The 144179-nt window shown below is 34.4% G+C and overlaps 6 protein-coding genes across 11 annotated transcripts in view; 1 reads left to right on the top strand and 5 right to left on the bottom strand.

The window, feature by feature from the left end:
- Positions 1-43102, bottom strand: part of LOC144839819 (solute carrier organic anion transporter family member 3A1-like) — a 138469-nt gene extending 95367 nt beyond the window's left edge. Inside the window, exons 1-9 of one of the 3 annotated variants that reach the window (XM_078695334.1) lie at positions 41748-43102; positions 39041-39355; positions 37583-37747; positions 35236-35443; positions 34634-34802; positions 33870-34072; positions 33261-33325; positions 32121-32344; positions 31540-31636 (exon numbers count right to left, since the gene is read on the bottom strand). In XM_078695334.1, coding sequence (XP_078551460.1) covers positions 31577-31636; positions 32121-32344; positions 33261-33325; positions 33870-34072; positions 34634-34802; positions 35236-35443; positions 37583-37747; positions 39041-39355; positions 41748-42525 — 2187 coding nt within the window. In that variant the 5' untranslated portion in view covers positions 42526-43102 and the 3' untranslated portion in view covers positions 31540-31576. Of the gene's footprint in view, positions 1-29726; positions 31637-32120; positions 32345-33260; positions 33326-33869; positions 34073-34633; positions 34803-35235; positions 35444-37582; positions 37748-39040; positions 39356-41747 lie in introns of those variants that run through there. The other 2 variants (XM_078695333.1, XM_078695335.1) reach the window with 2 other exon arrangements.
- A 2128-nt stretch (positions 43103-45230) lies between these two features.
- On the bottom strand, positions 45231-51666 carry LOC144840353 (uncharacterized). Its single transcript, XM_078696141.1, has 8 exons — positions 51609-51666; positions 50906-51162; positions 49784-50448; positions 49423-49634; positions 48729-49018; positions 47665-47803; positions 46631-46773; positions 45231-46256 (listed from the first exon to the last, which is right to left on the bottom strand). The coding sequence occupies exons 1-8, from the start codon at positions 51658-51660 to the stop codon at positions 46158-46160; spliced, it is 1857 nt and encodes a 618-aa protein (XP_078552267.1). The 5' UTR covers positions 51661-51666; the 3' UTR covers positions 45231-46157.
- A 9722-nt stretch (positions 51667-61388) lies between these two features.
- Positions 61389-94895, top strand: LOC144839815 (uncharacterized). Of its 4 annotated transcripts, XM_078695325.1 has the most exons (23): positions 61389-61546; positions 76201-76414; positions 79050-79142; positions 82398-82498; positions 84010-84077; positions 84593-84771; positions 85082-85344; positions 85390-85816; positions 85959-86081; positions 86473-86583; positions 86806-86934; positions 87102-87351; positions 87943-88100; positions 88431-88559; positions 88858-88992; positions 89206-89613; positions 89948-90058; positions 90551-90682; positions 92015-92122; positions 92344-92478; positions 92647-92763; positions 93232-93345; positions 93531-94892. In XM_078695325.1, the coding sequence occupies exons 1-23, from the start codon at positions 61514-61516 to the stop codon at positions 93557-93559; spliced, it is 3567 nt and encodes a 1188-aa protein (XP_078551451.1). In that variant the 5' UTR covers positions 61389-61513; the 3' UTR covers positions 93560-94892. The 4 variants fall into 4 exon arrangements, with proteins under 4 accessions (XP_078551451.1, XP_078551450.1, XP_078551449.1 ...); XM_078695324.1 differs by having other exon boundaries at positions 85082-85816; positions 93534-94895; XM_078695323.1 differs by having other exon boundaries at positions 85082-85816.
- Positions 94798-141142, bottom strand: LOC144839138 (uncharacterized). Its single transcript, XM_078694451.1, has 42 exons — positions 141010-141142; positions 139604-139741; positions 138694-138861; positions 138241-138311; positions 137707-137926; positions 136860-137042; positions 136143-136253; positions 135471-135596; positions 134786-134908; positions 133778-133939; positions 133055-133225; positions 132214-132369; positions 131667-131864; positions 130589-130723; positions 130073-130192; positions 129814-129933; positions 128725-128913; positions 127987-128148; positions 127339-127542; positions 126599-126790; positions 126090-126269; positions 124405-124599; positions 123524-123652; positions 122414-122578; positions 121809-121973; positions 102490-102621; positions 101725-101832; positions 101465-101602; positions 101234-101341; positions 100893-101027; positions 100683-100790; positions 100413-100547; positions 100203-100310; positions 99933-100067; positions 99077-99184; positions 98808-98936; positions 98606-98713; positions 98273-98425; positions 98002-98109; positions 97273-97401; positions 96587-96730; positions 94798-96237 (listed from the first exon to the last, which is right to left on the bottom strand). Exons 1-42 carry the CDS (start codon positions 141140-141142, stop codon positions 96215-96217), a joined length of 5925 nt encoding a protein of 1974 aa, XP_078550577.1. The 3' UTR covers positions 94798-96214.
- Positions 109882-110353, bottom strand: LOC144840942 (EGF-like repeat and discoidin I-like domain-containing protein 3; the record flags this gene model as incomplete). Its single annotated transcript, XM_078697040.1, has 2 exons — positions 109882-110082; positions 110263-110353. Coding segments are annotated over 2 exons (207 nt in total), but the record flags the coding sequence as incomplete, so codon positions are not given.
- LOC144840940 (delta and Notch-like epidermal growth factor-related receptor) lies at positions 111475-112089 on the bottom strand. Its single transcript, XM_078697037.1, has 3 exons — positions 112032-112089; positions 111798-111926; positions 111475-111607 (listed from the first exon to the last, which is right to left on the bottom strand). Exons 1-3 carry the CDS (start codon positions 112087-112089, stop codon positions 111489-111491), a joined length of 306 nt encoding a protein of 101 aa, XP_078553163.1. The 3' UTR covers positions 111475-111488.
- Positions 141143-144179: the final 3037 nt, after the last annotated feature.

Here is a 144179-nt window from a genome sequence, read left to right as displayed (position 1 = left end):
GTATAAACTACACCTAAAATTAAAAAGAACACCAAAAACATCAAATGAGCATGATATAACAACATTCTTAAAAGTAACATTAGGACAGCTAAACAATGTATTATGAATCGTGCAACCATAAATGATGTTCTAAATAAAACAAAAAATTGTAGACAGTTTAACGAATTATTTAAAGATGATGATCGATCAATAACAAATCAATCAGAAATAGCAAATAAATTTAATTTATATTTCACAAATATTGGCCCAAACCTTGCAAATAAAATCAATACTGACAGCTGTAACAAATCTTTTGAACATTTTCTCTCAAATAAAACAAATAACTTTAATTTTGAAAATGTAAATGAAGATACAGTTTTGGAAATTATAGATAAATTAAAATCAAAGTCAAGTTGTGGTTGGGATGGTTTATCAACGAAATTAATTAAATCAATTAAATCAATTATAATCAAACTACTCACAATCATAAATCAAATAATAAACACAGGGATTTTTCCTGATAAACTGAAAATAGCTAGAGTTATACCTTTGTTTAAAAATGGTGATAACTCTTGTTTTACAAATTATCGTCCAATCTCGTTGCTCCCTGCAATATCCAAAATTGTTGAAAAAGTAATTTACAACCAATTATATTTCCACTTTCAAATAAATAAATTATTTTACAGCAGCCAATATGGTTTTCGGTCAGGCCATTCTACGGAATTTGCTGCACTTGAGCTTGTAGATAAAGTTATTCAACACATGGACAATTATGAAATACCTATTAACATATATTTGGACCTATCAAAAGCATTTGATACATTAGATCACAAAATAATGTTGCACAAATTGAATCATTATGGCCTTCACTCGAATTCACTTAATCTTATGAAGGATTATTTAACTAATCGTAAACAATATGTGGACATTAATGGAACTCAATCTGATATTTTACAGATAACTACAGGTGTTCCACAAGGATCAATACTGGGTCCGCTTTTGTTTATCATATACATAAACGATATCGCAAACGTTAGCACTATTTTTAAAACTATAATATATGCAGACGATACAACACTTTTAAGCACCCTCAGGACATGTAATCCAATTAACAACATTCTCAACATTGAACTTGATAAAGTTAGTGAATGGCTTAAATTAAATAAATTATCATTAAATGTGTTGAAGTCGAAGTATATGATATTTCATATGAGTAAACGTCGTGTTGATACGTTAAATATAGAAATTGACAATGTTAAGATTCAGCGGGTTCATAATTTCAACTTCCTTGGTATAATTATTAATGAACATCTAAATTGGAATAGCCATGGTGATTATATTTCAAATAAGATTTCCAAAACTATTGGCATTTTAAATAAACTTAAGCGCTTTATCCCAGAAAATGTTATGAATATTTTATATAACTCTTTAGTTGTTTCGCACATAAATTATGGTATACTGCTTTGCGGTTATGCTTGTAAAAGAGTAACAATATTGCAGAAGAAAGCTTTACGTATTATTACTCAAAGTAAATACAAGGCCCATTCAGAACCTCTTTTAAAAAAACTCAGATTTCTAAATGTAAGTGATATTCATAAACTATGCCAATTAAAATGTTACTATAAATATTCAAATAATATGTTACCTGACTATTTTCAAAGGTTTTCTTTAGAACTAAATTCAGCTTTACACTCGTATAACACACGTATAAAAGACAACTTTCATGTTGTGAGGGTCAGTCATGAGTTTAGGTATAGCCTATCTTTAATAATTAACAATACTGTTAACTTGATCACTGAAAAGGTATATACACATTCTTTGAAAGGTTTTTCTTCATATTTAAAAAATAATTTTATTTCACAATATTATGATGATTTATGTTATATCCAAAATTGTTATATATGTAATAGAGATGGGTTGTAGCTGACCTTGATATGATTTGTTAATTTTTACATTATATTATATACAGAATAATAGGCCTATTATTTAAAATGTTCGGGTGGCTTCCATGCATGCGGCTTTTGGCCTTAATGGAAGTCTCCCTGGTCCTTTTGTATATTTTTTGCTTTGTATTTTTGTTTTATTTATGGATCAAAATAAACTGATTTGTGACTTGTGACTCTTGTTGTAATATATATGGTCCTAACACGGACAGCCCAGATTTTTATACGGAAATTATTCAAGTCATGAATACGTTTGAAAACGCTCATAACATTTTATGTGGCGATTGGAACTTAACATTAAATCCTGATATAGATAACAAAAACTATGTTACAAATACCCAAAAGCAAGAAAAACGGTACTTAAACTTATGTCAGAAAATGATTTAATAGACGCATAGAGAACAATACACCCTGACATAAAAAGGTTTACATGGCGACAACACAAACCACTAAAACAAGCACGGCTCGGCTTCTTTTTGATATCAGAGGAATTACTCTCAATATTAGACACATGTAAAATAGACCCAGGATATCGTACAGATCACTCTTTGGTTAGCTTAAAGGTATTAACACAAACGAAAAAAGATAGAATCAGCTATTGGAAGTTCAATAATAGCTTGTTAAGAAATGAGGAATATGTTAAAATAGTTAAAAAAGAAATTCAAACAATTACAGAACTATATGCTGCGTCGCCATACAAAAGAGACACAATTAAGGATATCACAGTCTCAGATTTGTCCCTTTCTATTAATGATTCATTATTTTTTTGAAATGTTGCTCTTAGGAATAAGAGGCAAAACAATTTCGTTCTTCTCAATGTTAAAAAAAGAAAATGAAAAGCGAGAAAAAGAATTAGAAGATAAAATTAATGTAATTGAAAGAAAGATGGACGAACTTCAAATTGGTCCAGAAATGGACAACAATATTGAAGAGCTAAATTCCATAAAGATTGAATTACAACAATTACGTATGGTTAAAATTGAAGGGATCATGCTGAGATCGCGAGCTCAGTTGGTGGAACAAGGAGAAAAACCATCTTCTTTCTTCCTTAATTTGGAGAATAAAAAGATTGTAGGCCTAAATAAAAGTTTGAATAAAATTAGGAGCGAAATGGGTCAGGATATAACTGATAATAAACAAATTATAAAGAATGTAGAAAGTTATTATAAAACATTGTACAAAAACAAAGACGATAAAATTAATCTTGTAACTATGAAAACAATATTTGAAAAAATAGTATGAACAAATTATCACAAAAACAAAAGGAGGAAATTGAGGGGCCATTAACAATTGATGAAATATTACAAGTTCTTAAAAATATGAAAAACAAAACAAAGTCCCGGGCAAGATGGTTTCTCCGCCGAATTCTTTAAATTTTTCTGGATTATTATTAGTGGTTATTTAGTTAGAATGCTCGATTGGGTGTATAAGAACGGAAAACTATCTCAATCTCAACAAATTGGAACCATAACGCTTATACCTAAACCGAATAAACCAAGGGACCTTCTAAAACATTGGCGACCTATATCACTATTAAGCATCACCTATAAGTTAACGTCTGAGTGTATAGCTAATCGAAAAAAGAATGTATTAAGTCATATTATAAGTAGAGAGCAAAATAGTTTTATGCCAGATAGATTTATTGGCGAAAATATTAGACTAATAAATGACATTATATGTATTAGTGAACAGTTAAAGATTCTCGGTATGCTATTATTAATTGACTTCGAAAAAGCCTTCGACTCTGTTTCACATATATTCATTGATAGAGCCATGGAATGTTTAACTTTGGTAAGTCTATTAGAAGGTGGATTACAATTTTTTATTCGGAAATGTATTCCTCAGTTAATGTTAACGGTGCTATGTCAAATCGTTTTAAAATTGAAAGAGGCTGTAGACAAGGAGACCCTCTTTCTCCATATATTTTTATAATTTGTGCAGAAATATTGAATAATTTAATAAAGCAAAACAAACTAATTAAGGGAGTTAAAATTAGAGATGAGGAATATACAATATCTCAATATGCAGACGACACTACCATTATACTTGATGGGTCTGAAGCATCACTGCATGCAACACTCGATACACTGGATACATACGAGAGTATTTCCGGTTTAAGAATAAATGAAGAAAAAAGTTGTATGGATAGGTAGTAAGAGAGGTAGCAATGTAAGGTTAAAAACAAGAAAAAAGATAAACTGGATAGGTAATGCCATATTTTCAATTTTAGGTATTGACTTTTCATTGGATGCAGTTCAAATGATTAATGTAAACTGTGTGAGTGTTTCTAACGATAGAGCGTATGATAAACCAATGGTCTAAAAGAAACTTGACAGTAATTGGTAAAATAACTACTATAAAATCACTCTTGTTACCAAAACTCATTCATATGATCATGTCCTTATCGAACCCATCAAATGAATACGTAGTACGTCTTAATAATTTATTTTTTCGTTTTATTTGGCAAAACAAACCTGATAAAATAAACCGGCATCAAATGAAAAGTGATTACTTACATGGTGGATTAAGAATGGTAGATTTAAACTTTTTTTTATGCCATTAAAAATAACTTGGTTGCGTAGAATTTTCAACAATAAATCCGAAGACAACCCAATATTTAAGCTATTTAAGTAAATAACAAATTTGTCTAACTCTATGCAACTTGAAACGAATTGTAAACGTCTGTCCAGTATTAGAGATAATGTTAAAATTCTCTTCTGGAAAGAGGTAATAGATGCATGGAGTAATTTTATTTCTATTCATTATCCAAAGTCTGTTGACGAGCTATTACGAATGCAAATTTGGAATAATGAAGTAATAAGAATAGGCAACGAATGTATAAGATATGGAAATTGGGAAAAAGCAGGTATTTTGTTTGTTAATGATTTGTTTAACAGCAATGAGCAATTTATGAATAAAAAAGAAGTCGAAGATACCTATGGTATTAAGATAAATTATATAAAATTAATAGGATTAAAAAGGCTTCTTAGGGGAAAATTTAACAATTTAATGATATGTGAAATTAAAATAACAGTTTTGCCAGATATTCCATTTCATATAAAAGTACTCTTTCAACAAAGAAAGGGATGTCGTATTTTTTATGATGTTTTAAATAACTCAATGTTTAAATCATGGAAAGCACAAAAGAAATGGGCAGAAAATAAATTTGTATTCAATAACGAACAATGGAAAACAATCTACCTAGCTCCACATACGTGTACAATGAATATTGTTTTAATATATTTTCAATATAAAATTGTAAATAGAATAATTGCAACAAATGAACAATTATTTAAAATGAATATAAAAGAAACTTTAATGTGCTCATTTGAAGATGGTCAAATTGAAACCATTCAGCATTTGTTCTGTAATTGTCCAATAGTAAAAAGGATATGGAACCTCCTCCAGGAAAAAAATTTCAGAAAAAACTGGAGTGCAATTTATTTTTAGTAAAGAGAGCATAATTCTCGGATACCAAGATGCGCATCAGTTTTTTAATTTAAAAGCCATTAATGCAATTGTTCTAATTGTAAAATCATTTATTTATAAATGTAAACTAGTTAAATGTAAGCCAACTATCAAAATGGTTATGAACGAGTTAAAAAGGTAATAATCTTGTAATATTTCTGGGACCGTTTAATTTGAATTCAGAAAAGTTATATAAATTCGCATAAAGTTTTGTTAGTCGCCATAGCAGCTAGCACTAAAAATATAAAATATTAATCATGCCACCAAGATAAGAGCGTGCGAAAGCATAGCCAACAAGGTTAAAGGTTGTTGAGCATGTGCAGTAAACAATATATAAGGCACGCGACCGTTTCGTTGTTAACGACGGTTAATACTGTGTTTATGTAACATTGTGGGCGGTCCGCTTTCTGTCGGCTGGAGTTATGGAAGCTCAAACTGATGCATATCCTTCTATTTGTTAATCCATGCTGTGATGTACTAACATTAAGTGAACGTTACTGGTCGACTGTAGCCTACTTTCCAACATTTCAATTTAAATATCGTCACGCTAGTCGTCGACAAAACATTCTCTATATAATTTCATTTAGTAGGTCTACTGAGCAACAGCCGGTTTAGAGGACCAATCCAGATCTTCTATATAGACCTAGTGTTTTGCTAAATAGGCCTACATCAATTATTGTTTTTTCGTACGCTTCTTCGTGGCGTTCTTTTTGAGAATTTATTTCGTTTATGGTATTTATTATGGTATTTATACTGTTTCCTTATGCAATTTGTTTTTTTAATGCGTTCAGTAAGAATCGACGTTTTGAAAACTATGCCTATAATTATATATAACTCTTTTTTTTCTGTGTATCCGAAGTCAATTGCAATGATTTTATTGAATAACATCGCACATATGTTCTGTTTGTTGGTGGTAATCAGAGCCGACGAAACTACTTATTATTCTGGTAAGTTTTTTATTTTTATTTTTCCACAGTGTCACTGTATGGGGTTTTGTTTTCTCACCCACTTTTATTTTATATTGTACGATCTTTCAATTTTACATGTAGGCCTAGAATCAAAATGTACGAGTGTAATATAGCAGATCTATAAGCCTAATATACAATTTTTTCTCTCTTATAATGTATTATATGATAAAAAGAAGTTAAAATAAATTAAAACGTCAATATTAAGATGATTGTTTGAATATTTTCAGTACAAAAAATAATAGTAATAATGATAATAAATTAATACGTGTGATTTTAATAACAAATTTTCGTTCATGTTACCCCATTTATTTACTCGGGCACACCTCGAGTCTATGACTTTCTCATCTTCTCCTCTTTCTCTTCCATCTGGACACTATTGAGCCAACCAAGTCCTACTAGTTCTTTACGCGTCGTCTGACGGCTCTGAAACATGGCATGCAAATACTAGGGTAATAGGTGAACAAAGCTATATAATAGAGAGAAAAAATGTTCGTACTTCAACAGTATGCAGAATTATGACGTCATAAACGTGGTACCAATCGAAAAAAGCAATTTATAAAGTACTACTACTGCCTTAAAATCCTTAGGTACATCTTCATTATTGCTATTTATTTAAATTTCTAGGATTTCTTCAGTCAGAATAAAAAGTAGAGCTGTCGAATTCCATTATTCATATTAGGCCCTACATTCTGAGTATTTTCATTATTAACAATAAAGACTTTACCTAAATTGAAGGTTTTAAGGGCGTGTATCATAAAATGTCTAGTAATTAGGGATTCTGGTCAACCAACGACGACATGATTGAGACGTCATCTATCAACAACTTTGTTTGCGTGAGTCCGTCGAGCAAAGATGACAATAAATTTGAGTGCCGTTGTAGGCCTATCCTAGTTTTCCATATTATTCAGAAATAAAAACTACAACGTGACTGATTGTTTGTATAAGGATAGTGAAAAGAAAATATATATTTAGGACGTTATTAGGCATCAAGTCCCTAAGCTTGTGTGTGCTAGGCCTACTGACAGTCAGTCACATCCAGGCCAGCAGTGACTGTAACATGCATTAGCTTCGAGGCCTACAAGCACCTACTTTTCGCCACACCGCTCGCGAATTCTGCGCGCTGTGTAAATGGGACAAGTCACGCGGTTTTCCGCTTACAATTACCGCTTAACGTTACCGCTCGTCTGTGTAAATTGGCCTTAAGGATGTACAATAAAAGGTTAAATTCTTGTCACGTAACAATCTTTTTGAAATAACATAGCCTAATGCAACTTCGATAATACATACTTTTAATAAATTTACATTTTGTCTATTTTTATGTATTATTTATTTATTTAAAGAAATTATTTGTTATGAAAAGCGACTTTCTTTAGCTTATACCCGTTTTCGAGTGGCATGCATAACTTTAGTTTTTCTGGTATTAAAAATCAGTTGGTTATCAGCCCATGTATTAAGGTGATCAAGATCATCTTGTAATGCCACTCCATCGCATGCAGAATTAATTGGTTGGTAAATCAGGGCATCATCGGCAAAAAACACAATGAGATTTTAACAATAGCAGCAATTCATTAACAACAAGGCCATATACATGGGTGCAGTCGCGTGCTCAAATTTGAGTTAGACCGATCGACCAACCAACCGACAAAACAATATAAAAAAGCAGCAAATGTTAACAGAAATGTATTTACATGATATAAATATATAAAAAAGGTAGCACAAAAAACACAATACAATATTATAGCAATAAAAAAAAAAAACATTAATGCCATTAAAAAAATTATTTTGCGGGTCGTCGTAGGTGTTATCGTCCTTTCTATTTTTCTTCTTTTTCTTCTATTTCATTTTCTTTTCTTCTTTTTTTCTTCTTTTTGTTTTCTTTTTCTTTTCTTCTTATCTTTGTCTTCTCCTTATATTGGTCTTCTTTCGCGTTTTTTACAAGGGTAATTATTATATTTACTCAATTTCATCAACAACAACAATAAGGGTACGAAGTTTGAAAAGATAGCGCCGACATGTAGTGGTTTTTCGATTACCCTTGACACGAAACTCATTACACATACTGTTAAAATGTGCTTTTCAACTACGTTTCATTTTAAACACTTTCTTTCTTCTACAACCACTAGAAAAAGTGTTTAGATTTCGATTAACTTACCTAAACGTTTATATTACTGTATAACAATTGCATCTGAATGGCGAATGTGCTCTATCTCTAAAACCCACGACTATCATTAATCTAAAGTAGGTATATCTGTCCTCATTTCATTATAGTTTAGTCGATATAATGAGCAGTCAATATTGCAAAAAAATGCATGGTAGTTAGGGGTGATAGTAATGTAATAATATTAACATTTGAGTATCTGTAGTGAGAATAAATTATTGTTTCCAGTATCATATGCGACGTCTCTATTATTATATATGATTAAGGTTAACCTAAAACCTAGCATCCCCACAGTGAATAAATATGACGTAGGCCCAACTTTCGTCGTCGATAGGCTAGAAGCATGCGTACGCCCTCTCTTAATATGAATGACGATGATATAGTGAAAAGTCCACAAACACACATTTAAAATAATATATTTCAATTCAAGATTGATATAAAAAAAATCAGAAACCACCTAGAACACAATATTGTGTAGGGCTTTTACAATTCATCGCAGCAAGAGACGAGACCTTTCCCTCTAGAACACACTAGAAAAATGTTAATAGAGTTTTGCCTTCAAGAAATCTTGAGAGAGAGACTATAGTATTCTACTGTAGGTTCTATGCTGGTTTCCCCTTAACATTTGACCCCAGAGGAAATGTATGTGGAGTAAATCCAGTAGTAGATGTCCAGGTGAAACATTTACTTTTTTTAGATTATCTCGGTAAATATTGATTATTACTAATTTTAGACATATTTGACCTCAAATGACCTCAAAAATATATGTTCAACTAAACCGATTTTAATAGATTTTGAAAATAAAACACTCCAATAACTGCAGAATCAGAAAAAAAAACAAGTTTTAAAACTATTGCAATTTGTTTTGGGTCAATCCATAGATTGCCTGTACTAATATTCAAGTGTCAAGCTTGTTTACGTAGCAAAATTTTAAAAAGGTATAGAAGTATTACGTTTTCGGTTTGTGAAACGACCGACGACGATATTTATTCACTGTGGGGATGATAGGTCTTAGGTTAACCTTAATCATATATAATAATACAGACGTCGCATATGATACTGGAAACAATAATTTATTCTCACTACAGATACTCAAATGTTCTCATTATTACATTTAATGTTTGCAGCAGCAATTAACGGGATATCACCCCCAACAACCATGAATTTTTTGCAACATTGACTGCTCATTATATCGACTAAACTATAATAAAATGAGGACAGATATACCTACAACACCTATTTTAGATTAATAATAGTCGTGGGTTTTACAGATAGAGCACATTCGCCATTCAGATGCAATTGTTATACAGTAATATAAACGTTTAAGTAAGTTAATCGAAATCAACACTTTTTCTAATGATTGTAGAAGAAAGAAAGTGTTTAAAATAAAACGTAGTTGATAAGAATCGAAACAGTATGTGTAATGAGTTTCGCGTCAAGGGTAAACAAAAAACCACTACATGTCGGCGCCATTTTTTCAAACCTCGTACCCTTATTGTTTTTGTTAATGGAATTGAGTCAATATAATAATTATCCTATGTAAAAATCTCGAATGAAGACCAATATAAGGAGAAGACCAAGATAAGAAGAAAAAGAAAAAGAAAAAAAAAAAGAAGAAGAAAAGAAGAAGAAAAGAAAATGAAAAAGAAGAAAAACAAGAAAAATAAAAAGGACGAAAACACCTACGACGATGACGACCCACAACGTAAAATTTTAATGGCATTAATGTTTTTTTTTTATTGCTATAATATTGTATTGTGTTTTTTTGTGCTACCTTTTTTATATTTTTATATCATGTAAATACAATTCTTTTAACATTTGCTGCTTTTTTATATTGTTTTGTCGGTCGGTTGGTCGATCGGTCTAACTCAAATTTAAGCACGCGACTGCACCTATGTATATGACCTTGTTGTTAAAGATGTATTGTCCCTTTGACTAATAAAATACATTTTTTTTTTTTTATATTTCGAAAAAAAGTGAGTCATTTTGAAGTATTACGAAATGTAATCAAATTAATTTACCTGTTAATTACGTAAACTTGTTGTTTTTGCCTCGAATTTTGGACTTAAATTGAATAACTTTAATATTGAAAGTACATCTTTAATGAATTGCTGCTATTGTTAAAATCTCATTGTTTTTTTTTTTGCTGATGATGCCCTGATTTACCAACCAATTAATTAACTGCATGCGATGGAGTGGCATCTCGATCCACCACAAAGGCATGCACGACCCTACGAAGGCTGACACTTCTCTATTTGCATGCACTATTTTGTAAACTATTGATTTTTAACCACGAAATTGATAATGAAATATCGTTGTGATTCATATTCTACGAGGAACTGATTTTTTAAACAAAGCTAATTCCTAAATAGACTATACATCGTAAATTTCTAGGCCGAATTTTTTTCACGAATTAAAACATGTATTGTACGTATTAACGGTGGTGGTAGGGCCTACATACTAATTATTAGGTTTGTCCTAAAGTAGAAACAGTAAAGAGAAAAGAACCATGGGATGACAAATAATTAAGGAAGCTTATGGATGATCAAAGGAAATGTAAAGATTTGACAATTCTCAGAAAGCAACAGAAAAATATAAAGGAAAAACAGAATGAATTAAAGAACAAAATATTATGAAAAGCTAGTCAACAACCTAAACAGTGTTGCAGAAGCTCGACAAGTTGAAAAGGAATTTGCCTTAGCAAAGAAATTTACAGTCATGAAGACATCAGACAAATTAAGAGTCCAAAACGACAAACTCAAAGAACATTTTAAAACCAATTTTGGTGAACGTCCAGATCCGTTGGCTGTTCCAAATGAGGTACAACATCCAGAAAGTTACCACTACCTTATAGACGACACTGATAACATCGATGAAAGTATACCAACTAGAGAGGAAATTAAGAAAGTGATTAACTCATTTAAGAATGGAAAAAGTGGAGGAACAGACAAAGTAAAAACGGAAACCCTGAAGTACAACTCAAGTAATAATCTTGTTGAGTTTCTGTTTGCACTGATGTCCCTCATATGGCCCACGCTAAAAGTACCCACACAATGGCTTGGTAGCAAAATAACTTGTATATTTAAGAAAGGCAACATGAATGAAGCAACTATAGGGGTATCTCTATTGGAGCAAACCTGAGCAGAATTCTGTCAAAGATCATAACAGAACGCCTAAAAGCTACGTATGAGAAGATCCTCAATGAAAATCAGTATGGTTTTCGTGCTAATCGATCAACGGCCGATGCCATTTTTATTACTAACAATGTAATACAAAAACATGATGGAACCCTTGTAGTTACATACATTGATCTGACTGCTGCGTATGACCACATCCCTCGTCATCTACTAATCAGGGTCTTATTGATGAGGACCGGAGCAAAACACATAGCTGCTCTAATAAGAAGGAACAATTGCATGTATTGCCGGAATGAATACGTTCTTTGACGTTTTGGTCGGATGTCGACAAGGCGGACAGGAATCTCCCTGTTTGTTTAACTTTTATTTTGACTATGTTTTAAAGATTGCTGAGAATGAAATCCATGAAGCCCTACCAGATGGATGGGGTATTACATTCGATTTCAGAATATCAAATGAATGTACAAGTAGAGAACAGAAGAGAGTTAGTGGAACGGCGAGTGGAAAACAGGTTGTCAAATGGATTACATATGCTGATGATGTTGTTGTCTTCTCCAAAAGTATCGAAGAGGCACAACGCGTCCTCGCTATTATTGCGGCAACGTGTTAACGGTTCGGCCTTGCAGTATCTCTGAAGAAGACAAAAACACAGGTTTTTGGAAATGAAGTACTCGCAGATCAGAGCTCTCTTGTGAAGATTCATCATGAGAAAATTGAGAATGTTATAGAGACTAATTTGTTTACCTAGGACACACAATTACCAACAGAGAAGAATGCTGCTTTACTGAGCATCGCGCATCATCAGCTAATGCAAAATTTCAAGAAATGAGGAACGTGTTGAAAGACTGTAAAGTAAATATGGATACCAGAAAGAAAATTATGGAGAGTTGTGTAAGATCAAGATTAGTGTATGTAGTGTCGTGTTTGGCACACCATAGTTAGTTGTGTCGCGTTTGGCACACCATAGGTTGTTGTTGCTAGTAATAAAGCAAAGAATAGTAACTCTCCCAAAATCGTGTCTTATTCATTCGTATTTATTACACAACATTACATTGGCGACGACGATGGCGACGTTCACGATACCCGCACCAATGCCTCTAGACATGGATTCAGGCAACATGGCTGAAAGTTGGCGTCGATTTGCGCAAAGATTTGATAATTTCGAAACAGCGACAGGCGTCAACGCGAAGCCCGAGGCAACACGAGTCGCCACACTCCTGTCGGTAATCGGACAGCGAGCCCTGGAAACATACAACACGTTTACGTGGGACGCCGAAACTGACAAAACAAAGATCGGCCCAGTCTTAGCACAGTTCAAGAAATTCTGTGATGGGAAGCGCAATATCACGTATGAACGATATATTTTCAACTGCAGGGTTCAAAAAGAAGGTGAGAAATTTGATTCCTTTGTTACCTCGCTGAAAAGTCTAGCAGAGACATGCGAGTTTGGTACCTTGAAAGATAGCCTCATTCTTGATAGGATTGTAATAGGAATCAATAAGCCAAGCCTTAAACAACGCCTACTGCGTACAGAAAATCTAACATTAGACACAGCAATATCCAAAATACGAGCAGAAACGGCAGCATCCGAACAGATTGAACAAATGAAACAAAGCAAAGCGAGTGACTTTTCCGACGCAACTCAACACGCGAGAACAGTGCGTTCACACAAAAAAGGTAAACAGAAATACCAAAACACACAACAGGAAAGGGAAAGCAATCCAAGAAAATCACGCACAAGTCCAACAATCTGCATATACTGCGGAGGTGAGTACCCTCACAAAGGCAAAAATACGTGTCCAGCATACGGCAAAAAATGCAACAATTGTGGTAAAATGAATCATTATGCTAAACAATGTAGACAGAAACATAACGCACATGCTGTTGACACCATGTCTAACGATGAAAACGATAGAACAACAAGCGAAGACGAATACTCATTCCATATTACAGGTACTGAGTCTGAAAAACAACCCAAAGTTAATCTGAACATTCAAGGTAGCACTGTCAACGCAATTATCGATACCGGTGCGACTATTAATATAATGAGTATGTCGACATACAAACGCCTGCAACACAAACCACAGCTATATACCGAAAAGCTACCAAAGGTGTTCGGTTATGGAAGCCGACAAGCACTGTGCCTAGCTGGAACTTTCACGGCAAACATAACCTATAAAACGAACACAATATCAGCGTCCTTCAGCGTAGCCGAAAAAGGAGTCGAAACGCTACTCAGTTTTAACACAGCGAAAGCACTCGACCTAATTCAAGTAACGTATAACCTGAATGAACACGCAGATGCAACGGTATTAAACAAAAGCACAATAACTGAGACATACAAAGACAGGTTTACTGGTATTGGTAAGCTTAACGACACTATGTGCAATCTACACATAAATACTGAAATACAACCTGTGGCTCAATCGCATCGCAGGATACCGTTTCATTTAAGGAAGAAGGTTGAAAGCGAACTCAAACGATTACAGGAGTTAGATATCATTGAACCAGTTGACAACGAACCTACTCCATGGATTTCACCAATAACTGTTGTAGCAAAGCCTAAGAAACCTAACGAAATTCGCATTTGCGTGGATATGAGGGCCGCGAACAAAGCTATAAGCAGAGAGAGACACGTGACACCGACAATCGACGACATAATCGGCAAACTAAATGGAGCCGTGATGTTTTCAAAGATCGATATGAACGCAGGCTATCATCAGGTAATGCTAGCGCCAAAGTCACGATACATTACTGTCTTTTCAACACACGTTGGCCTTTTCAGGTATAAACGACTAAGCTTCGGAGTTTGTTCAGCAGCAGAAAAATTTCAAAACGTCATTCAGTCTGCACTAGGTGGACTAAAAGGAGTCATAAATATAAGTGATGACATACTAGTGTTTGGTAACACTGAAGCCGAACATGCAAACAATCTCAAAGCCTGTATGGAAAGACTGAGAGATAAAAACCTTACCTTAAATAAAGCTAAGTGCGAATTCTTCAAACGCAGCGTTGAATTCTACGGACACATATTTAGTGATACCGGAGTATCACCAGATCCTAAAAAGATTGTCTCACTCCAAAAGGCTGCAGCACCGACTTCTAAAGAACAAACGCGATCGCTCCTAGGCATGACACAATACGTTGCTAGATTCATTCCAAACTATGCTACCATAACAACACCGCTCAGAAAACTCACTCACAAAAACACGCCATGGTTCTGGGGTGAAGAAGAACAGCAGGCATTCGACAAACTAAAGAAAACGCTAACCAGCTCGCACGTCATGGCCTACTTTGATCCAGAAAAGAAGTCAACGGTCATAACTGACGCGAGTCCAAGTGGACTCGGGGCCATACTGAGCCAAAACGGTCAACCGCTAGCATACGCGAGTCGCGCGCTTACAAGTGTCGAAACTAGGTACTCTCAAATAGAGCGTGAAGCACTAGGAGTCATATGGGGAATCCAACACTTCCACTTGTACTTATGTGGCAGCGAGTTCGATGTAGTGACCGATCACAATGAACCGCTTCAGATGTCGAAACTTCCTAACGGACCATGGGAGGAAATTAGTATTGACTTTAAAGACCTCCCTACTGGCGAGCATCTTCTAGTGATTCTCGATGACTATAGCAGATTCATCACAGTGGAAGTTGTTAAATCAACATCAGCAAAGACAGTTATTCCCAAGATAGACACAGTATTCGCTAATTTTGGAATACCCAGTATAATTCGCACCGACAATGGACCACCATTCAACAGTCACGAGTTTTCTCAATTCACGAAGTACCTTGGCACTCATCACCGCAAAATAACTCCACTATGGCCGCAAGCAAACGGAGAGGTGGAAAGAGTAATGCGTAATCTGAAAAAGGTCTACAAAACCGCAGTGGCCGAAGGTGTTAACTATAAACAATCACTCAATCAATACCTCAGAAATTACAGAGCCACCCCACACAACACCACAGGCAAACCTCCAGCATCTCTGATTTTTAGACATACCTTCAAAGTAAGACTCCCAGAAATAATCAAACAATCAAGCATCAATCAGAATGCAGTCAGAGACAAAGATAACGCTCAAAAATCAAAAATGAAGGACTACGCAGAAAGACGAAAGAAACCTCGAAAGAAACAAATCGAAGTTGGTGACATGGTCCTCGTAAAAGAAAGCGGCATACTAACATCAACGAAAACACCATATAAAACTAAACCATACAAGGTAACTAAAACAAACGGAACAATGATTACCGCAATGCGAGGACGGCACGGGATCACTCGAAACTCATCATTCTTCAAACTTCTCAACAATCATGTCGCAAACACAAATACAGACAGCGAAGACGACTATCTCACAGATGATGATTCTCCCGGAAAACATCCCATAACAACAAATAATGCAAGGCGCAATCCTCAAAGAGTTCGACAGCCACCAGTTTATCTCAAAGACTATGTTCCATAAGTTAATCGTAACTCTGATAGTATTAATAATGATCAGCACTGATAATTACAAATCTGAACTCATAATAACATTTCTATAACACCGCAGATTGTCAATGCTTGGCAACCGAATTGTTTAAAGTTATTGTTTTTAAAGTTATTGTGTTTAAAGTTTATTTTTCTAGTTTTTATGTAAAAGATGGAGGGATGTAGTGTCGTGTTTGGCACACCATAGTTAGTTGTGTCGCGTTTGGCACACCATAGGTTGTTGTTGCTAGTAATAAAGCAAAGAATAGTAACTCTCCCAAAATCGTGTCTTATTCATTCGTATTTATTACACAACATTACAGTGTATGCAACACAAGCCTGTTACCCAAAAGAAGCTGAAATAAAGAAATTGGAGACATGTTGGTACTTGCTCATGAGACAGATGATAAGAGGAGGATATAAATGTAAAAAAGCGAAGGTTACAGGGAACCAAGAGCAATCTACAGAAGATGGACATTTCAGTCTCCTGTTCTCAAATAAAGATGTTGAAAATATCTATATATGCAACTCCACTAAAAGACTATATACATGTTCAATACCTGAAGTACATAGCCCATATCTGTCGAGAACAAAATAACTCATTAACAAAACGAATGCTCTTTGCACAAGCCCGAAAACCATACTATCGTGACCCATTGATAAAATTAGGAAATCTCCTTCAGTGCTACCCTAGTCAAGCTAAGAAGCTAACCCAGTCAAGGAAGCCCTTCAACAGTCGGACCCAGCATATATTTGTGTGAGTGTAATATGAAACATGCTGTGTGGAATTGCACATAAAATTCCAAAGACAAAAGATATTTAAATAAGGCAGGTGACACTCCACTCCGGTATTTGGTGGCGTTTACGGCAAAGAAATTAACGTTCTGGGTAAACTCAAATACATAAAATAAGATTAGAGCATGTATAGTACGTCGAAAAAAAGAAAGAAACAGTTTAAAATATACCGGTTTACTCACGATCAAAAAGCACGTGCACAAAAAAACTAACCTTAAACGGGAATCATCTTGCAACTAGCACATCAAAATCCAAAAATAAAATTTCACAGTTCACCAATTTACAAATGCGAATCAGATTGCCGAATTACATTTCAGGTTAAAAACCTGTAAAATACATGTATCATACTATGTAGAGCACAACATCGGTGGACGGCTGGGCTCAGAGCGTACCCCGAGTTCAGTATAATGCACGGCGACAGTTGCTCTTTTGTGGGTGGTCCGAGTGCCCATTCACTAGAGAGCGAAGCAAAAACACGTCTGCTCTGTTTGAGCAACGTCCTAAATATATATTTTCTTTTTACTATCCTTATACAAACAATCAGTCACGTTGTAGTTTGTATTTTTTGAATAATATGGAGAACTAGGATAGGCCTACAACAACACTCGTATTTATTGTAATCTTTGCTCGACGGACTCACGCACAAAAAGTTGTTGATAGATGACGTCATTTCAATATGTCGTCGTTGGTTGATCAGAATTCCTAATTACCGCGCGGTATTTTTACAAAATCGAATATGTTTTATTTATTTATGCAAAAGATTGCAGAATGTTATTAAATCTTTTAGTCCTTTTGTTTTTGTTATATTTTGTATAGTTTTCGATTGTATCTAGACATTTTATGATACACACCCTTAAAACCTTCAATTTAGGTAAAGCCTTTATTGTTAATAAAAATCCTCAGAAATGTAGGGCCTTATATGAATAATGGAATTCGACAGCTCTACTTTTCATTCTGACTGAAGAAATCCTAGAAATTTAAATAAATAGCAATAATGAAGATGTACCTAAAGATTTTGCAGCCAGTGTAAAACTGTTTTAATAGTGTTTGCGCCATCACACCCGCACGCCCTCGTGTGTTGTTGTTGCAGTGCGCCACCTTGCGTCCTATCGAACGACATTGTGGTTGTGTTGTGTTGTGTTAGTTGGTTCTAGTAGGCCTAGTGTCGATTGATAGTACTTTCGTTTAATTAATAAAAGTGTTCATATCTTCGTGAAGTTGATTAGTCTTTATTGCCGTGGTGGCAGCGCATTACCCACTACCGCGAAATCACTTCAATAAACAGAAGACAGAGACTCTTCAAACCTTTGCAAATCACTGAACATTTTTCTAGGCTACCGGACTCGATCCCGTAGTCTATACTATAGCTCGCATAGATAAATCGAACGCCCTCTCAGCCAACACGTGAGTAAAGCCTAGCCTTGATACGTTACCGTCAGCGTCTACTGCTCACAACATGGCTACTGCGAGAGCCCCAAAACAATGGCAACTTACCAAAAATGAAACAGTTAACTCCTTTGAAAACTGGCGAAAGAATTTATTATATATTTTTTCTCTTCATGATAATCTTTTACCATTCCTTGCTGACGCATTCACTTGGGAAAAGAAAACTGCAAGAAACCCCACAAGGTGAATACTTGACGATGAGGACACTGTCTCAGCCACATGGAGAAAAATCTAGCACCAACAAAATGCTCAACTTGAATATATGTTAAGCCAAATCGCCAACTTTTGCCCAGTTATATCCAGGAATTCTATTATAAAGCAATCGACATCTCTTTCTGATATCTGGCAAAAAATACGCCAGCATTTTGGTTTCCAGGCTTTGGGAGCGCACAACTTGGATCTCCCAAACTTCACAACGCTACCTGCCAAAAAACCTCAGGCCGACTCCAAAGCATGTCTCACAGCTATTTTCAACAAAGCACACTGTCCACAGTATAACAATGTCTCCAAACAAATGGCTCCTAACCAAGTGTTTAGTAAATCGTGCATTTTGTGCCAATCTTCTCAACGACCACACACTTCACATTCAGTAAGTCAGTGCAGATTTTCTTCAGCAGCTGATAGAAATAGTCTCGGCATGCAATTCACATTTCGTACTCGCAGAGAACGACTATACTACACTCCCTGACGAAGAACTCTGTTTCGAAGACCTCACTCAAGGTCCACAACATGATCTGCCCACCGGCCTAATCGACAAACCAGCTTCAGCTAGCCGAGTCAATGTTATTCAAGCACCATCTCTGAACACATCCTATCATCATTTCCCAGTGATGGCGACACTTGACATTGATGCCACTAACAATTTCATTCAAGCATCACTTAGTTTTTTTGATTTGCCTATGACACTAGCAACTCAGATTGCCAATTCTGTTTACCATTGGACTTTTATTTCTGTATTCTTGTTACATGTCCACATTCTTTTATTTTGCTTTTATTGTGTTTTTTATTTTTTCAATTATTGAAAGGAATTTGGAAGGAAGAGGCGGTTGCGCCATCACACTCGCACGCTCTCGTGTGTTGTTGTTGTTGCAGTGCGCCACCTTGCGTCCTATCGAGCGGCATTGTGGTCGCCATGTGTTAGTTGGTTCTAGTAGGCCTAGTGTCGATTGATAGTACTTTCGTTTATTTAATAAAAGTGTTCATATCTTCGTGAAGTTGATTAGTCTTTATTGCCGTTGTAAAATGTCCAACCTGCAATTAAATAAGAGTGAAAACAATGCCAATAGTGCGTAGGCGTAACATAAAAAGAAACAACAAATCGCTAGAATTACATTAAATTGAACAAATGATCCGGTAAAAAAAAATAAATAAAAAAAAAATGTATAACAAAAGTGACAGTTAATTCAGTTATTGATACTTGAAAATGTATTTTTCGAAAGCTAACAATAAGCTATACATTTTTAAGAAGTGGCAAAAAAGAGAGAAAACATTTTTATCGGCGAAAAGAATTATTCATACCTGAACAGGTTTGATGTGTCCATTCTAAACATTTCTGGCATTCAATTGACTTTTCTCCACCAATAATGTCGTCCTTACAACAACTACACTTCACAGTTTCATTGTCGCTGTTCCCGGTAGCTAGGCCTACGTTATCACTCACATGTCTGCCGCGACGACTCTTGTCGCGAGTCTCAACACTCGGCGCTGATTTTACGCTACCGCGACTTGGGCCTGAATTTTTATTACTCATAATCTTGAAACAGGTTTCGAGTTCGTATTTAATTGACACACACAAAGAATATTTTATAGAAGCATGTGCTGAGCTGTGTAGCTGTGCGGCTATTTTTTGCTATTTCCGGGAGCAGATGTGACGTCACAATATCATAAATAGGTTTTACTGTATAATTATATTCTTTTTCTCCAAGTCACTTTGAAATGACACCAAACATGGCGGCCATCTTGAATTTAGGGAAAATGTAAGCGTGGCTCCAAAGATTATGGTATTTGGATGACAATTCCGAGTGGAAAATTCCATTGAGAAAACTTTGACAGAAAATAATCGCATTTTTGTCCTTGTTTGGACCAGTAACATTTGACCTAAAATTGTTCAGTGTTTCTATTTAAATTTATGTAATTCCTAACCAAACTGCGTTTGGCAGTTTTGATATTGTAAATATAACATTACTATATTATATGCAAAATATTGGTAAAAATGTGTTTTAAAAAATGTTCCAAAAATATAGTTCTTGAAAAATTGTTATTTTGAATAAAAAATTACCATTTTTAACCAAAAAAACTTTTACATGTACTGTAAACATAACATGTTTGGTATCATTAGATAGGTAATTATAATAGCTAATAAATGATACTTTATTTTATAAAATATGTTGCATCAGTTATATCTAAAAAAGTGATTAACAGCAAATTTGACCTCAAATTTTGAGTGTTTCTATTTAAATGCCTGTAATTCCGTACCAAATTACGTTTCAGTTTTGATATAAAAATATAGACAAACTATTTGTAAAACTTTGTTTAAAAAATATGTCATTAAATTATAAATTAAAAGACGTTTACTATATAATTTCAATATAAAATTTAATGACAAAAAGAGAGATCGACGTTTCGGTACCATCATAGAACCATTTTCAAGATCAAGTGAATACAAAACAATAATAATTATGTGCACTAAGCACCAAAGTTGGTGACAGGAAATGCTAATTGAGGGCTAATTAAGTAATTAGCTCCTCCTACTGAGTTAGATAAACAATTTAGCTTTGATGGAATCCGATTGTTTATTGAGTGTAGGTTTTATCTCTTTGATCCACAACATCTCCTTAATTAGGCAATCAAACTTATTGTTACATTTAGATAAATAAATAAATATATATATTATTTTTAGTAAAATATAATTATTAAATAACTTAATTTTGGATGAAAATTTTAAAAAATTACAATTTTCACCCAAAAACTATACCATGTTTGCATATAAACATATCAAGTTTGCTATCATTAGATACATGATTGAAATAGCTAAAATATGATATTACATTTGATAAAATATGTCATACCAGTCATACGTTATATACAAATAAATGTGATTACAGTAATACCATTTGACCTCAAAGTAGAGAATACAACGGCGGCGATGAACCTGATTCAAGAAGATATGGAAAGACAAGAACGTTTACGTAGGGACGATATGGAGAAACAGCAAAAATCAGTAATGGCGTTAATGGATAAGCAAAAGGACTGTGAGGAGAGACGATTAAAAGACATAATGAAATTGAAGAAAGTTCAGATTGCAAAAACTTTCTGATAGTGATGATATTGAAAATTATCTCACTACATTTGAACGAATTTCTAACACCACATGAGTGGCGAAAAGAATACTGGATACCAAATTTGACAGGCAAAGCAAGAGCAGCCTATGCATCACTACCAGTGACAGAAAGTAAATAGTACGACATAGTGAAGAAAGCAATATTACAAAGTATAACATAACTGACATATACAGTAGACAAAGGTCTAGGTCAATTAAAACGAAAAGTGAAGAAAGTTATATAGAAATGTATGTTAGGTTGAAGATTTATTTACTACTATTTATTAGTGGGCTAAGCCTGTTGATAAAATAAGCAAAGATGATTTAGCTGAAATTGTTATTTTAGAGCAATTGGTAAATATTATGCCCACATAGGTACAAATTTGGGCTAAAGAACATAAACCAGATTGTGGATTAAATGCTGCGGAATTAGCAGATAATTATTTTCGAAAAACAGAAACAACCAGGAAAAAACAGTGAAAGCCACTCCTGAAATTGACAGTAAGGGTAATAATAATCCCCCTGATAACTTTCAGAAATCACAATCTGACGCTAGACAACTTCTCGTTTGTAGACGGTGCAAACAATTGGGTCATATTGAATGATTTTGTCGTAGTAAGGATGGCTTTATGTCGACAAAGACAGATACTGTTTCACAACCATGTACACCTTACATTTGTATTGGCCTAATTAAAGGATGTGATTGTGAAATTTTGATAGATTCTGGATGTGATATGACACTTGTTTATTCTATGCAGGTGTGTCCATGACCATGTCCAAGCCTATCCTACTGCATTTGTCAATATTAAGGTTAATAACAAAGCGATTTACCAAGAGATGTTTTTCTTGGTATGGACTTTCCTAATTTTGGAGACTTATTAGGGAAGGGGAATAAGAATCATGATAGGCATAGTTTTGTTGCCACTAGAGATCAGGCTAGACAAGAAAAACTAAGAGATAAAAACGAATTAAATGCGGAAAAGGCTTCTGTGTTATTTCACGTCAGTTAGAAGATGTGGTTAATTCCAAGAAGAATTTGGACATTTAGATGGCCAACTACTCAGTGACAAAGTTCATCAAATCAGAAGTGAAAAACGAAAAGAGTTTACAAAAACAAAGGAAGCTAAAGATAGCCAAGATAGTGAATTAGACATTTTACATATTCTTTATCCCCTCAGTAACGAAATATTGTTTCAAATGTTTTATAGGCCTATCAATAATATACCACTAAACACAGTAAAACATTTACGATTTAATACTTTTTTTAAAACTGTTCCTGTTATAGTCGATTGAAACAGTAAAGTATATGTAACGATACACCACTACGACGTTTATATTTTGTATAATTATTAATTAATACAAACGTTGAGAAGCAACTGTCAGTAATAAAGGTTTTATTTGTATATTATGTGTTTATATATCCAGCAGTATAGAAACCACATTCACAGTAAGAAAATTTCGATTCAAATGGCGACCAAAAATGGTTAATACGTATTTACAATATTGTCAATAATAAAGTATTGTAATAAGTTGTAAGTTTATTCTTCAAGGGCTCATACATTTACCTACAAACTCTGAGAGATTGGTATGTTCCATTCATCGCAAGTCAATACATTTGTACTAACGTATATTAAATCAAAATAGTATTTTTTAAAGAAAATCGGCCTATCTTCAAATGATACTGTACTCGAGATGTTCAATCGGTTTTCAGCTATTTAAAACAATTATCGTAGGAGGAGATAGGAAAATACGAGGCATCTTCGTATTATTGTGTGCAGGTATTTGTAAAGAGGACATCCATTAGATAGTGTATTACACCATTTGGGGCAAATTGTTGAACCTAAATTCGTTTTAATTGTCAATAACTAATTATCTAACTCAATTTAATTATTAAACAGAGTTACATCAGGTGGTTAAAATCAGTACCGATATTCTAACCAACTTTATATACCATCGAGTAAACATTCTAGAAATAACGCGCGATTTACCGAATTTTGGCATTACGTAAATTTATATATATAGATTATGTTCTATTTTATTATGGCGTATTTAAAAGTTGTATAGACTAAGAGTAGGTTAAATTTTGCCACGTCCGTGTATACTAGCCCCTAAAAACTCCAAGAAAGAGTTTTGAGCTTAGAAAGAGGGGGGAGTGTAATAAATTACCATTCCCTAACATAGACAGTAACATAGTAACTACATAAACATTCTAGATTAAAAGTACGTTTAGATTTTAAAAACCATGTATAATTATTATAAGAACAAGCAGGAACATTCCAGAAGTGCTATTAATAGAAACTGTAATCCAATAGAATAAGAAGTATAAAGAATGATCTAGAAGGATAGGATCATCTTGTATATAAAGGGATGTAAAACTATTGTAAGGTTGTTGGATATTAGATTATAAAAGTTATTGTGAAGCTGTTGTTTAAAGTGCTTACTGGATTGTTATAAGTTGAAGTTGATTGAAATTAAAGCTTTGTTTTTTAATTTATTTTACATCTTTGTGGATTTCCTAAAGTATTTTCAACCGCTCGGAAACATACGTAAAGGGAGTTCGTGACAGTAGCGTCCGCTGTAGTTTGTGTGAAGTCTGAATTAATAATAGTTGTGCTATCATTAGGGTAATTGTCAACATAAGCACACATTTAAGGCGATCTATTGAAATATTGTCTGTGCGATCACCAAGATCAATTTTGAAATGTTTATGTGTCCGTGATAAAACTTTGAAGGGTCCTTTATAAGGGGGGTTCGAGCGGTTTCCTGATTGCGTCTTTCCTTACAAAAACGTGTCTCGTGGCATATAAAAATGGCGTTGATGTAGTTGTCGTGAAGTTGCTCGGTTAATAATTGTAATCGTTTGTCGTAAACTCTTAGAAGCGGTAGAAAATTCACCGGGTACGGATATTTGTGTACCGTAAACTTGTCCAGCGACGCTGTGTCCTAGATCTATCTTCTATCTATACCCAGTAATACTGAATGTAAATTTTCCGCCCATCGATTGGGATCGTTTTGTGCTTTCATTTAGCTGCTGGACTATCTGTTGGTAATTAAACCTTAGTACCTTGCACATCATCCTCTGGATAAAGACATAGAAAGAGATAATCTATTTAAAGCAAATAGGGTTATAATATTCGTCAAAACAACGAAATAAATAAAGATGAACCAAATGGTGAAATTATAGTACAAAATATAATCCATATCATACATCATACATTATAATAAAAAAAAACATGTTGTCACATATTTTAAGAACTTTTAAGAACTTCGTGTAATAAAATAATAAAATTGATAATGAATGTTACTAAATCATTTACATTTTAGTGACACAATTTGCCGATGCTAAACAAAGTTCGACGCATGGATCTGGTGCTAATGCATATAAAGCTATTGATGGAAATACAGATGGATTTTTTTTTAGAAATGCATGTACCCATACAGGTAATTTTTTTTACATTTATTATTTATTAACGAATTATAGCAGTTTCTGGTAAAGTACTGTGTCTATTCCACAGTAGGCCTATACTTCATTACTATTGAAATACTACTGCGAAGTAGCTTTGTGTCGAGTGGAAGAGATAAGTAATATTGTTTGCCCTACTCTGACTTGATTGTATTTATGCTTAAGTACGTTATCGAGAACATTCTCAGGTTGGACTGTAGAACATCGATCTTGCGCTGAACTTGTAAAAGTACTAGACCTGCTCTATGTGTCTATTTCTTGCATTGTATTTTCTGAAATATATGAGAATGCCCTTCCCCTGAGTTCAAGTTCTTTTTTTATCTATTTAAGCTGACGAACTTAACAATCCTTGGTGGTATGTTGATCTACAATCACACATATCTATTTCAAAGATTGTAATATATAACAGACAAGACTGCTGTGGTAAGAAGTCTTTTAATTATATGCAGTATTGTAGATCAATCGGGAAATGAATGATGATGAAAAAAATTAGAGTGTAGATTTCAAAATAAATATTTCCTCTGTTCTTGATTCATAATTGAAGCTCGATGAATAAGATGTCATGGTACGCAGAAAAAATAGTGTGAAATTAAAGGATGAACTGGTTGATACTTGGATGAGGTCGTACGGTGCAATTTTATATGTATATACATTATACTCGGTATTAGGTAATTGCTATGTATTGATGTTCGTTCTGGAAATAACACATTAGTACATCAATATACATAATTGTACCTAATCTGTTCATTTTGTGTAACTTTATTGTAACTAGGTGATAGGCTGGTAGGTGCTGAAGTTCGTGTTGGGAACAACAAAATTTCACCTTTTACCGGAAATGCACAATGTGTAGCTACTTTAACACCATCTATGATTAGTTCAAATCCAATCGAAATGGTATGTAACCAACCAATTAGAGGACAGTACGTCAGTGTATATCTTCCTGGAAGTGATTCCCTCACTCTATGTGAAGTACAATTATATACAGGTAAATATTAAAGACATCTTCTTTTAACGAAAGCCAATAGGATGATTTTCTCTCTGCAATGAGGCAATTCAATGAAACTTGGAAACGTTGATCATGTTATATAGAGCATGTATCACCTACTAACGTAACAATCAGCTATTAATGTAACAATAACCACTAACGTAAAAATAACAACCACTAATGTAACATTAACCACTAATGTAACAAAAATAAACATCTAATGTTACAATCCATCAGCCACTAATGCCAGACATCGACTATAGTATAGTACATGTTAGTCCGTCACAAGTCCTCTCACATTTTCAAAAATTTGAAAACCGCAGAATACTCTCATAAAATGTCTTTTCAAAAGTTGTTTCACAATTCTGGACTTTAAATACACTCTTACCTTTCAATTAAAAGAAGTTTTGCACATCGATATTCAGAAAATGAAACAATTGTCGCATCAGCATTCATCATGCTTGTATTTAGTTTTGAAGTTTTTAAATACCCTTGCGGGTATACCAAAATGTTTTTATGCTGTCAGCTGTAAGGATAATACAGTATATTAGAAAACAAATTTATAAGGGACCAGCCAATGGTGATTTAAACAGTCCTGGCTTAGTCATCATTCAGATGAATGTAAGACTCATTGACATTGTCGTTTACGATCGACAGAAGTCGACCATATAAAAAATTACGCAATACTCGCTGGTCCACTTAGGTATAACTACATGTAGTTTCTGTATTCTGGGGTATTAAATGAAAACGAAGGCCTCCTCCTCCTCTTTCCCCTATCAACTGCTCGTCTTCTTCAGGTCTAACAACATCCTTAGGAGTCCTTTCTTCTTTATTCATATTTTATTTCTGTTCTCGACATAATTTTATTTTCTGTTTTCACAAGTGTTGTTATAATTTGTTCAATTAATTAATTAATTTAATATTAGAATCAACCTGGATTGATACACGTCAAGGACAGAACGGTCATTTGTCGGATATGATGGTTCATAATGAGAAAGTCAACACTGATTTACGAATTGCTCATGTTGTTAATTCTCGTTCTGCGATTCGATGCACCGCCTTCTGCCTGCTGGATCCAGACTGCGTGTCTATTAGTTTTGATGAAATGGGTACATGTGAGATGTACAGCCTCGTTGGGAGCGGTAGATATATCAGTAATGAAGATCCTAGCAAGAAATACTACGAAAGTAGCAAACACTATGAGGTTACAGTGTAAATCATTCTTCGCGTAACGCTTACACTCAATAGCTGCTGCATTGGCAACGAAAGGTCGCTATTACGCAAGCATTAGGCCTACATCGGCAGTTTTGAACAAATCATTACCTTTATTATCAATATCAACCATACATTTAAATTAAACAGCAAACGTATCGTCTATCGTCGTATTATTGTCACTTCTACACAGTTGCTTATATTTATTGTTTTTATTTAGATCAGTATTTATGGACACATCGGTTGCAAATGATAATCATTGACAAAAAGGTTTTAAAAATTCGTGAATAAGAGAATTTTAGTAAGTTCTACTTTAAAATTGTCTGTAACGTAAAGAGACAATGCAATGGGTAAAATCAATAATGTAATTTTTGTCAACATATTTTTTGATGTTTTTTAATTAATTGGAATTAAATACGGCCCCTAAATGGTTTGAATTGGTTTCAATTATCCAGCTGGAAGAAAAAATGATAACAGAAATACTAATACTGATCTCTTATTTTAAAACTGTATGACTGTGTTGTTGTTTAAAGCTTTGATTATTACTGTATATTATTTGTATTTAAATTCATATGTTATTAACGTTATTTTGATTGAAGAAAAATGTGGATTTGTAGAGGCTAGATTGGGGTGGGGGGTGGGGGGGTCGAATGGGTTGGGGAGGTGTGGGTTGTAAATATCAGGGTACTGTTTGGTTTCATTATTATTATTACATTTGTATTATTATTGTTGTAAATCTTATAGTGAGCATTTTAATGTGGTTTTAGTAAATTTTGATTTTAGAACGCACCTTCATATCGAAGTGTGCCACTGTTACAAAGTGTATGTTCAAATACATTATTATTATTACTAAAAAAACTAAAGCGTTTCGCGCTCAAACAAACAGACGTGACTGATTATATTAAAAAATTTTTGTTACATTTTAAAATAAAATTTGTTGGGAAATTTTGTTCAATGAAAACAGAGAAACAGTCAACGCACCTGCCCAAAAAATGCATAAATAAAGCCCTATTTGTAAAAATTGTTTATCGTCCTATTTTTTCAAAAGCGTCGGTAAGGGGCGGTTTTTTTTCTAAGTTAGTATTAAGGTTGGAATATATCAACACAGCCAAAAATACAATATAACAGAACAAATATAATTGTTATTATTAGGATCAACCAACAGTATTGTATTACTTTTAACTACCATTATTCATTTCATTGGTCAGGTCTGCTTTTTGGTTGTATATTCATTATTGCAAAAGTATAAATATGTCGGGCCAATTTTCTGGGTTGAGAGGGGACGATAAAGAATTAATTTTTTCTTTTAAAGAAGATTTGTTTATGTTTGTACGCGAGCGTGTTGCATTATTCATTGATGTCATTGAACTTGACAAGACTGGAATTATAATGGAAAGAACAAATCTGCATTCTGTGTTAATAAAAATAAATATTATATGATATATTATTTCTTTTAATTAAGACAACAAAATATTCCAGTTATACGGTTGTGTTTTTTTTTCAAATGTTTGCAGAATAAACCACCTAAAGGTATCCTTGGTTTGTTGGTGGAAAAACAAATCAACAGTAAAATGCAATTCCGAAACTAATAATAGTCTGTTATACTTAAGTACAAACATTTATTTTATTAATCAAGCTAGCTAATACTAATTTTAATCTAACTGAGCGTCTTTGTAAAGTCTGTATAATTCAAGGTTTGGGGAGCTTAACAAATTGCAATATATAAATTATAATTTACAAAAACTATTAAGTGTAAATAAATATAATAATAAAGTATATAGTAAATAAGAATAAAATAAATATGAATTACAAAAACAACCAACACGGTTAACAAGTTATTAGAAAATAAGGTTGAAATAACTGTGCTAGCTCTCTACATGTGAACCTTAACCCTGGTATAAGCATTCAATATAACAATTAATTAATTTATTGTTTTTGTTTTTCTTAAAGATGTATTGTCCCCCTGGAAAATAATTTTTTTACATTTTTTTGTTCAATATGCCATTTTAATTTCACCTAATACTTTGACCAAAAATTGGATGGGAAAAAAATAATTTACCTGAAAAAATGTAATTTCATGCAAAAAAAATAGTCAAATTTGCTGCCAGCCAATGGGGTTTTTGGTTGAGTTTATTTTGTCATATTATAAGTGAAAACATTATTTCTACGGAAGTGATCAACTTTATTAAAACTAAAAAATGGCATATTCAAAGTCTGATTTTATTAATCTTCATTTTTCAAGTTTTTGGGGGACAATACATCTTTAATAATGTAATAAACTTTGTCGTTTAACGATTTCCTTTTAACGAAGTAGAGACAACAAAATGTCAGACAAAAATGCATAGAATAGGATACAGTGTACGCCTATAAACAAAAGTAATTAATTATTGATAATATATAATTATTTTATTTCGGTATTACGAGTCTTAAGCACTGTATACACTTCACCTTAATATAACATTTACATCTCTATACTTTAAATAACAATAAATTAACGCACTTTAAAAGTGTTATTATATAACACATCGTTCGATTAACACAAACAAACTGTTGACGCATGCGTACAAAAGGCGTATCATTAATGCATCAAAGCATATTCTTTTTAAGCGTCACACTGACGACATATACTTTCTATGACGTAATACCATTTTTTTTTTATTTTAAAGCTACGTTAGTTACAATAAACCTAACATCTTCTAAATAAAATATTTATTACAATTATTACAATCTATAAAATATTAAAGTAAGCATTTTAAAAAACAATTTTACGGTAATTATTAGTAGTAAATGTGTGTTTTGTATAAAAATGTTATGTAACCGGTACAACCTTTTATTATTCACTATTCTGTGTAAAAAGATATATAAATCAATTGATAAATTAATTCGACACCGTACGTGTCACGTGCTCATGTTACGTAGTATATAAATTTACATTATCAAGCCTGTACAGTATATAATTGAGGTTTGGCTTTAAATCGTTGATTTCGCAGTTTGATCGTTTGAATGCTGGAATGTGATATTCTACACAAGAATGGTTCTTCATATGTTCCCTGAATACAACCTTTTTGGTGTTTTTTTTAATGATATGGTGACCATTATATCTTATACATTGAGTATTAAATATGCTATTTAGACATCAAAGTTTTACATCTTTTTGTACTTATTCAATTTAAACGTTGATAAATAAACTTAATTCTTACATCCATGTTAATCGGTCCTGTCATGTGTTTCATTTTCAATAAGAACGTAGAAATAATATTGTATATTGTTTGAAGGTTTGCATGGCGAAATCAAATGTTGATATAAATTTGCGGTACACCACGTATTTTAGTTCTGAAAAGAACTGTTGAGTTTCTCGACGTTTCGATCAATATGCTTTGATCGTCCTCAGGAGTGAGAAAATGTATATCAACAATAATTGTACTTGCCAATAGATAAATATTACGTTCGAATTTACCTCGATTGTTTTATCAAAAACATCTACCCACCCGAGGTAAATAATTTCATATTTTACAACCTGTACGAACTGCATCAGAAAAAGAGCGGAATGAGTTGTATTCGATGTTGTGAGAAATGCTCCTGTCACTCGGCCGCGATATTTCTTTTCGTACATAAGTTGGGGACCCCACATGAAACGTCACTAAATAAGCATAAATATTCATTAGTCATATCCATAAGGTGTGACGTAAGAATTGATCTAACAACAATTCACGAATGCAAACGCTTTCTGTCGAGTCGTCTGTGTAGTCGAATGGATTGGAATTTACATACGATGTATGGGTTCGATTCCCATGGGCAACTTGTTTTACTTTATAGTGAGAGAGATTATTTAGAGGGTTAGGTTTAATTATGTTTAAGAAGTAGTTCGGTTTCACATAAGGTCCCCAACTTATGTAAGAAAAAAAAATCGCCACCCACCACTCTTGGAAGGCCTTCGTGGAAGCTCAGCACATACAATTTCAGTTTGGATTCAATGGAATAAACTCAAATGACAACACTACACATTCATATCTGAGAGGATGTCCCTGGCAATGGGGCTGATATATTTGGCAGTAATAGGGGACGGACTTTAGAATATTGACCACATGTTGTTGGTGGTGTTGTATAAGGGCGGTCCAGGGCGTCTGTCTTCTATTTCTCGGAACCATTGGAAGTAGGCCTAACATTGACTGGCGATCTGAAGTCAACGTAATAACCGGAGATACGCATGCGTTTTGATACCAGACGTAGAACGGATACGATCAGACATCAGTACCCATGAGATCTTCCGAATGACTGTCGCTGATGTGTGTCATGGGAATCTAAACATGAAAAAACACAATGTTTATATATTTATTAATAGTGAATTGACATTCTGCTACAACTTAAGCTCTGTCTACACTATTATACTTTATGTGACAACAAAATGTGATGTGCCCATAATTATATAGATATGATGATGTCATATCACTACCATATTTGGGCATATCACTACCATATTTGGGCATATCACTACCATATTTGGGCACATCACACTTTTTTTTTGTCAAACTAGTTTGCTAGTGTAGACAGAGCGTAAGACCAGATAAACGATATTCTGATCTTTACAAAATGTTTTCCATTAACGAATATATTCGCGCGAATCGAACATTCCTGAGTTATGATTGGTTGCGCATTTTTCCACGTCACAAAAAGTAGATTAAAATGTTAATACTCATGACCATTAGTGAACACTCGATTCGAGCGAATAAATTCGCCTAGTGGAAAACCGGCTTGAGATAGGCCTAATGACTGTAATAATTTTACCTTTTCGTAACGCTCTTCGTCCGCTTCCTTTCGCACAACGTAGTTTGTGATGGTATATGCAAGAAGGGCTAAGAACTTCAAACACAGGAACATACCAATGAATATATACCGATATCGTTCAGCATCGTACAGCAGACAATCGCCTTCTTTCCCGCACGAGAAATCACGAATCCAACAACCGAATTTGAGAACTGCTTCTAAATAAAACGGTGCTGGTATAAAGCCTGAAAGCAAAAAATGAAATTTCGGGTTTTTTTTAAACACAGCATAGAAACATTTAGAGCATTAAGCAAATAGAAGGCAACGTTGATTTTTGAGTGAAAGCCGTACAATACTAGACATATCGGACAGAGGCCAAAAAAGTTAGTTATACCAAAAAAAACCCACATGTAAATGGGGGAATAACCTGTGACTTACAGCCTTCTGGGTGAATTGCGCCCATGTGTGGACGACACATACCACAACTTTCTACTCCCCTAAGAGTCCCTTCATGTCGAGTGCTGCCACTAAACGACGCTCGTTCGTCTGTCCACAACGACAGGGGCTGAATGGACCAGCACACCGGGGTAATCCCCTACTCTTCCGAAAGATGTACTGGGTTCTTTAAAGTGCCAATGAGCTAGATGTGTTCACTAGACCTCCAGTCCTTATCCGAGAAGACTTGTTCTACCACCAGAACAATGGTCGAGGAGCCTGTGCCGATTGTATAGCTATGGTTTGTGGTGGCGCCCCTGCCTTAACCGCTCGACCACTCGACTCAAAACTAGCATTCAATTAGCAAACTGCAAAGGTGATAGAACCTAAACTGCACCATTCACACGTATAAACAAATTGTACATTGTATCTCACTGAGTTACGACGCTTTCATACGCTAGTTTGTTATGTGTGTAGCGTAATGTAAACGTCGAGTAAAAAAAAACTAATTAGAAATATACGCATGCGCAAATACAACTATGTGTTAAGATTACTGTCTTGTTTTGAGATTTTACATCAATGTTATATTTTGTAAGGATTCCGTACGCGTGAATTTGGTATATGAGTGCAAAAAATAAGATTACTTAAAAACTGGGGTTTTATGACAATTTCGTGTAAAATTGGATCAGCAATTCATTTTAACTTCGATCTGATAGTTCCACTTACCGAATACTCTTAACATGAGCGACGTCACACCTACAGCCATTGCTCGATCGTACTGATGTACAGACCTATAAAACATAATATAGTAAGTAAGATAGTTAAAGGGGAGCTTTTGATTTGCGACGACAGACGACGACCAAACTAAGCCATGTTAATACATACGTGGGTACCGTCCTCGTTCGACACAGTTTTGATGGTTTCTAAGTATCGTCCAGATTGTATGTCTGGTTGCGACAAAGACAGTAATCATGCACTATGTACGTATTTTCCGCGGCACGCGGTGTCTGTAATGCTTGGTTCCCACTATACTAGGACGCAACGCAAGGACGTTAACGTGTTGACCAATGACAAGCGACAGTTCGAATAATCCATCGCCTATGATTGGTCAAATTACTTTCGTCGCGTTACGTCCTTGTGTTGCGTCTCTAGTGAGAACCAAGCATTAAGGGGCGTGGAACTGATCGTGTCGCAGCCACAGATTAACCCAGGAGCTCAGCATCTATTCTGAGCCTCTGTAGTTAGTTTGACGTGCTAATATCTTATTTTTCGGTGATGGGGGTTGTTATTTTAAAATGTGGTTCATTATTACAGACATGAGAAAATAAGACTTACCTGACAACAACTACAAAAGCAGGATTTCCCAAGATTGAGGTAATAAGGGAAAGCGCTACATACGCCCCGACAAACAGATATATTTTCTGGTCGCAGACTGGTTCAGGCTGACACGGGCCTTCGAATGCGTACCCACCAGAGGGGTTAATGCCATATGCGGGTTCCCAGTGTACACACTGACACGCTGTGTAGATCTGAGAAAACTAAAATCAAATTCAATTTAGTATGTACAGCAGTCTCTTTCATTTTTAAAATATATGATACAATTGAACCGACATAGTTTTCCATCGCTCCGTAGAAACAGTTAATAGAGAAAAGATAGAAGTTAATGCATAAAAAATATCTAAATATCATTTACGTCGAATAAACCCAGTATACGCCGTTTACCAGGACTTCATGCATTTGACCGATTTACTGTTCGTGCTCCTCTACAGCCTCCAAACGAAATCTCGCCAATACTGTAAATTAAACTAGCGTAGGCCTACGGTAGAGGCTTCTCGAAAAGCTAATATTTTGCCAAAAGAAATAAGATCATTATGGTATAATGTTCGTGCCCTAATCTACTGATAAATGCAGGCTCTCTACATCGCATAAAGCTTGGTTCCCACTAGGACGTAACGCAACGACGTAAGCAATTTAACCAATCACAAGCGATGGGTTATCCGAATTTTTGCTAGTGAGTGGTCAACACGCTTGCGTTGCGCCTACGTCCTTGCGTTGCGTCCTAGTGGGAACCAAGCTTTAATATCAATAAATCATCTTACTGTTCGATTTTGATGTTGAAAGACGTATTTGTACGTTGACTCGTGCAGTATACTCCTGCAGCCTGCGTGACACGGACTTACGTACGTGATGCCATTACCGTCACACACTGGTTCGTACACGTGATCATCACACCCACAGCCTTCGTTGCAATTGTTGGCCGTAGAAAAACTAAAATGTAAAACATCGTATTGATTAAAACTGTGACGTCAAAGTGTTTATCATGAAATTGTCTTTCGATTGAAATGATTTACAAACGAAAGGACGCAATGGGTTTTTATGCTTGGTTCTCACTAGAGACACAACACAACGACGTAATGCAATGTAAAGCTTGGTTCCCACTAGGACGCAACGCAAGGACGTAAGCGCAACGTAACTAACTCGACCAATCGCAAGCGATGGATTATCCGAACTGTCGCTTGTCATTGGTCAATCCGGTTGCGTTGCGTTTACGTCCTTGCGTTGCGTCCTAGTGGGAACCAAGCTTTTGTTCTCGCTTGGACGCAGCGAAAGGACGAAGCGCAGGGCTCACGCCGTCCTTACGTTGCGTCGTGGGAACCAAATGCTACGCTAACGACACCGTATTAAATATGACATCACCTACTTTCCCAATGGTGCTGGGTATTCCGTCGTATAGCCAGCTATCTTTGGATTTCCACAACCAATCAGAATTAGCAGTGGCGTACAGCAGACAGACACTACGCACATGAAAAATACCATCCGCGCACAACATTTTGCATCTAGCCTCCATTTTCTGACAATGTATCCTCCGATTATTTGACCAAATATGATGCCTGGTAATGATATGGTGACTAAAATATAAAAGAGAACATTCAATTATTCTTAGGATATCCATCAAACAATGTTTTCATGGTTTTCTGATACACTACGATACTAATACAGTAGACTAGACTTAGAAGAAAAAAGAGACATTCGCTAAGATGACGTAAGCATTATGTGAATTGAATTAAAACCTCAGTCCATTGGTAATTTAGTGTAATTTTTGATTACATAGACATACACATAACGTGCGTGTGTGTGTTTTACTGTGCTCTTCTTATTTTTGTTATTCTTTGTTTAGTTAGTAACAAACATTTCTTAATATAGGCCTAAATGATGATGTGTTTATGATATTGCTGCTGACGACGATGATGACGATGATAATTATGATGATGTTGATAATTATGATGATGATGACGATGATAATTATGATGACGATGATGATGATGACGATGATGATGATACCAATGTCGATTGAAGATGATAATGATAAAATGGCGACCGATTCAATGGATAGGCCTACATATTTTTTAACGTATGACAGCTCAGCTCTTGGCGGCAAAAGACGATGATTAGGTTATATTAATAAAGTGATGGCTATAATAAAGATCACAACATTAACAATATATTAAAGACGCCTATTATCATTTTACTGATGTACGGTACATAATATATAATCATGCCATGTTCATTTCAATAATCATACCGACCAAAATGTAAATCAACTAATGAATAGCATGTCGTTATATTAGCGTCATCATTGTAATTCAAATCCTAACCTAACCACAATAACTAGTCACGTGATACCATTAATTTATATTACGCTGAGCTGTATAATCCGCAAGTAGATTAACGACTTTTGGAAGGAGGAAGATCAACTCGTAAGAAAATGGAAAAATATGTAAGCTAAAACGTCAAAACGAAGCATCGGTAACACAGGTGATAATTTCTATACGACAGGCTTGCTATTAAAGTATACACAACAATATACACATATGCCTTTTATAACGTCGAAATAATAATGTTTTATTTTCTGATTATTATATTGAGTAACATAATCATTTCTCTAGAGATTTCATACACATTTTGTTTTATATGTAGGTAGTACCATAATGCATCTCATTTTAAATTCGCAATTTTCCTGCGAATTTAATTTGAATAACGCTTCCTGGAATTGCAAGCATCTGAAAACACATTTGGCTGTATTAGCGCAATTTATTATTACAATTTTATGCGAAAAATATATTTCATATATACAGACACATACTGTTGTAAACACTTGTTTCCTCACAGTAACATGTACAGTAATAATTGACTGAAACTAATTGTGACCTTTCTTTATTTCAGAATGTTTATACATGTTAAAACTTCAATCAAAATTGATATTCCCAAAATCAGCCCAAACAAAGCAATATTGACTTTCGAACCGACGGTAATATCGTAGCTGTGTGTGCACATCCGTGTTAAAACTATTGAAGTGGTCCCTTCAAACAAGGAAATCTAGGATACTGAGCTCGCCTTGCCAATATGGTAACTAGTAACAGCCCTTTGATCTTATGACTGGCTTCGACAAATACCAACATTACTGTACTATCGGCGGCGCGTGGTGTGTCTGTTAAGAGGCGAGGAATTGATCGTGTCGCAGCCACAGATAAACCATTTGATCTCCGGAGTTGGATTGCCTTCAACTCTTCAGTTTACTGCTACTATTGCAACGGATATATTATATTCCTCATATTAATATTCATAATAAATGCAAATAACTCAATACTTAATTAATAACTTGCTTAATTAAACCATGGGCAAATAAATCAATTTGTTCATAACTAAATCAAACACTTCAGGTTATTTACTGCAACTGTGAGCATCGTTATCATTTAGGCTTAGCAAATGTGAAAAGCAATTAATATAAGGAACTCATTTTAGATAAATCATTAAAACGAAAATATATCTGTTATTCTTATCATTATACGTTTCGTATTATGTTCCAATACTGTACAGGTTATTAATGGTGATGGTAAGCTTAGGCCTAACTTAATTTCAGACTAAAATAAACTGCCTTGCAGTAAAAGAAAATTCCCTGCACTAAACGGGATTTTGTTATCTAAACTGTTTTTTGGTTTTGGTATCTAAAAGGTTTTGTAGCAACATAAGGATGAATATATACATACCAACTATTACTGCCGTTGCGTTCAAGTCGGTTTCAAACTGCTTTAACATATACTTTCCCGACAGAAAGAAAAAGCCAGAAATGATTGCCACCTCACACGTCAGACCAACCACCATTGACGTAAATGCTGCGTTCTTAAGCAGTCTGCCCAAGGAAAAGCAAAGGCCTACAAAATGAACAAACACGTTATAAGGAGACATAAACCACAAGAAGCCATTACTTGCGTAATTGTGGCACCTTAATATAGTAGGGGAATGGGGGTCTGTGTGGGGAAATAGAGGTATGTGTGGGGAAATGGAGGTATACGTGGGGAAATGGAGGTATGCGTGGGGAAATGGAGGTATGCGTGGTGAAATGGGGATGTGTGGGGAAATGGAGGTATGTGTGGGGAAATGGAGGTATGTGTGGGGAAATGGGGATGTGTAGGGGGAGGGGGGTAGGCGGGATGGGTCTAGTACCTAGTCCACTCTTTCTTTAACTAATATCTGTCCCGGTTGTGCAAACAATTATACATTTGTTTTTTATGTGACGTAGTTTCATCACGTTTGTTTAGATTCATATACCTTCAACAAAAGTATAATGCATGAGAACATATTCAGTGTGAACGCGTGCTTAACACCAGTACATAATAATAAGCACGTGTGTATAAATAACATTTACACACGGACGTCGTCATAGTATTACGATCTGTCGATTAAATAAATAAGAAACTCGAAGTACACATTTTCAATGACAATGCGTATAAAGAAATCAATAATTTACACTGTCTGAACGCGTGTGTAGTTAATTCGTTGAAGGATGTGTTTCTAAATAGAACAATTTAAACACGGTATAGTAATAATAAAATAGATGAATAGAAAACTGCTGTAAGCTATACGCGTTTGTGAATTTTTATTTAATGAAGCAATTCCTGAAATTAATGACATTTTAATACGATGTGATAAGACAATTATTGAAAAATTGGAAAAGGAATCGCTGTAGGCACACGTAGTTAATGGTTATCAAATAGAATACGTTTTACGCCATTACGTCATTGGAAAATACTTTTCTGACGGTGAGGTTTATTGAATTTTCAATTTATTTGGTGTTGGATACTGCTTAAATAAATGTGAAAATTATGAGATGACAAATGTTAACGAAATCTAAAATTAATATTGTAAATCTATAAGGTTGTGTATGGCGTGTATCAGTATTTTTTTTTTGGTAAGGTGGGTGAGAGTGTAGAGATGTGTTCGTGAACCAAAACTAGAGCCGCTCAGAAAAATAAAATGTTGGTTAAGCGTTTCCTCATTCAAACGAATTATTATTTTCATTTAGGCCGGGATATGGGGGGCCTACAGATGGGTTCAGAGTGTTCGCCAGGGTCACTACTGATGTACCAATCCCCATACCTCACATGATGAACAAGACCTATAAAGCGTGGCGTGACAGACGAAATACACTATGCTTGTTTACAGACCTTTGAGACATCCCTTTTCTCCGGCGTTGTCTCGTTTCTTTACAATTAGCCGGTAAGCAACATCTTCTTCCCCATCAATATCGTCATCGTGTGCGTTGGGTAGCAGGCTCTTTGGGAAGAACATTAGCGGGAAACTTAACAAGATTATAAAACCACCGCCTGCCACGAACCCTAGCCACCAGGCTCCAACAGAATCGGTGTCACGTTCGTCACCTGCTTCTCTTGGCATATAAAATTCAACTGGAATGTCGAGGCAGAATTGCCAAGCGAAGTACCCTGCCATAGGTCCAACAACCAAAGCAATGATAAAGACACCTGTAATTAAACAAATTGTTTATTTGTATATATTTTATAACACTGAGCCAGTGAGATACGGTACCGTAATTATTATTCATACATTCAAAATTAATGTAAACGCGCGTCATTTTGTTAGCTTCGGTGTGTTTGAAATTACGAACAATACTGTGTTATATCAATATGAATGATACGAATTTGTTGAATTTACAAATTTATGGTATTCCATTGTTTATTGTCAAACGTGTTATCATCGCCTTTGCCAGAGTGTACAATACATATGGCATCAACATAGGTATATCAAGGCTGAATACGTTTTTTAACAAGTTACCATGGACATTAATAAGTTAATTATACAATTCGCACGTAAGCCACGGCTGAAAATTAAATTAGTATTGTTCATTTTTAACAGACGGGTAAATAGCACATTCTTTGGACTTCTTAAATCTTTACCAAATGCGTTTACTTATTTCATTCAAGCCTAGAGAGATAGGCTACAGATAATAATATATTTTCGAGTGAAATTCTCACTGCGCTGTTGTTATACTAATTGGTGCCTAAATAAAAAGTGGTTTTTTAAATCATGTCGCATATTACACGAGTAGGCCTACCACTCGCGTTCCTAGTCGGCGTTTTTGCTTTAAACCTTCCCTCGCGTTCATTCAATAACACGTGTATATAGGCTATTATTATACTCGTGTCACGTTTCCCCACCTTGACTCTTGAATTTTGTGTATTGTTTACAAAAAAAGAAGAGATTGTTTCCTTTAAATCGTTTCCTGTCAAATATCACACGCGTACCACTCGTGTCCTCGCTATCATTCAAATTGCATTACAGTAGGCCTATACACACGTCTCATTTTATAAGCAACACTGTTGGGTATTTATGTAGTCTGGGTTCCAGACGGAGTTTGGACTTAATTTATTAGTTAAAAGATAAATATTTTGGCACATATGGCGTTTCATACGTGTACTACATCAAAAAGCCTCGAAATAACTACAGACTTGGGGCAAGTCTATCTTGAATTGTGTGTATTGTTTATTTTGTTATATGAAAACGAATGTTTTATTTAAATCACACGCGTGTTCGTGTCGCGTTTCCTGTCAAATATCACACGCGTACCACTCGTGTCCTCGCTATCATTCAAATTGCATTACAGTATGCCTACACGCTTCTTGTTTTGTAAGCTGTTGGGCTGTAGTTTATGTTATATATGAAGCTGATACACTAATAACATTTTTATATTATGCATAAAGGAAAAACATCTGTTTTATATTACCATGTTTATGAATACATCATTTTATTAGCTAAACGTACGCGTGATCAACGAACGTTTATATTTTGTACCGGTAGGCCTTCTATAATAATGCGTGTTTATAGACGTACATACACAAGACTGCAAAAGGTTAACACGCTAATTTTCATAATTATGTAAGATTTAATCAGATTTCTACTGTTGTATGCAAAAAAGCTTTTGACACGACGTCACATCGATCACGCGGAGATTTTAATTAAGGAAAGTTGACGGATGTTAATCGAATATTCTATGCTCATCTTAGGGATTATTATAAAAGAAAAAGTAATTAAAATGAAGCGTTGCAAAGGAAAAGTAATGGATGTTATAGGCAGAGTGTAGGAAAAGGAGTGTTACGGTATAGGAATTGTGTGGGGAAAAGAGTGTTAGATGGAGAGAGTGATATATTATAGGAAGGGTGTAAGAAAAGGAGTGTTACGGTATAGAAATAGTGTGTAAAAAAGAGTGTTAGATAAAGAGGGTGATAGATATTATAGGAATAGAGTAAGAAAAGAAGTGTTATGGTATAGGAATAGTGTGTTAAAGAGAGAATAATAGATGTTATAGGACGAGTGTAGGAAAAGGAGTGTTAAAGTAGGTAACAAACGAGCGTTACGATGAAGGGTGTTATTTGGACCGTGAAGAGTGGAGAGTGTGTTAAAACAGGTTAAAAGGAAGTTAAAAGGTTTGAAGGTAGAGTGTAGAGAGAATGGGTGTTTAAAGAGAGAGTACAGGTAAAAGGAGGAGTGGTGTTATGGATAAAGGGAGAGTGCAGGTTAAAGGAGGAGTGGTGTTATGGATAAAGAGAGTGTCAACTCAAATTAAAAGAACACTTTTAAGAAAGAGTATTTACGAAGAGTATTAAAGGAAGCGAATATCAATTAAAGGATGTTAAAGGAAAAAGAAGGAAAAAAGTGACCTTTAATAGATGTAATTAATTAATAAATGAAGAGCATTTTTAAAGGAAGACTTTCAAAGTTTATAAACGTTGAACGTAATGTTTTTAACGCTTGTGTGTCACCCACGTGGTGTTGAATGAATATTAATCGAAAATTTAAATTATGAGTCATACCTACATCACCTACACGCGGAATATATATTTACGACTTATAACTTACCTACCACCATTGACGTATATGCTTTATCGATTCCGTCATCAAGATACATTACGGAAAGCGGTAAAATCGGACCTATTCCGATTCCGCACAAGACCTGACCGACGATGACCAACACTGCCCTTGACAGTTCAGAAGACGATACAAAAATATTATTTTCTGGACAATTATCATCATGTAGGCCTATTATTTCATGTGCATTATCGCCGGTGGCAGAGCATAAAAGTTTGTTCGTAATTTCACCGTAAATGTCAGTCGGAGGTATTGCTTCTTCGGTGGTGGTGGTGATCGTTGCGTTAGATAAGCCAACGTCAAGTTCGGAGATTGAGGGATCATCTTGAACAAAATGCGGTAAACCGCAACAGATGATGCCGACTCCGCATATGAATGCTCCTAAACTGATCACCCTTGGTGGATGAGACCTAGACCCACAATAACATGCAAATATTAAAGTAAGAACTGTCGCAGCGTCTCGAATGTACATAATGCATAATGCTGTTCCGTGAGTTATATCAAAACGAGTCTGTATTGTATTAAGAACACCATCGTAATACGAATGCACTATAGCTCCGTAGGTCGCTATTATAAAACAAATAAGTATGGTGAAAACTACATGTCTGTACGGAGATCGACACTTCCGATTTCTAGCCCGTAAATTCCTAGATGCTGCACGGCTATTCTGTCTGTTTAGTCCTTCAAGGTGATAGTTATTATCCTCCACTGGCGGGCTGTAATGCCAACTGCTTCGGACTTCTAGCCCTCCTGCCTGTTCACTTGCCATTTTAAATGAGAAACGGTGAGCGGGGAAAAGCTGATCTAACAACGCGATTCAACGCCAGTATAATCTAATAAAAATTTACATCTGAACGCTATCAGAAATCAAACAAAAGCTATCCAATGTTTACCGTCCGTCCTTCCTTGAACAACGCAGCCTTCTCACCGTAAACATGACCTATAGTAAAGCAAGCCTGCATTAACTAGCTCATCAGCATACCACTTGGGAGGCTAGACGCTGGGTTTGTAAAAACACAAATGAAATCACATGAACATCGAATACAACAAAAAAAACCACTGCACATATGTGAATCCTATTAAACCATTCTATTGATGCAAATCTGGCGTGACGATTCATTTATTGTACGGGAAGCATACGGGGCTTACGAATTAGACAATCCATTATTAACAAGTTGCAGTTGCTTGATATTTCTGTACTGTACGATTGACATAGATTCCCGTTATTTTGTTTTTCCAGTCATGCATACGTAACATTTATTGTTCGTGGTTGGTCATGGCATTATGATTTTCTATCACTTGCTCAATCAAATAATAAATCAATGGTTGCTCTTATAACAGCCAGTCCAACCCCATTTACAATTCTGTGTTCATATAGGATTTATTTAATTAAACTAATCGTCGCGCGTATTGTAAATTAATGCACTCCTCCTGTGGTGGCGCAATTCATTATTCATATAGTGTGTTCACACAAGATTCGTCCGTGGCATGCACGCTCGCGCTCGATCGAAGTTAATGGCATTTTGTACTTTTGCGAGGTGCACAGGTGCACGAAATCATGGGGTTATAGGTACCATACACACCACTGAAGAAATGACCCAGTCATGAATTAGAAATTAAACAGTCCGTTGGGTTGTTTTATGCGTCTTTCATTTCATTATTTATTCGGTCTATTTCAGTTATAGGCCTACATAACAAAAAAATGAAATTGGGGAGACGAGGGTCAACCTAAGTACAGTGAACTTAATCACTGTGCTATGTAGCTGAGCCGGTTGACTCAACCCCAATGTCAGTTTACACAAAGGACACAAAATACAGTTAGGCCTAAAAGCTAATCAAAATGAATTAATAAAATAGATCGAATAAATTCGTGAGATTTTCTAATGAAGGCCGATGGGATTTCTAGAACTGATGAATAAATCTGGGATGCAATTAAAACACGAACTAAACACGAACTTATCATCAGGCATTTTTCACAAATTAACGAACCAAACTTTCCGCTGGAAAGATCAACTGACTTTTGAGAAAGATGGCATATTAATGGGAATTTTTTATATTCGAAACCAGTATCCTCTATATTTTGCTATAGCCTAAACAAAACAAAACTATTATATTATGTTTATGTATGTATTTTAATATATCAATCCATTATTTAGAGAGAATACATGACGTCACCAATAGTAGCAGGGCGCCCTGAATGTTATTGTAACATATTGAAAGGCGACTAAAAATCATTAACATATCAGTAAAAAAGACACCAAAACAATCGTTCATTGTGATTGTGGTGGTCTTAATCACCACAATTACATTAAATAATTATTAAAATAATTAACATCGAATTGAGAAACTAGAACGCGACAAGTTTATTACTGATGGTGAATTGTAAGCTCATTTTGCATTTACAACGCCTCCCACCCTGCCTTGATGATTACCGACCTACCAAACAACAAGGCCAACAGCCATTAAGTCGCGTGCTACAATGCATAGTGATACCGGACCGACAGACAGACCGACAGACCGACAGACAGACCGACCGACCGACCGACATAGTGAACTATAACTGACCGAAATTACTGAACATGTTTAAAAATGTTGAAATGTTTAAAAACATTTATATTTTTTTAATTTACACGTGCGTAGCCTGTCACTTTTGACGTGCTCGTATAACGTAATTTCGAGTTGAAAAGTAAGTCAAGAAAACAGAAATCGGGCAAAAAGAGTGCGCAATAACATTTAACGCGCAGTGCGCGCGCAAAAATCTGCGCACTCATGGCAATTTTGTAAACGCTTAAAATTGCCTGAAATGTACTCTTATTTCATCGAAAATAAATTTTGCAAATTTTAAGCGCGCGTACGCATGCGTTACATGCGCTACGCACGTAATTGTATTGCCATATGATGATTTATGCCCTGAAATTTATGAGTACCAAATTTTATTTAATTGTGATTCATGGTTGTGAAGATATGATTACAAACGTGATTTCGTTAAATCGTGCGTAGACCGCGTAATTTTTTATTGCGCACCGTGAAAACATAACCACATCGATTCCTGGCCATAAGGAATATTCTGTGAAAAATTGACTTAGCTAGATTAAACTGATATCAAGATAAGGTCAGAAAGCGATAAGACGCATAGTGATACCGGACCGACAGACAGACAGACAGACAGACCGACAGACAGACCGACAGACAGACCGACACGCGACTAAAATGTATTCGAACAGCACACCATTTAAATGTCATTGTCGGGCTTCATTGAAGTATTGTGGATCATTGAATTATTCCAGTTAGGCCTACATTATAATGTAGGTTCTCGACTCTGATGCATAAGTTGGGGACACTATAGGCCTATACATAATGGGCCAATTGATGTGATTGCGTCCAGATATCTTAGGCCTACAAGATGTGGATTTTTTTGTTTTTAAATCTCAGACCGTATTATATGACAAGACTTATTCGACTTACTGAGGTAAATTTATTCATGTAGCAGCTTTAAATTAATAATTCAAAAAACAAAAAACGGGTGTTGTATTTTGTACTCAGGCTTAGGTCCAATTATTACTACTATACTCAAAGATTCTCGAGTAAATTTCGAAAAATAGCCTGCATATAGGCCTACATCTTCCATGTGATGATATATCTGCGTAGTAATTCATGTCAGAAGAATTAATCAAACATTTGACTCCCTGTTTCTTTGATATCAATATTGAGTGAATCAAATGTTCGAGCGGTTAAGGCACCAGGGGCGCCGTTTACCGCGTAGGCCTACCTAAAGAACCAACAACTGGGCATCGTGGGTTCGAGGCGGCCCACTCAGCTCCTAGTTCTGGTAGAGGAAAAGTCTTAGGTCTAGTGTACACACAAACAATCTATAACCCTTGTGCACTTTTAACAAGGCCATATACATGGCTGCAGTCGCGTGCACAAATGTTAGTGTTTACCGACCGATCGACAGACCGACCGACCAAGCGACCATCCGACGGACATAGTGAACTCTAAAAAACTCAGTTTGTCATTCGAGACTTAAAAATAAGTTTATAAAAATAATATAGTCCTTATCTGAGAAGACTCGTTCTACCATCAGAACCATGGAGCGAGTGAGCCTCGAACCATGACCGATGTTTTGGCTACGTAATTACGGTTGTGTAGATGGATAGCTGACAATCCTAGTCTACCCCTCAGTGCTCTCTTTTTATGTATCACTAAAATAAATAAATAAATAAAACTAGAGTCCGAAAACTAGAATCTGCGAATTTGTAGGCCTAGTTGGCAAACTGGGACTTTCATACAATTTGTGGTGATAGATTTGAATTAGCATTAATTATATGCTAGTTACAATTAAAATACAGAATGTATGGATTGGTACATGAATGCCAAAAATAATTTCAAGTAACTATGTGTTTAATTGGCCATCTTCCATGGACCACATGTAGGCATATCGCCAGGCGGTTGAGGGATTTCGTCCATCTCACCGACTTGGAAAATCATAGCTTGTCCGGTCTGAAATAGAAAAGAAAGGTATTAGGAAAAATATTACAAGATCAAACTTCTTGTATAATACAATTTGTTTTGTTTTTTAAAGAAACAAAAGAATATGAAATGAATAACAGAAAAACTTGTCACTAAATTCTGACTTCATATTGGAAGAACCAAGTTTTACCCTGCTTACATCTTAATACTTGGAGCAAGGCAATCTATCAACAGGACACTGAGCTCGCCTTGTCAAGATAGGAACTCGTAACAGTCCATTTATCTATTAATAGGCGTAGAACTGATCGTGTCGGAGCCATATATAAACCATTTGATCTCCGGAGCTCAGCATCCTGTTGTTAGATTGCCGTGCTTGGAGATTACTTAGTTCTTTCATTACTTACTTCTAAATGACTGTTTGTTACAGCATTAAATAACCAATAACCAGGATTATCCGCCTTCCATCTTAAGATTACGTAGCCATATGCAGGTACATTTACAGTGTCTTTAATTACAGCTTCGTCGGGTGAAATTCTTGTAAGTAATCCTAAAATTGTAATAAGTAATAATAATTTCGATTTCATACCAAAACAATAGCGTAATAATACAAATCTGCGCTTTTAACTTCCCAGGGTTATAAATTCAATTTATCACAGTGGTTAGTTTACGCCAATCTATCAGACATTCTATCAGAAAATCTATCAGACAAGCTATCATACATTCTATCAAACAATCTATCAGACATTCTATCATACAATCTATCATACATTTTATCAGACAATTTACCAGAAAATCTATCAGACATTCTATCAGACAATCTATCAGACAATCTATCAGACTTTCTATCAGAAAATCTTTCAGAAAATCTTTCAGAAAATCTATCAGTCAATCTATCAGACATCTATCAGACAATCTATCATGCATTCTATCAGACGATCAGACAGTCTATCAGACAACCTATCATACATTTTATCATACAATCTATCAGACATTCCATCAGATATTCCATCAGACAATCCATCAGACAATCTATCAGACATCCTATCAGACATTCTATCAGACAATCTATCAGACAATCTTGCAGACAATCTATCAGACATTCTATCAGACATTCTATCAGACATTCCATCAGACAATCTATCAGACAATCTATCAGACATCCTATCAGACATTCTATCAGACAATCTATCAGACAATCTATCAGACAATCTATCAGACATTCTATCAGACATTCTATCAGACAATCTATCAGACAATCTATCAGACAATCTATCAGACATTCTATCAGACATTCTATCAGACAATCAGACAATCAGACATGCGTTGCGCGCGTTTTGTAAAATTGTTTCTATTGTTGTTGGAAGGTATCTACGAGATTCGTGAAGAGAACAACGGAATTAATTAGTGTATATAACTTTCTATATTTGCTTTATTTTACCTTGTTTGTCTAATTCTTTGAGTTCATCTTTTGTAAAAGAACTACCAATTCCACCCATGCCTACAACTCGAGCGGAATCTCCGTGCATGTGCACTGAGTAATCATCCGAATTTTGATTTGCAATAACAAGTTCAACGACCTAAATAGAATAAATACTTCTTTTAGCAGTTTATACGAGTTCTTCTCTCTGGATAACCCTGGGTCATGAGCTGTTTGATGTTGAACACAGCTAGCTACAATGCATGTTTCATAAGATCGTGATGATTCTGGGGTTTACGAGGCCGATTATCGGCATTCACTTGTGGTAATTTGTTTCTGTTCGTCTGAGGTAGCGCAAACTATCGTACGTATCCAGGGCCTGTTTCTGCTACGGTATATTTTTGGCGGCAGAAATGGTGCTCGCAAAAATATACCGTAAAAAACATACCGTATTTTGCCCCACTAAATGTGTGGATAAAACAAGGTATTTATAAATTAATACCGTATTTTGTGTACCCTTTTCTGCTTCAAATAAATATATCGTATGTTTTGAATTTCTGTAAGCTTTTTACACACAGATAGTCTATAGTCAACAAAAGTAAGGAACAACATCTTAACAATAGCAATCAGCTGGATAAACAAATATTTCGGGGAAAAACAGGACCACCAGATTTAGAAATGTATTTATTTATATTTTGTTTTAAAGCAAAATTTAAGGAGAGTACGGGGTTCGCACTTAAAACAAGTCAATACAAATCAAGAGACTGTTGAAGTAAAGGCTACAACATCGCCACAGATAACAAATTCTAATTTATGCAAAGAAGGAATAACTTTGGGGATTTTGGGGATTGAAAGGCAGGTTTGGTTTAAAAAAAGACACGACCACCTACTGTAGTAATTTTAGCAGAAACGAGGTACTCAAAACACGGTAAATAATATATTGTATTTTATATACCGTATTCTTTATAACATTTTTTAGGATATGCTGCAGAATCAGGCTCGATTGGACTACCCCTTCCCATCCAAAGTATGACAATTCAATTTTTGAAATCTACTGATTGGCATGGCGTATTTAATGAGTTTACCTTTCCAAGAGGTATCTTTAAAATACTAGTACATCTGCACAACACCTTGATATCGTCACAACTTTGATACAATTCATCATCTGTCGTGGGTTCGCAGGTTTCAACAGTTTCTCGATTGAACAAAATCGGAGTGTCCGGATACAAGAAGGCGACATTGTCGACTTCAAAGTAACTTATCAAACCACCATCCGCTAAACCTCTATCAGGAGCGTATATTCCTTCTACGTGATAGCTTAATGCTATATAATACTTGACGTCTATGGTGTACAAGTCTTTATCGAAGTTCCTTTCTAAAAAAAAAATTTTTTTGTACGAAAATTACGTCATAAGATGAAGTAAAGTTGGAATTCTTGACTTTTCGTTTTCACACCACGTGGCTTGTGACTATTAAGTAAAAATATCATTCTGATTAGGCTCGTGCACAGAAAGGTCGATATTGTGTCAGTAAGAAGTTCTAGGCTTTACTTTATTTCCCATTGTCTTATTGTTTTAAACATTGTTGATGTATTGTAAACCTCAGTTTATTAACAAAATGTTTTCTTATTTTTAATGTTATATACATTAGACCAATAATAGATGAATTGAATTGAATATATAGTGCATAATCAATGTATTGGGCCTATAATAATGTTTTAATATGGTGGAGAGGTAATGATGAGAGTGAGGAATATTCATTTTTTTTAAATGGTCTTACCGAGAGGCAATGCATCAAGTACTGAAAATTGAGGTTTGTTTGTAAGAGTCTCTGGAGTTTTGATAACAGGGTAACAAGAAGGCCCTACATTGGCTCCAGTGGTGTACTTCAAAATGGCAACTCCATCATCAACGCATTCAGTCTCTTTTGATCCAGCGTAGTATATACAATACAATGCAGGTTTAGCAGTAGCCTTCAACAAGAAATCGTATCTAAAGTAAATTAGAAAGAACAATTATAAAAACAGCATGTGCATCTAAGGTTAAGATATTGTAATAATAAGAATAATAATAATAAGATCTTTCTGCCATCCTCATTATTTGAGAAAACACGCAACTAGAGTTTATAGATTACAGCTTACCTTTCGCCCGGAGCTATAAGAATGGAATCAACTTCTTCAGGTACTACCTCAGATCCGTCTACTGCGACTACCGTCAAGGGATGTGATTGGATTGATACTACAAGGTTACAAAGAGCAAAGGCAGCACTGATCATCCGGAAACGATACGTCATTCCTACTTCGACTTCAAATGTTGACAGAGGTGTATAAAAAACGTCACCATGATCATTGTAGAAGGGTTCTTCTTGTGCTCGCCCGTTTATAAGTATAGAAAACTTCTGGGCTTCAGAATCTACGTAAATTGTCGGACTCTCACTCATCAAGTATGTACTCAGAGTTGGTCTTTCTTTCCAGTCAGCTATCATCATCACATGCTCCGGAAGATCAAAGTCATATAAATGACTATTATATTCGTATTGCATGTTCTTTTTTACAATCAGCGCTCCATACATACCATCATTTCGCATGTAACCAGAATGTCCATGGTACCAGTGAGTGCCGGCTGGACTTGCTGTGAATTCATAAACAAACGAAGATGAAGATGCGACTGGACATTGCGTAATCATGGATACACCGTCCATCCAGTTGGTCCCTTCTTGGTGCATTCCATACCAATGTACCGTCAATGCTCCTCTATCTTGTAGATTGTTAAATAACTTTACTTGAACCGTATCCCCTTCACATACCTTAAATATATAAAAGATCCTTTGTGCCTTACTCGATCAGGTTGCATAACGCTGAATAATCTAAATGTGTCAATTAAGCATGGTAAAGTCAGCATTTTTATTTTTTAGCCAGTTTTTATTGCATATTTTAACTAATTATTGGAACCAGTATAAATTCTTATAGTATTTTTGATGTTCTTATATGTTGCTTTTAAAATGTTGTATCCCTGTAGTATTCATGTCTGTTTTGAGAACATGTCCCTGTAGTATATTCATGCCAAATCCCAGCTCAATACTACAACAAATAAGGGAGGAGAAGTACTATAAAAATCGCACTTTTTACTAAATAGTTTCGGAAGGAGGAGAAGATGAAAGAGTCTTAGACTCGGATACCCCAAGTAAAAACCCGTTATGGTACAATATGCCAAAATGACCTTGATTGGTTGATTACAAGATAGGTCTATGTGGTAATTCTTACCTCAATGGTTGGCCCGGGTATAGTGTAATTAGTGGTGACAGAAGGTCTTGAGACACCGTCAAGTGCCAGACATCTATCGAAAGAACAGTCACCAATGCTAACAGGACAATCAAAGCAGTAAGTGGACATAGAGTAAAACCAGCGGACATCTAATACGTATTTACACACTTTTGGCCTGATTGGATATTCACACGTACGAGCACATTCGTGAGTTTCAGTGGTCTTCTTCTCTTGACATCCCAAACTTTGGATTAAACCTATAAAGTTATTGGAACATTATTTTAATAAACGAGAAAAAGAGTTGCATATTAACTTACATGGTTTTAGTAATTGTTGTAAGTACAAAACATTGTGTAAACATTACATAAGAAAAAAACCACGACAAAGTAATGAATAATTTGTAATTATTAAGTAATTTTAATAAGTTTTGTCCAAGTTAGTTAAACAACATGTATTTTTATTGATAAAAGCGCATTAACGTTGGCATTTAGAATGTATTATAATGGTCGGTGCAAACTTTACGCACAGGAGGTCCTGAAGCATTAGTCTAATAATAAAATTAATATAAAAAGATATATGAGCACACGTTTGAAAACACGTTTGAAAACAACGTATGAACACACGTAATACACATGCAAACATACTCCCATAGTGTAGTTTAGAAATCAGCGCAAATAATGAATGAAAAAAGAACAAAACTTACTGAAATTTAATAAAAAATATAAAACTTTGAGTAATAATGACGACAGATCCATTTGGAAAATTCTACTTGCAGGCTAGCGAAATGAAATTTTACAGCCTAATGTTTCCATTTATATATTACTATCAGGTACCCGTGACGTTCTACAGAACAAATATTTATATATTATGATATTATTATTAATATTTATTACTATTAATTGTATAGGCCTAAGTATTTAAATTTGTATCCGTTTTTGTCGACAGGGCCACAATGCAAAACAAGTATATTTCTACTTGATTGTGTATAATCCTGTATAAATATGTTGTTAAATAAATAAATAAAAATGATATCCTGGATTTATAATTAAGCGCTTATTGTTGTTGCTTAACATTTGCCGTTCTAATATTTATTTATTTATTTATTACCATCTTTACTGAGGGTAGCCTATCCAGTTCCGAAAAGGACTGATCATTTAGGGCCCACGAATATAGACTAATGGATAAAGGAGAATTAAAAGATGCCCAAGCTCGAGCGGCGCTAGTATGGCATTTACAGTTTAGAAGGAGACATACATTTTGGCTTGGTGCTATTATAATAGTATATCGTGCGCCTTGTATAAGTCAATTACATCTTCGTCGTGAGCCTACCAGTATGCGTGCTTACATGTTTATGTTTTGATTAAGTAAATATTCTAATGCAAATGATAACCAAAACTAACAACCAATAAATTAATTATAGGCCTATTGAATAATGAAGTTATGGAGATTAAAATAGATAACATCTGTCGTGAGCCTACCAGTATGCGAGCTTAAATTTGTATGTTGTTTTGATTAAGTAAATATTCTAATGCAAATGATAACCAAAAATAACAACCAATAAATTAATTATATTGAATAATGAAGTTATGGAGATAAAAATAGATAACATCTGTCGTGAGCCTACCAGTAGCTTAAAGCCCCCTTCCCTACGTTTTTTAGATCTAATTTAAGATCACAAACTATATTTAATGTAAAAATAATACTATATGGTCCTATTGCGATAACTTTTTTCGTCTTTAAACGGTTAAAAATGTGAAAAAATAAGTCGATTCTAATAATTATAGCGGCCCGCTATAAATCCCAAAATGCATTGCGCGTGGATTGATATTTTGTTTTTCACCTGTAATTCGCCCACTTTTCGATCGATCGTGAGGCCAAAACAAATGGAAGACTCCTAACTTTTCAGCGAAAATACCGGGTTTTCCCCAATTTTTATCAACGGAGTCTGGCAAAAATAGAAAGACAATTAATGCAGCAACTATACAACGTCAGGCTAGGTGTATAGCTAGCGTACGATGTTCGTACGTTACCGATGTTTACCAGCTAGGCCTACAAAACTAAGCCTAGCTAGGCTAGGCCTAAGACCGTCCACAAGAGGTCGATCGCCGCGAGCTACTTAGGTAGTGCATTGTTTCTCACTTTTTATCATAATTTACCATAAAACATACATTTAAGACAAGGAATGACATGGTTTAATGTTTTTAAAGTGATACATATGTATTATTTTCCAAAAAACGTCCAAAATTGCAGGGAAGGGGTCTTTAAATGTGTATGTTGTTTTGATTAAGTAAGTTATAATGCAAATGATAATGATAACATATAATAAATAACGAAGTTAAGTCCTCGGGGACAGCAATAACTAGTACTTGAAATTGAAACAATTTAAAGTATCAGTTATTGCATAACATGTCTAAGGATAAGTTGTGTAGAGATATGTTTTTTGTTTGAAACATTAGTAATAGTATTTCAAGTTCATCTTTTGACCACATTTTCTATTACAATGTAGGCCTATGTATGTATATTTCAAACAATTTGATACCAAATTTAAGTTTCTACGACCAGTACTTACAGAGATATGAAGATGCCCTGGTATGTGGGTCAAAGGTCAGAAACGGCATTTCTGATCATAAAATGCCCTATTAGACGGAATATAAATGCATGCTTTTTGAAAATTTTGAGACCAAAATTGACTTGCTGCGACCAGTGGTTGCCGAGATACAAGTCCCTTTTTTTATTTGTTCATATAACCCTTGATCCTGACCCTTTGACATTTTGTAACATTTTTCAAAATGTGTAACAAATAACAAAATATATATTTCGAACAATTTAAAACCAACCATCTACGACCAGTATTTACGGAGATACATACATTCCCTGGGTTGTGGGCCAAAGGTCAAAAATGGCATTTCCGGTCATTTGTTACTAAATTGTCCCATTAGACTGAATATAATAGTCCATGGGCTGGAGGGGGTTACCGTGCACCCCCCACACAGTTAAACTTCTTTGGTATCATTTTCTTCCCACGGACATATAGAGTGAAAAAATCGATGTTAACAAGAAAAATATAGGAATGCATTGTATGTACTTGCGTCATTTGTAATGATCATCAGTTCCCATATGGGCTTGCTACCTGGGATATTGTATCCGAAAAAAAGTCTTTATTCCAGGAGTGTTGAAATGCACACGCTTTTACGTACGTGTGATAGGGTGACCGATCCTAGGCCGACGAGGGGAAAAACAAAAACGCGCTGTACTAACAGATTGCTATTATTATCTTTACTGGATATAAAGTTAGCAGACGTTATGTCGGTAAGCCACTTGAAGCATATTTTCAACGTGTTTTTTGTTCTATCTACAGTTTAAGGATTACTCTTCAAAACTATCTCTTTCTATAAATAATTTATGGAGTGGTCCTCGTCCGCTATGCGTGACGATTCCATTTACTTCAATTGTTTTGTAATGATCTAAAGATTGTATACAATTACTGTACGACTATCAGCGAAGAGTGAAATCCCACTACAATTTCACTATTACCTGACTACTACTACTTTATAATTATACTATTTCATAACACATCCACGCGCATAAAAAGTGTATCCTGCCATTTGATTGGTTCATTTTAATCACGTGCCGTGAATTTTCTTGGGAAAATGTGCGACGCGGTAGGCTGGTGAGTGTCGTCGAATATCAACCTAGTATGCGCCAGAGCCATATATATAAAGAGTTACGACATTGAAGATTAGAAGCCATTTTTGTGTCAAAGAATTTGCACGCTGAGGGCGCGCGCGTCTATTTTGTATAGCGTTTTCCTGTAGTCCATGCATTATTTTTAGATTTTTTTGTCTATGAAATAACGCTTATATTCCGTTTTTATTTTAGTAATTAATTTTATTAATGGTATTAATTTGGTAACATATATATATATATTGTGTCTATAATAACAAAAGAATAAATGCTAGGGCCTACATGCAAGTCAGGATACATCAAAGCATGAACCAATACAAAAAACACACAAATTCACCCCTCTTTTTATACAGTATACGGCTCTCTGTGTGTTTTTGACACAAACTTTCAGAGACTCGTTCATCATTTAATTTTTTAATAAATTGCCTTTATTATTTTAATATTGTTCATACCCTATTCAATATATTAACAAATATATCCACGACACTTTATTATTTTATTTAGTCATCAAAGCATGCATTATGAATTGAAAATATTACATAATTGTTATTAATAGGACGTAGTTATGGGATGTTTCGTTCCAAAATCAATCAATCGAACTTTATATAATGTACTAGCGCACGCGCGCGCAATATTCTTTGCCGCAAGTACTTCTGTACGCTGTGCACATTGATATTTCACCGTAAAATGTGCAATTACATTTTTTTAAATATAATATAAGTATTTTCTTGCTAATTTACTTTACATGCATTAACGGAGACAAGTTTGACACAAATTGATCTGCATATCACGTGACTATAATCCAATGTCGTAACTCTTTATATATATATGGCTCTGGTATGCGCCGTAATGCGCTGCCAAAGTGCGAGAGCTGTCTTTTTGAGCGGGGCTAGCGTTCAGCATTCGATTCAGAATTTAATGAACAGGTAGTGGTAGCATGATTGTGTGTTCGTTGAATGGAAGTATATAGGCCTACTTTCAGATGCGGCCTCGTCGAATACAACACTGTGAAGATCCTAACTCATGGAAATATTCTACTCATTCTACTCATAAATATTCATTATAATTGTTTTTTTGTTTTTTTATCTTTTGTGGTTAACTACCACCTTTATTCAACAATTACAGAATCACATATATATATTTACATTATTTTCTGCATATTTTTTGTTATGTTATCTATTACAAAATATATTGCATGTTTAATGAAAAAAGTTGTTTAGTTATGAAACGTTTGTTAACTTATTTATCATAATTTGTGTATCTTTCAGTTTATATGTTTTTATTTGATTTGCCCTTTAGATGGGAAATGCTTAACAAGTGGTGTAGTATACCAGGCCACTGTCACAAGAAATGGCACTAACAAAGTTGAAACATAATATGTTGGACTGACAGAAAATACTTTTAAGTGTAGATACAATGGGCATACAAGCTTATTCTGTAATGAAAAGTATAAAAATAGTACAGCGCTTAGCCAACATGTTTGGAAACTTAAAGATGACAACATTAAATATAATATTAAATGGCTAGTATTAGCCAAATGTAAGCCTTATTCCAATATAAGTAAACGCTGCAACCTATGTCTGCAAGAGAAATATTTCATTATAATATAAGCCTGATATTTGCTCTGCTCTTAATCAAAGAAACGAATTATTTAGCACATGCAGACATAGAAGAAATTCTTATTGAGATATAAAGGTTACTAATTGAAGACACCTATTGATAAATAGAACGGTCGAATATACAACCATTGTTCTGTTGCTTGCATATATTAACTATAAACAGTCTCTTCCTGATCATTGTACTTCTAATTACTTTACTCAGAGCCTAACACTTGAAGATTGAGGAGGTATTTTATCTCTCTCATGAAACAGTCTGTAGTGTTAATAAATATGTTGAATTATTAACCTGAGTCTTGATTTTTTCATTCATATTTGTATATATATATATAATTGCATATATTTGTATATATATAAATCACTTGCACTGATGAAGGGCTAGTGTTGCTCGAAAGCTCTGCTAACTTTTCTGGCTGTTTTACTTTATCGTTTTGATTTAGCTTTTCGCTTTTTTATTTGTATCTCCATTGAGATCCAGCCACTGATACCCACAGCATTGTCATTTTTTTCAGTAATTTGCCTTTGGATTTATATATATAATATCAATACATTCACACGTATATAGAAGTACATACTATATATATCAAACATAAATAAATGAAAGACACTAGTAAATTACCAACTGAACATTTTATTGCACTACAGGCTGTTTCATGAGTATGAACTCAATCTTCAGGTGCTTGGCTCTGAATGATTGTCACAAGTGAATACATAAAGTTATAATGAAGTCATAAGGCAAACTGTTTATGTGAACAATAGTATGCTAATTAGCAAGTACAACACATCTCTATTTCCTAGACAGTCTATTGTTAACCAAATTCTTATATCTAAATTACTGATACCTTAATAGAAACTTTCTCCTATGTCTACATGCACTGACTAATTCGTTCCTATGGTTAAGTGAGCTGGTTTCAGGCTTGCATATGATATAATACTTCTCTTGTAAGCATAGATTACACCGTTTGTTAACATTGGAATATGGTTTACACTTCTTTATTATTCGCCATTTAATGTTATACTTTATGTTATCATCTTTTAGCTTCCAGATGTACTGGCTAAGCGTTGTGCTGTTTTTGTATTTAACATTACGGAATGAACTATTGTGTGCGTTATATCTGCATTTAAATGTGTTTTCGGTTAGTCCGACATATGTTTCAACTTTATCATCATCATTTGTTGTTACTGTAGCCTGATAAACAACACCACTGGTTAGGCATTTCCCATCTAATGGGCATTCATTTCGACAGTTACATTGCTTGATGTTATCACAGGGCATATCATTACGTAATACATTTTTGTTGTGGGCCGATATTACAGACCCTATGTTAGGCATACAACTATAGCTGATTTTAATGGTGTTTCTATTAAATATTTTTCTTAGCTCATGGTTATGTGGAAAACATTCATCTACAGTCTTTAAGAACTCGTGCCCTATTTTGGTTTTCACGTTGGCACTGTAAGGCGGGTTGAACCAGATGATATTTCTTTTCCTTGTCTTCTTCACGTTATTTTGCGCGCTGGTATTGGTCGGGTTGTACTTCAGATTGTGGTCGTATCCACTTTCATACAAGGCTTCTTGGTACGGTTTCTTTGATTCATTGAAAACAGTTTCATTCGAAGAAATGTTTGATAATCTTTTGTTTATGCCTTCAGGGATGTTCTTAATTATTGATGCTGGATGATTACTTTTGCAATGAACGTAGCGTGGTTTGTTGTTTTCCTTTAAGTAAGGCTTATAGCTTCCATCGTTGAGATTAAGCGTTACATCTAGGTAGTTTATAATTTTCTTATTCACTTCGATCGTTATCTTTAGATTATGTTCTTTGAATGTGCTGCAGAGATCTTTTTTTATTTTTTCAATAACATGATATATATATCAAATATATCAAAGATATATATATCAAACATATATATATACATACACATACCCATACAATATATACACATATGCATAAAATTAACATTAAAACCAAGAACGATAAAAAATATACACAAATATAATACATTAGACCTATATACACGGGCATAAAAAAACCTATAAAAACTGTCAAGTAATAAAATGGAAATGTATATACACAAATTAGATACATACAGACAATATACTTTATTTCCATTAAAGTTTACTGAAAAAATTCTGACAGTTTTTCTTTGACGTTAGCCCATTTTTTTCTAGCATTGATAATGTTACATGCGTATTCATTCTTAATTAAATTAAAAAGTTCTATTCTGTATAGGTTCCATATCGTTCTTTGTACATTTTCGTTTTTCAACGTTTTTTTATATGTTATACATGATTTATATATTGAAAAACAAAAAACAGAAATTAATTCATTGATGAGTTTGCTATTTGTATTTCCAGTGACTATATTAGTCCAACTTGAAAGGTTGTTTTGTGTTTCGTTAACAGGAAAACACTTAACAATCATTGAATTGAACTTTCTCCAGGCTGGCTGAATTGTATTACATGTATAAAGCATATGTTTTTCGTTTTCTACTTCTATTTTACATTTTTGGCATATATCACTATCAGCTAATTTCCATAGTTTTATTTTTTTCCTACATGCTATAATTCTGTGTAACAATTTAAAGTTGAATTGAGCAACTTTTACAATATGTTTAGTGTTTATTACACCATGCGTGCCAATTTAAATCGACACCAAATTCCTGTTCCCATTTCACTTGTGATCTTGGGATAGAGACTTTACTATTAATAAGATATCTATAAAACGTAGATGATTTATTTTGTTTATAAAATGTAAGCATGTCAAAGGTTTTATCTATTTCATTTTCAACATTCGGTGTTTTAACAATTGTTTTCCATTGATGCGGTATGGCATTGATAACAGCAAAGTATTCAATCAACCCGTTTTCTTTGTTACATAACATTGGAATCAACCTTTGATATGTTATTAGTTCATTATCAACAATTATATCATTGATTGTTTTGATACCAGAATTTAACCAGGAGCAGAAGTACATTGATTTGCCATCTAGTGTTACATACTTGTTTTCCCATAATTGTTGAGATTTAATTTCGTTTACAGTGTGTGGTTCTGTACTGAATATGTTATTTAGAATCACAACAGCTTTTAATAATTGTTGATAGAACACTGGCATATCTTTTAAAATTGTATGATTTTCAGTATTAATTTTACTAATCTAAAGTGTACATTCTATTGGGTACATATAATGTCTAGGGATAAATTTCCATTTCCCTGGATCTGGGCTTAGCAAACGCTTGACCCAGCTCAGTTTTAGAGACTTCACTAATGCATTAAAATAAACCATGTTGAGACATCCGTCTTCGTTTTTATTAATAAGTGTTGTTCTTTTAATTTTTTCTCTATTTCCGCTCCATAAAAAATTTCCTTTTCAACAATAGGAATGTTGGTACATTTATTACACTAGCATTGTAAATGAGCTTAGATATAGCTAGAGTTTTAATTATTATTATTTTTCGAAAGAAAGATAAGTGTCTTGTTTTCCATAACTGTAAAGTTTTTTTCAAATTAACCATTTTATTGTCCCAATTCTTTTTTTCAGACAACTTTTCGTCGTAACCAACGTAAATTCCTAAGAATTTAATTGGTTCTTTTGTCCATAAAATATTATATGGAGAGGAATCAAGAAATCTGCTTGATCCAATCCAAATGCCATTTGTTTTTTTTTTTATTTAATTTTACGCCTGATATATCACAGAATTTTTTTATTTCATCAAAAAAATATTTTAAGCTATGTCCATCACGCGTGAAAATTACAGTATCATCTGCTAATTGGGCAATTTTAACAATTTTATCTGCAGAATATTCTGTACTTGGTAGTGTGATGCCTTTGCAGAGTGGATTCGCTTTTATATTTATTGACATAATTTCGGCAACTAAGATAAATAATAAGGCAGCGAGTGGACACCCTTGTCTAACTCCGCAATTCATTTTGAAGCTCTCAGAGACCCAACCATTGTTTATCACTTTACATCGTGTATCAGTATAAATTAAGTTAATCCATTTTATGAACGATTTGCCGAAGCCAAATTTCTCGAGTGTTTTAAGCAATAACTTTCTGTCTATGGAATCAAAAGCCTTAGCAAAATCAAGAAAGATCATTGCACTAGGTATATTTTTATCTTTTGTAAAATTTAGTAAGTCGTCTACTAGTCTAATATTTTCTCCGCCGACCCTTATAATTGTTTACGAATAAAAGATTTTTCATAGTAGGCCTATTGTTTTCAAGGCGTTAAATGAACACAGTTGGAGGGCAGTCCTTCCATAAGTTCGCGCGTATTATGTGCACTGTCTCGTTTGAATGTAGATTTTTTTTAACTCGTTCCTAAAACATGGTATAGCGCCCTCAAGCCTGTAAAAGTGCAGTAGATCTTTTTGCGGGAGTTTTCATTTTGGAAAGATTTAGTAAATTCCAACTTCATTTTTTAATTCGGCTTCTAATAATAATACTTTTACAATGTTTTATTTTCTCCATAGTTCATACTACCCAATCGTACACACCTTTTTTTACACACAACAACATGTAATGTCTGAGGCCTAGGTCCCTCCTCGTGTGTTCCTTTAACTTAAGGGTTTGCCGTTGAAATAGTAATTTTAGTTGGTTTTTTTATAGGATTTTTTTTTGTCTACACCGGTCCCTTTTGGAACAAACTCTTCTCAATATATTATTTGACTGATTAATTGAAATACCATCAAACTTTATTTCACAAAAAAAAAGTGATGTGCCCATGGACATGATGATGTCATATCATTACCATAATTGGGCATATCACTACCATATTTGAGCACATCACATTTTTTGTCAAATTAGTTTTTCTTTTAAGAAAGGCGACTTAATTGATTGTTCCTTCCGTTCCTATAATTATGTCCAATGACCTCATGATGCATGTACAGTCCACACTTACTCCATGGTCCACACAATCAACAGTCATCAAACAAATCGGAAACAAACAATACAAGAAACTAAAATGTTTGTTTTGAGAGGACATACTCCTCCATTCGACAAAAGGCCTTCGCCACCTCGTGCTCGACACTAAACACAAATCATTCATTCTAAATTTACCAGACCGTAACGAAATTAATACACAGCGCATGCGCATACCAACACTTTCAATGTCACAAGTATAAATGTTTCATACCGTAAATGTTGGAGCTAATTGGCTTATGATTTGCTACCGTGCTACCGTTATTAGAAGCACTCGGAATAACAATTGGAAGTATACAAAAACAGGCAGCTTAATTTGTTTTGGCTATCGTGTGGACTTGGACCGTGGAATGAATTTAGATAGTGGATATTGATACCAATCATGTCGACATCTTACAAGAATGGGTCATATAAGGTAGGCCTACTAGTAGTACTGTAGTAAAAAATAATAGTTTTTTAATGGTTAATGATAAAAGTAATGAAAGGTCAAGGAAGTTTAGAGATGCTGGGCAGAATGTTCACGTTTTGAGGACGAAGAATTTTAATTCTTTGTCATGCTAGTCACCGAGATTTGAACTTGTTTATTCAAACGTCAATATGAACTTATTAATTAGTGTTTGCTTATTAATTAGTGTCATGCATCTATTAACACCGAATTATGTTGATTCAGTACACAATGTAATAGATTCACTTCAAGTTCTAATACTTAATTTCATATGAATTAGTATGTTTATACATATTTCCTATATACAGTATACCTAACGTACTACCTATCTATATTATATAGGCTATGGATTTTCTATGGTTAACTTTTTAACTATTCCAACTTTCTTAATTATCTTATATTTCTAATTGTTAATGAATTAAATAATTTTAATAAATTACAGCGTAGGCCTCATAGTGCTGACAAATAAAGCACGAAGTATACATGAATTAAAGTTCACTCCGACATAGCCATCCTAATAGTAAATGTAAACGCATAAAATTGGGTATTGTTCAATTCAATTCAATTCAGAAATAACTGAATTGCGTCAAATTTACATTGTAATATAAAAAGTATACAAATATAAAATTCCTTTAAAAGTTAATTTAAATATAAAATATGTACAAATCTAAAATTTTAAAAAATTTAATACAATAACAATAATAGGTGATCATTTTATTCTAAATGATCACCTAAAAATAAAGTTTACATAGGCCTACAGTACTAACATTTAAAAAAAAATAAAATTCAATTCCAGACAAAAAACATTTAAAATACAATTGTTAATTTTCTTTTTCGAAACATTTTTAAGAACGTGATCTGTTTTTTTTAATCTATTTCCCTAAGATTACTCTAGAATGTATAACACCAACTATTGTAGTTGTATTAATATGTTTGCGTTATTCAGTAAAAAATAACTGCCTGGAGTGGTGTTATAAGTTCTTTAACTTTTTAAGTACCCGATAATAGTGCTCTTTTGTCACCTGCTTTAGCTCTCTTTACAGTAGGCTATACAGTAGTAATACGTTGTGTTTATTATTAAATTTGTATCGAAGTATTTCTTAAATAAGTGTTTACATTCGATTAAACATATACATTTTCTTCTAAAACCCTTACTTCGTTGACTTGTTTTTCGATTTATTGTACATGTTAGAAATGCATTATCTCTTTTAAAGGTTTTATAGTCAATTAGGTTTTGATTCTGTAAAGCCTGTCTTCCTCTTTTAAAACAAAATCCTGTATCCGCCAATGTAGACTATTGGTTGATATACCGATTAATACCTTCTTTTTTTTCGTTTTCTACTTGTAATTAATGAGCGGTAATGTGGTGTTTTTCACTATAGACCCAGTAATTTTCCCTTTTGATCTATTAATGTATCTCTTTATAAAAAGATATCTCTATTTTATGAATAAATGGCAGCTTAACGTGCCATACTTTTTAATACTTATAAATAAAACTGCAACTTGTTCATTGTCAAAGTTTTTCTGAACTTGTTGGGGTTATGTCCTTGATAAGTGGGCCTACCCGCTGCTACAACATGTCTTGAAACACCAAGCCTGGTCGTGGTCGCTATAGCATTATTTTAAAGCTAAATTTGATCCATATTTAAGGTTCTACTATTAATAATTTCTTGACTTATTTCTTGTTGCCTCATGTAGAGTTTTATGATTGCCAGACGTTGCAATCCTTCATTTCGTTATGAACGATAAGAGGTCTGCTTCTATGCTTAATATAGTAGATTGAAACATGCCGAGTTTTCCCAGTTCTAGGCCATACACAGCAATATTAAAAGCACACACAGGGGACTAACGTATGCCCCATGTATGCCCGCGAGGGATGTGGTGGTAATAGTCTGTATAGATCAGACGATTTAAATTAGGTGTAAAAAAGAAAACTCAAAAAGGCATTTGAAGTTCGAAGCAAGTTTAAACATAGGTTTACGTAGCCTATGTGAAGATTTGAGCGACGTCTTCTCGGAAAAGGACTATATAAACCGTAGTCCAGTGTACACATCTGGCTCATGTGCATTTTTCGAGACGAGTAGGGGGTTACCCCGGTACACTAGTATACACACAGCCACTGTCACTCATCAAGAGGGTCCCTTAATTGTCAGCATGCGCTGTTTAGGGTCACCTGTTATAAATAAGGTGTAATCAAAAAAACATATAAAAAAAAAATATTTTCCGATAATCAGCGGTTAAACACTAAAGTTTTAAAATAATACAAATGTGACAAACATTTCCCCCAACTGACTCCCCAAATGAATTCCTTTAGGGAATTTAGAGAAACTAAAGAGCCAAACAATGATTCCTTCAGTTAAGTTCTTGGAACGGAAGATTCAATATCTTCAGCATTGTTTAATGTTATTTATAGAACAAATAATGTGTGCAATACCGGTACTGCCTATATGTCGTCAGATTTTCAAGAAAGTGTTTTTTTGTTTATAGTATACTTTATGTTATCATGCGAAAGTACTCTACGATATCTCTACATACTGTACATTATAGGCCTATATGGTTTACATGCCATACTTTATGTACTTTCGTCAGAGTCTTGTCGTGAGTAGTCATATTGGAGTGGCGCCACAACACCACAGGGTGTATGTTCCATTGAATAATCAAAATAGTACTTTAGTAGGCCTATATAATATGATAAGCTAATGTACTGTATACATATGTATATATATTATTAAACCCATTATGTGGACCATGTTTTCAATTTCACGGAAGTATGTTACATTACAATCTGTGATAGTAAGATAAGACATTTTTTTCTTATTTTCTATTTCTCCACACCCTGCTCTCTAAGCAAAGTATTTATCGTGTTTAAAACGATTTGCTTTTTAAAAATAACTTTCTGCTTTTTAATGTTGATATTGTTTTTTCTGTAGATTTTCATTTTCAACATTATATATTGGCTTTTGGTCAATAAACTCCTATCAACAAAATAAAATGGTACATTATATACCCAGGAACTATATTGTGCAGTATTATATATTTCGCACATACTTTAAAATCTTACCAGCTTAGCCATTTTCTTAATCCAACTGTCCACACAGTATTCTTATTTGTTTATAATATCCCACGGCTATATTAGAAGAAGAAAGGATTTCAAGAGTTCACGTAATAGGTCATATTTCATGGTATGAATGTACACATACACATAGATTAGGTCCTTTATTCATAATGGGCACCAAGGACCAAACAAACGAGCTACACATTTTGTATTAGAAAGTCTCTTTCTAATCTGTGATGATTTGATTTAAATTTTAAATCAAAATAAAGCAAAAGTTTAGAAAAATGAAAGCTCAACCCATTTTCATACTGTACGTCAATATTTTGGTGACCTATAATTTGTTTTGTTCGGGGATTAAACACAGTAATTGTACTATTGAAATTATGTTTTGCCATCTAGGCCTACAATCACTTATCTATATGTAACATTTAATATAAAAGCCAATAATTGTCTTTCCTTTTCCCTTCTTTGCAGTCATACAGTAGGTCGTAGGCGGTTCTAAGTGGGGAGAGGAGGGGGAGGGGCGGGCCGAGCGACCCGTCGACAAAATATAACACAATGCAAAATATAGAACATTAGGTTAAGTTCCACTTCATTTTAAAACTTTTGGTCCACCATTGCAAAATCCTTGATCAGCCTGTGTGGGGGTCACGGGCGGATAACATATATATACATCGCTGCTTTTTATAATAATAATAATAATCTTCTTTTCACCATACATACAGTACATCTTTATAACCGGGTGTTAATGATCTTCCCAAGCACCAGTGTACCTATGCATATTCGTGAGTGGCCACCCACTAGATCATACCCTTATAATCAATAATAGAAAATAAGTGGATTTTGATATCTGGAATTGATATATGCAATATACCAAAATGATACACTAGGCTTACGCAAATAGATTACTGTATTTGACACTTAAATAAAGTTCGAACTGGTCACTGGGTTAGACCATGGAGGTAAAAAACAGCCCCATGGACTGATCATGCTTGTTTGTTGATGAAAACATGTTATCAGAAATTGTTACGAAAAAATATATAGCCTAGTGCCCCGTTTATATTTGTTTAGACTCTCACATGGCTTATTTCGACGAAAAAGTGTTTATTTTTTACTAGGCTTAATCGTTCTATCAACAACACCCCCCCCCCCCCCCCCCCCCACCCCTCACACATCCCCGCACCCACTTGAAAAAATGGATGATCATTTGTGTGGGTGTTGGGTGCATATCTATCCTTCGTGACTCTGTCTTTTATGTTATGTATTTTTCGCGATATTATTATTAGCTCTACACATAAATGTAGGTTGAATCATGCTTTACCCGTGAGACTTTTAACACTCAATGTAGGCCTAACTTGTTGACCATTTGATTTCGCTCCCGTTCTTTATTTGATCGTCAGATTAAAAAGATAGAGCACAAATATCAAAGCATTGATTTGTGGCAAGTTCACATAAAGCACAAGTTCTCCTGTCAATTTGTATAGATAACTATTTAACTGATAACTATTTAACTGATAACTGAGATATCAAAACGTTATATTTGTATCTTTATATACCAATCATGTATGATAAATAGACCATTCTAATAATACAGTAACAGTGAATAGACTGGGCCTATAACGCATGCGCGTATTAAATTTACTACCTCCTCCGACCAGGGAGTTGGTACAACCACGCTCTGTTCCATCTGCAGACACAAAAACGAAAGCTCGAAAGTTTAGAGCATCACATTCAATTAAATACGACATTCAATGTAATATAAATATGATACAAATAAGTTAGCCATAGTAGAATCTAGGGAATTCTGAATAATACAATATATAAATTTATGATTTAAAAAGGAAGTGTATTTTGTAAAATATACCACCGGATATCATTACAAAATCTAAGGAATTGATTGATTGATTTATTTATATCTTTATGTATCTGTAGCAAAACAATCCACGGTAGATATTTGACTTTTCCACATGCGGAATGAGATCATTACCGGTGCGTTATCAATTAATTTATCAGGGTCTATGTTTGTATACTAAATGTTAATCAAACAAAAGTCATACTGATGTCCATATGTATTATTGACATTACAAAGCAGTGTTATACAATAAAAACAATCAATAAAATAGCCAAACAGAATAAGAAGAAATATTGTGCCAAAGTAAACTGTTAAATTCCGAATGTATAAGAATTGCTTTATCTTTATCAGAGAGCTTAATCATCATTCTAGGCACCTTTTGATATACAGAAATTGAATATTATACAAGCACATTTGGATGAGGCTAAAATTGGCAATATAAGAACATTATTTGAGCACGGGGAAAAATAACGATAGGCCTGTGTACATTTGTTGTGTGCTTTAAACATTTCATAAAATAAGTATCATTAATAATGTGACATTATACTGAAAACGAAATTATGTATTTCATCTTTATGACGACGGTTTAGTATTATATAATATTAACGTTTGATTTACGGCACCCAAAACAATTTGCGGTTACATCATCTGTCTTATTACCATAAAAGTCGTTTTGTTTTTGCGGCACCCCGCAACAGTCTGCGGTTTAAACATAATCTGTCTAAAACCTTTCATAACGTCCTGATAACAAACCAGAGAAGATAAAATTAATCTAACGGCCTCCAAGCTTAACTATTAATAGAGCTAAGTTCACATTTGTTCCGTTTCACGGAACGGAAGACGGCGTCGTTGTTCAATAGGGACTTTACGAAACAGGACGGTAAGCACAGGACGGTGCTCCTGAATAATGTATGCCATAATTTATGAGCTTTAACAAAATGGGCGGAGCTTAGCGTGAAATTTTGTCGTCTTAACTTTTGAGGACGATAAAGTTGCCATTTTCCCGTTTGCGGAGAACGACTAGAAATGTACATTTAATCTTAAATATACAGTTCAAAATATACTTAAAGGTGGAATTTTCGAAACTCTAAATTTGAACTTCTAATTTAATTAATTAGGCCTAAGCAATACATTTTGCGCGGTGACTGAATGTGAATCCCCTAGCTTGGAAGGCTAGGCCTATGTTGTATCACCAAAAGCCAAGCGATGCAGAAGGGAGGGAGATACTGCCGGTCGTCGTCGTCTTCGCGCAAGGGTGCGTACGGTAGTCCGTCCTCCTCTAACCGTCCTGTTTCGTAAAGTCCCTAATTGGAAAATCAGAAAGAATTGAACGGTGCCTGACTTCCGGTCCGTAAACGGAACAAGTGTGAATATCTTAATACGCCAACGCGTAGGCCTATGACACACAAAAAATGAACGCTAAAATAATAAACCGTTTTATTACAAATGTGTAGGAGGACGCAAAATACAATAAAACAGCTGAGTTTTTTCAAATTTATAGCGACACAAATATTTATAAACGAATACATTTCCTGGTTTTGGGAAATAGCTAAACAAACAACAAACAAGACAACTTAATTCATGGATTTCCTACACTGCATAACCGTATTGTTTAGGCCTATAGTCACTACTGAATTTAGTTAATAATGCTCATAGAAAGGAAAAAAATACATCAGACCATGGAGAAATAATATTTCTCCATGATCAGACTATGTACAAATGTCAAATATCGTTGTTGATGGTTCCACCAGAACTCCGGCTGTTTGTACGCACACGATTTTGTCAATAGCATGGTGTACCTAACTCTTACTTCATAATTGTATTGTTTATAGTCGGTACTAAATTTATTTTGCAATGCTTTAATCATAGAAGGCAAACAAATGGTACATCAGACTATAATGTACAAATGTCAAATATCGTGGTTGACGCAACTCCGGCTGTTTGTACGCACACGATTTTTTCAATGACATGGTGACATTAATGTGTACCTTACTCTTACATGTGTTTAATCACGAATATTTAATGTCACCATGAGATGCACTTTGCACCTGCGAATATATAAAACATTACACAAAACTTGACAGGTAATGATATTGACATATAGGCCTATGCTACCAAAGAACAAATGAGTTTTTCCTTCCTATTAAATACAAAACTATCGGTATTGGAAGTCGGTTACGGTATAATATCAGTATTACTATTGTATTAAGATAATAGTTTTAGAGGAGCAGCACTTGCTCTCAACTAATAATACAAATAACTAACATAACTAAGGTCAAGTAGGCCTGACATTATCTTATAATTTGAGGGGCAGGTCGGCCTGCGCCTACGGCCCCACATCTCATAAATTTAGCGTTGTAAAAGTAGGCCTACAAACATCGACAGTTTTTTGGACGCTTTGATTGATACATGTAGTGTACGTAATGTTTTAATCGGTCTTATTAACACGAAAGTTGATTAATATGTATAACTGCAATTCGCATACCAACATGAATGTTTCATTCAAGCTTCACCAGTGTGATAAAGTTCAACGAACTTGTGTGCATGAATCCCTTAAATCGTCATGGTACGTCATAATTAATTAATTTCTTATTGGTTCTCGTGTTTTATAAATGTAGGTACCGTATGTATTTTGAGCGCGGTATACGTTTGCAAATTAGTCGACCTTGTTAAATAATGAGATAAATTATAGCTAAAGTAGTTAATGATTTGACAGGCAGCATCTATTACAGTAGGCTTATCTATTCATTTAGTTCTATTTAGTCAGTTCGTCAGCTAGTCCTTAGGCTGATCATGCATAATGTAGATCGCGCCCAATTATTGTACTATGAGGCATGACATTTTAGTATGAGAAAGTTGGACGCACGTATACGTCATATCGTATGGTGCGCCAAACTGTAATTTGTCGGTTGAGCCAAAATCTCCCCCCTTTTAATATAATGTTAATGCCCTGTTTTTCGTCTATCAATGATTAATGTAATTTCTATTACTGTAAATTGTAACGGCCAATTTGTTTCCGGTGAACACGTGCTCTGGGACTTTATTATTATTTCAAATCGACCTGTCAAATTAAGCAATGTTATAATGTCTATATAAAATACGCCTACTGAAGTTGTCATTTGGGTATTTCTGACGATATATTTTTATTTTTTTATGCTGATTCAAATTGAATTGGTTACTTTTTAATGATCATGGTTCATTCAAATTTAACACGTTTAATTATCTCAGCGCTATGCTAATTTACTTTAATATTTTATGACTGTAATTTATCAATAGGCCTATTTTAACTCGTGCTTTCTGCTTTGTATTGTTTTATTGCAGTTTTATACCTTTTTAACCCAATTTGTATTTTTCTTGTTGTCTCGTGTACATATGTTGACAATGATTTTGACCAAATGCCTGAACGAATGAACATAAAGCTTGATTCAGACTATTATACGATGATCCACGCGTCGTGATTGGACAAATTCCTGGCGTTGCGTGGTGGGGAACCAAGCTTAAAGGTGGGAGCCAATAATCAAATTTATAACATTGTATCACCTTGTCAACTAATGTTGATGAAGGGAAAATAAATGCTCAAAGTAAAATTTACCAATATAACCTGATTTAAAAAAATAGAATTCTTCGATAATTTGTCCCGATTCAGGGTTAATTTATGCAAGTGCAAGTCATGTAAAGTTGGTCCACACACAAAATGGCCTATTCTTTACCTTTGTGTAATTTGATAATACTTTGTTTGTTTGCTTTGTAATGTTTTACAGCCTTGTTCTTGCATTGGGCATTCACATTCATTTTGCCAATCACAATTTCCACCTCTCATAAGACAATATTACAAGAAAAAAATTTGAAATTTTATTCCCGGAGCCCACCTTTAAAATGACTAATGTTACGATATGTGCTGCGGGTTAAGTCTTGTTATCCAAAATTGTTTCCCCTTTTAATAAAAGCCTAAACGGATTCATTTGGCAGACCACCATCATCCTAGACAGACATATCTACCGGGACAGAAAATCTGTCATCAGCACATATCCCAAAATACCTAACATTGTACGTACTTACTATGCCGGGAAACAGCGCACCTGTCGACACCCGTGGCGCTGATGTACTTTATTTGAATGCTTTAACAGTTCTGTGTAAATATATAATCACCATCTAGATTCCAAAGTGATTCAATCATAAAGGATACTAATTTTTAAAATATTGAAACATAAATTCAATAAAGCTTGAATTATTTTGCAATAATTTATATTTGACAATAAAACAGTTCTTGCACATGTGGGCTGCAGACTGAAAGTGTCATAATTAAAACTATAATAATTTGATTTTTAACGACATTTCCGTACGCAAATTCCACAATTTACGTGAGATATATATAAGTATAATCACGCCATGACAAAATTCTCTAATACTGCAGCTACTGAAGTAGTATGGGTTCCAGGAGTTTTGACTATTTTGGCATATGTGGCGTTTCATACGTATACTACCCGAATCGAAACGTCGACTGGTGGTAAACATAAAAAAGACAATAAATACAGACTTGGGGCAAGTCTACTACTGAAGTAACTAACTTATTAACCTGCTTACGATTATGAATTAATTTAGCAGTTTGTTTGATAGGCCTACACACTGTCTATTACAGTGTCTCATATTCATAAATAAAATAATACAAGATATATATATAAGTATATTATAGTTCCTCCATAGTAAAATTAATTGTCATATTGTCCCTAAATTGTTGTTTCCTTCTATGTTGTAATTCACACCGTTATAATTGCCAAAGGTCAATGCACTCAATGGTTCACGTGCTTTAAATTACATTCAGTTGGTATTAGTAATCATTACGAATGTGCACAACAATCTAGAGTATTTAATTATCCTAAACAATGTATTATTCTAAACAATGTACCAACATATCTGTCTGTCTCTGACAACAACTTAGATTTTAAAAAAAAATATATTGGCTATGGAACGCCATCGTTGCCGTTAGGTTAGTTGTAAGAAATGTGATTGTGACGTGCCTAAAATGTATCTATCCAATCGTATACAGCGTCTTGCAATCAATCATGTATGTATTGTAAACATTGTATGTTTAACACTATGACAAACCTTATATTTACGGGACACATCCCTATTAAGGGGACACTTTGTTAGGCCCGAATAGTGGTTCTACTCATTTGGCAAGATTTCCCACCCTTGACGTCAGGACATTGCAAATTGTAGATGCATTAGGTCCTACTCTAGGATTGATCAGAAGTTCATCCACACAAAGCTTGTAATGTATGAAATGCCCCTGGTGTCTTAATTGGTACTTAATTTCTCGTGTAGTAACTATTATATCTTGACGTGTCAATTTCAATGAATGGTTCCCTAGCATGGGATATCAATAGACATAATTCTCACCCTTGGCCTGATTTATTAGGCAATTAAGTAATTAGCAAGATTACTGAGTGGTCTAAAGTTTCTACTAAACTGTCAACTCATTAATACCACCGCTGTTCAACCTATATAGACAGGTCTTACATATTTCAATACGAATGCACTTTTGTCAGTCTTTTCTGTTCTGTCAGATGATTCGTTGACAGAATATTTCATTTATTGTGCAACTGTCCTACTTTTTCTAATGCTTAAAATTTGATGTGCCCATATATGGACATGATGATGTCATATCATTACCATATTTGGGCATATCACTACCATATTTGAGTATATCACACTTTTTTTTTTCAAACTAGTTTGATAGTGTAGACAGAGCTTAATACGATGTGAGCTTATGTTGTTTTGTACATCATATTTAAGTGTGCTGCCGATGGGTTGGGTGAAGAACAAGCCAAAAAAGAGAGGAACCTTGTTTTTATATATAGGCCTAGGCCTACTTATTTTTTATTCAAAATCACCTCTGATACTAACAACACTTTACATCAAATAGATGAAACTTGTGAACACATGGACAAAGGATTATGGAGATCAAAATGTTTTCGTATTTAAAATTAAATTTTAAAATGTCAGTTTTTTTTTTAAACATTTTTTACGAGAGATCAATACATCTTTAAATATTTATGAATGTGATTATGGCAGAAAATGTGTGTGGATTACGAGGATGATAACCATAAATTGATGGCATTTTAAAGGGTTAGGTTCGTCGATGATGGATTGGGTAAGACATCGAAGCGTTACGGAGTTAAGTACATTTTAACTGCCATTGTTGTAAGTTCGTAGCCGAAATCGGTTAAAACCTCTTTAAACCTACATGGTGATTTAGGTCTATCTTCACGGTCGACCGTAAGCCGTCAAAGAGCTTCTTATCTTGGTGTGTAGCCTACTATGCTTGAATTGCAGTTGAGTATGAAATAGGCCTAAAGTAATTTTTCTTTTATAGAAATAACAATACATATCACCAACCTATCGTACGCAACGTAAGAAAATGCCCTTCCGCTAATTGTGCTTGCCCCCGCCTGCGTGAAATCAAACCTGCGATGTTTGCAGTACTGTTGCGTTGTCGGTTCCCACTTGTGATTACGCAATACAGCACTTTGCGTCAATACGTCTAGCGTTGCGTTACGTTGCGTCGCTAGTGGGAACCAAGTTTAGCTACATTTGCGTGGGATACCGATGTAGCACAAGTTGAAACGCATCAACGAAAAATTATTACTACTGGTCACGCATACCTATGTAAATCAATAATACGAAGACAGGACAGACTCTGCGACATTCTTCAATATACTTTTGCCGTCTGGCCACCGTTGTCAAGCTATTACAAGCCAATTAACCCTTTATAACACGATGATTTATCCGTGTGTAGGCCGAAACAAATCGTAATGAGATTGTTTGCAGAATGGTTAAACTGAAGAGGTGACCCAATTCAGAAAAGAAGTTCTCTCGGAAGAATTAGGCCTACAGTATTTAATTTATGAAGCTGTTGGTATAAAACATCGGTTCATATAATCAAAACACCATAGGTCAATAATATAAATCATTGTAGAATCATCCACTATATAAATTGTACTGTACATTTGTTTATGGAAATCCGGTACTGTATATCATACAAGAAGGGATTGACATAAAAGTTCGTGGAATAGGTTGTTTACAAAATGTGTCGATGGCCCGGAATTGAAACAGAAGTCGGAATTTTAAAATGTCACTAATGTTTAAGTTATCATCTAATAAACGATTATGAAAGGTAATAATAATGTAGTAGACCACAAAGGAGCCAAACCTTAATATCACAAAACACATGTGATGCTGTATTACTGAATTTTATTTTTTATTTATTTTATTTTCAAACTCAACCAACAGCAAAAAGAAATTCGCCAATAACAGGAGGGTAAAAACGAAACGGATACTATGATACTGTAGAAAATATAGATACCAACATATAAACTAATATAGATATCAAAGAACCTAAATGTAATGGCCCATTAGGTCATAACAAGACTATATTAATCTAGGCTTGAGGATAACTATGTATATGCCTACAAAGGCCGAACGAAGCCAATCGTCTTCAGGAATATGTTTTGTGCGCCATTAATTTCTCAAACAGTAGGCTAGGCCTACACGACCCACATTCAGCTCTCTAATTACCAAACGTCATTGTTTGCCGTGCCTTCCAGTGACTCATAATAGTTTGCCTTTTTATCAAACTTTTAGAACCGTAAACAACTTTAAGGAAGGTTAAACAAATATTTATCAATAATGAAACCAGGGATTTTTTCAGTCGGTCGCATTTAGTTAATCAAAATAGTGAGTAAGTGAATCATGAACAAAGAAAGACCAACTAATCGACTAATAATGCCTTAATTATTAGCAAATAATTTACTATTGCTGTATAACCAGCAGTTACAACATTTCCTCTAGTTTTATGTTTTATATAGAAGAGAAGAGTGAAATTTCACTCACTTTCTAGACCTACTGCTTTACCATGTATTCATCCCGTAGGGTCTGTTTATTATATAATTAGAAGAAGTCAGATTGAGATGTGGGATGCACAAATCAGGCCCGTAACTAGGATTTTCATGAAGGGAATTTGGAAAAGTGGAGCCTTTGATGGACCAAACAACGATTGTATTAAAAGTTAGAATGATAATTGAATCTGAATTGCACTGGGTCGGGCCTAAGCAAAATTTAGTTGACAGGGTTGCGCGCACCACCAAAACACACCACCATGGTTGCGACAAGAAAATTGTGAGATTGTGGACAATTTACCACTGTATCTGATGTATTCTGATGGTTCTGAATCTAGTATAGCAATGATTGATCAGCACATGTAGCCTGTCCCATAATCGTGTTTTGTGTGGGGCTAACGGTCCTTGCCTTCACACATTAAACGAAAATGTGAGTTGTAAGTTGTAATTGTTAAGAAGTGTGTTTAGTACCGTGCTTAATCCAAAGTGTTCGGAATTGATTAAGAAAACAACGTAAACAACATAAGCATTGCGTTGGAGTAACAAATATCAGTTAATCTCTTCTCCTAATAATAATTGTTTTCATTAATAATTTGTTTTTCTTAAAGCTATCATCATTATGGACTGTAATATTGACTGAAAATCATTTTGGTGATAACGTACGTTTATTTTGACGATGACATTTATTTCGATGGTGACGTTTATTTCGACGGCGAGGCTTTATTTCGACGATAACGCTTATTTTTACGGTGACGCGTTATTTCGACGGTGACGTTTATTTTGATGGTGACGTTTATTTCGACGGTGAGGCTTTATTTCGACGATAACGCTTATTTTGACGGTGACGCTTATTTTTACGGTGACGCGTTTATTTCGACGATGACGTTTATTTCGACGATGACGCTTAACTCATACACGTTCATGAGTTGTGTGCCAGGGAGTTCTCAAGATCTTAAGCTCCGTTGTAAAATCATTTAGGATTTCTGGAATTTGAACACCTTACTGCTATTAAAATACGATTGGTAGTCCTTTAACCCGAGCCGAATGAACATGGGATCCTTGTAATACCACACTAAAAGGTGGCCCCGATAAAGCTTTCACTGAATGGATTATATATTTCTAGATGTTATTCAATATGTTATTACCGGAGATTCCCCCGACTATTCATGTTTTCCGTTGAGTATTTGCCTCTCTTTTGTTGGCGGTAATGGTCGTGCCTCATATTGACAGCGCGTCCTGGATTTGATAGCAAGACGAGGGGCTAACTAATCCATCGGCAAACGTTTATGTCTCCCGTCTGTCGGACATTAGGGCTACTTGACCCATCCACAATCACGTGACCTAGTTAATTCAGTTTTTGTTTAGGTTGCACACAAAGATGGAAAACTAGTTTTGCAAAAAAAAGTTGCCTTTGATCTGCCCGCAAAGGTGTATTTACATGTGGTCCAAATTTTGTTTAGGGTCAGAGGTCGAAACACTGTAGATGGCCGTAATTTTGTTTGTATGTTTTGTTTGGTTGTCAATTCAAAGTGAAATGTCTTTATTTCCGCTTCAATAATAATAACTTAATTTGGTAACAACATATTATTGACAAGATATTGTGTGCGGTAAAATTCTATTTGCCGATACAGAGTGACGTACAGCGTGTTACAAACTGTGACGTAATGTTTGTAACATGTTTCTTGTTTAATATTATAATTATTTAAGGTTATGGCAAAAATAATATGTGTGATGCTGTATTTAAGATATTGCCTATAATGCTATGCAAACTATGTATAAATGTGTTCGAAACATGACATTTCTTTCTTGTTATTTACAGACAAAAACAACGATAATTGACAACCCAACGTTCCATACACCTTTACAAGTAGATAGGCTGAACGGAGTAAGAACGTATCGTCCATACATGACGACACTGGAAGCTCTACAAGACAAAGAGAAAAAGAAAAGAAGAAAGAAAATACTCATAATCGCATGTCTTTTTATATTTCTTCTCACCATTGGTGCTGTTTCAGTAGCGCTGGCGCTAACAGGTAATGCTATTATTTTAGTAAACCGCTACCAAGAACCTCCCCAGGTCGTCCCCTCCCTTCTGCATTTCTCTTTTTAATTTACCGAATCAGTGTATTTAAGATATATTGTCTCCCTAAAAAAATAATTCTTAAGAATTTTGTTGTTGAATATGCCATTTTAATGTCACCTATAGTTATCCACTTTGACCAAAAATTGGGTCGGAAAAAAAAGTAATGTCTAAAAAACTGTAATTTAAAGCAAAAAATAGTAAAATTGGCTGCCAGCCAATGGGTTTTGGTTGAATTTAACCACTTATTTTGTCATTTTATAAGTGGAAACATTGAATTTTTCCCGGATTTTTTGTTTTATTAAAACTACAAAATAATCTATTCAAAGTCTGATTTTATTAATTTTTTTTCATGTTTTTGGGGGAACAATACATCTTTAAGTTAATACCGATACATTTTAAAGCTTTTAAAATCATTTTCACTCTACCTTTTTCTGTAAATGGTGAAATTGTATAGGCCTATGTTCCTGTGAGCTATCAGAAGCAAGTTGTTAGCATGCGTAGTGAAATGATTGATTACACATGACATAGCGCGTAACAGGTGCCCATCCGTTACCAATACGTGTAGCGTTAAATGGGCCCTAATGAATACAAATATTTTTTATTTTTCGCATTGATATGATTATTAGATTGCCATCAGTTTTAATAATGTCGTCTGAAAGACATCTCAAGACACTTTAATTGTTAACATAGGCTTATAAACATTTAATGTAATGTTAATGTTTGTTGTAATAGGCGTTTTTGAATTTGAGTCAGCGCGCCCCGACACGCCACAAATGTCTATGGGACGCCGAAGTGATTTCCAGTCGTTAAAAATAATTTGCAGAAAAAAAGAATAGTAAGAAGAAGACAATCAATAAGATCATTACTGGTTCTTTAGTATTTCTTGGTGTTGTTTTTGCATATTTTTTACGTGCCTGGTCTGGTTTATTAGGCCTATGAACATTTTTTTGAAATAAAATATATAACTAACTTTTAACTCGTCACCAGGCGAGTTAGGTGATCTCTGCGTTGAAATAGGTTTGCTCTCTGACTCAAGATTTTATCGTTTAGGCCTATTGGCAACATTTTTGTTTTTACTAAAAAGGAAAGGCCAAATTCGCGTTATTTGTAAATGAGCATGCGTAGCCACATTTTAATATTTCGTAGCAGACTGGTCGCGTCGTCAGACCGAAAGATGACTAATTTATGACGACAAAAAAATTCAATTTTGGGGGCGGCCATAAATGGCGATACAAATTAGTATAGTATTCTTGAATGTAACGATGTGGCCGTATAAATTACATTCTTTCTCACTATGAACTTAATGGTCCGTATTATTCAGCTTTATGTTCTCCTGGTGTGGAGTTCAGTAGAGACAAGGAGAAACATTATGTATTATCACATGATCCCCTAAAGGTATTACCATACATGATTGTACATACCTAGTGAAAATGTAACAGAATCCACCGAGGGAGGCAAATAAATTGTTTAAAGGTTATGGCCCTACTGTCATGTCTCTCATCATAATTTAATAAGATCGTATACGGTATATATAGATCGTAAGATATATTTTAGGAAGAGATTGATTGAATGACATATTGTACGCAATATAGCCGCCCCAGTGAGCGGTAACGGTAATACAAATATAGAATCTATGTTATTTCTTATGACCATCTTATAAATACTTATAAATGCGCTCAGGATAGATACAGATCCTTTCCAGTGCAATGAACGTGAGGAAACATTATGGTTTAACATTTATATAATAATAGTCCCTATTCGGTGGACATCCCCATCAGTGGGTCCCGGAGTTGTCCTCCCCCGGTCCCACTAGGATGCATGCAAAGTAAGCCGCAACGAAAACGAATTGACCAATCATAAGCAACAGTTAGAATAAACCTCACTTTTTATTGGTCAATTCGCAACGGCTTACGTCCTTACGATGAGAACCAAGTTTTGGTTATACATACGGGTTCTATCATTTTTCTAGATAATTATTATAAACCTCTTAATCAAGTACTCCGACGTCTGGTTCTGTTGTGGTTACAAAATATTTCTATGTGAGCATTCCGGCTCATAATGTACATGTCCATACTACTTTGTTTTGTAAATATTTGAAGTAATCGGGGCCTTGGATGCACTAGTCACATGTGTGTTTAATAAGCAGTTTAAAATCTGATCTAATGCATATATTTATTAAATGATATCAGTGTTGATGGGCAATCTCGAACGAATACGAGGTCGTCGACGACGGCAAAAAAGGATGCTGACTGACGATCAAAATAAAATAAAAAATAAAAGCGTATATTACCTTAAATTACTGACGACAAAATTTAGTGACATTTTTTTATTCATAGCTTTTGGTTATTATTTCTTTTTCTAATATCTGTAAACAAAATCTGTATCTCCACGAACAAATTTGTCGTTATCATATTCATAGGAAAATTACATAATTCAGCATCTCATTTGTATCACATGTGGTTCATGTATCATGTAAAGTTAGAGGGTTAGGTATGGTACATGATACAAGGCGATACATGTGAATAATAATATGAAGATACTTAATACCTGTATTATCTAAAGTTATCCGTCATATTTCTTTGCAGTATTTAAGAAAACTCCGACGATCGAAGATAAAAATATACCATCAGCTGTACCATCAAGCATTCCATATAATATGTTAACAACCTTATATCCAGGTAAGTCAAGATGCAATGCAATAAATGTATATGGAAGCATCATCCTAAGATCATATTATAAATAATGAACGGCGATCTATTTTAATCATCATATAACTTTAAATATTTCTCTGCTATCGTACATAATCGCTTAAGCTTGGTTCCAACTAGCGACCTAATCTACGCAACGTAAGAAAATGCCCTTCCAATCATTGTGTTTGCCCCCGTCTGTGTGAAATCAAACCTACGATGTTTGCAACACTATTTATGAGTCGTCAGTTTCCCACTTGTGATTACGCAATACAGTACTTTGCGTTGATACGTCGCTGCGTTGCGTTTTAGTGGGAACCACGCTTTAGTATTCAAAAAGTTATAGGGCGCTACCAAGCAGACGAAAGATACACTGAAAAACCACAAATTAAAAACAAAAGTAATCACATAATTTGTATTATTCCATTCTAATTGACTATTGCCAATTTATTTAATTGTTCATACAATCGGAAACCCATTAATTTGGTTCCTCAATTAGTTGGCAACTGACGATATGTCCATATAGCAAGCGCTATGGTATTTCTGGTTTGAATGACTGAAATCATGATGACATTCTTAATTTCCAGACCTATTTCATACCGTCATTAAATATAGAGCATACATAACGAAATACACTTTAAGGCATTTAACTATTGCGACGCATTTTAAAAACACAAGTTCGTGTCTGTTTCTGTTTTATCATAACTCCCTTTTGGCTATGGTCCCGCTATGGTACGTCAGACGAGTTTAATTATGCCTAACGGACCGTATATGTCCTATTTTACGGCAATTATGTTTCATATACGGACCAAAGAGACCTTCAAAATACAATGTATTTCATTATTATAGTGTCTGATATATGATATTGACCGGGGTGACATCCCGGGTGTACGTCGAGAACAAGAGCTCAATGTTCTCTAAAGCCGGGTTCCCATCTAACAGGCAACGCAAGCGAATGACCAATCATAAGCGACAGTTAGATTAATCCACCGCTTTTATTGGTCAATTCGCTTACGTTACGGCTTTCGCCCTTGCATTGCGTCCTAGTGGGAACCAAGCCTACACTATCAAACTGGTTTGACAAAAAAAGTGATTTTCCCAAGTGATATGACGTCATCGTGTCCATATATGGGCACATCACATGTTTTGTCACATAAAGTGTGATAGTGTAGACAGAGCTTTACAGACACAAGAAGGCTACAATAGCTAACATCTTATTATTTAAATAGGCCTATTCATTTTTTTTATTACAACATTAATTTATTTCCATCCGTTACATAAAAATAAGGATTCTGTTTACGCCTCTCTGAAAACGTTATGCAGCAATAACTCTTTCTAAAAATATTATTTACTTCTGTCCATTTTTAATATTAAAATATTACAACTTCAAAATATTCAATTTGAATTTGTTCTTAATTCGTTTTCTTAAATTATGTGTAATATTAATAAACGAACAAATTATAGCATAGCTCGATAACATACGATTTTTACTCAAATATCTTAAATGTATGTTGAAATATTTCCTGTTCTGTTACATAATGTTAAAATAGTTTCCTTATTACGTAAATTATTATAAGCAAACATTTGACTTGTTCATAAATTCCTTAAATATAAGACGTTTCCTGCTCTGTGTGAAGCATTCTTGATATTTTGATTTATCGAAATGTAATGTATGAGGTGATAGAATGTTTAAGAAACATACAAGAGTTATACTTACGATACATCCTCATCAGGGAAAAATGTAGGCACGAGGTACCACGGGGGATTTCGACAACTAGCTACCTTTCGGCCTAGCCTTAGACCTATGTCTACACAAGCCGTAAATTTTGTCAATTCATTCACAATGATATGGATGCGAACAACCTCTACAGTTTTAAATCAGTGAGATTTTTGGGGAAGGGTCGACCAAGTCTAGTATTTCATAACACAAGAACAACAAACTACTAGTTCAAGTTCAGGCGGTTCAGAACGATCGGCCTCCTCATGGAATTCAGCTATATTAAATCATTCCTCAGATTGTGAGGGGGGTTGCTAATAAAAACATAATTTCTTCATGACTTTAAATGATAATTGAGAGACGCGTCTTCTGATTCTTTCACAATTCGGCACCAGAAAATTCAAAATAAAATCGTATACTAAATTCAAACGAGGGTTTCATGTGAAACTAAATAAGTCACCCTTGTGAAATGAAACGATAGGCCTATTAAATTGAATTTTAAAATATTTTCATCTTATCACACTTCTATTTAATATCATTACACGCCGTGTATGTGATTCTGTAATACTTAAATTTCAACTCCTATTTTGAACCTCTGCTCAAGCTAATTCAATATGGACCCTGCTTGAATCAGGCGCTCAGGTTTCCAAATAGTATGCCGACAACGTGGGACTCACGCTGGGCCCGAGACATATTTTTATCATGACCTAAACGTATGCCGTCTTCAATAGGTCATTTTGTACTGATATACGCACGATGATCGTGCATGTACACAGAGGAATATTCTTTGATGCCATGGCATTGAATTACACGTTGATCTAAACCGCTTAATAATCATTTAAATTTGCTCAACTAGATAAAAATTAAGTTATTAGGCCCTTATATATAGAATGATATATTGTAGTAGAATTGAAATCTAACCAGACCCCTACGGGGTCGAGGTTTTTATTTTGTGAGAAGTGTATGGAGTATTATCCGATAGCAGCATCATCGATCATAAGTTGTCTTTAAATTTGAATTAATTTGTTAGTTTTATTAATGTATTTACATACTTTCTGAGGAAATAAATATCCTCGCGGTATCAATTTGTACGACGCCCGCAGTAGAAGATGACAGATATGCTATGCAATGGTCACCTGAACAATATCATACCCCACTCAAATTGTATTTGTTGTGCTTATTCCCAATTTATGTACAATTTCAGTTACATCCCCAAAGTATGTAGGTATTATCTTCGTTATGTCCACCTATAGTCGACGTTTCGATTTTTGTCTGAATTTTAAGCTACAGTAACTGCTACCGTAGTCTATTACGATGAAACGCCATGTGTGCCAAAATATTATCTTTTACCAATATTATAGTCAAAATGCAGTTTCAATTTCAACTTGAGTGTAGAAAGAAAAGTCGTGGTATCCTAAATTAATGAAAATTCGGATGGGTAACCAGTACAATTTCCCTTTTCAAGTGATGAGTTAGTATTTATGATATGTGATTTGTTGTTTCTTATTGTTCACTTTATTTAATTACAGATACACAAGAAATTTTAGTTGGCGGTGAAGTACGATTAGATGTAAGATTCCCTAGGTTACATTCTGAACAAGAGGACCTCACCAGGAAGTTCGTTTTAGCAGTAAGAAACATAAAACAAAACATGCTCATGCAAACAGCGGTGGCGCCATGGGGTTTGATGATGTGGACGAAAGTTCTATGGATAAATATTAGGGGAGATTTACCAATGTCGGAGGAGGGGTGGGATACGTACATACATACATATGGGATCCTCCTCTTCTACGTTTTTCGAAAACCTATTCAGCACAAATCCAAATCTTCGATTGTGTAATGGCTTTGGCTTGCCTGATTTCCATACTTAAAATACGAGAGATTTTAATCCACGGATTACGATAGTACCGTCTTGTTGGAACAGCAAACAGCATCTTTTTTGTAATTGATGTATTCGGTCCCCTACAGACATGACCAACGTATCGGATATACTGACTGTATATGCAGTCCCTCAAGGAAGATGTTCCAACAATTTCACATATCCTTTTGTTGGAATATACAAGTCTGTAGATATCCTCATCTGGTTGGTCAGCCTCATTCTTTGCCCTTTCAAATCCTCTCTTGACCATCGTTCGATCGTCGGTAATACATTGTTGCCGTAACTCAAACCATACCTTTCGCAACGCCTAAATACATATATAAGTAAATTAAGTGATTAAAATAGTATTTTCAATGTATTCTTGGGCGAGTTATGTCTTCGCGGACTCGTGACGGTTTACCAAAATTTGAGACGACACATTTTTATTGGCTTTCTGTGATTGGGCATGCGGACCATACATGTCAGGAAAATCCAGACACTACATTTTCTTTTGTTTAAAAACAAGCAATAACGAAACATTGCCATTTTGTTCAAACAATTACACCTTGGTTCCGCTTTAATCAATTAAGCCTCACGTGAAGGACATACTTGAGATATCTTGATGAACCATGGGAAACGGTTCCCTTGGTCAATGGTAGGCCTAAATCCTGACCAAATACAGCCTCGATTATTATCGTAAGATAATCATAGTTGAGCTACAATTGCCCACGGGTAAAAGCCCGCCAATTTAGGCGTTGCGAAAGTCAAGTTAGAGATATGGTTTGAGTTACGGCAACAATGTATTACCGACGATCGTTGTTAAGGTCATTCAAGAGCCAGCGGCAAAAATCAAAACTTAATTAGATATATTCACACGTTGTTTGTAGAAGGAAATATGGCAATTTAAACTTTCTTTGGATAAACTCTAATAAATTAATATTGAAAACAATGTTACCAATTTTACAACCTTTTAGGTCAGCGCGTAAAATTAATATGTGACCATTTTTGTTTGCTTTATAATTTAGCCTGTGTGTGCATTACAGATTGAATACACATGTGCTCCATAGTGTTACTTGAAAATACAAAACATTGAGGGAGTTATTTTTACTTAAATATGACTCGCTCATCTTTTTTTTTAATAAAGAAATATTGTCCCGAATAAACACTATTTGGTGGCATTTAAATGGCATATTTAAACAAAATAAATTTTTTTAAGGGTACAATAATTATATCTTTAAGAATAATACAAAAAATTTAATTCCACTTTTCTTTATTTTTTGCAGGTAGATAGTTTGTATAAAGATAGTTTAGTAAAGCAGTACTATGAGTCAACATCAGTAACCCAGTTAAGGTTAGAAAACAAATATTTTGCCTTTCATTACAACTTAACGCGGTTTCACACGAGGCAAATTATTCGCGCTAATCAAAAGCGTCAATGTGTACCGTACATGCGCAACAGTATCTACTTTTTGCGATGCAATGGAAACAATCAAAGCTCAGCAATGCGATACTTGTTTGAGCATGGATATATTTTCTAAGTTTGAGTGTAGTTTGAACTAGTTGGTGTCTTGATTTGCGATGACTTAGAACAAGTAATTCAAGATAATTATTTTAACGTAGGTAGGCCTACATTGGACATTTTATAACCCTATAGTCTTAACAAATCGAAAGCATATTATTATGTCATACATAACTGTGTAATGTTACAAACAGTAAACACCTGCCTATTTTGTCATACAATTGTGATATAAATTATAGATAGGCCTACGTTGACAAATGTAGGTTCACCTTTAAAGATAGAAAAAGGCGTTTAAAATGCTTCTTTGGCAGGTTTTAACACATTATGTTGTTTATGTTCCTATACAGGCCTGGGAGTGTTGTTGTTTACTTTGATATGTTAATAAAAGAACCAATTGGTAAAAATTCAATACATGGTAATATGTATCCAAAGACGAAGCAAGCGATAGAGATATTTTACCAAGAAACGATAGACGGCCAACTAGGAGAATATCAGCTATATCCAGAATCAGTCAAGCTTGATATAAGTATGATGACTTGTTTTAATTCTTGTATACTTGTACGAGGTGCCGTTTGGGACATTTGTATATGCTAGAAAAGTTAGTATTAACTAATAGTATGCTGTAATGATAATAATGTACTGGGCCTACAGACTACAAAATGATTTAAACGGTACATTCTTTCTTCTAAAAATAAATCATATTTCCACAGTACATTAGGCCTACATTATCACACTGTTGTGGTGTGGTGTTTTTATTAAATAATTCTTCAAACGGCAAATCAGAAAAGACAAAACATATATTTCAATTTATCTTAAAATTATGTTGACTTCCTCAGAAAACGATAAAGATAAAGTACAGACTACTACACAACGGGAACCTGTTGGCGTTGTTACGACATCATCGGTTGACAGAAAAGAACCCCTGTCAACAAACACACCAGTAAGACCATTACCACGGGCAACAACAGTGTCGTCGCACAGAGCTGAAACGACTCCTCAGCTGGTGAGATCAACCAAACCAGTTACAACACACACAATGACACAGTATGTGAAAACAACACAGCCAACAACAACGACACGACCAACAACAACACTACCAGTGGCAACGACACAGCCAACAACACGACCAGTGACGACGACACAGCCAACAACAACACGACCAACAACGACACAACCAACAACGACACAACCAACAACAACACAACCAACAACTACACAACCAACCACAACACAACCAGTAACGACGACACAAATAGTAACAACAACACATCTAGCAACTACACAACCTACAACAGTCCTGACAACAATAACAACCACTGTTCCTACAACACATGTAACTACAGAAACTATAACGACAGAAAAATCGACAACACAGCAACAAACTACGGAAGAATTAACATCCAAAATGCAAACAACAATATCGAAAACAACTGAGGTAACTACCGTACAAGAAGATACAACTAGTGCAAATGTTTTTCCGACAACATTCATGTCTACTACAGCGATAGCTTCGACGCAGAATCAGTTGCAAACAACGGACGAACAAAGAGAAACAACCTCGGTAAAACTACGTACGTACGCCTACATGCATTTTTCATGTGATGTGATGAGAAAACACTTAAGTAGTTAAATAAGCCTGGGCTATATACTAATACGAATAAAATCAATTACACCTCAGAAACACTATTTTTACTAATGTGATTTTTTTTTCAGCTGATGTATTTGGTGACGATTGCGACTCTTTAACTTGTTTAAACGGTGGTTCGTGTGATGATGCTTCTGGTTTTGCAACGTGTCAATGCGTCGAAGGTTATTTTGGATTAGCTTGCGACCAGAGTAAATACTTCTTATTTTGTATATTCCCTGAATCTCGGTTAATGCCACAAGTAACTTAAATTAAGTAGAATGGGTCAAATAAATCTTTTTTGTGCTGATCTACCTATGTCTATCTTCTGTCCATATTACCTAAAGCTCCGTCTACACTATCAAAGTAGTTTGACAAAAAAAGGTGTGATGTGCCCAAATATGGTAGCGATACATGTCCAAATATGGTAATGATAAGATTGTATCATGTCCATAATGGGCATATCACATTTTTTGTCACATAAACTTAGTGTAGACAGAGCTTTACATTCCAAGAAAATTATCATAATAGCAAATTAATGGCAACCAAGAACATCATCGGCCCATTACATTCAATACGCATTTGTAACGTTTGTTTTTGTAGGCGAGTGCGACTTTAAAACGTGCGACAATGGTGGTACGTGCCGGGCGGATGGAATGTATAACGTTGTATGCGAATGCCCTGATGGATATTTAGGCGTTTTTTGTGAAATAGGTATAGTTACAAATTGTTATGGGGTGCACTTTAGGGAAACCGTATCTTTTATCAAATTACAGTGATGTCAAATACTAGTATGACGACTCGTGTCATCTATTGAATTTGAATTTCGCGCCTTGTTAATTCTACTATTTGTTTCAAAACACATTACATTATGAGATTATTATACTAACAATTATTAATTGTTAAACTAATCATTGTTTTTTATTTATCATCAAGCTCTGTCAGTGCAACCTTGCATAAGTAATCCATGCAAAAATGACGGGAATTGTACAGTGTACTATGACGATTATTTCTGCAATTGTCCATATCCATACGGCGGTTATAACTGCGAGAAAATCACCATTGGTATGTATCGTAGTACGGTAGCTTGTACTCGATTGTTTTGTCTGTTAGTATGATATTAATGTATACGTATAGTATGTGATTAATAGGCCTAGACCTATGATAATTAGATAGTTACAGATCATATATAACTATCGAAAAATTACAATTCTCTTTTTCGGGTGATGTAGATGAAGAGAACACACCGCCCCCAATGTGTTTACAAGTTCCATTAGACGTTTGTCGCCAGCAGGTTCCGTATAACACAAGTGGTCTGGATCATCCGTATGGAGTGGTTGATTCGCCAGAAGAAGCCAGTGAACGAATCATACACTACCGAAACATTCTGCAAAGTTGTAATGAAAACATCGATCGTCTTCTATGTTTAATATTTAGTCCAGAGTGCCCTTTGGAATCTGGCTTTCCAAGGTCAGCTTGTAGGTATGTAATACGAGGCAGTTTTTACTCGGGGTACCCGAGTCTAGGACTCACTCATCTTCTCCTCCATCTGGACACTATTGAGTAAAAAGTGCGATTTATAAAGTACTACTCCTCCCTTATTCGTTGTAGTATTGAGCTGGGATTTATCATGAATATACTACAGGGACATGCCGGATTTTTTAATTTCAAACCGGATGCAGCCATCCCGGCAGCCATATCACGTCTCGAAGATGGTACCGTATAGCCGTATTTAGTAGCGAGGTTATTTACGTGTATGTGACGTTACATCCGGTCTTATGACGTCATTACAGCTTCTTTTGCTGTACCCCGAGTATCGCACATTCCTGCCTGTTTTAAACATTGTATACCTGTTGGTAGACACTACGTAGTCCTTATATCGTCCTATGCAAATATGCCTATAAGCTGACATGTTAATAACATACATATATCTATACGTTTGAGCTTAAAAACACTAACAAATATAAAAACGACTGCTGGCAGGTGTTCAACACAAAAAGAAACATAACATAACAGACATTTGGCAATGAAGTAATCATGTAAAAGTTAATGTAATAATGTTATTTCTTATAGTGATTATTGCTTAGAAGTATTGTATTCATGTTCGGATACGATTGACCCACTTACACAAGAGACATATGAAGCTATCAATACGCTGCTTTATATATGTATGGTACTACCAAGTGATAACGAAGAAGTCTGTATCGGACCACAGGAAATTGAACAAACTGGTAAGAAAATATAGAGTTATCAAATAATTTGTATAATAAATGCGGCTTTGTTTGGTCCATTCTACAACAATGCAAAAAGGAATATTCTAACAATGATATTTCAAAAAAAGACATTTTAGAGGTATTTTGTTGCAGACATCTGGTTCTTTCAATTTGTTAATTTGCATAAAATGTGTTACCTTTATTGCTGAAATAAAATGTGATGACGAGGAAATCTTCGAAACTTCAAACCTGGACTCGCCTGCCACTAGACCACAGAAGCTTTAAGATAATCGCATTGGAGCAAATCTTTCACTCTCAAAACTAACACAGAATGTTTTACTTTCACAGTTGATCTCTGCTCCAGTAATCCGTGCCTCAACGGAGGTTCATGCACGTCATATGGTGCTGGTGAACTTGCATATTACATGTGCGAATGTCTCGAAGGTTATATCGGTGAAATATGTGACGTCGAATTTGGTGAGCTGGCATATTGATATATGTTTAGAAAGTTTTATATAAGTTATTTTAATTTTTTTTTAATTTAACAATTTTTTTTAAAAATAACATTTATTTCTGATTGAACATAACGAGATATAAGCAATCTTTTAAATAGCCTCTGACGAGTAACAAATTGTGTCTACTTAAGGGGGAACGTGCTTCTTAAATCTGTAAACTAAAATCTATCCACCTTTCTAAGTGTAAAACCGGCGTCTACTATTTCTTTAAACTCTGTTTTTAGCAGCAGGCATACCATAACAAATATAGTCTTTTGTAGATTTCACTCCATCTATCTGCACGGCGTCAACGTGCTTAAATGGTGCCACATGTGAAGAAGACGATTACCTTCCAAAGTGCATATGTCCAGAAGGCTTCATTGGACAACAGTGTGAAATTGAAGAAGGTAGCGAATGTAAGTTATTTCACTCATATAGATACCTCCATGTGTAACTATACTAACACACTTTGCTGATTGATGTTGACGATACGGCGATGGCTGTATTTTGTTGTAGTAGATATGATACTCATGAAGCTCTTGATAATATCTATTTCGGGGACTCCACTCACATAACTAGAAATACTGTATTGTGTATAGATAATGTAACATTTTACTTTACTCTTAAAGCAAGCAATGGCGAAGATATGTATGCGTCTATATGTTCTGATGTCATGAGTAGTTGCATTAATGTGCTCCCGTACAATCTGACCTCTAACCCCGACGTCACGGATCAAGATTATTCCGGTCAAGACACTGTCGAAGACCAATTCCAAAGATCCGTTGCAGCCTGCGATCATCCAGATGTCGAACGTTTCTTGTGTTCTGTTTTAAACCCCGAGTGTGTACCAAGCAACGCGTTGATTGGTGCACCAAGGACCGCCTGCAAGTCTCTGTGCAATCAGATTCGCGTATCTTGTCCTAACCTGATGCCGATGAATTCTTCAACGTTCGAGCAGTACTGTGACCACATGATCGAGTCAAACGATATTGTAATCTGTATACCACCGTCTAATTCAGTTAACAGCACTGAATCAGGTAGGTAATGGTGTAGTACAGCTTCCAATAGGTCCAATTAACGATTATCACAGCAGCTAAAGTAAAAAAGATAACTCATACAGCTGTTGGTAACCGAACAAAGAAAATAGATGTATAGTGAAAACACTGGACACGAAACGTACTTACCGACATACTTTCCAATTAACAAATCAGATAGAGTTACCATTAACCATAAATAAATGTATACCAAACTACAATAATGATTCTAAATAATAATGGTTTGTTGAATGATGATTATTATATTCTATTGAGAAAAAATGTAAAAGCACATACTGTTTTGTTATTTAAGTTGTTTTCATTTATTTTATTGAAGATCATATTTGTTCTAATGTTACGTGTCAAAATGGTGGGATATGCTTCGAATTCGAAGGTAATCCTTTATGCAAGTGTAAAGAAGGATACTTCGGCAGCTTGTGCACACTGGGTATGTTGTTTTTAATTGTCTATGCAGGACCTGGGTTTATCAGATACACATAATGCACGCACGCCAATATTGTTGTACCGCGTCCCGTACGCGATATTTCTTTTCGTTGGGGACCCCTCATGAAAATAAACATGAATATTCATTAGTCATATCCATAAGGTGTGATGCAACAATTCGCTAATACAAATGTCTTCCGTCGAGCCGTATGTGTAGTCGAATTGATTAGACTATGGACTTTGCATGTCGATATATGGGGTTCGAAACTTGTTTTTTCTTTATAGTGAGACAGAGATTATTTGAAGGGTTAGGTTTAGTTATATTAGGAATTAGCTATCTTTTACAAAAGGGTCCCCAACAACAACGAAATCGAGCCCTGTACACTATTTTCGTTTTTGTTTTGAACACACGGATAATCCAATCCGTACGCGTACGAGCAAAGAACGTTGGCAATATGCAGAATATAAATATATGTTTTGTTTTTTGTTTTCTTAGAATACAATGACCCGTGCCTGTCGTCTCCGTGCCTAAACCAGGGTCTATGTGTCACCGACGTCACTAACTTTTACGTATCATATGAATGTGAATGTATGGATGATGGGTTCTACGGTACACACTGTGAGCAAAGTAAGTTTCCCACGACTTAAAAGGTGACTCCGGGTTCAACTTTTGAAGTACTTGTGTTTAAAGGGCAACTCCAGGTTTAACTTCTGACATACTTGTGCTTAAAGTGACACTCTTGGTTCAACGTATGAAGAGCTTGTGCTTAAAGGGTAACTCCGGGTTTAACTTCTGAAGTACTTTTGCTTAAAAGGAAACTCCGGAGTTAAACTTCTGAAGTACTTGTGCTCAAAGGGCAACTCCTGGTTTAACGTCTAAAGTACTTGTGCTTAGAGGGCAACTCCTGGTTTAACGTCTGAAGTACTTGTGCTTAAAGGGCGACGCCGGGTTAAACTTCCGAAGTACTTGTGCTTAAAGGGCAACTCTGGGTTAAACTTCTGAAGTACTTGTGCCTAAAGGGCAACTCCAGTTTTAACTTCTGATGCACCTGTGTTTAAAGGGCAACTCTAGGTTTAACATTTCACTTTTAAGCTAAAAAGGCATCTATTATCCACATATAATCACTGAATCCTAAATAATATTAATTCAAATTTCATTGATATTTTCAATCGGTTTTTTTTGTTTACTTTGGTTTTTTTAATGATTTTTTGATATTTTTTATTGTTTGGCAGCCCACCACAAGTTTACACTTTCTGGGGTTCGCCTCTCTTATTTAAAATTGTTTTTTTACAAACAATGTTAATAGAAAAGAGAAGAGAAATAAATGTTCTGAAATGAAATGAAGTACTTGTGTTTAAAGGGCAACTCCAGGTTTAACATCTGGTGTACTTGTGCTTAAAGGGCAACTCCGGAGTTAACTTCTGAAGTACTTGTGCTTAAAGGGAAACTCCTGGTTTAACGTCTAAAGTACTTGTGCTTAGAGGGCAACTCCAAGTATAACTTCTGAAGTACCTTTGCTTAAAGGGCAACTCCGAGTTAAACCTCTGAAGTACTTGTGCTTAAAGGGCAACTCCGGGTTAAACTTTTGAAGTACTCGTGCTTAAAAGGGCAACTCCAGGTATAACTTCTGAAGTACCTGTGCTTAAAGGGCAACTCCGGGTATAACTTCTGAAGTACTTGTGCTTAAAGGGTGACTCCGACTTACCTTCTGAACAGCTTGTGCTTAAATAGCAACTCCGGGTTAACTTCTGAAGCAACTTCATAAATAGCATAACGCAATATAAATAATTAGAACTTATAGATTCAATCCAAAAACACATTTCCTTATTTAATATACTTATAATTTCTGTGATAATTACTCGTATATGAATATCATTTCGTTTCTCCGTGATAAGGCGTCAATTTCATTTTACTGTCAATTGGTTATATTATTATCATGATGAACCTTATTGATTCCAGGTATATGTGACGATTTCCCTTGTTCAAATGGTGGTACGTGCATACCAAATGCATATACTAGCGAGTGCATATGTCCAGAAAGATATGTTGGTTCTTACTGTGAGATTGGTAAGTAGGCAACATTAGAAATATTGTTTTTAATATGAAGCCTCCTTCTTCCATAGTTTAATTAAGTGGTAGTAAATGATAAATAATAGCGAACTTTACGAGCGTAAAACCTTAGCGGCACTAATGGGTCCTAGGAGGTTGATCTCAAGAACCTTAAATAGTATAACGTCTTAATCTCATATCAGGCAGCTTATGCATACATCATTGTTTTTTTTTATCAGATTTGTATCCAGCTGACCCATGTCAATCAAACCCTTGTTTCAACGAAGCTACATGTGTATCACAAAAGATTGGTCTCTTCAGTGCTTACTATTGCGAATGCCTTCCATCGAATTATGGGAGAAATTGTGAACATGGTTCGTAAACAATTTTTAATTTATTTGCAGTGGCATGTTCAACTAAATACAAAAATACAAGGCCTAAATGTGAATGAATGAATAAATGAAATTACAACAACCATCAATGGTTTTAATGACTGCTATGACTACAAACAATATTTATTTTATTCCTATTAATATTTTCAGATAACCCGTGTATTCCAAATCCATGTCATCATTCAGGTCACTGTACCCACAATGAAACCGGAAGTTTCGCCTGTAGCTGCGCACAGGGTTATGTGGGTGTACGTTGTGAAGACACAGGTACTATATTAATACAGAATTTTCTTCCATGAGTATATTATACGCTAATTCGACCAGTACATAGATAGTCTAATGATATTCGGGTCATGCCATATGTGTTCTAGGATGTCTTTCAACTTGATATTTATATTACTACTTGTTACTATAAAGTTTGCTGTACACCACGTATATTAGTTCTGAAAAGAACTGTTGAGCTTTCTCGACGTTTCGATCAATATGCTTTGATCGCAAACTTTGTATCAACATTTAATTTCGCCATGCAAACCTCCAAACAATATTTTGTGTTCATAATCAGTGTACCATGTCCCGCATACCTGGCTCAGCCTATATATTGTGCCAGTTCTGCGGTACATTTCACTTCGAAACCTGAGCTGCACTGACGAGATCTAATAAGATCGAAACAGTACTGTCTGCAGATTGGATATATATTACTACTACTACTTTTATTGTTATTTCTTATTAATGCAGTACTAGATCCGTGTAGCAGTAATCCATGTCTCAACGGGGGAGTTTGCATTAATGATGGTACCGACTATTCCTGTGTCTGCACACAAGGATATGATGGAGATAACTGCCAGCAAGGTAACGTACAAAACCAGATGAATATTATTACTATATTAATATATATGTAGCGCTCTGTACTGCACAACGTCAGTTAGTCTCTAACTTCAGTACCATTCAAAAGTACATTGCATTACATGTTGAGACCTCTCTTCCCGACTAAATGTTTTTGTATGTGTTTAATTATTTGATTTTTTTCTTATTAGAAGTTGGCGAACGCGACCAGACGACCTAGCAATGAAAAATTACGTAAAACGTTTGTAATCGCCAATAATCAAATCTGCAGCTTCGGGTCTACACAAGTTTACTTGCCACTGAACGATCTGTTAAAAAATACATCCAGTGAGCCGATTAGCAAGTTCCATACGGACCTACTAACCGACTACGGAATTTGTAATAATGTGTGGAAGTCTTGCGTACCAAGGTGGACACGCAACAGATTACGCAATGACGGTAATGTTGAGTTTGTGTAATATTTGAAATGGAGAACTGCAATCAAGTTTTGTACAGAAGTTAATAGTGATTTGCTCGAAAACCTTACAAAATCCTTACAAAGTCATGAACCTGGAACCACGTATATATTTATGTTTTGTTGTATACGTTTGTATTATTATTATTATCTTGCTATAAGAAATGTGAAACTTAATATAGCATTTTATTATTTATTAGAAGAGTTTATAGAAAAGAAAGAAAGAAATTGTGTAGTATTTTTTTTGTCCGTCCATTTGAGAAAATATTGTAATAAGTTATGCACATTTTAGAGTTTTGAAAATCAACGCCTTGTAATCAGAAAAAGAACAACTTTTTAAATAATTTTAACAAGAATAATTTATGTTTTGTAGTATTTTATGAATAAATGTATAGCAATTTTAAAACTTTAAAAAAAGAATGTATATTGTGAAAGAGTTATTACGTATTTATCGTAACCCATCACGCATTGCTTTGCGCTACGACGTATCGACGCAAAGTGATGTATTGCGTAATCGCAAGTGGGAACCGACGACGCAACAGTGCTGTCAAAATCGCAGATTTGATTTCACGTAGGAGGGGGAAAAAACAATGATTGGAAGGGCATTTTCTTACGTTGCGTAGATTGCATTATGTTGCGTCGCTAATGTGAACCAAGCTTAACAGAAGAGGTATAACCATAGGCCTAAGCCTACTAGAAATACATTAATTAATTAATTCACACAATGATGGCATAAACCAGAGGCAACACTGGGGACTAGAAACACATAATCTAACCCTTAAATATTATGCTGAAGACCTAAATAATACTTGACAACAGAAATTGGAAACTAAGATAAATAAAAAAACAAAGCAATATAAAAGTGAAATATATATTTTGTGGGAAATAGTTTTGGAGGAATAAAGTTAGGAGGATAAAGTTTGGAAAAAAATTAAGTTCTAGTTGAGAAAAGAAGTACCAATACACAAATAAATCAGTTCCATTTCAATTTTTAATATTTGGGACACTAACAACTCAACGTTTCAATGTCGACTTCTGCTTATTTAAGTGTACAGTTTCTTAGGGATGGAATGTTTATCCAATTTATTCGATAAATTGTCTGAGCAGCATTATGAATAAATTATTTTGAACACTATTATTTGTATATATCTTTATTGTTCAGCAAACGTGTTGTATCATAATTTGTTATCGATAGCTTGGTCATGAGGTAGCGTAGTCTGAACCAACGTAAACCAGCATTTACGCTTCGCATCAGTATGTGACGACAGACACATGTAGGCCACTTTGTGATGCCTAAATGATTCGATAAAGTTTGGTCAGTTACAACTCCCTGGTTGGTAGTGTAGACAGAGCTTAAGAAAGTGTCTGAACTTAGACTAAAGCCCTGTCTACACTATCAAACTTTATATGACAAAAAAATATAATGTGGCCATATCACTACCATATTTAAGCATATCACTACCATATTTGGGTAATGTATACAGAGCTTTAGATTAGAAACCTTGTGTTTTATTATCGTCTGCTTGCTCTAAATCAATTTGCATACCGGTTTACTTTTCCTATACTCGGTGAAAACAAGAATTCAAAAGTGTCATAAGTTTTGTCTAAATAAGTCCATTCCCAAATTAGGGAAAGTACAGGGAAAAAAATGACTTTAATATAATTATAATTTAAATTGCCTGTCAGAAAATGTTTATTTTGGGGTTTTTTTTGAAAAGTGAAATCATTAGTTTGTTCGGTCAAGTGAAAAATTTATTAAAACTCCAAAATGGCCAAGTCTGATTGTAGTAATCTTCATTTTTTGGGGTACAATACATCTTTAAACAAATTTTAAAATTACATTTGAAGGTAAAGTTGTAAAATATGCAAATAAAAAATAAGGAAATGTATACACATGCAAATGTAAAAACAATATGGTTCAATTCATGTTAATAAATTTACCAATATTTGGGGCTATTCAGAATTAGAAATAAAGAAGAAGTATAAATAGAATATATTTTTTTTAATTCTAACCATTTACGGTGTATATCAACGTGCAAACTACGCATAGACACGTGTCTATAGACACTTTCAATTAGCTCTAAAACACAATAACACAACCTTGATGAAATAGTCAGATTTCCCAGTAAAAATAGCAACGTAAGTAATATTGTTCACATGAAACAAAACAAACTTTAAATGTCTTAATTTTTCAATTTTTTTCAATCAAATATATTTCTGTTAGTTAAATATAATTTAGTCTAAATACATCAATTAAATGTTTTCAATAATTGGTAATCTTCTAAACAATGTATACAATTAGGTATTGGAATTTCAAAAACAATAGTTTTAAACAAATTATCATTATAAATGTTAGTCTTGTCATTTCATAGCGTTGTTGGACTGCTGTCTAAAGGATGTAGTGTCTTCGTCTTTCCAGAATTATGGTAATTTTAGATTTTCACCTAAATAAAAAAAAGCGAGTTTTATTATTTCATTTATCTAAAAAAAAAGAACATTTTAATATTTTTTTTCGACGCAGCTGTTAATGATGTGATTGTCAAATGATTGAGACATTCACATATTTAAAGATTTTGGGTGTGGTATCTTTTCTGTTACTGTTAATACTGTATGTGGGTGGTGGTCAAAATAAGTCTGGAAATAGACCAGTTATTGTTGCACTTTTTTTTAAAGAAATAAATTTATTTAATTGAATTTCTAAGCCCAAACTTGGGTTACACAATGTAAGTTCTACCCAGTTGATATTTGCTCTCTATTACTCTTTTCCTATTTCTTAATCACCGTCCAACTTACAATTCACTCCATCATAGTTGTCTTGGCAATAGCATACATAGGACACAAAATCGTCTCCAAAGGTACAAAATCCGTCATTTTGACATGGCTCTGATGCACATGGGTCAAAGTAGCTGCTGCTGCTGGTATCAGCAGCGGAAAAATCTGAAGTATTAAAAGTATAATGTAATATACTGCACTTACTTGGTCGCCTTGTCACCTGTTCTGTAAATACTGTAGTCTTGCAGAAGAATATTGAAACCCTATGGCTCGCGAAAAACGCAAGTTCTAGGAAATTACATAGTCTTGCATACTATAGTCAACATATTTGCCATACACCACTTATGGCAAATTTATAAATACCTATTGACTTAAGTGAAATACTTAATATTTAAGAGAAATTTTGTATCTCACTTAAGTGTTATATGTGTGAATATGTCACTGGCCTGCAGGAACATTATTTTGATTTCAACGCGAGATCGTGGGTTCAAATCCAACTCTCGTCACAGTGCTTGTATCCTTAGGCAAGACTCGGAGACCTCTCTCCACCCAGGTGTACAAACGTGTACCTGGGAGACACAACTTTGTGTTGATTATGGGAGAATGTTTCCATACGTGTTTGATTAAAAAATAACCAGGGTAATAATACTGTATGTTTCACAACATTTCTAAATCCAGAATATTATTATGATTATTATTATCCTTACCTTGACAACGATCTCCAATGAATCCAGCAATGCACGTACACTGATAACTCACTGATTGTCCATCAGTAACAGAGTTGCATGTTCCATCGTTAAAACAAGGATTTGACAGACATGGGCTCAGCAATTGACCTAAAATATAAGCATACGTGAAATTTGTCTAATTTTTATCAGAGTTGGTGTTGATTGGATAGGATTTGGGCTGTTCAAAGAAGAATTCGGTCACCATTCTCAGAAATAGAACCACTCTTAATAAAATAGAGTAGTATCCTCGCAAACTTATATACAGTATAAATATCAATGAATACGTACACCAAGAATCTTTCATTACATTATAATAAGGGTGTTTAAACGAAATAATGTATCTCAAAGGCTTTATGAAGTAATGGAATCAAATGACAGTAGTGAGATTATGTGTTTGTTGGTATAAAGATTATTTATTGTTTGTCAAAAAGTTTGCGGTACACCACATGTATTAGTTCTGAAAAGAACTGTTGAGTTTCTCCACGTTTCGATCAATATGATTTGATTAAAGGACGATCAAAGCATATTGATCGAAACGTCGAGAAACTCAACAGTTCTTTTCAGAACTATTACATGTGGTATACCGCAAACTTTATATCAACATATAAAGATTATTATTTGAAGAAAAAAAAGAGACGATAATTTGCAGGATAACAACACACAGGACATTCAAAACAATTGAATATTAAACTAATCAGCTATACTTACAATGATGGCCATAGTAATCATCGGCACAGCTACAAACATAACTGTTGAATTGACTAAGCTGACATTCTCCGCCATTTTGGCAAGGTCCTGATAAACACGGATCAGCCACTAACAAAAAAAGAATATTGATAAATGGTGATATTGAAAAATTACTTTCTACTCTTATTCACAAAATAAGTGCCACAGAACTGTAAGATCGCCGACTAGTACTGCTTTAAAATGTCACATCCAGAATACATTATAAGTTAAATCAATCTAAAAAAACACTTACCTATTATGACTTCACAATAGCTGCCTGTATAGCCTACTAAACACTCGCAATCAATCACTGCAGTGGGGTCTTGTCCAGGTGGTTCAAGAATACGTGAGGTGCAAATTCCTCCATTCTGACAAGTAGTTTGTGAGCACGGGTCCCTTATCTCGCCTAATGTAAAATAAACAAAGATTGAGATATATTACCAACATTTATTATATATATATGTATTGCCCGACTTTATTAACTTTAGGCTTCTGGCCTATAGAATCTATAGTCTACTTTGTGTGAAAAAAAAAATAAACAGATGTTATGTTGAAAAAATAATAGATACAAAAAGAAGTGACTTACAATTATCTCCCAAATATTCTTCTGTACATCGACATTCATATATTAATGAATCAATTTTATCGCAAATTCCATTATTTAGACACGGTTGAGACGAACAAGGGTCCACGGCTTAGGAAAAGAAAACAATTAGAAAACATAAATGGTTGTTTGCAATGGTAATACTTTTTAGTATTTAATAATAATTTTGAAGGCAAAAACATACCCTTTTCACAATATTCTCCAGTATATTCTTGTGTACAATCACATACAAACCCTGAAGGTTGTCCAGCGACTACGTTGCAGGCAGCTCCATTTTCACAAGGAGATGGTAAACATGGGTTATCTATTTCACCTGAGATAATTTTATAAAAATAAAAAGTTTAAAGTTTAAATTAAAATGTATACTATAAAGCTGAAAACCGTGTCTAAAAACAATATTATTCCAATTATATTGATGAAAAAGGCAGTCAAACTATATATGAAATTACTTACAATTGTCTCCTAAATACCCTTCAGTACAAACACACTCATACAGTAATGAATCTATTTTATTACAAAGTCCATTATTTTGACACGGTTGATGTGAACATGGATCCAACTCTTAAGAAAAGAAAATAAAACATAAATAATTGATTGAACTTATGAAAGATTTCAAATCTGTTCTGTCAAATCCTACATTCGTTGGATACTTGGCCGCTTTTGTTAATATCCAATTTACAGGTGGATTATTTATAATTGCTACTACTATATATGATGTGAAAAAAATGGTATAGTGCTGATGATAATATAATATTAATAATATAATATTATTTTCAATTTATATAGCACCATTCCAACAAGCATTGCTCATGGCGCTGAGGACTTAGATGTTACACTTTTCATTTCAACTACATGTCTCTTCCCTAAGGCTCACGTCATGTCAGTGCTGCCAATTCTAGCGCTCATTTGTCTGTTGTGTGATCTAGAACACTGGGGTAACCCTCTACTCGTCTCAAAAGACGTACTAGGTTATTTAAAGTACACACAGGCATTTTGTGTACACTAGACCTACGGTTTATAGTCCTTATCCGAGAAGACTCGTTCTACCACCAGAACCATGGAGCGAGTAAGCCTCAAACCCTTGCCGATGTTATGGCTATGGATTACAGTTCCACTGCCTTAACCGCTCGACCACTCACTCATGACATACAACTAAACTTTGTTATTTTCGACCAAGATCAGAGTGATTCTGCTGTTAGTAAACATGTATATCTATAATTTTATCCTGTGTCAAAATGATGCAAACAAAACATGTTCACTTCTTTATTGCAAAATACTTTTAACTACTGTAATATTTGTGAAAACATACCTATTTCACAAAATTGTCCAGTATAGCCTACTCTACATTCACATACAGCCTCATAGAATGATTGTTGTCCAGGACGTGTGGTGCAGGCAGCTCCATTTTTACAAGGAGATGGTGAACACGGGTTAACTATTTCACCTGAGATGATTTGATTAAAAAAAAGGTTGAACACAATTAAAATGTAAAATATACAGCTGAAAATCGTGTCTAAAAACAATATTATTCCAATTATATTGATGAAAAAAGTGGTAAAATGTATATGGAATTACTTACAATTGTCTCCCAAATACCCTTCAGTACAATCACACTCGTACAATAATGAATCAATCTTATTACAAAGTCCTTTATTTTGACACGGTTGAGACAAACATGGATCCACGGCTTAAGAAAAGAAAATCATAAAAAATGTAAACAATAATTTGATGTAAATGATTACAGAAGATGCCACTATGAAATACTACACACTACATCAGACTCATGTACCTTTATCACAAAATTCTCCCTCATAGTCTTCAGTACATTCACATACAAACTCTATAGGTGATTGTTGTCCAGGGCCTGTGGTGCAGACAGCTCCATTTTTACAAGGAGATGGTGAACACGGGTTATCTATTTCACCTGAGATAATTTGATTAAAAAAAAGGTTGAACACAATTAAAATGTAAAATATACAGCTGAAAATCGTGTCTAAAAACAATATTATTCCAATTCTATTGATGAAAAAAGTGGTAAAATGTATATGGAATTACTTACAATTGTCTCCCAAATACCCTTCAGTACAATCACACTCGTACAATAATGAATCAATCTTATTACAAAGTCCTTTATTTTGACAAGGTTGAGACAAACATGGATCCACGGCTTAAGAAAAGAAAATCATAAAAAATGTAAACAATAATTTGATGTAAATGATTACAGAAGATGCCACTATGAAATACTACATACTACATCAGACTCATGTACCTTTATCACAAAATTCTCCCTCATAGTCTTCAGTACATTCACATACAAACTCTATAGGTGATTGTTGTCCAGGGCCTGTTGTGCAGACAGCTCCATTTTGACAAGGATATGATGAACATGGGTTCCTTATTCCACCTGAAATAAAGGATAGAAAAAATAATATATTTTGTAAGTGAAATTTATGACCTAAAAAACATGTTTTAATCTAATTGTTAAAAGAAGAATATTTGAAAATAAAATTCACCTGTGATAAAATAACATAAAAGATATTTATTGTATTGAATAGCTTTAATTGTTTTAAAAACAAACATTAACGATACAAATTAAGAAAAAAAACTTACAGTTGTCTCCTAAATAACCTTCACTACATTTGCATGTATACGTTGAGAAATCAATCATAACACATTCTCCACCATTCAGACACGGTTGTAATTCACAAGGATCCACAACTATACCACAACAAAGAATATCATAAATAAAAGCAAATATGTACAGTATAATACTTAATATTAAGTAAATGATAAGACAAGTTGCGATAATGAAAACCCGGCCAGATCAAGACTCGTACATACCGTCATCACAATGTTCCCCTTCATAGTCTTCAGTACATTCACATACAAACTCTAAGGCTTGTTGTTTTTCTACAGGGAATGAGTTGCAGGTTCCTCCATTATTACAGGGAGATGATGAACATGGCTCAAATACCTGACCTGGTTTAAACACGACAAAAATGTATTAACAAAATTCACTGAGATATTCTGATACTCTGAGATATTCTGAAGTAAAGGCCCTGTCAAGGCGTGACCGGGTCTGCTATTATAAATTAACTTACAAAAGCTTCCAAAATACGCTTCAGTACAGCTACATGCATAACTTGAGAAATCAATCATATGACATTCTCCACCATTCAGACACGGTTGTGATTTACAAGGGTCCACAACTATACATAAAACATAATAAAAAGTAAATAAAATAAGTGTGTTTGAAAAAATGGCTGTGGTCATGTTACAAATTGTGAGTTAAGAGTTGTCAAAACAATATATACTATCTGATAACATAATACTCCTAAAAAGTAGTAAAGCTCTTTGCTATTTTTCTTCTGACTGTGTGTGTATATATATATGTATATATACAGTATATCTGTTATATAAATCCAAAGGAAAATTACTGAAAATAATGCTGTGGGTATCAGTGGCTGGATCTCAATGGAGATACAAAATAACCTAAGCAGAAAGCTAAATAAACGATAAAGTAAAATAGCCAGAAAAATTAGCAGAGCTTTCGGGCAACACTAGCCCGTCTGAATGTTTATATTCGTGCAATGGTACAAATAATGGCATTTGGTGAATGATGAAAGGTTATATATCAACTCGGCTGTCACCTCATTGAAATATAACCTTTCATCATTTACCTCATGCCAATATTTGTACCATTACACTCATAAACATTCATTATTTGAATAATATACAATATAAATAGTTGAGTAACATACTCTGAACAGTCTAGCGATAATGCTGTCAATGGTAAGAAAATTGAAAGTGAAAGTGAGCCAGAGTGAAAAGACAGCCAGACTCAAAATAGTTCTGTAAAACCATACCTTCATCACAATAGTCCCCTGTGTATTCTTCTGTGCAAAAACACACAGCCTCTGGTGGTGATTGTCCAGGGCGAGTTGTGCAGCTACCTTGATTTTGACAAGGAGATGGTGAACACGGGTCCAACATCTCACCTTAATAATATATATATAAACAAATTAAATTCACCATGTCTGAAAACTAAATACCAAATGAGAAACATCAAGAACATAATCAATTAATTAGACAGCCATCCCCCAAAAAAAACAATACTCACAGATAAATAATTAAAAACATTTAAGTACTTTAGGTTATTAAACTATCTGCAAAAATGTTCCAAACCACTAAAAATGGACAAAAATGTTTACGAAATAGTACATGTACACAAGAAATAATGACAAGACACTATTGGTTTGAAGTCAATGACTTCATTTATTAATCATGAAAAGTTTTAATATAATATCACCAGTAGATATCATTTTTCTGCTTGGTAGAACTAATTCCAAATGATACATGATGTGTAAAAACCCTATTATTGCAAGAATACAATAAAGTGTGTTAAAATATAAAATATATATAAACTATAATTCATTATTGCAATCAAATCTCTTATACTTCAAATATTCTTTATATATTATTATTATAATAACAACTATACAGCAGAATGACATAAAGCTCCACTTCATAGGATGGAAGAAGTCACCAGAAAGAAATACCAAATTCAGCTAATGCACTGTAAATTCACTCTTTCTTCGCATTGTCTTTCTGCAACCATTAGTGCATTTATACCTCTTATATAAAATAATTGATACTTACATTTTTCACCTAAATAACCTTCAGTACAATGACACATGTACGTTGAAAGATTAATCATGTCACATTGACCATTATTTTGACATGGTTGTGATGAACAGGGATCAACAACTAAAAAAGAAAATGTAATATTAAACTTATTCAATATTTTGTTTCACTAGGGACTCCGAAAACGTGTAAACATTGTGATCATCGTCGGCATTGTGAATAATTTCGCTAGTTTAAAAATAGTTGACATTGTTACTTAATTTTTTGTATTTCATACGCATCCAACAGCGAGTAACTCGCCAATTACAGGATGGATAGATTATTTTATAATTTATCGTGCTTATAAATTAAGTCTCATTTGAGACTTAGGGAGTGGAGTTAAAAGAGTCGTGAGTTACAACACTGGCACTAGGTCAGGATATTGGACCCTAGCACTAGGTCAGGATTGGACCTTGGACCTAGGGATTGGAAGGCAAGTATGTTAACCACCAAGCTACAGCTCCACTACAAGTGGGTACATCCCTTTGTCTATATATCAATGCATAAGGATTTTAGCCTTCTTCGAAACTGTAACTTACCATCTTCACAGAACGTCCCGGTATATTCTTCTGTACATTCACATACAGCCTCTAAGAATGATAGTTCCCCATGCGTGGTGCAGACAGCTCCATTTTCACATGGAGATGGTGAACATGGGTTCCTTAATTCACCTTAAGTAAGAAATTGGAAAAGAAATAAAATACAATCACATCTATACAATTGATGCTAATAAAGAATGTCAGAAGGTTTAATAAATAGATGGTTACATACAGTATTTAAGAAATTGTATAAAGCTCTGTCCCCATCAAACTACAGTAGTACAAAAAAAGTGTGATGTGCCCAAATATGGTAGTGATACGCCCAAATTTGGTAGTCATATGACATCATCGTGTCAAATAAAATTTTAAAAAAATAAAAATAAAATAAGCATACTTACAATCGCTTCCCAAATACTCTTCAGTACAACTACATGTATAAGTTGAGAAATCAATCATATTACATTCTCCACCATTCAGACACGGTTGTGATTTACAAGGATCAACAACTAAAAAGAACAATTTATCAGATGTCATACAATAATCTGAAGAATTCTGCATTAGAAAAAGCAACTAGAATTAATATTGGTAAAGAGCTGACATCTGAATTAGAAAAAAAGAGTATCTAATTTTTTTTTAAAGTAATACAGTACTTAATGTAAGGACATAATTAAAAATATTAATATGCAAAAACATACCTATTTCACAATATTCTCCAGTATATTCTTCTGTACATTCACATACAGCCTCTAAGAATGATTGTTCTCCAGGACGCGTGGTGCAGGCAGCTCCATTTTTACAAGGAGATGGTGAACATGGGTTCTTTATTTCACCTGAAATAAAAGAAATGAAAAATGAAGAAAATGTATACTATATATTCAAAAACAGATCTTTTAGTCCAATTGTTAAAAAATAAAAATAAGTTACTTACAATCATTTCCTAAATACTCTTCAGTACAACTACAGGAATAAGTTGAGAAATCAATCATATTACATTCTCCACCATTTAGACACGGTTGTGATTTACAAGGATCAACAACTAAAATTTTAAAAAACTGATTACTTACTTATTAATTATCCACATTCAAAGTTTAATCATAGTGAAATTATCATTGTGGAAATAACAGAAAAATTATCTGGAGTATGTAATACCATACTGAATATGAACAAAAGTCCTGACACATGAGCCAAAATATGTACATCATGCTTACAATATTGTTTAAAATAGTTACATACCCTCATCACAATATTCTCCAGTGAATCCTTCAATACAATGACATACAACCTCCAACGAGGAGGATCCAGGACCAGAATGCATTGTGGTACAAGTTGCTTTATTCTCACAAGGAGATGGAACACACGGATTCCTTAATTCACCTAATTTTAAAAAAATATTAATTTTAAAAGTAGGGAAAAAAACTAGGATAGATATTAAATTGTATAAATATATATACAAGATCCTTTGTAAGGCAATGATCACGGAGGCAAAATACATTAGCTAATAAAATAAAATCGTGAAATAAACGAAATAGTTGGAAATGTAAAATTGCGAAAATGAGGGCGGCAAAGATTGTGGGCTTTACAGTATATCCAACTTGAGTAGCCATAAGCGATTTCATGCATTGTCTTTCTTAAAGGTGGTCATCATGTTCACAGAAAACATAATACTTAAACAAGTCTTTGGGAGTGGAGTTGTTTTCTCCATAATAAAAATCCTGAAATCTGACAGGATTTGACCCCATGACCATGGGATAGTTAGTCAAGTTATAACCACAATTAAAGCTACAACTTGGTACCTCGGTGCATTGATCAGGTGAATCATCAGAGCCAAAATGAGCAAAAACTCTATTTTATGAATCTGGAAAAAATACAAATCACCCAACCCTCTTTTTTACTTGCACCCTTTTAGTCAAATTGTAAGATCATGTACTGAACATATCAAAATATACTTACAATTGTCACCTTTATACTCTTCAGTACAGTGACACATATAAGTTGATGAATCAATCATGTCACACTGACCGTTATTTTGACAGGGTTTTGATTCACAAGGATCTACAACTACATAAAATAACAAATGGAACATTACTACAATTCTCAATTACCAACTAAACTAAAGCTCTGTCTACACGATCAAACTATTTTGACAAAATAAGTGTGATGTGCCCAAATATGATAGTGATATGATGTCATCGTGTCCATATATGGGCACATCACATAAAGTGTGATAGTGTAGACAGAGCTTTAATGATAATAAGGACACTTAAATTTCATTATAAATTTCATTATCAAATAAAAATATTTATATATAAAATAATATTTGATTCAGTTTAAGTCACAATAAATCTGTCTTGTCACCTGCAGCATAACTTCTCCTTTGGAACACCACTATTAAGGGGATACTTTCCTGGACAAACGAGGGACAATATATTATATATATGTTTTAACACTACAGCCAATTCCTCTATTCAGAGGACACCTCTATTATAATTGTGTCCTGAAGGTGTCCCCTTAATTGAAAATCTACTGAATATGGGAACATTTGAACCAATAAATTGCATTAAAAAAATAATTTATGAAACGTAAGCTCTGTCTGCACTCTCATTTGAAAAAAGTGAGATGTGCTCAAATATGGTAGTGATATGATGTCATCGTGTCCACATAAAGTTTGATAGTGTAGACAGAGCTTTACACAAATGTTCAAATAAAACACAAATAGTATACAAAACATTCAAATTGATGTACAAAACATACCTTGATCACAAAGGTTTCCAGTGTATCCTTCTATGCAAGTGCATTCAAATTCAAATGGAGTTTGTTGGCCTGGTGGGCTAGCATTAAGTATGTCACAGAACAGAGCATTAACACAAGGGGAGGGCATGCATGGGTTCACTAACTCGCCTACAAAAAATAAAAAAAAAAAATACTTTACTACTTTCTTTACAATACAATTCAATAATTCATAAAACATATATATATTTAAAAAACACGGTACCCAGAACCGTAGCTTTTGGGGATTTTAAAGGAATGGCTCTTAGATTTAAAATATGCGAAGACTATAAACAATTAGAAGAAAAATTTTTTTAGATTTGTCTGACAATAGAGGAATGTCTATGGGTTCACTTCATGTTGGATGACATGAGAGTACAGAATTGTTGATAAAGAACAGGTACTTACAACTGTCACCCAAATACTCTTCAGTACAGATACAATTGTACGTTGCTGAATCAATCATATCACAGTCGCCACCATTCAGACATGGTTGTGATTTACAAGGATCAACAACTTAGAAGAAAAAGCACAATAATTATAAGTGTTTTTCTAAATACAAGAGAATGTTATAAAAGGATGTAAATACTAAAATAATGTAAACCAAAACATACCTATTTCACAATGTTCTCCCTCATAGTCTTCAGTACATTCACATACAAACTCATAACGTGATTGTTCTCCAAGACGTGTGGTGCAGGCAGCTCCATTTTTACAAGGAGATGGTGAACATGGGTTCCTTATTTCACCTGAGATAAAATACAAAAATGAATGTACTCTAAACTGAAAAAAAATGTTTTAAAACATCTTTTATTCCAAATTGATTTATTTAATCTAGCTTTATACTTAATGACACTTTCAGTGCTAAAGCATTTATTCCCAAAGTAGTTCAGTAGAAAACATTAACAATATAATAATAATAATAATAATAATATTTCAAAAACAACTAAATGTTGATGAAGAAAATACATTTACTTACAATCGCTTCCCAAATACTCTTCAGTACAACTACATGTATAAGTTGAGAAATCAATCATATTACATTCTCCACCATTCAGACACGGTTGTGATTTACAAGGATCAACGACTAAATAGAACAATTTATCAGATGTCACACACTATTCTGAAGAATTCCACATTAGAGATTAAAAAATATCTAGGGCTATATGGCGAAGATTTGACAGGGACATCTGAATTTGAAAGTGCATATTTTAACACACAATGTTTAAAAATACAATACAGAACTTGTAAAGAAGTGACTATAGTTACTATTACTTCAACAAAACCACTACATACCTTCATCACAATATTCTCCCTCATAGTCGTCAGTACATTCACATACAGCCTCATAGAGTGATTGTTGTCTACGGAGTATGGTGCAGGCAGCTCCATTTTTACAAGGAGATGGTGAACATGGGTTTCTTATTTCACCTGAAATAAAGTTTAAAAATGAATGTACTCTAAACTGAAAAAAAAATGTTCTAACATCTTTTATTTCAAGAAAATTTAAAATAAAATTACTTACAATCGCTTCCCAAATACTCTTCAGTACAACTACAGGAATAAGTTGTCAAATCAATCATATTACATTCTCCACCATTCAGACACGGTTGTGATTTACAAGGATCAACAGCTAAATAGAACAATTTATCATAATGTCATACAATATTCTAAAGAATTAAACATCAGAGAAGCAAACACATCTAGGGCTATTGATGCAGCTCTGACATGGGAATTTGAATTTGAAATTTAATATAAAAACTCATAATATTTGTCTAAAATATAGTTATTATTATTACTTTAACAAAACCAATATATACCTTCATCACAATATTCTCCCTCATAATCTTCAGTACATTCACATACAGCCTCATAGAGTGATTGTTCAGAACGTATGGTGCAGGCAGCTCCATTTTTACAAGGAGATGGTGAACATGGGTTTCTTATTTTACCTGAAATAAAGTTTTAAAAATGAATGTACTCTAAACTGAAAAAAATGTTCTAACATCTTTTATTTCAAGAAAATTTAAAATAAAAATACTTACAATTGCTTCCCAAATACTCTTCAGTACAACTACATGTATAAGTTGAGAAATCAATCATATTACATTCTCCACCATTCAGACAAGGAGATGATGAGCACGGGTTCCTTAGTTCACCTGAAATAAAAGAGAGAAAATATAATGTATGTTATATATAACTGCCCTATATAAAAAACATCCGGGATCCCGCGGGAATCCTGATTACTCATTACCGTATCAGGATTTTCTTCGGGATTCACAAACAAATAGGGAATTTTGGTCTGGATCTCGATCGACGTCCTGATCGTTTGGGAATCCTGATTACCCATCCTGTATCGGGAATCTTGGTCGGAAATGTCAGGATTCGGACCGACGTACTGAGTTTGTTTTTGAATCCTTCTGACATATACCGTACAGGGATTTTCAACCGAAACAATGAGATTCCGATCAAATATCCTGTTTTGTTCATGAAAACTCAGGATTTTTATCTGGATTCGCGAAACAATTTTCCAATCATAGATTTTTCATTTTTTATTGAGATATTTGTAGATCCCGAACGCTGGAATTCCTACAGTAAAACATAGGACTTGTACTAAAACATTGGTTTGTTGTTGGTTTTCCATAACATAAAACAACACAGCATCTTTTATTCCCAATGTTGATAAAGAACAAAAAAATAAAATTATAAAAATTACTTACAATTACTTCCCAAATACTCTTCAGTACAACTACATGTATAACTTGAGAAATCAATCATATTACATTCTCCACCATTCAGACACGGTTGTGATTTACAAGGATCAACAACTTTAAGAAAGACAATCATAAAAACCGATATAAATTCAAAAGAGAATACAATACTTCTAAGAATATGTTAACTTCAACAATTTATGCAAAAGCATACCTTCATCACAATATTCTCCCTCATAGTCTTCAGTACATTCACATACAAACTCTAAGGTTTGTCCAGATACTGTGGTGCAGACAGCTCCATTTTTACAAGGAGATGATGAACATGGGTTTCTTAATTCACCTGAAATAAAATGTATATTATTATTATTATCACTTGCACTGATGAAGGGCTAGTGTTGCCCGAAAGCTCTGCTAACTTTTCTGGCTGTTTACTTTATCGTTTTGATTTAGCTTTTCGCTTTTTTTTTTTTGTATCTCCATTGAGATCCAGCCACTGATACCCACAGCATTGTCATTTTTTTCAGTAATTTGCCTTTGGATTTATATATTATATATACGTATATAACGTAACTAAAACAACTTGTCTTAAAACAACTTTTAATCTCAATGTTGATAAAGAACAAAATATAAAACCATATTAATTACTTACAATCACTTCCTAAATACTCTTCGGTACAACTACATGTATAAGTTGAGAAATCAAGCATAACACATTCTCCACCATTCAGACACGGTTGTGATTTACAAGGATCCACAACTATATCAAAACGAAAAAAGAAAATCCAATACAATTTTGTGTACAGTATATAATATTATAAATATAGTTAAGTAACGATGAAACAATTTGTGTTGGGAAAAAAAAGAAAAAACCCAGACTGAAAATATTTAAGGAAGACTGTAGTTAGGTAACATGTACAAAACCCCAAAAAAACCATACCTTCATCACAATATTCTCCCTCGTAGTCTTCAGTACATTCACATACAAACTCTAAGGTTTGTCCAGATACTGTGGTGCAGACAGCTCCATTTTTACAAGGAGATGATGAACATGGGCTCCTTATTTCACCTGAAATAAAAGAGAGAAAATATATATTTTATGTAAGTGAAATGTATAACCTAAAACATCTTGTATTCTAATTGTTTAACATTTAAAAATAAAATTACTTACAATCCTTTCCCAAATACTCTTCAGTACAACTACATGTATAAGTTGAGAAATCAATCATATTACATTCTCCACCATTCAGACACGGATGTGATTTACAAGGATCCACAACTAAATAGAAATAAAATCATAAAACCGAAATAAATTCAAAAGAGAATACAATACTTGTAAGAATATGTTAACTTCAATAATTTAAGTAAAAACATACCTTCATCACAATATTCTCCCTCATATTCTTTTGCACATATACATACAGCCTCTAATGGTGTTAGTTCTCCAGGACGTGTGGAGCAGGTAGCACCATTTTTACAAGGAGTTGGTATACATGGGTTCCTTATTCCACCTGAAATAAAGGAGAGTAAAAATAATATTATGTAATTGAAATTTATGACCTAAAACATGTTTTAATCTAATTGTTGAAGAAGAAGAATATTTGAAAATGAAATTACTTACAATCATCTCTTAAATTATACTCTTCAGGACAACCACATGTATAAGTTGTTGAATCAATCATAGCACATACTCCACCATTCAGACACGGTTGTGATTCACAAGGATGCACAACTAAAATGATCAATTTAACAGATGTCACACACTATTCTGAAGAATTCCACATTAGAGATGCAAACATATATAGGGCTATATGGTGAAGATCTGACACTGAACTAGAAATTGAGTGTACAAAATCACAATGTTTGTCTACTAAAAATACATTACATAACTTGGAAAAAGTTAATATTACTTTAACAAAACCAAAACATACCTTCATCACAATATTCTCCCTCAAATCCTTCCATACATATACATACAGCCTCTAATGGTGTTAGTTCTCCAGGACGTGTGGAGCAGGTAGCACCATTTTTACAAGGAGTTGGTATACATGGGTTTCTTATTCCACCTGAAATAAAGGAGAGTAAAAATAATATTATGTAATTGAAATTTATGACCTAACATGTTTTAATCAAATTGTTGAAGAAGAAGAATATTTGAAAATAAAATTACTTACAATCATCTCTCAAATCATACTCTTTGGTACAAATACATGTATAAGTTGTTGAATCAATCATATTACATTTTCCGCCATTCAGACATGGTTGTGATTTACAAGGATCCACAACTATATCAAAACGAAAAAAAGAAAATCATAATAAAAAGTACATAAATAATTTTGTGTACAGTATATAATATTATAAATATAGTTAAGTAACGATGAAACAATTTGAAAAAAAAACGAAAAAACCCAGACTAAAAATATTGAAGAATGACTGTAGTTAGGTAACATGTACAAAACCCCAAAAAAACCATACCTTCATCACAATATTCTCCCTCATAGTCTTCAGTACATTCACATACAAACTTTAAGGTTTGTCCAGATACTGTGGTGCAGGCAGCTCCATTTTTACAAGGAGATGATGAACATGGGTTCCTTATTTCACCTGAAATAAAGGAGAGAAAATATATAATATATTATGTAAGTGAAATATATAACCTAAAGCATCTTATATTCTAATTGTTTAACATTTAAAAATAAAATTACTTACAATCATTTCCTAAATACTCTTCAGTACAACTACAGGAATAAGTTGAGAAATCAATCATATTACATTCTCCACCATTCTGACATGGTTGTGATTTACAAGGATCCACAACTATATCAAAACGAAAAAAAGAAAATCATAATAAAAAGTACATAAATAATTTTGTGTACAGTATATAATATTATAAATATAGTTAAGTAACAATGAAACAATTTGAAAAAACGAAAAAACCTAGACTGAAAATATTGAAGAATGCCTGTAGTTAGGTAACATGTACAAAACCCCCAAAAAAACTATACCTTCATCACAATATTCTCCCTCATAGTCTTCAGTACATTCACATACAAACTCTAAGGTTTGTCCAGATACTGTGGTGCAGGCAGCTCCATTTTTACAAGGAGATGATGAACATGGGTTCCTTATTTCACCTGAAATAAAGGAGAGAAAATATATATTTTATGTAAGTGAAATATATAACCTAAAACATCTTATATTCTAATTGTTTAACATTTAAAAATAAAATTACTTACAATCCTTTCCCAAATACTCTTCAGTACAACTACAGGAATAAGTTGAGAAATCAATCATATTACATTCTCCACCATTCAGACACGGTTGTGATTTACAAGGATCAACAACTAAATAGAACAATTTATCAGATATCACACAATATTCTGAAGAATTCCACATAAGAGATTGAAAAATATCTAGGGCTATTTGGTGTGAAGCTTAAGATCGATATGGAATTTGATTTGGAAATTTAGTATCTAAACTCACAATATTTTTCAGAAATACAGTATAGTTATTATGACTTCAAGTCAAACATACCTTCATCACAATATTCTCCCTCATAGTCTTCAGTACATTCACATACAAACTCTAAGGTTTGTCCAGATACTGTGGTGCAGGCAGCTCCATTTTTACAAGGAGATGATGAACATGGGTTCCTTAGTTTACCTGTAATAAAATGTATATTATATAACTGTATATAAAGTAACTAAAACAACTTGTCTTAAAACAACTTTTATTCTCAATGTTGATAAAGAACAAAATATTATACAGATATTGCCTGCTTAGAGGTGAAATATAAGATTTGACATCCCCGAGGGAATGATATTATGTTCGAGGGAATATATATATCTCGAAGCGGCAGCTGCGGGATATATAATTCCCCGAGAACATAATATCATCCCGAGGGGATGTTAAATCTTATATTTTACCGATATAAAAGGCGATATCTGTTATATTACATAGCCAAGAATATGTCTGCTGGGTCGGGTGAAGCTAGGCTAGGCTAGGCCTCCTTTTTGTATTGTATGTAAACAAGCTGCCTTAAGACACCTTACCTTGCGAAGAATAATATACAGATAAATAATTACTAAATGATTCCTTGGCAATAAAATATTCACTAGCCTAGGTCGTTTAAATAATAACAGAAGAATTTCCATCAATAAACCTACATTATTAATAATAATATTAACATAGGCCGAATAAATAATAATTCGTCTTCTTTCTTCGAGCTGAATCACCGGATGTTCAGTGCGTCGTGCGCGTACCGGTTACTACTGTGAGTATTAACCAATCACAAATGGTCTTTCATCACATCTAGGGAGGACTAATAACAAATGAGGGCGTTATATATGCATAGTTTAAATAGTTTAGTTGATTAATTTCTTCAAGCAAGTTCCGTGGCGCAGCGCATGAAGCGTTGTCTTGTGATGATGGAGTGATTTCATCGCGGCGCGAGTTCAAGATCCAGTAGATGACTTTTATTTAACGCGACTGTTGCCACACGAAAATTACACAGTCAATATCATCGAACTCAAGAATTTATATGATTAATGACATGGACACGATAATTACGCGAAAATTACTCAGTCAATATCACCGTTCTCGAGGATATATACGATTTACGATCCTCGCAGCGGTAGTCATGTGATGCAGTTTCAACCAATCACGTTCACGTATTTACATAGGCTATGTAATATAAAACCATATTAATTACTTACAATCCTTTCCCAAATACTCTTCAGTACAACTACATGTATACGTTGAGAAATCAATCATATTACATTCTCCACCATTCAGACATGGTTGTGATTTACAAGGATCAACAACTATATCAAAAAGAAAAAAATAAAATCATAATAAAAAGTACATAAATAATTTTGTGTACAGTATATAATATTATAAATATAGTTAAGTAACGATGAAACAATTTGAAAAAAACAAAAAAAACTAGACTGAAAATATTGAAGTATGACTGTAGTTAGGTAACATGTACAAAACCCCCAAAAAAACTATACCTTCATCACAATATTCTCCCTCATAGTCTTCAGTACATTCACATACAAACTCTAAGGTTTGTCCAGATACTGCGGTGCAGACAGCTCCATTTTTACAAGGAGATGATGAACATGGGTTCCTTATTTCACCTGAAATAAAGGAGAGAAAATATATAATATATTATGTAAGTGAAATGTATAACCTAAAACATCTTATATTCTAATTGTTTAACATTTAAAAATAAAATTAATTTACTTACAATCCTTTCCCAAATACTCTTCAGTACAACTACATGTATAAGTTGAGAAATCAATCATATTACATTTTCCACCATTCAGACACGGTTGTGATTTACAAGGATCAACAACTAAATAGAACAATTTATCAGATATCACACAATATTCTGAAGAATTCCACATAAGAGATTGAAAAATATCTAGGGCTATTTGGTGTGAAGCTCAAGATCTGACATGGAATTTGATTTGGAAATTTAGTATCTAAACTCAAAATATTTTTCAGAAATACAGTATAGTTATTATGACTTCAAGTCAAACATACCTTCATCACAATATTCTCCCTCATAGTCTTCAGTACATTCACATACAAACTCTAAGGTTTTTCCAGATACTGCGGTGCAGACAGCTCCATTTTTACAAGGAGATGATGAACATGGGTTTCTTAATTCACCTGAAATAAAATGTATATTATATAACTGTATACAACGTAACTAAAACAACTTGTCTTAAAACAACTTTTAATCTCAATGTTGATAAAGAACAAAATATAAAACCATATTAATTACTTACAATCGCTTCCCAAATACTCTTCAGTACAACTACATGTATACGTTGAGAAATCAATCATATTACATTCTCCACCATTCTGACATGGTTGTGATTTACAAGGATCAACAACTATATCAAAACGAAAAAAAGAATATTATAATAAAAGTACATAAATAATTTTGTGTACAGTATATAATATTATAAATATAGTTAAGTAACGATGAAACAATTTGAAAAAAACAAAAAAAACTAGACTGAAAATATTGAAGAATGACTGTAGTTAGGTAACCTGTACAAACTCCCAAAAAACTATACCTTCATCACAATATTCTCCCTCATAGTCTTTAGTACATTCACATACAAACTCTAAGGTTTGTCCAGATACTGTGGTGCAGGCAGCTCCATTTTTACAAGGAGATGATGAACATGGGTTCCTTATTTCACCTGAAATAAAGGAAAGAAAATATATAATATATTATGTAAGTGAAATGTATAACTTAAAACATCTTATATTCTAATTGTTGCTGAACATTTAAAGATACAATTACTTACAATCCTTTCCCAAATACTCTTCAGTACAACTACATGTATAAGTTGAGAAATCAATCATATTACATTCTCCACCATTCAGACACGGTTGTGATTTACAAGGATCAACAACTAAATAGAACAATATATATTCACTTTATTATAATAATCCACATGAAATAAATTGCATATCATGGCTAGAGGCCAAATTGTAAGTAATTTTTGAAATATACAAGTATAAAAATCTTAAAACAATTACAAAAAACTCTAAAATTTGATATTGCAGAAAAAACAAAACAAAAATCGTTGAAAGGAGAGCAGACAGCCAGAAGGGAAAAAGATTTAAGGGGGATTATTGAGTAACTGAGTATAAAACGGAATAGGGCATTGAAAAATCTACTAGTTTTACTTTTGGGTTGAGAGTTTGTCAGCATTATGTCATTTTCTACTGTGTAATTGGAGTCTAGTGGGAAGAATTAAATCAGCAGAATGATTTGTAAAGGCAAGATTTTTGGCAAATAAAAGACAATATTCTGCTCTCCTTTTAGCGAGCGAATCGAGTTTGCAAATAGCTCTGGCATGATCATTGAAATCTTGTGCCATAATAATACGACAAACTCTCTTCTGGATAGATTCTAGTTTAGCACTAAGCGACTTGGTAAGACCGGATGCCAAATAACATCGGTATACTCTATAACCGGTCTAATGTATCCAGTATAAATGGCACAAAGTTCTTCAATGGATAGCCCATCTTTTTAAGATTTTTAAAAATGGTTCTATTTTCCCTAAAGGCCTATATTAATAATATGGCTATTTAAATCATTTTGGACACTGATTCCTAGAATTAAAGCTTCATCACAAAATTTGATATCATCAATAAGAAGGCGCTGTTCAGGAGTATTGCACTTAGAAAAACATGCCTGCAACAATCTATCAGATGTCATACAATATTCTGAAGAATTCCACATTAGAGATGCAAATATATCTAGGGCTATTGGTAAAGACCTGACACTGAACTAGAAATTGAGTATCTAAACTCACAATGTTTGTCTTATAAAAATACAGTACATAACTTGTAAGAAGGTGACTAAAGTTACTATTACTTCAACAAAACCAAAACATACCTTCATCACAATATTCTCCCTCATAGTCTTCAGTACATTCACATACAAACTCTAAGGTTTTTCCAGATACTGCGGTGCAGGCAGCTCCATTTTTACAAGGAGATGATGAACATGGGTTCCTTAGTTTACCTGTAATAAAGGAGAGAAAAATAAAATGTATATTATACTGTATAACTGTAGGTACATACCGTAAAAAAACACATCAATTCCCAATGTTGATAAAGAAAAAAATAATAAAATTTCAAAAATTACTTACAATCCTTTCCCAAATACTCTTCAGTACAACTACATGTATAAGTTGAGAAATCAATCATATTACATTCTCCACCATTCAGACACGGTTGTGATTTACAAGGATCCACAACTTTAAGAAATAAAATCATAAACCAAAATAAATTCAAAAGAGAATAAAACATTTGTAAGATGTTAATTTCAACAATTTAAGTAAAAACATACCTTCATCACAATATTCTCCCTCATATTCTTTTGTACATTCACATACAGCCTCCAAGGGTGGTAGTTGTCCAGGACGTGTGGTACAGGCAGCTCCATTTTTACAAGGAGTTGGTTTACATGGGTCCCTTATTTCACCTAAGATAACCAAAATATTAAATAAAATGTATAGTATTTAACAGAAAGTCATGAACTAAAAAATGTTGTTTATTGATAAGAGTACAAAATTGTTAAAAAAATTACTTACAATTGCTTCCCAAATACTCTTCAGTACAACTACAGGAATAAGTTGAGAAATCAATCATATTACATTCTCCACCATTCAGACACGGTTGTGATTTACAAGGATCAACAACTAAAAGGAACAATTTATCATGTTATAAACAATTACAAATTACAGATTGAAAAATATCTATTTGGTGAAGATCTGACATGGGAATATGAATTATAAAATTGAATATCTAAACTCACAATGTTTGTCTAAAAATAATACAGAACTTCAGCTACACTATTGTTTTAACAAAACCAAAACATACCTTCATCACAATATTCTCCCTTATAGCCTTCTGTACATATACATACAGCCTCTAATCGTGATAGTTGTCCAGGGAATGTGTTGCAAGAAGCTCCATTTTTACAAGGAGATGGTGAACATGGGTTATCTAATTCACCTGAAGTAAAAAAATAAACCAAAATGTATACTGTGTAACAGAAAGTCATGATCTAAACAAAGTTTGTTGATAGAGAACAAAATTGTTATTATTAAACGATCTAATTACTTACAATTGTCTCCCAAATACTCGTCAGCACAATTACATCTATAAGTTTCAAAATCAAACCTAACACATTCTCCAGCATTCAGACATGGATGTGAATTACAAGGATCCACAACTAAAAAGTAAGCAATAATAATATTTAGATAGTCAGTAGTCTAGATTTTAGATGGCACTTCAACTTAATATTGATGAAAAGATAAATATTTTGGCACACATGGCGTTTCATATGTATAATAAAGAAGCAAGTCTAGATAATCAGATACTACTGTATTATAATCCAATCCAGATATTACCTAACAAATTATGTCCCGACTACTACACAATTCAACAATGTTTTGTCGTCTCTAGATCCTTACTAAAGTATGTGTACAATTATTCACACATACATAACCGATAAATACCAATGCTATGTGTATCATTATTATGTTAAAATCATAAATTAAAAAAAAATATGTTTTAATGACGTAAAAAGCATTCGGCTGACAGAGACTAGTATGTTGTCTGTATGTAAGTATGCTGTAATCCAGGTAAATAAATATTCAAAAGTAAGTTAGGGTTAAAGTAAATTAAATCCAAGCAACTAAACTTACGTTATGATGAATGGCAGCATTTCACTTGTAATCGTTATTGACCGCCACACCACCAGTCGGCCTAATGATGCGTCTTGGATACAAAGTGAAGCAATGCCAATCATCATAACATAAGTACCATTGCTTAGAAGTTATCTTACTTAAGGCCAAATTACACAGACCAACAGTAACTATAAGTGGAAAACTGCCTAACCTGTTCTATGTCGTAAAATTAGTATCTATCCTGAGCGGGTTTTCTGGTCAACCAAATGTTCATAAGAAATAATATAGATTGTTTCTGCTTATCGTTTACCGTTTACTGTTACTGCTCGTCTGTGTATATTGGCCTTTATGACGGTGGTAATTAAACATGAATATAGAAAAAAAAAACCATACCTTCATCACAATAATCTCCTGTGTAAGAATCAGTACAATGACACACAGCCTCTAAAGATGATTCCTCTCCAGGGCGTGTGGTGCACCTGCCTAAATGTTTACAAGGGGATGGTAAACATGGGTTCCTTATTTCACCTTAAAATTGAATAAAATAAATAATCTATCAACAGGGTAATATATCAATAATCAATATCAATCAATATCAATAATCAATTTTATTTCTCAAACAAAAACAAAAGTACAGATAACATTTTCTAAAATAATACATAATAAAATGAGAAAAGGGATACCCCACTGGAAGCTTAAGCTTTAAAATATAACATATATAAGTATTAGTTATATATCATGTTAATATCCAACATATAATTGGCTCAGGCTATATATTGTGACAGTTTTGTGGTTCATAATAATTTTAAAACCTGAGCTGCACTGATGAGATTTAATAAGATTCAAAGAGAACAGTTATGATATATTTAAATACAAAAAAAAATGATTACATTTGTCACCAAAATACTCTTCAGTACAACTACATGTGTAAGTTAGAAAATCATCAATGCATTCTCCACCATTGAGACACGGTTGTGATTTACAAGGATCAATAACTAAAAAAAAATGGTTAGTTATATTATTTTAAATCCAGTAATTGCCTACCAAAGTTTATAGTACATTTAACTACAAAAAACCTAATAATGTATTGCCATCTTAATACAGTATGCCTAATTAATGTACATGTACGGTACAGATCAACAAGCCAAATAAGTCCTAGAGAGCTTCAAGCCCTAGAGAGCTTCCAGCTAAAGCTTCAAGCCCTAGAGAGCTTTAAGCCCAAAAGAGCTTCAAGCCCAAAAGAGCTTCAAGCCCAAGAGTGCTTCAAGCCCAAGAGTGCTTCAAGCCCAAGAGAGCTTCAAGCCCAAAAGAGCTTCAAGCCCAAGAGTGCTTCAAGCCCTAGAGAGCTTCAAGCCCAAGAGAGCTTCAAGCCCTAGAGAGCTTCAAGCCCTAGAGAGCTTCAAGCCCAAAAGAGCTTCAAGCCCTAGAGAGCTTCAAGCCCAAAAGAGCTTCAAGCCCAAAAGAGCTTCAAGCCCAAGAGAGCTTCAAGCCCAAGAGAGCTTCAAGCCCTAGAGAGCCCAAGAGAGCTTTAAGCCTCAGTTTCACCAGAACAAAATACTACTAGTAATAATAGTAAAATTCTAAAAATAACTCACCTTCTCCACAATATTCTCCGGTGTATCCTTGCTTACATGAACATTCAAATCCTTTTGAAGAATCCGTTTCGGGGTCTTTAGCAACGCGACAGGTAGCTCCGTTCAAACAAGGGGAACTTACGCACGGATTCACATCTTAAATAATATAATAAATATATATTTAAATCATAGAGTTTTTTTAGTAGAATAATTAGGTAAAACAAAAATGTATTAATGATTATCAGTAATCTCTTTTAATTATTAGGTTTAGTTCCTTCCGTTTTATAGGTTACAAAATTTATCAGTGGCGTAACGCAAGAAGAAAAGGTCCTGTTTTTAGCACTCCAACGTTGGGTAGTTGTATTGGGGCTGCTCATGCTCTTGGGTCCCTTGGTTTAGCCATTGAGCGCTCATAATCCACTGGAGCTGATGTTCGAAAGTTCAATCCCCACTGGTTATTGGCTTGCATGTATAAAATAGTTGTACCATTTCATTATCATATAAAATGAAACTGGAGTTATATGGATTACTTTTACCGTTTTTGAAACTCTATGACTCAAATATATATTTATAATATTATCACTCAATAACATGTTCATCTAATGTTTTGAAAAACCTCGCTGAGAGAAACGATTTAGATTCTGCGATTTCGAGCTGAATCTTTTGTTCATATTTTACAGCATCAGCTGAATATGTTGCGAAAAAATGTATTTGTATATTTACAAATCATTAATAAAAATATGAATAATCATACATATTTTAGCATCATCATTTAATAATTATTGAACGCGAAATTAATCTCCTGAAAGACAGTTCTTAATTGTTCAAACTGGTTCATGAGTTGTACATCCATTTAACTAATGCATTTGTAAGAAGATGCAAAGAAGTCAGTGGGACCACTGTTTAATACTCATTTTGAATAAAAATGAATATCTTATACAGTATTGTATAAATATTTGCTGAGAATATGCATTAAGAATGTTATGAAAATCGGTAGAGGTAAATTCGCGTTTCTGTCCTGTCCGATTTATATAGCGCCATTCCAACACTCATTGCTAATGGCGCTGCAAAAATATCAGAAGACATATAGGCGTAGATCAACTATTTTTTACTAGAAAAATGCGTATTCATGTTTCCATCATCCAAATCCATCAGCGATGAATTCTAGTTCCTTGAGTTTTTCGCTTCAGCAAAATTAGTATTTTGAATTGTTTCTACTTTTTGCGAAGCTATGATGAATTTAATGAGCACTCATGCGAATCAAAAAGGTCAGCAGATATGTGATGAACATGAAAATCGCATAAATTTGTGGAAGGGTAGCATGATCTTTTTTTCTACGTAAAATGTTTTGGTGCGAACTAATTCGCCTAGTGGAAAATCTGTTTAAACTTGAAATACTGGGATATGCTATGTCTACATACTCGCAATTGTAGACTATAACATTTCCTTCCTCACACGAAATTGGAACAAAGAAAGAAAGTCGCTCATGCAATCATTTTCATCATGTCCTCTATACCTCATTTTTATGATTCTATGATGTGATGTGTGACAAATGAGTGACCTGGTTGAGACAGTGATTGAAAGTGTGATATGATGTCATCGTGTCTATATATGGTCACATCACATTTTTGTCACATAAAGTGTGACATTGTAGACAGATCTTCAAAGTAATTCTCACCAACCTTTACATACTGGCATATCATCAAAATTGTAAGACCCATCCATGCAACTTATAATCGGACTTCCTTCATACACAAAATTCTCTTCACAAACAACGTATACGTTTGTTCCATGACGAAAGTCACCGACGACCATGCCATTTTGAATATAAAGTGGGTCACAGTTAACTAAAAATAAATGTATCTAATAATGTTTATATTTATTTTAGATACTCTGTCCATATCAGTAAACAATACAAATATGACCATAAACAAACAATACATGATTAATATTTTATATAGAAAAAATCTATTGATGTCTGGGGTGAGGTCCCATGGGTTCAATTCAGGCTGAACTCTGGTTAGCGACGAGGTTTGGCTTCTTTTGTTTTTCTCTCAGTTTGTAAGTTCAGTGCTTAGAGGTTTCACAACATTAGGTGCTTTATAAATACAGGATAAACAGATTAAAATAACATTGAAGATGGCTCGCCCATCACAAGATGTTTCCTTCATCTTTTGGGCATCTGCCTTCAATCTCTGACTATCATTATCTTCTTGCATTGTTTTTTTTTTTCTTTTTGTCAGAGTTTGTAAATAAATGTTATGAAAGAAAATGAAATAATACATACGATGGCATGAGGGGGTGCTTCCTCCATACACACCATCTACGCACTTTCGTTGACGATTTCCAACTAGAGTAAAGCCTTCTGAGCATGTATATGTTATGTACTCATTGTGTTTCGTTGAACCAGCCACATCACCATGTGGTATCCCAAGAGGCAATACACAATTTTCTAGAAAAAAGTAAATGTATCTAGACATTAGCCGACTTTTCGCATAATACAATAAAAATTCCAAATCATTTTATTTATTCAACTTCTCACTAACAATGTTAGTGAAGGATCGGGACCAACAGGTGGTAAACACCTCTAAAAACGGTTCAGTCCCTATTGCACAGTGGCTGTGTGTGACAGTGGCTGTGTTTGTGTGTACTAGTACACTGGGGTAACCCCCGACTTGTCTCGAAAGAGTAACTAGGTTCTTCAAAGTGCACATGAGCCAGATGTGTACACTAGACCTACAGTTTATAGTCCTCATCCGAGAAGACTCATTCTACCACCAGAACCATGGAGCGATGTTATGGCTATGTAATTACGGCTCCACTGTCTTAACCGCTCGGCCACTCACTCACTGTGGTGCAGTACCGCTGCTTACCTGTGCTTGAATCTAAACCCTAGCCATTAGTGCGAGTTCGGTGGTCCAGAGGTATGAATTAGAGGTCGTGGGTTTGAGTCCCACTCGAGGATTACTTCTCAATGTACTTAGTATAAATTACAAATTATGTCAGAGTAGAGAAAACATGTGACCAATTACAATAAAAACTGCAAAACACTTTAATATGCCAAACCTAAACACTTATGCCTAACAGTACAGAACCCTGAGGATTGCCATGTGTGCTAAGCACTATCGGCTCTCCATACTACTACACCTCAAACATATAAAGGTAAAACAGTATAAATATATAAGAAATTTAAAAGATATATAAAATTGAAAAATTGTGTTGTGTCAAAACCGATCATTAAGAAAAAAAAATGTACATAAAATTGAAGTGGCCTGATATAAGATCAGAGATAATTAAATTCAATCTATGAGAATTTTGCGAAAATAAATTTGACATGCTTATTGTTGTTTTGCTTTTTTAGCCTATGTAGTAAGACACCTGCATGAGTAGAACTTACCATGAGCACAGAACTCTCCTGTGAATCCATCTAAACATAAACACTCAAATCCTGCTCCCGGTGCATCAGTTACGCGACAACTAGCTTGATTCAAACAAGGGTAACTTGCACATGGGTTGATCCTTTCACCTTAAAACAAATGAAATAAGTCTGTTATGTGGTGTAATTGGCATCTTTCACTCCTTAATAAGAACTGTTAAAGTGCATATAAATCAAAGAACATATAACACTCGCACATGGGCTGGGCCTTTCACCTTAAAAACAAATACAATTAAACTGTTATAAGAACTGTAATAAGAACTGTTACACATGACATTGTTACACATAATATTGACACGGGTTCAGGACACTCCTCCACCATAGTTCTGGTGGCAGAACAAGTCACCTTACCCTGGTGTTTTGGACTGTTAATCACTGCATTGGGCTACCAGTTGAACCACTTTGTTACGGAAACAACAAGAGTGGCTCTATGTTCCAAGGAAATGAAAAGGAAATAACTAATAAACATCTCTGAACACAGTCCATTATCATTTGACTATTAACAGAACCTATAGATCATCAACACATCAACAGCAAACGGCTACAGTATATAAAAAACCATCCATCAAACACCATACATAGACATATTTTATTGTGACATAATAAATATAAAATGTAAGACTCATCTTCCCGTTACAATCAAATTAAAACATCTATAAAACATTAATTAGAAAAAAACACAATAAAAAGTTACAATATCAAAAAAGTAGAAAAAATATTGCACATCACAATTATTGCTTAAAACTATTTATAGAACAAAACATTCAAACAGTACACCACAGATAAACTTTCAAACGCCACAACAATGAGCAAAAAGTCAAATGGCAACATATTGTACTTACAATTGACACCTGTATATTCTTTTGGACATAAGCATGTGTAAGATGTAGGAGTGTCTGAGCAAGTTCCATTATTAAGGCACGGTTTAGCACGACAAGTATGCAGAATTATTGTAGAACTACTGCTGCTCACAACAACACTGCTACTATCATAGTCAGGTGATGAATAGTCTTGTGGTGATGATGCACTCGGCGTCACTAAAACAGAATATATACATATACTACAAAAATCCTTATTACATTCAATAGAAATCTAGTTCTAGTTGTCACATGACATCGTATCAGATGAGATACAGTAGTAGTACTCATCCTGATATGATACACAGGCATAAGCCATATCTCCCAGTGGTGTCTAATCTCCTCTCCGGGCTGGCGGTTTTTTCTGGATGGCTGTCATTGGTTATCCTGAACCGACGCCCTTGTAGTTGGTTTTTAGTACCAACTAGGTGTTCAACTACTCTACACACCATACTCCTAAAGGAGTTGATGTGGGTACCGGTTTAGTCGCCTATGTGTGACACTAGCTGTGTAATTACGGTTCCACTGTCTTAACTGCTCGGCCAACACTCACTAGAGATCATTCCAGAAAAAATAATTTTTTCTCTCTTTTGCAGGTATCACCCACCTTTATTAATCTAATTATCATTTCTTTTTTATATATACACATAATTATACATTTTTGTATATTGCATATCAAATTGCATTTTTACATTTTGTTGTATGCATATGCTATAACCATGGACCTATGTCCATGCTATAACATATGCCATGGTATTGAAAAATAATGATAATAAATTTTAAATGTTGGCAATTCCATCACAGAATCAGTGATTTGGATAGAAATGAAAATGCATCTATTTTTTAAATCATGTTGTCATACGCCATGTTTCTGCAGCATCTAAATTTATTAGGTACATTTTATAAAAAAGGTAAATTCACATCTTGACCATATTGACTTTCTAATTTTTTTTTAAAATTAAATTTATTTATTTTGTCAAACACTGTGGTTCGAAAAGTGTCTTGCTTGTCACGAATAACAAATACACATGAGCCAATCAAGGGCGTGTGTCGCAGTGTGTTGGACGTTTGACTACTGATCGCGAGATCGAGGTCCGAATCCAACTCTCTGCGCATTGCTTGTATCCTTAGGCAAGATACTTTACTTACGTTTGTCTCTCTACACCCAGGTGTATAAATGGGAACCCAGTTAGATCAAGACACAACTTGCGCTGATTACTAGCTGCATTATGGGATAAAATGACTGGGGTCTGCATCTATATCATTGGCTGGCATATCCTGTGTTTCTATTTTAAAAATGGTTACCAGATTGTGTAACTTGTAGTAAGTTGTATGGTAACGTGTAAATAGTATAGGTGGATTCAAGTAGGGGACCAGCCGTGCGGTTAAGATAACATCAGCAAGGGTTCAAAGCTTGCTCACTACATGGTTCTGGTGGTAGAACGAGTCTTCTCGGATAAGGACTAGAAACCGTAGATACAGTGCACTTTAAAGAGCTTAGTATACTAGTACATCACAGCCACTGATCATAACTGGGCCCTCTGGGAGACCAGTCTATGACTGAAGAGGTTGCCCAGTATAAATAAAATATTTCAATAATGCAAAAGATAATCCTAGATCCGCCACTGTATAGGTAATTCAGTGTGTTCAAATAAATGCATATAACTTACCTTCTGGGTATTCACAATGCATTCCAAAATAGCCTACCGGACATATACATTTATAGCCAGCGTGCTCTTCACTGTAGTCAAATGCATCCTCCAGAGATGTCACAAGACATTCTCCTCCATTTTGGCACAAATTAACTTCGCAGAATTGTGGAAAGTAATCAGACGATGATGAAGTTCCCTCTTTAATAATCAAGAAAATGATAATTGTAAATTGCCGAAATAAAAATCATCTCATAATCTTATTTTGCATTTTTTTCTTAACTCGCATTACTTTTATCAACAATACAGTATCATAATAACAATCTCTTCAGTTGTTAAGGCATATTACTGAATATTCATCCATATCAACTTTATCATTTTTTTAAAAATGAATATACTCTTTATCATTTTTATCGCTTTCACCTGAATCTATGTCACCCTCATCAGTGTCATCCTTATCAATGTCATTATAATTCATAATAATATGGCACAAACAGGCTTGAACCCAAGATTACCGCATAAAAACTCACCAGGAATCTGACAGTGATATCCTTTAAAATCTGATGGACAATCACACACATATTCAAATTCTAAGAAATTAGGTAGGCCAAGTGACGATAAATCGGTCAAACTGTCTTTTACAATGCATCGTCCACCATTCTCACAGTGATTCACAGCACATGGATTTGTCAGATCCTCAGATGAATAAGAACGCTCAGGATCTTAAAAAAAGAATGGGAAAGCATGATCAACAACTCAGAAACACCCAAGTCGGATTGGTTGATTTCCATCTGCTTGAAAGCCATTTTAAAATAATTGCTCTACTTTGGCCCTTTTAACGGAGGTCCTAATTTGAAAGCATAGTCGAACTTTAAATGATCAAATTGTAGAGGGCGCTATTAAAACAAGCGAGGACATCTGGATAAGCAAGCCTGTGAGCTACAGCTACAGCGATTTTAATTGCTTTTGCTTATCCTTGCCTCCTTAGATTTCCACCTGTCTTGTTTTTGTTACCTAGTTTTAAATGTATTTCAATTTTAAAGGCTAAATAAAGAATAAATGTATTTACAGTAAACAATGGCAATGGCGGAAAATGAACAAACTGGGACAAATTTATCCTTCATATGCAAGTATTTTCCATATTAAAAATTATAGTAGGGAGAAATTTCACTTTACTAGAAAACAGGAGGATGACTTGAAATATTGGAAAAACTCCCACGATTGTCCAGATAGTTGGGAGTTCTACCATAAGCTATTCATCACAACTTACTTAAGATGTCACAATGGAACCCTGAATATGGTGCCTCACACTGGCACAGGTAAAGTAATTGCATTTCTCCATTGAACGATGTTGCAACTGGTGGTAATAAATCGCCTGGAATACAATTGCCACCGTTGTAGCATGGGTTTGGATCACAGGGGTCTGGCAGAGGTGTAGTTGTCAAGTCTGGTAGAGGTGTAGGTGTATTAAGCTCTAGTCAAAAATAAATATGTGTTATTTTCAGAACATATTGTACAGGACAGGGAGACCAAACAAGTATTCTTGAAAATATTGTTTCCCTATCCTCCATGTCATAGAGCTAATAGGGTGCTTTCGATTTGCAAAGAAACATAGAAATAGGGTAGGTCAGATTAATCAATGTGTCCTGGTTGTTGCTTGGACTTAGAAACAACCTAATTTGTGTCGAGCACCAGAGGAGAGGTAATAGGATTTGTGTCTAATTATAAAAAAAAGTTGAAACATGGGAAATACAAAAACATGCTGTCCACTCAACCACGCATTGTCAGTAACCAATATAATTTACTCAAAATATATTAATATTAATAACTCAAAAATGATAAATTGATCTATTGCGAGATCCTCTTGTAACATATAGACATTAACAAGAGGATTTACAAGTAGACCAGATTAGCATACCTTCTTCACAAGTTGGTATGTCTCCATAGCTTCCGTCTATGCATGTGAGAAACTGACGCCCAACTAATGTGTACCCTTCATTACAGTGAACCTCGATCATCTCACCTTCAGTGTTTAAGCCAATGGCGACTCCATTAATGATTGCTGGTGTGGGACATGTAGCTAAACAATATTGAAAATAGAAGTAGTAGTTAGTAGTAGTCAGTAGTAGTATTAGTCTGCAGCTCAACTTGAAACGGGGCAAATAATAATCATTATATTACATAGCCTATGTAAATAGGAGAACATGATTGATTACGTGACTAGCTCTCACAGGATCCAAAACGTTATATTCCCGAAGGAAATTATTTTGTTTATATTAATTTCCATATGCAGGTTGTGCATTATACATTTTATTAATTGCAAATCGACATATAGAAGGAATATGTGTAAATAGACTTATTAAAAATATAATTCCCTCAGAGGATATCAAATGTTATATTACATCTCTAAGCAGGCCATATCTTTATAATTTAATATTATTATAGGAAAGATTAGCTAGCTGTGCCCCAGTGGCCATATTCACCAATCAATTAAGATATTTCTCTTAAATATTAAGTATTTCACTCAAATATTTAAATATTTCCCTTAAATCGTATTCACTTTAAATAGGAGATTATTTATATTTTAAGGGTAGGTGTTTCCCTTAGCCTAAGTGTGAATGGTGAATACGACCACTGGTTCCCTCCTCCATCTTACCTGGTACAGTGTTGATTTCACAATGGTAACCAGCATAACCTCCGTCACAGATGCATGTGTAACTCTCAACTGAGGAAGCACTACTGAATGACTCCCACTGAGGCACTCTATGAGCACGGCATGTACCTCCATTCTGACATGGATTTTCATCACATGGTCCAACAACAATGTCTGATGACTCGCTCCTACCTACAATTTTAAAAACATCTAATGAATATAGATATAGTCACAAGATATTTTTATTAAAACGTAAAGGTAGTTGATTAGGTTAGGCAGATCTAAAGATTAATCTTGACGAAAGTCATAGAGGAGTTGTAAAGCAGTCATATACAAAATAGTGAAAACAGATCTACATAAATGGATGTTAAATGGTAAATGTATTATTCTGGTCCTCTAGCTTAACTAGAAACTTAGGAAATTCAGATTAGGCCCTCCACGGACCCACGGCAGCCAGCAGTGCAGCGCCTACCAGACCAGCACACCGGGAGACGATCCCCTACTCTTTTCGAAAAGTATACCAAGTTCTTTAACTTGCACTGTTATGTACACAAGACCAACGGATTTACATCCCAACCGAAGGATGAGGCAATGAAAGTAAAGCATCTTGCCTAAGGATGCAATTAGTATGGTACAGATAAGTTCGAACTCATGCCTATCACATGCTAGTCCGATATTATCACTACACTATCACTCTATATACAGCACCCGCCGCTATTTCTAGACGGTCTCCCATCCAGAACGCAACCGGGCCCAGCGTTACTTAACTTTGGTGATCTGACGAGAACCGGTGTTTCAACGCAGTATGTATATTTAAAACAATCTGGAGAAAATTCATTTTAGTGGAGATCAGGAAATGACTCATAATCTTAAGAAAGTTGAGCAATTTGTTTACATCACTCGCTAATCGCAGAATGTCCTCAACTTAAGCTCTGTCTACACTATCAAAATTTATGTGACAAAAACAATGTACTACTCATAGCACTACCATATTTGGGAATATCACTAACTTATCACATCACATGTCACATTTCATAGTGTAGACAAAGCTTTACAATTGCACAAAATCACTTTTAAATGGATTCACTGTACCTGAAATAATACTGCAAGTATCTCCCTCTACTCCTGGTGGACATTGGCATCGGTACGTTGCTCCTTCTTTGATACATATACCTCCATTCTGACATGGATTAATCACACAGGGATCAGGCACTAATTAAATACAAAGTAATACATAGCATCTTTACATGGCAGTTGAGGTATGATGTTAATAATCAGGAGGGGCAATGTTAATCGCAGAATGTCCTTAACTTACAATTACACAAAATCACTTTTACATGGATTACTGTACCTGAAATAATACTGCAAGTATCTCCCTCTACTCCTGGTGGACATTGGCATCGGTACGTTGCTCCTTCTTTGATACATATACCTCCATTCTGACATGGATTAATCACACAGGGATCATGGACTGTTAAATACAAAGTAATACACCAACATTAATGATCAGTCAATGTCAATGAAGTAATTACCTTCATTCATGGAAAAGTGCATTCAACTTTTTATAAAGCCTTGTCTACACTACACCATCAAACTATGTCCAAAAAATGTGCCCATATATGGTGGTGCTATGCTTAAATATGGTAGTGATCATCATGTCCATATATGAGCACATCACATTTGTTCGACACATAAAGTTGGATAGTGTAGACAAGGCTTAAGAGAACTAAAAAATAGGACTGAATAATACCTGTATAATGGATTTTCTATAGTGTTAAAAAAATTTTAACAATTTTTTTTTCTATGCAGGTATATAAGTACAAATTGACTATAATCATTTCTAGAAATAAACAGAAAATCTATGTACCTGGAGGAAGAATATCACAATTGGCACCTTCAAACCCTGGTAAGCATTCACACCGATATCGTGTGGGTTCATTAATGCACCTTCCTCCGTTCTTACATGGGTTTCTCTCACAGTGGTCTACCTCTTCTGGATGATCTTCAAAAAATTATTACATTATAGTAAACTATTACTTCCTCATTTACATACAACCTGTCCTATTGGTATACAAGTACTCTAGGCGTTGTTATCTGTTCTGATGATGAGAATAGTTTCTCGAAACATGTCAAGACATTTTAAGGCAGTTTGCCTATTTATCAAATGCCTCACAATCGTTATTTTAACATTATAGTAAACATTATTATATTATATTTTTGCATTATCTAATGGGAAATTCCAGTTTGAAAACAGTGAATATAATTAGTATTATGACTCTCTTCTAACTATTTGCAACATTAATCCTGTCCACATTATAAAACCTTTGGAACAACATCAAACAAGCCTCATGAAATAAGCTAAGTGGTGGTACCAGGAGTTGGGTAGCAGAGTGGAGGAGTAGCCGTGTGGTTTGGACACTTGACTGTCATACAGAGAGACCCGGGTTTAATTCCAGACAACTACCAGTCTACTCAGCTGTAAATGAGTACCTGGTTATAAATACAAGGGAGGATAAGGTGGCTGGCTTAACCGTATCACATAATGCAGAGGCTTTGTACAATGAGCTCCTAACAACTAACCTACTTGGAGCTACCCTATAAAGATCACAGTTGGGCTACATTCTTCAGAAACAAGTAGCGGATTATTTCTTGGTATACTCAACTTTTTGACTTCTAGACTTTTGAGTGTTTATCCTTAATGTGCAACAATTAATATATTCTAATCAATTCTAACTTTCAAAGATGAAAGGTGGACAGACACGCTTTCAAAGTCTTTCAGCCAGCTTAACTTTTTCCACCAATTTGCAGCTACATCACTGAGCTTATAAGCACTCAGTAGTTTTAACTAGATATAATGTGATTGTGTTTGCAGCAGTAAAAAAATATGACTTCATAATACAGGAAATGCAAGAATAAATGCAAAATATTTCTAAATTATTGTTTACCTGAAAATTCACAATTTTTTCCAGAATACCCAGGTTTACAAAGACATGAATATTCTTCAGTGTAGCTGAAGCTGAAGCTGAATGAGCTAGCTACGCTTTTTTCTTCAGCTGGTTGTAATTCCAAACATCGACCTTCGTGCTGACATGGGTTCAGGTCACATGGACCGATGACGGATGCTGAAGATGTTGAGGATTCAACTAGTGATAAAAATATCAAAAAAGAAATTCGTTGTGATAAGAATGAGTGATTATATTATGTTTAAAGATGTATAGTCTAAAGCTATGTCTGCACTATCAAACTTTATGTGACAAAAAAAATGTGATGTGCCCATATATGGACACAATATCACATCAATACCATATTTGTGCATATCACCACCATATTTGGGCACATCACACTATCAAACTAGTTTGACAAAATAAGTGTGTTGTGGTAGTGATATGCTTAAATATGGTAGTGATCATCATGTCCATATATGGGCACATCACATTTTTTTAAAGAGTTAAACACTGAATTACCCCAAATAGTTCAATGTGTATTACTCACGTGGTATGCGTTCTTCGCAATGTGTTCCAGTGTAACCAACACGACAGGTACATATGTAATGCTCGAAAGAGGATGAATCAATATATGAATCTTCTTCATCGCCAATATACTCACGACACGTACCACCGTTTTCACATCTTTCTGGTGTGCACAATTCTTCATTAAAAGAAATCATGTTTATTTTATTTAAATAACTTTGAATTCATTTAGCTATCAGAGTTACACACACATATAAAAAAATACAATATAAATTTAATTTTTTTAATAGCACAATTAAAAATGCTGATTACAGCAAGTAGTCTTCCAAAATATTTAAATACAGGTGTTACACTCCACTATTGTTTAAATACTGATTTATTTTAACATCAATTTCCAAATTAATGCTGTTATTTTGATTAGCAATAAATATAAAAACACCATGGCATATGCTGATTTGATTAAATGGGGTATACTTACTGGGAACGTTTCGCAACCAGGCTGCTTTATCACCAAGCAGTCTGTGATAAAGGTGTCTGAGAGATTGAAATGTTCTAAGTATACTCCGTTTAATCAATCATTTAATTTAATCAAGAAATCCATACAAATTAGAAGCAAGATTAATTTTTTTTTTATACGTATCCAACAGCGAGCACAAACTCCCGAATTACAGGATGGCTAAAAATATTTTATAGTTTATCATGCTTATAAACTAAGTCTCATTTGAGGCTTAGGGAGTGGAGTTGAAAGAGTCACGAGTTACAAGTTACGAGTTACAAAACCAATCCAACTAGGTCAGGACCTAGGGATTGGAAGGCAGGCATGTTCACCACCAAGCTACAGCTCCACTTTGAAAACAACATACCTTGTTCTGGTTCAGTAATTATTTGGCAATTAGTGCCTACAAAACCAATCGCACAGATACACACATAGTTATTAACTAGGTTGTCGACACCTGGTACAGGTACTGGACTACAGGTGGCGCCATTCAAGCATGGACGTGAATGACAAGGACCTTCGGACACTGGTGGAATTGCTAAAAAAATGAATGCAATAAAATTAATTCAATGTTTGTTTTGTATAGTTCATTATTATTTATTATGACATTTACGAAAAGAGATAATAGGGAGTGTTCGTTTTACAATGACCAATGATCAAAGTGTGTCATGTTACTTCATCATGCGTATTCAGGGATATTGGGACTTTGTTTCATCGTTCCCTACGTTGACACAGTTTCGATCGTTTCTAGACGACACATCGATTAACCTCACCTAGAAAGTCGTGGGTAGCGAAAGCAAAAGCTTCCTATTGTCAACATTAAGCCTGGTTCTCACTCTGGTCACAACATAAGGACACAAGTTGTTTAGCCAATCACAAAAATCATCCAAACTGTCACTTGTGATTGGTCAAATTACTTACATTGCATATACGTCCTTACGCCGCTTCCTAGTGGGAACCAAGCTTTATTTGTCTTACGCTCTATATACAGTATCAAACTAGTTTGACAAAAAAAGTGTGATGTGCCTAAATATGGTAGTAATATGCCCAAATATGGTAGTGATATGCCCAAATAAGTGATATGACTTACTGCAGAATTCACCAGTGTAGCCATCATAACAGTCACAGAACTGCTCTCTATTAAATGGGCCGCCTCGACAAATTCCATTGTTGCCACAATCAAGCACACAAAGCTGCAGATCACTTTCACTATTTTCACTTGAAAAGGAGAAGGAATTTTGGTTGTCGTCGACTGAAAGAACACACAAGTAAAATCAACAAATTAATACAATCCTAAATTGTAATCACATATCTTTCTACATTTTTTATTTAAAATGTTAAATGTTAAAGTGTGTGGCACCAAGGAGAGTTATGGTGGCCGAAATATGCAAGTTTTTTACAGTAACTATGACCATTTAATTATTTTTATTTATTCAACTTCTCACTAAGACGTACATTAGTGAAGGATGGGACACCTCTAAAATGGTCCAGTCCCAATTTCCCAATAGCTGTGAGTGGCTGTGTGTGTGGACTTGTACACCGGGGTAACCCCTACTCGTCTCGAAAGATGTACTAGGTTCTTTAAAGTGCACATGAACTAGATGTGTACACTGGACCTACCATTTATAGTCCTTATCCGAGAGTACCACCAGAACCATGGAGCAAGTGAGCCTCGAACCCTTGGCAATGTTATGGCTAAGTAATTACGGTTCCACTGTCTTAACCGTTTGGCCACTCACTCACTATACAAGTGCTGTAGCCACAAGAAATGTGTAGCAGTAGCCCAGGAAGTGATCCTGGCTGGGTAGTAGGGGAGTCATGAGGCCGTCAAAGTGCACAGTATGTTATATTTTTTAGGAAATTTAATGGTGTGTGATAGGAAGAGATTAATCCAGTAGTGTCTGTCTTGATGAAATGGTCAGGTTGAAAACTGACCAACTGGTGGCTACAACACTGCAAACATGTGAATATGATGATAATGATGTTGACCGATTGTAGCCTATTGTACCCTAAAGGTGTATAACTAAAAATTGAACTTTAAAGAGGTAACCTCTCTAGAAATATGGTTTAATGTAAAACACAATAAAGTTAAACTTACCTTGTTGGCAATTATGACCAATAAATCCAGGGAGACAGTGGCATCTATAAATCTTTAAACTGACTTCGATACATGCACCTCCATTTTGGCAATAATTTGTCTCTTCACATGGTCCTTTAACTCCTGATAAATAAAATGATAGTAACATTAATCCAAACAGAAGCTTTTTTAAGGGACAGTGTCAATATTATTCTACTGCAGTAACTTTTGTTTACTGTACTCTTTAACCTATTTAATGCAGTTAACTGCAGTAACCGGAGTAGAATGATTTTGACATTATTCCTGAAGCCACGTCTACATTATCAAACTAGTTTGACAAAAAAAAGTGTGATGTGTCCAAATATGGTAGTAATATGATGTCACATAAAGTTTGTATAGTGTAGACAGAGCTTAACACATTATGCCATCAGAGTATTTCTTTCAAAATTTTTGTTTTGCAGGCACATAATTCTACTCGGTAAAAGAGAAGAAAAAAAAAAAAGTTTGCCGTAGTAAGTCTGTTTAAAGTAGTTATTTTATTCGATGTTTTTTATCCGTGTCTATTTTTAATCTGTGTCTATTTATAATTGTTATTTCATATATTCACTCATAAGCCAGAATTGGCTGGTCTTGTATTTCACAAGAGTGTGATTAAATAAATACAAAAAAAAATACATAATATCAACAATCTAAAATATGACTTTACTTTCATCACAATGTAGTCCAGTGAATTGAGGTGGACATTCGCATGTGTACTTGTTAAAGTCGATGATATGTGTTTTACACATTCCACCATTGTTACACGGATTATTGGTACAGGCGGTAACAATACCTGAAGAAAAAAAAAGAAAAAACTCACGGTAAGGTTGTAAAAATGAAGCATAATAAAAAATTACTAAATAATACCTAAATGTAATACACTATTATAGTAGTATACAGTTATTCTCAGCACACAGTTCTGTGAGAAAAAGACTAAAATCCTTTTTTACAACTAGGTTTGATATTCCAATTTATTACACGTTTTCATACATGCATACGCGAATCGCGAGAAATCTTGGGAGAAAGCATAGTTGCCCAGCAACTCAGGACATCTCTCGCCTCTTGTCAGTGCTTTTTTTCAGATTTTACGGGGGTCCCTTGTGAAATCTCGGAAGATTTGCCAGAAAATTGTCTTCACACTATGCAAACCTAGTTACTTTTTGCAGGTGTGAAAAGGGTATTTGAGTAAAATAAATATTGAAAATTTAATTTTCTCAACTTACAAACACATTGGTCTGAGGTGCCTAATTAGTTTATTACAGTATTGAGTCTATATTAACTAAATCTTGGACACAAGGATTACAGAGCGACAATAATGTAATGTTACGAATATACTTACGATGTTCGCAGTTTTCTCCATAGAATCCTTCATGGCATACGCAATAATATTTACCATCACTAGCCAACTTACAAGTACCGTCCACACACGGAAAGCAGAAGTCACTAATCCCTATATTAAGATACATGTTTATCTTATTTATTTAAATTTCTGCTAACCATTTTAGACAATACAAAAATATATATTTTCACCACAGGTGGTGGAGAAGCAAAAAAACATTAACACATTTTTAAAACAGCAGGCTTTCTAACAACACAAAGTTGATATCTATTCAATGGGTACACCATTAAAAGGGACGGGGCCATGAACAACCCCACCTCTATAGGATCTCTACCAGTGTGTATGCTACTTGGTTTACCATGTTAGGTGGAGAATTACTTTGAGGGATGGGGCTGGATCAAGTAAAAAGTTTAAATACTTTGTTCTGTATAGGTATGCAAGAACTGAAATTCAATTTCTCAATATATATAATTTCTTAGCTCTGTTTACACCAGGCCTGGTCTACACTATCAAATTTTATGTGACAAAAAAATGTTATTTGCTCATATATGGACATGATAATGTCATATCACTACCATATTATTTAGGCACATCACATTTTTTTTGTCTAACTAGTAAGTTTATTTAATAGTGTAGACAGAGCTTTAGAGATATATTGACTTTTGCCATTCTATTCTTTTCCACAAACTAAAGTACAAAAGTATCACAAACACTTACTTTTCTCGCAGTGCGTTCCTGTATATTGATGTCCGCATATACAATAATATCTATCATTTAACTGAATGCATTTTCCGCCATTTACACACGGACATCCAGAACCTGAGGGTGGATTTACAGCCCCTGGAGACGGGGTACCTGGATCTCCTCCAATACGAGACTGAATTGTTGGCTTTGCACCTTCTAAATAAAACAAAAATAATATGGGGATATATTTTATAGGGATGTGTCAAAGGAGGGTTTCTACTAAGAATACGTTTTTATAAAATGAATATTCATCAACAGTGTTTACAGTGGCGTAACGGCTATGAGAGCTCACAGGTTAAACCCAGGGGCTCCGGAGCTTATAGAGGCAAAAAACAGGCATTCAAATATGTCGAAAAGGCTAAAAACGTCAAGGCCTCCACTTGAATTCCTAAACCAGGGGCCTCAGATCCCTATGTTACGTCACTTAGTGCTTAAAGATGTATTGTCCCCTAAAAACATGAAAAATGAAGATTAATTAAATCAGACTTTGAATAGGTTATTTTGTAGTTTTAATAAAGGTAATCACTTCCGTAGAAAAAAAACGAAAAAAAGTAATGTTTTCACTTATAAAATAACATAATAAATGGTTAAATTCAACCAAAAATCCATTGGCTGGCAGACAATTTGACCATTTTTTGCTTTAAATTACAGTTATTTCAGGTAAATAAATTTTGTTTAGATGCATTTTTTGGTGACAGTGGATAACTATTATGTGACATTCAAATGGCATGTTCAACAAAAAAAATGTAAAAAATTATTTTTCAGGGGGACAATACATCTTTAACTAAAGGATGTAAAATATCAACATTGACAGACTTACGCATGAACGTTTTTGCTACTACGCTCGCAGAATATGAACTTTCACCAGCAGTGTTAAATGCAACTACGTATACTGTGTAACTGGTGTCTTGTGCAAGGTTTAGTAGATCCACATAACTTTGTTCCGGATCTGATACCGTAATATATTTTTCATCATTATCCGCCCTGTAAATTACCCGGAATCCAAGAAGCACTCCATTCCAATCGTCTCTGTATGGTTTCTATGACAACAATTAGAATCAAAATTTTGATTTAGTACTCAGTGGTGAATCCAGAGGGTGGGAGTGGGCAGATGTTACATCCTCTGCACCACCCTCCCTATAATCAGATATTCATATCTACAAACAATGAATAATAACGTTTGAAACACAAAAATTGAAATGTCATATGCTAACTAGACCATTTCCGGCAGTGGTTATTTAACGAAATGTAAATGTTTCAATCGTTATATTACCAACACAGATAAACTATATTTGTAATTATGAATGTTCTTAATAGTATACTGTGAGTATTAATGTAAATTCACTAGACTTACCCTCCAGCGAACTCTGATTTTTGTGGCAGATTTTGCTTTTGCAGACACCTCTCTTGGTGGACTTGAGGGTGCTAAACATACAATGTACATAGAATGGTCATTGGGAGACACAATCAGATGTACAGTAATAAAACAACTAGATTTCGATAATCAATTATTATTGTATTCTCTTTTATGTAATTTCATATTGTCATAGCATGAATCTGAATCCGATCTGAAGTCGTCCAAAACCTTATTACGGCAAGTTAGTTACACAATGTTCTGTTTTCAAGTTTTAGATAAACGCTCTACACAAAAATGGTGGAAAGAAATAAATAATATAAAATTGAAAAGAAAAAGATCCTTAACAATCACAGGAAAGTCTTCTGAATAGCGTATTCATCATAAAAGAGGATTCAAAAGTACTGTGGTTTTATTTTTTATCAGAGTATAATAACAAAACATTTTTCGTACCCATTTCTGGAATAATGACATCATTGCTGGGTTGACTAGCTCTACTGTCACCTGCAATATTGGTTGCAATCAATCGGAATTTGTACGTCGCTCCTGGTTGAAGTGATGACACCTCGTGTGATCGTTCATTTCCAAATATGGATGCCGTCACCCGTTTATAAGATTTAGCTTAAATGTAAAAATAAATAAAAATTGATTATATGAGGCCTTAAAAAGAAAACAGTTTTCCTCCCTTCCTCATCCCAGCCACATGGACATCCTCATCCCAGCCACAATAGAATACAAAATAGGCCTATAAATATATAGCCTGGCTAGCCAGTGTCTAGGCCTATCTATCTAGGCCTAGCTAGGTTGGGTGGGCCTACCTAAGCCTCCTAGGGCCTAGGCCTACTACTATAGGCCCTCTAGCTAGGCCTCTCTAATGCTTAGCTAGCTAGGCATATCTCACTCTAAACTGTGTGTTACGACTAATTAGCTAGGCCTACAAGCTTATGGATAGACAAATGTATTATTGTATTAACTATATGATGGGCTACAGTTATTTAAATTGAGTTTAACATTGCGTTAAGTTAAAACTGTTTTGATTTTAGCGCTGGCTGACCTGGTGGTCATGGATGGATGGATGTGATGATGGATGGTCGATTTTGTTGACGCCCTCTACGAAAATAAACTTTTTTTAGGCGCGGCTGGGGTGGAATTTTGCTTTTTTCTTTGGCATAATAATTATAGACAGTAAATACGTTACATCTGTAGATGTGTTTACTCATTACCCAATTAACACATGGAGAAAATGAGGTTTACATTCGAGTCCATAATAAAACCGCTCAAATAGAATCGTGACGTCCACCCACCCATTTTCACCATCCATTTAACCTTCGAAATACAATACAATTAACAACAGTAGACTTACTGTTCATCTTATACTCCAGAGTATAATCATCAGGTTGACTGGATTTCTTTGTTGAATATTGAGACCACTCTATAAGAATTGTTCTAGTATCGCCAGCAACAGCTGATGCTGTCACAGATACTGGTACTGCAGGTTTTCCTTTAGAAATAAAATGAGAATATCTAATTATCAGTCGAGGCAAATAAAAAGAAAAAACAGTATAATATACAATTGATTTTTTTTTCTTTTGGTCGTTTAAAGAAACTTTCACTCCGATAAGATGCAAAAGTACACAGTATGTCCTTTATATTTTGTAGTAGTAGTGTTCAATATTAAAGGGGGTATGGGTGCAAATCGGACCCATACCACAACCTCCACCACATGACAGCTAAAGTGAAATTACGAACTCTACCGTACTTTTTTTATGTTAGCGCTCCTCCGTTTAATATTATTTATTTTAAGCAATGCCAAGGAATAGTTATATATCGAGGCACATTATGTTCTAATGGTGCATCAATGCAATATGTTCCCTCCCCCGCTCCCTGATATAATAGTCGCTGTTTGAATAGGGAAATAGGAGGCCGAGTTTACACACTTGGATGAGCTAGCAATCAAGAAGGTGGGACATCGACAGGAACAAATTTGAAACACTCCTTAATCACTGGATTACCGTGGATTATCATCGAAGGCCCATGGATTAGCAAACCACACCCAATTGGATTTAATTCTCTGATAATATTTAAAAATAGTGTTACCGTCAAATTAAATGTCTATGTTACATTATATACAATAAGTGCTTGTTTCAATTATGTATAATTAAATTATTCCTTTTTTAGATTTAGTATTTTTAAACGGTCGTCGTAAGTATTGATTAGGACGTGGGGTGACGCTTTGGACAGCCATTAGACAATCGGTCAGTTCAATCACTGGTAGTCATTCAAATCAATACGGTTATTGAATCAGTCATTTTAGCAAAAGTATTTAGTTTATTTTATCAGTCGACCAGTCAGCTTTTAGTAGTCAGTCAGTCAGTCGACCAGTCAGTCAAATAGTCAGTTTAGACAGTCAGCAGCAGTCAATTTATTTAGTCAGTTGCAGTCGACCAGTCAATTTAGTCAGTCAACTAGTCAGTTTACCTGTCAGTTTAATTTGTCAGTTCGTCAGCCAACCAGTCAGTTCAGTTAGACACATTCATAAATGTTCATGTTTTGGGGGACAATACATCTTAATATATGGACCTAGATTATTCATATTTCTATGGTTCTTGCAATCTCGGTCAATTAAACTGTCAGCCAACAAAATTCACGATTTGTGATGAATGATTAATCACCGTTTAATCAATTAAGGGGCATTCATACCTGTTCCGTTTCGCGGAACAGGTGTGAATGCCCCTTTAATCAATCAATCGATAACTGACCGATACTCACCAACACTACAAGTTACTCCTGCAAATCCAGTTTGACATTCACATTCAAACACTCCAACTCCGTTTCCAGGGGTACAAATTCCTTCATTTTCACAAGGACTTGATTCACACGAACTTTCTGTTATAATATACATAACTTTTGTCATAATGTGAGTTGTAAAGCTTGGTTTTCACTTCGATGTATAAACCTCTGTCTACACTATCAAACTATTTTGACCAAAAATTGTTGGATGTGCCCAAGTATGGTAGTGATATGACATCATCGTGTCCATATATAGACACATCACATATTTTTGTCACATAAAGTTCGATAGTGTAGACAGAGCTTAACGCAAAAACGAAGCGCCGATGGATTCGCCGTCACGATTATTTAATTTAGCCTGCTTGTATTGCGTTGAGCGCTTGTGTACGTAGGCCTACGTCCTATGAAAACCAAGTCTAAGCGTACTCACAGCAATGCAAGTACTGTACCGCCAAACACTTTATTAATTTTAAATATGATATTTTCATAAATAAGCATATAATGTGAATAGGAGTGAAGTGAATGAAATAAGTTTGGGAAGGAGGGCCGCTTATCCTAAACAATCATTTTCTACGTATACCGGCTTGATGGACTAAAAATGTAAAGCAAGTATAAAGCGTGGTTCCCACTAGCGATGCACTGCAACGCAGAGCGACGTATTAACGCAACAGAGATGTGACGGTTTGATTTCACGCAGTCGGGGGCAAACACAATTGTTGGAAGGGCATTATTCTTAAGTTGCTAAAGCGTGGTTCCCACTAGACCGCAACTGGAACCGACGACGCAATAGTGCGGCAAACATCGTGGGTTTGATTTCACGCAGGCGGGGGAACCAAGCTGTAGGCTGCGTTACGTTGCGTCGCTAGTGGGAACCACGCTTTAGAATGTCGTATGCGAGAATACTTCATTCATAGGCCTACAGGAAGTATTCTGTAATCGATGTCCCGTCTAGGCCAAAACATAGATAGGCCTACAACAGCGGTAATAATTGGACTATGGCCACATCCAATGACCAGCTGACATAAACATCAGGCACATAAGTGTATATATTTAGTTGACAAATTACAGTTACGGACAAAAATGTTCCAAGCATCAAACTATAAAAGTTCACTTACGATCTGCAGTCACGTCTACTGGTACAAGAATAGTAGCATATAAAACGCTAATAAACAGATACAAACAACGGTTAAACATCTTTGTTAACGCCTTTTGAACTAACTAACATTAAGTACTCCACTCTTCTCAGCTCACGACCTTTCCAAAGAGTGAGCTTATAAGGAGACGAAAAGAAAAAGTTGGCAGAGCTTGCAACGGAACCGGGTTTCCGGTGTTCATAACGGAAAATCGATGGCCTGGATCTTAATTGGTATTATGATATATAATAATTTGATATTACTTAATCTTTTAATTACCAATTACAAGGCACGCCTTTTTTATTGGCTAGTGACAGGAATATCTATGGCGCGATTTAAATAGCCAGTCTTCCAAGTGGCGGCCCAGTGAGCCCTCCCCAAACTTAATCCGTCACTGGTCAAAACTTTCTAAACTTGGCCGTATCATCTACTCTGTTCTACGGTTGCATTGACTAATCGATTAATTCTTTAACAATTTATTTTCAAAATGATTTCCTTTGGAAATAATGCACTTTCTTCTTATCATTATAGAAATAGTTCAAACTCATTAAAATCTCTGTACTTTTTGTAGGGCCTACCACTACACAATTGAAAATAGAGGAATTTAAAAATATAAAAAATAACTAGATTTAATTCGTCACTATGACGAATTATATGTTATATGCATTGATTTAAATAAAGATAATTGATTTTTAAAAGATATATTGATTGATTGATTTTGTAAGAATCTTTTATTATTTATAATATTATATGATAGGATCTTGCTAACGCAAATATAATAGCCGGTATCACAATCCGATCAAAGATCCCTCTGTGTATAATATCGTAAACCACATTTGTTACAATAATAAAGACATAAGTTACTTTTTATCTAAATTTCATTATAAATCATGTGTATAATCTATACACTAAGAAATAAAATTGAACAAATAATATGGATAATAAAAAAAAAATCTTATTTCGTTTCGTTTCCAAAGGTGAGAATGATGATGCTGATAGATACGAGCACAGACCACCGAGCCATACACAACTGACTAAAAGTTAAAGATTCCTCCGTGTATTTACTATGCAGTAACCACTTTGGTGCAGATACAGTAGATTATTGCATACCGCAATGAATTATAATTTTTTATGATGACATCTTTAAAGATTTGAAAAAATGACGCGCTGTCAAAGTATATACCTTTAACTTTAATATATGAACACTTTAATGAATAAAGTTAATATTAAAGTTTGTTATTTCGGCCCAGGAAAATGTCATAGTTCGTTTTGGGTGATAAAGCGCTGGAGTATGTTAATCTTACGTACTTAGGCCATATTATAACTTCGAATCTAAGAGATGAGGCAGATATAAAACGCCAATATAGATCTCTATGTATTAGAGGTAATGTTTTATGTAGGAAATTTTCATACTGCTCTACTGCATTAACATGTACTGTTCTCCTTTATGGTCTAATCATTTTTAAAAAGATATCAACCGCCTTAAAGTTTGTTATAATGATGCTTTCCGGAGGTTGTTGGGACAACCCAGATTTGTTAGTGCGAGGAATTTGTTTGTGGAAAACAATATTCCATCATTTTATGAATATTTGAGGATTTCGACTTACCGATTTCTTACAAGAATAATGAAAAGCAAAAACAGAATGTTAATTTGTATATATAAATATTTGTTGATGGATTCAAACATGTACTACAAATGGAGAGAGGCATTATATACCAATAGATAAAAGTTTTGGTCCTCTCTCCTTCATCCTTTTTTTTTCTTTGTGATGTGTTATACCATATGGACAATTGTCTGAAATAAAAGTTGAATTGAAAAAAATTGTTTGATTGTCAAAATTAATTTTTTTAATTAAATATGCACAATTAATGATGACTTAATCAACTTTTGTTCTCTTAATTTCATAATAAATCATACATATGATACATATTATACTTTAAGAAAATGATCTTTGATACAACAAAGAGATGACGCTGTGTAGTGCGCGCATTTAAGAGATATAGTTTCCAAGAGCT

The sequence above is a fragment of the Antedon bifida genome, chromosome 4 (genome assembly GCF_963402885.1).
Source record: "Antedon bifida chromosome 4, ecAntBifi1.1, whole genome shotgun sequence".
NCBI classification, from domain to species: Eukaryota; Metazoa; Echinodermata; class Crinoidea; order Comatulida; family Antedonidae; genus Antedon; species Antedon bifida.
This window is presented reverse-complemented; position numbering and strand designations above follow the sequence as displayed.

Bases quoted from the DNA above. Each gene is read 5' to 3' on its own strand.
- LOC144840940 (XM_078697037.1), bottom strand. From the start codon at position 112,089: ATGATTGATTTCTCAACTTATTCCTGTAGTTGTACTGAAGAGTATTTA. The intron at 111,927-112,031 runs GTAAGTAATTTT...CCTTTATTTCAG, and splicing joins AGAGTATTTAGGAAATGATT to GTGAAATAAGGAACCCATGT. The intron at 111,608-111,797 runs GTATGGTTTTTT...GTTTTGATATAG, and splicing joins GGGAGAATATTGTGATGAAG to TTGTGGATCCTTGTAAATCA.
- LOC144840353 (XM_078696141.1), bottom strand. From the start codon at position 51,660: ATGGATCTGTCGTCATTATTACTCAAAGTTTTATATTTTTTATTAAAT. The intron at 49,635-49,783 runs GTAAGCTGTAAT...AATTTACTTTAG, and splicing joins CTTATAGCTCCGGGCGAAAG to ATACGATTTCTTGTTGAAGG. The intron at 46,774-47,664 runs GTAAAATAAAGC...TTACAATTTTAG, and splicing joins CAAAGAATTAGACAAACAAG to GATTACTTACAAGAATTTCA.
- LOC144839138 (XM_078694451.1), bottom strand. From the start codon at position 141,142: ATGTATATTATAACAGAAAGTTCGTGTGAATCAAGTCCTTGTGAAAAT. The intron at 138,862-139,603 runs GTAAGTCTACTG...TTTACATTTAAG, and splicing joins TCTGGAGTATAAGATGAACA to CTAAATCTTATAAACGGGTG. The intron at 98,426-98,605 runs GTAAGTCACTTC...ATTTTACATTAG, and splicing joins AGAATATTTGGGAGATAATT to GCGAGATAAGGGACCCGTGC.
- LOC144839815 (XM_078695323.1), top strand. From the start codon at position 61,514: ATGTCGACATCTTACAAGAATGGGTCATATAAG. The intron at 79,143-82,397 runs GTAAGTCAAGAT...ATTTAATTACAG, and splicing joins GTTAACAACCTTATATCCAG to ATACACAAGAAATTTTAGTT. The intron at 88,101-88,430 runs GTAAGAAAATAT...TTACTTTCACAG, and splicing joins ACAGGAAATTGAACAAACTG to TTGATCTCTGCTCCAGTAAT.